The sequence below is a fragment of the Peromyscus leucopus genome, chromosome 1, assembly GCF_004664715.2.
Source record: "Peromyscus leucopus breed LL Stock chromosome 1, UCI_PerLeu_2.1, whole genome shotgun sequence".
NCBI lineage: Eukaryota > Metazoa > Chordata > Mammalia > Rodentia > Cricetidae > Peromyscus > Peromyscus leucopus.
In genome coordinates, this window is record NC_051063.1 from 5,666,628 (window position 1) to 5,777,708 (window position 111,081).

At 39.9% G+C, this 111,081-nt stretch overlaps 3 protein-coding genes and 1 pseudogene across 9 annotated transcripts; 3 read left to right on the plus strand and 1 right to left on the minus strand.

The window, feature by feature from the left end:
- The first annotated feature begins 20,735 nt into the window (after nucleotides 1-20,735).
- LOC114703456 lies at nucleotides 20,736-21,396 on the plus strand (annotated as a pseudogene).
- Nucleotides 21,397-42,366: 20,970 nt separating this feature from the next.
- On the minus strand, nucleotides 42,367-75,967 carry LOC114703401 (oocyte-secreted protein 1-like). 5 transcript variants are annotated; one of them, XM_037204911.1, is made up of 8 exons: nucleotides 75,904-75,967; nucleotides 58,705-58,769; nucleotides 56,926-56,961; nucleotides 53,919-54,010; nucleotides 46,572-46,753; nucleotides 45,090-45,187; nucleotides 43,091-43,210; nucleotides 42,367-42,628 (listed from the first exon to the last, which is right to left on the minus strand). In XM_037204911.1, exons 4-8 carry the CDS (start codon nucleotides 53,926-53,928, stop codon nucleotides 42,505-42,507), a joined length of 534 nt encoding a protein of 177 aa, XP_037060806.1. In that variant the 5' UTR covers nucleotides 53,929-54,010; nucleotides 56,926-56,961; nucleotides 58,705-58,769; nucleotides 75,904-75,967; the 3' UTR covers nucleotides 42,367-42,504. The 5 variants fall into 5 exon arrangements, with proteins under 5 accessions (XP_037060806.1, XP_037060802.1, XP_037060808.1 ...); XM_037204907.1 differs by lacking the exon at nucleotides 75,904-75,967 and adding an exon at nucleotides 73,049-73,072; XM_037204913.1 differs by lacking the exons at nucleotides 53,919-54,010; nucleotides 75,904-75,967 and adding an exon at nucleotides 73,049-73,072.
- Nucleotides 75,769-90,474, plus strand: LOC114703402 (cobalamin binding intrinsic factor-like). Its single transcript, XM_028884226.2, has 9 exons — nucleotides 75,769-75,962; nucleotides 76,639-76,815; nucleotides 77,939-78,052; nucleotides 78,482-78,622; nucleotides 79,937-80,118; nucleotides 84,358-84,535; nucleotides 85,599-85,800; nucleotides 87,288-87,406; nucleotides 90,197-90,474. Exons 1-9 carry the CDS (start codon nucleotides 75,890-75,892, stop codon nucleotides 90,256-90,258), a joined length of 1,248 nt encoding a protein of 415 aa, XP_028740059.1. The 5' UTR covers nucleotides 75,769-75,889; the 3' UTR covers nucleotides 90,259-90,474.
- A 2,360-nt stretch (nucleotides 90,475-92,834) lies between these two features.
- Nucleotides 92,835-107,821, plus strand: LOC114703403 (cobalamin binding intrinsic factor-like). Of its 3 annotated transcripts, none has more exons than XM_037204888.1 (9): nucleotides 92,841-92,945; nucleotides 95,103-95,279; nucleotides 96,387-96,500; nucleotides 96,930-97,070; nucleotides 98,520-98,701; nucleotides 101,516-101,693; nucleotides 102,751-102,952; nucleotides 104,599-104,717; nucleotides 107,584-107,821. In XM_037204888.1, exons 1-9 carry the CDS (start codon nucleotides 92,846-92,848, stop codon nucleotides 107,643-107,645), a joined length of 1,275 nt encoding a protein of 424 aa, XP_037060783.1. In that variant the 5' UTR covers nucleotides 92,841-92,845; the 3' UTR covers nucleotides 107,646-107,821. The 3 variants fall into 3 exon arrangements, with proteins under 3 accessions (XP_028740060.2, XP_037060783.1, XP_037060786.1); XM_037204891.1 differs by lacking the exon at nucleotides 92,841-92,945 and adding an exon at nucleotides 94,246-94,425 and having other exon boundaries at nucleotides 107,584-107,819; XM_028884227.2 differs by lacking the exon at nucleotides 107,584-107,821 and having other exon boundaries at nucleotides 92,835-92,945; nucleotides 102,751-102,881; nucleotides 104,599-104,685.
- The last annotated feature ends 3,260 nt before the right edge of the window (nucleotides 107,822-111,081 follow it).

The following is a 111,081-nucleotide window of genomic DNA, read 5'->3' on the forward strand; positions in this document are numbered from 1 at the left end:
ACTTATCTGGGGGTATTATCTGGGGAAAACACTGAGAAGTAACAAACTCTTGACATTTTTAAACTTTGCTGGCCTATTTCTCTATATCTATTATCCCCAAATCATATATGTATATTCTTAGTTGCTTTTCTATAGGTGTTAAGAAACCAGAGATTTAGTGTTGGCTGTCTAGGAAAGCTATTTCTCCTTATCACAGACTCTCTTGAAAACAATTTAGTGCTCAAAATAAAAATGTAAGGAGCCTGACAGGGTGTAATCTATTCATGTTTATGGACATTTAACCAAGGTACTGTCTGTGACAGAAACAAATGCCCAAGCCTGGAAGATCTATTATAAAACGCAAGCATGCTGAACACATGGAATTCAAACTTACACAGTTCCTTTAGTGAAATTTTAATTAACAAATTACCATTAGCCATGGAAATAATAGACTTCTATTACCTTATGAGAACTGCTAAAATAGGTTCACATGTTTTACTTTGCAAAGAAATTGACCACTGTTGTCCAATTACTTGAGTGCCACTCCCGAAGGTACTCACACTATACCCATTTAATCCAAAAGACTCCATAGAAAATAATTTAGGCCTAAAAGCAAAACAAACAGAAAAAAAGCAGAGAACTGATAGTTGTACAGATAATCTAACAGAAAATATAGATGTTTTGTGATTTGTGTACTACTTTAAAAATGGTTGGAGAGAGCCAGTCGTAGTGGCACACACCTTTAATCCCAGCACTCAGGAGGTAGAGATAGGCGGATTTCTGTGAGTTCAAGGCCAGCCTGGTCTACAAAGTCAAGTTCCAGGGCAGCCAGGGCTGTTAGAGAAACCTTTTCTCGGAAACAACAACAAAAAAAATTATTGGAGAGAAAGGGAAGTTAGCTTAATGAATATGAATATAAAGTTTTTAATAGAATCATAAAGTTAATATTTACCCAGATGATTTATCTAGAATTGGCCCTAGAATCTCAGAATAAAGGTTTCAAACATCATCAAATATGACAAATATTCTATCTGGAACTGACAGACTATGATTCCACACCAGTTACATCTAGCCTACACACACACACACACACACACACACACACACACGCACACGCACACGCACGCACATGCACACGCACGCACACCACAGACAGCAGCAGCAACTACCTAGTATGGGGGGTGGAGTAGGGGGATTGACATTGAAAATAGAATAGATTCTTGGGCACATACCAAAAGGATGCTCAATCATACCACAAGGGCACTTGTTCAAAGTTCATAGAGTAATAACCAGAACCTGGAAACAACCCAGATGTCCCTCAAGTGAAGAATGGATAAAGAAAATATGGCACATTTACACAATGGAGTATTACTCAGCTGTTAAAAACAGGGACAACAGGAGATTTAAAGGCAAATGGATGGAACTAGGAAAAACCATCCTGAGTGAGGTAACCCAGACCCAGAAAGAGAAACATGGTATATACTCACTTATAAGTGGATATTAGCTGTAATGTAAAGGATAATCATGCTACAATCCACAGCCTCAGAGAAACTAAGTAACATGGAGAGCTCAAGGGGGACATGCTTGGATCTCCCTGGGAAGGGAAAAATAGAAGAGATCTCATGGGTGGACTGGGACAAGTGGGGATGGGAACATGAGGGATCAGGTGGAGTGGGGGGTAGGGAGAGAATACTGAGAGATGACTGGAAAGGGGGGCACATTTTGGGGTCAAGTAGAAACCTGGTGCTAAGGAAACTCCCAGGAATCTATAAGGATGACCCCAGATAAAAGTCCTAGCAATAGGGGATATGTAGTCTGAACTGGTCATCATCTGTGACCAGGCAAGACTTCCAGTGGAGGGATTGGAACACCAACCCAGCCACATAGCCTTCGACCTACACTCTGTTCTGCCTATGGGATGTTTAAGGGTGGCACAGAGATTGTGGGAGAGGCCAACCAATGACTGAGACCAGTCTGAGACCCACGCCACAAGAGGGAGGCCACCCTTGACACTGCCTGGTGTGCCAGAGCCTACAGGCTGGATGGCCCAGAGACCTAAGATAGAAGCAAACACAGCTGGAGAAAAAAAAAGTCAATGTAATGATGTTTAACAATATTCTGCTATACTTATAGATTGATGTCTAGTCCAATTGTCATCAGAGAGGCATCATCTAACAACTGATAGAAATAGACACAGAGACCCACAGCCAAATATCAGGCTGAGCTCAGGGAATCCTGCTGAAGGAAGGAAGGAAGGATTGTGGGAGCCAGAAGAGTCAAGGACATCACAAGAAAACCCACAGAATCAACTCACCTTGGCTCACAGGAGCTCACAAACACTGAACAGACAACCAGGGATCCTGTGTGGGACTGTCCTAGGCCCTCTGCATATATGTGACAGTTGTGTACCTTAGTCTTCTTAAAAGATTCCTAAGCATGGGAGCAGGGGCTGTCTCTAACTCTTTTGCTGGCATTTGAGCCCCTTGTCCTTATACTGAGTCGCCTTGCCCAGACTTAATACAAGGGGAGGTGCTTATTCTTACTGCAACTTGGTGTTCTTTGTTTTGTCGATATCCATGGGAGTCCTCCCCTCTTCTGAACAGAAATGGAAGAGGAATGGTTGGGGGGACTGGGAGTAGGGGAGGGAGGGGAAACTGCAGTAAAGATGTAAAACAAATCTAGAAGGAAAGAAAATAGACTTCCATCCACCATGTAGAAAATAAGTCTACCATCAAACTCAGCCTGCTAGAGAGGAGAGCTGTCCTATCAAAGCATTAAGAAGAAATGATACCTGGCCAACCTGATCCACCAAACTCCATTTTAGGAGTTACAATGTACCTTCCATGTTGGTACTTCTTTCTCTGCACATAAATGAAAGGAAGGCAGCCTTTTCATATACCTCATTGCCTGTAACTGCTCTGCAACTGAAGTTTGGAAACAAGAGCTAGCTCTGGATTAATCACATGAGAGATAAGCATGTGGTTCTTATAAAAAACACAGCAGCTATTACTGCAGCCACTGGGGTTGAGGGGAGGCTGGGAAAACAACTATCAGGTTAAAGGAACTAGGCACATTTCTGACACTGTTCCAGGGAGTATGTGGAAGTCATACTACTTTGAAAATTTTTTTGTATGACCAGAGACGTATACCTGTTCCTCAGAAAGCCAAAGGTTTCCCTAGCCTCAGCTCTAGGGCTACAGTTTCATGATTCATTTAGAGAAGACCACAAAGAACAGCTTGGTCAAAGGTTTGCAGAAGCACTGATAGAACCTGACACCTGTGAAACAATCAGATCCTGGCTTTAATATGTCGTAAGGTTTTCCATTTATAGGGCTGTACAATGCGTAGAGCTTCAGTGCCTTCACTGAGAGGAAAGCTTAATGTACATTCTTTACAGAATTAATATCAAATGTGATGACTGAAGAAGGCTGTCACCACATTAGCTGGAGCATCAGAAATGTTCAATCATGCTTCCTATAACGCATGTCTTGCTCATCACTCATCCTTTAAATCATCTGATATTTGTCTTCATCTCTATTATTAGAACACAACTTAAAGTCGGCTATCATCAAAAAAAAAAAAAACAGGACTGGGAGCTAGAGAAATGACTCAGCAGTTAAAGTCATATACTGCTCTTGCAAAGGGGCCAAGTTTGATTCCCAGCATCTACACTAGGTGGCCCACAACAACCTATAATTCCAGCTCTAAGGAATCCAACACTCTGGCCCCACAAGCAACTGTATTCATGATATGAATGTATACACTGAGACACATATGCATAATTAAAATAAAAATATTTTTGAAAATACAGGACTTTGAAGAAATGTCATTTAAAAGTCCAGAGGCATACTAAGTTGAGGCAGGGCCAAGCCCCTCTCCCGTGTCAAGGCTGAGCAAGGTATTCCACCCTAGGGAATGTGTTCCAAAAAACTATTTCATGCACCCAAGATAAGTCCTGGTCCCACTGCTAGAGGCTCCCCAAACAGATCTAGCCACATAACTGTCACCCATCTACATTCAGAGGGCCTAGTTTGGTCCCATGCATGTTCCCCAGCTGACAGGCCAGAATCCATAGCTCACAGCTTGGGTCAGCTGTCTGTGTGGTTTACCTGAGGCCTTACCCTCTCTGAAGAGTGGATGGAGGGTGGAATGAGGGGAGGTGGGGTTTGTGAGAGAAGGGGAGGGAGGGGAAACTGGGATTAGTATGTAAAATTTTAAAAAAAGAAAATTTTTTTTAAATTAAAAAAGTTCAAAGACACACCAAGAGAACCCTAAATATTTGTGATGAATCATGGGCTACCACCCATCTGAATCATGTGTATTTATTCGCATGAGCAGCACTAACTATAGCATTCTATGACAAAGGACATATTCTAAATCAGCACTGTAAACAAGCAGACATGTGTCACTGAGCACCTGGGGGTGAGGGGGTCTTGTTTGACTAAAGAACTAAACTTCAGTTTTGTGTAAAGATAAATGCCACATGTGGCACTCTAGTTACAGTGCTGGACAGGATGGTGTGCAGGTTACTTAAAGTTTGAAGGACACAGAACTTTCCCTGTCTGATCTTTTCCACCCATCAGGAAACATGAGGATATAGTGACAACCTGGGGGAAAACACCCCTAACGACTGAAAATAACATTGCTAAGTCGCAAGGTAACTTAAGAGTAGTCCAGACAGTGTGATACTGACACAAAGATCAAGTACATCAACGGAACGGAAATGAGAAAGTAGAACATAGAACTTATTTGATAAATACATATAATTGTATATCAAAGACTATTGGGGTCCAACTCCTCTATAGTCTTTTCCCAGAGTTCCAGAAGAAATGCTACCAGTGGTGGATTAATTAATCTGAGGGATTCCAAAATGAATCTACACATACACGAAACTCTTTAGTCCATACATTTTATTCCCGAGTCAGTTCTCTCTACAGTTTCTACTCTGCTCTTACTTAACTCCCTTCTTGAGCCTGATTTCTCTCTGCATTTTTCTGCTGTTCTAAGTTCTGTCTCAATTCCCCGTCATCCAGCTCTTCCCCGTCATCCTCCAGCTCCTCTTCCCCGTCCTCCAGCTCCTCTTCCCCGTCATCATCCAGCTCTTCCCCGTCATCATCCAGCTCTTCCCCGTCATCATCCAGCTCTTCCCCGTCATCCAGCTCATTCTTCTAGTCCTTTCAAGTCTCTGTCTTCTACTTTTCCTTATCTTTCAGGTATTTTAGTTATATGCCCACACACAGCAGCAATTCTCTGGCCAAGGCAAGGTCACACAGGCTTGAATTCTTTCAGGGTCAAAAAAGGAGATAAGATGTGGTGGTATTGTGTTCCCCAAAATAATTGTGCACGCTAATAAACTTATCTGAGGTCAGAGAATGGAACAGCCACAATATTAAACGTAGAGGATAGGCAGTGGTAGCACATGCCTTTAATCCTAACATTCCAGAGGCAGAAATCCCTCTGGATCTCTGTGAGTTCAAGGCCACATTGGAAACAGCCAGGCATGGTGACACATGCCTTTAATCCCAAGAAGTGAGCCTTTAATCCCAGGGAGTGATGGCATAAAGCAGAAAGATATATAAGGCATGAAGACCAGAAACTAGAAGCATTTGGCTGGTTAAGCTTTTAGGCTTCTAGCAGCAGTTCAGCTGAGACCCATTCAGATGAGGACACAGAGGCTTCTAATCTGAGGAAACAGAATCAGCTGAGAAACTGGCAAGGCAAGGTAGCTGTGGCTTCTTCTGCTTCTCTGATCTTCCAGCATTCACCCCAATACCTGGCTTCAGGTTTGTTTTTATTGATAAGAACTTTTAAGATTCGTGATACAATAAGATCCACACAATGAGTAGTAATTATCAGCTATCATTTACAACCCAAAAAGGAAGTGACTAATGGGGAATAGAATCAACTAAGGGCTAAATTCAGTTGGAAGGGAAAATTATGTGCTCAAACTATATTCTTAGAAGGTTAGTAAAAATGTTAAAAGTCTATCAGTCATGAGTGAAAATAAAACTGCCTTTTTTACCTCCTTTAGCCCAAAATCTATCTTAGCTGTGCTGTTTTCTGGCAGGGCAGGGGAAGTGTACTCAGTAGCTAGGCAACCTGAGTCACAGCTTGACGTAACTGGTAAGTAAAGGCCCTTTAGTTATGAGTTAATTGTTAGAGATCTCGAGCTAGAGATGACATTTGGAAGAGAGGAGGGTTAAGGTTAATTAGCACATCTGCCTGGCTTTCTCTAACAGATAGTCTGGATGCTATCTATCTGTGGTCTGTTCTTTAGAAAGTCTGGGAAATATCTCAGATAAGATATTTTCATCTGGAGAAGGTCCTGGCCAGATGTTGCTAATGATGATAGTTACAGAAAGGCCTGAAATTAGGTGTCTTGACTGTGTGATTGCTTTTAGCACAGTTGGGAGATGTTATCCAAATACTTTAATTGTTTAGAAGAAATTGTTCCCAATGAATGATCAAACACACTGTTCTAGGAATGGAAAAACAATAGCACATGAGAAATTCATAGCAGAAAACAGCTAATATTCAAAAGCCAATATCACCAAGTCTCTCTAAGACTTAGCTTTATCCTCTGGAAGAGTTCTTAACTCTTTTTGCCATAGTTAGCTGAATTCCTACTTCATATTTCTGCATTCCACAGCAATTGTATAGTTACATATTTGACTGTATGTAAAATTTCTGCAATTGTGTTCTAATTCATTGTTTGCATATAATACTTAGAGGGGAATGTACTCGTTTCAATTTAAAATGGTAGGGAACTATACACATATTAAAGTTTAATATTTTTAAACTATACATGTGATAAAGTGTGGCCAGTGAGATGACTCAGTAAGTAATGGTGCTTGCCATCAAACCTGACTACCTCAGTTTAACCCCAGGGACCAACATGGTAGGTAAGTGACTCTTAAGTTGTCCTCTGTCCTCCACACACATGTTGTGGAATGAGTATGCCCAGACACATCTACATCTACACACACATGTGTGTATAGTACACCCAGACACATTACATCTACAACATGTTGTGGTTATGAGATCTACACAACATGGTCACACATCTACACACACATGTTGTGGTATGAGTACACCCAGACACATCTACATCTACACACATATGTTGTGGTATGAGTACACCCAGACACATCTACATCTACACACACATGCACACACATAACATGTAATTTTTAAATTTTTTTTGAATGATAGACTCTAGTTATACAGAAGTTCCCTACAAATTCCTTTTAATTCTTCTGTACACTTGCAATTTTTCCTAACAGAGGATGTTTTAGCAAACACAGATGTGCCAGAGGCATCCTCTAAGGCATTTCAGTAGCTAACCTGTCTTTAAACATCTACCCATCAACAGATAAATGTAGAAATGTATAAGAAGAGCAGTTGTCTACCCATACCTGTGTCTTCACAGAGCAAACCACCTGGAAATGATAGGTGAGATCCAACTCCAGCTTGTACGTGATCTCAGACAAGATGAAAACCTTCCCTGGAACACCTGAAATGAGGAGGCATGGAATCATGTGGTTTAATAATGTGAATATAATCTGACAGTTGTAGAAAAATAGGAAATTTTCATTTTACATTAATTTTGCAGAAATAAAATAAATGTGAAAAACATTTTATTCTCCATTTTTTGTGTGTGTTTGACCTTAAACTCTTTTGCTTCTATCTCCACAAACCAAACAGAAAAACAAAGACATTGGGAACTCTTCATTTTTTATTATCTACATATTATTATGTACATTATACATTATTCACATGAATAATATATTGATATATATAGGTATTTTGCCTGTGTGGCTGTGCCATGCCTGTGTAGGTCAGAAGAGGGTGCCAGACCTCCTGGGACTAAAGTTACAAACAGTTGTGAGCCACTGTGTGAGTGCTTGGAATCAAACCCTTGTCCCTGGAAGACTATTAACCACTGAACCATCTCTCCAGCCTCCAACTTTGAACACTTTAAGGTATGTTCTCTCTTTCCAAAATAGGTCCCTATTTACATATTTCTATTTACAGTGTCCTAAAATATACAATTTGACAGGACATGGGGTGAATAGAGAAGATGTAAGTTATAACTGTGGACTTTTACAAAACTCCTAACCAGAAATTTTATCATCATGTGTGTGTGTGTGTGTGTGTGTGTGTGTGTGTGTGTGTGTTTGTACTAGACTTTTTTCAAGAAACAATCACATGAGTTATAATTGTGGTGAAAGTTTTTAATTTAAAAAACATCCTCATGCTGGCAAGACGGTTCAGTGGGTAGAGCACTTGCCTCGTATGGCGATACCTTGAATTCAATGCTCAGCAGAATAAAGTGGGGGAAGGAAGGGATTATGAGACTATGTACCCACAAATTATGCAGAATAAAGGAAAATCATGTAGCACTTACAAATTTATTGCTCTCACAGGAGACAACGGGATAGGAAAACTCATAGTTGAAGCTCAGTAGCCTGGTTACAGAGTAGTTGTTCCCTAGGTGTATGTCATCAGCTCTCACTTCTGTGTCATTATCAAATGGCTTCCTTCTTGTTCTCACTATCAGCCAATCATCAGAACACACTGAATCACTGCTAAAATAACGATAATAATAATAATAATAATAATAATAATAATATGCACCTTATTTAGCTTTGATGGGAAACGTATCTTGCTGTAAAAATGAATAGCACCAATTGCCTTATGAAGAATTTGATGGACACAGATGGCCAGAACAGTACTGACACCTTTAGAATTGAGATTTTGGAGTGGGAATGAAACGTATCCAATAATCCTTTGCCTCTTAATATTATTACCATGACATAATCCTCATGGCCAGGTCCAAGCCGAAATAATAATTCTCCATTTTTTCTTTTTATCCAGTCCAAGATCTGTGAACTAGGTAACTCAGTGATGGACACATTTACCTTAGAAACTAAACCATTCATGGACAGGCTAGCTATCATTCTTGGGAAAAAAAACATACCACAAGTTTGCTTTTCCCCCACATGATGTAGAGTTCTACTGTTGCTAGATCAACATATCATATGTTCTTGCTACTGAGTACAAGGAGATTCTGGACAGGATACGTAATCTCTTCCTTTCCCAAATGAAAATGGGGTACTTAAAATGTTAAATAATGGACAAAGCCTGTCAAGTCTGGAGACTACAGTCTCTCCAGTGAAGGGCCGTATCTTAGAGTGAAAAGGTGAGAACTAGAATGCCATTAAGTAAATCATTTTCTCTTCACACAGGTTATCTATTTCCCTTTAACAATGTTAGTAATTTACTCGAGGCCTTGCTAACCAAAGTCGGGTCTGAGGCTGGAGAACATCAGCACCACCTGGGCATTCCTGCCCTGCTTAATCACTTCACACATTAATAAGGCATTAATAAGACCCTGAGCTCTCTCACACATCGTTTTAGTACATTTAATATAATGGACACCAAGAGCTGCAAGATGACCAAGAACAATAACAGAAGCAAGTGAAAAGTTATGAAGAACGATGGGAGCAATCGTGGCACACAGCCATTTGTTTAATTTTTATAACAGTCTCTTCTAGAGGAAGGACCAACTGCAACTTTTGTGTGTTCCAGGCATGAAAGATCAGGAAAACCATGATATTTAACAAAATAAAATAGATCAGTAATACCATTGGAACAGGGAGTTTTAAACCTATTTTTTTCCATGAGTTTTCTAGTGCTAATCTGACTTGAAAATATTTAATGCCAACCATGCCCTCAGTCACACAACACTGTTTCCGTCTTGTGTAGAAATATTAGACTCACATGACAAAAGGAAAAGTGCTTTCGGGCAGGAGAACCCCAGAACGAGGAACAACCGAGCAGATGTGGGCATACCCAGCGAGACGAGGACAGCAGCTCCACCGTCCCCAAGACACCGAGAGAAATCATGGAAAAAGGCAATAGTTGGTGCCTCAGGTTTGTTACGGACAACCTGCCATGGCTGGTTACTCACCGAGAGGTCCATGAAGAGAAAATGACTGCCTTCAGATATCAGAAACCAAGACAGTGTGGAAAATGCCTGTGGTTTTAGCTAGTTTCTAACAAGAGTTTTGAAAGGAAAGGGAGATTTCAAAAACATGTGCTTTTAAAGCACTTCAAAGCAGAAGCAAAACCCTCTAGGGCAGTAGTTCAACCTGTGGGTAACAATCTCTTTGGGGACTGAATGGTTCTTTTGCAGGGGTTGCCTAAGACCATTTGTATATCAGATATTTACATTACAATTTATAACAGTAGCAAAATTACAGTTATAAAGTAGCATGAAAATAAGTTTATGGTTGGGGGGGGGTCACCACAACATGAGGAACTGTATTAAAGGGTCACAGCATTAGGAAGGTTGAGAACCACTGCTCTAGGGCCTACCTGGCTGCTTGCTCAGCTGTGGATGCTTGGGAGTGGCCTTGTTGGCTGTACATGGTAGAACGGTTGGTAATATCCCTGAGCAGCCACAGATGTACCAGTCACAACCCAATTGAAACAGGCAAAACTGCCAAGCTGCCCTGGACAGCAAAACCTCCCCATCTGAGAGCCAGAGTGCCAAGTGAAGGGGGGTGCCCCTACAGATGTGGGGGTGGGTACCCCTCCAAATGCAGGAAAAGCCCACAGGCAAGCACCTGATGGCAGCATGAGAAACAGCTAATGGTCTGCCACGTTCACGCAAGCCGGAGACATTCTCTCATCTCCTGCACATAATACCAAGACAGATTTGGGTGTTTTCGGGTCATTGGCTCTCTTGGCTTCTTTTATTACACTTTTTTAATTTATGGGGGAAGGGCACTCACATGTCACCTTTTACATGTGGAGGTCAGAGGACAGCCTGCAAGAGTCAGTTCTCTCCTTCTTCCACGTAGGTTCCCCGGAGACGGAACTCGGGCTGTCAGGGTTAGCAGGAAGTACTCTCACCCACGGAGCCATCTTACCAGCCCAGCTACCACCGTCTTATTTTAGGGTAGAATATACCCCAAGTCATTCTCACTCGTGGAAAAAATTAGACACATGGACTTCAAGTAACTAGCTGAAGTTCACCCAGTTAAGTACCAGAGTTGGGGTTTACCTATTTCTGGCATCTCAGTGTATAAAAAAAGCAACTATATCCCACCTGCAATTTTCATTCTGTGGAGCACCCTCCTTTCCCAGGTTCATACATACAGGCACATCCCTGTGGCTGATGAAGCCTTTTTTGACTTTCTCAAATTATATGAATCCAAGTTACAAAAGAAACATAGGACTAGTTTTGAAAAGGAAAGGAAGAGGCAGGAGTATTTCAGGCCAGCACCTGGGCTAGTGAATGCCAGGCCACTACACGCTGCATTCACAACAGCCTGTCTCAAAAAATAATAGTAATAATAATATTAATTAATTAATTAAGGGAGGTGGAGGCAGAAGATTCAGCAGAAGCTCAGCAGCAAGACTAACCAGAGTCCTCGCCTCCAAAGCAGAGGAGCACGGACTACTGGAAAACTGCCCTCTGACCTCTATGGACCTGTACACACAAAATAACCTTTTAAAAAATGAGCCTTTCATAAGAGGCCATTAATCATACAAACTGAATCTGAAGAACCATCAAATTGATTGTAATAAAATAAGACCTTAAGCACAGCCTCAACATGCTAACTTCATGTTTAAACTAAGCTTAATCGGAAACATCAACCCTCACTGTTGTATGATCAGCGAGGGAAGGGTAAGCTGTTCCTCGGAAATGTCTCTTTAAATCAACATCTTCCAAAGATATTTCTTATTTATACCTGGCTCAAGTCCAGAAGCATTCCAAAACAACAAAGGAGGAAGACCCCGCCTGACACAGCTGTAGCCTTCATTCTGTCGAACTCCAAAGCGCAGCAGCCTCGGAGAACCAACTGAAAGGAAACAGACGTCCTTGACAGTTTATAAACCATTGGCTACACTCAGCTGTCTGCAGTTACTGTCTACTTAGATGTGCGGGGGCGGAGACTCTTCACATGTGGTCCAGCAGCCTGGAGCTGCTGCATTGTCTCACCTGGGAGCCTGTTAGAATGCAAAATACCAGGTTCCACTTCCCATCTACAGAATCAATCATAAATCCCATTTCAGCAAGATTGCTGGGTCCTTCACATGCACATTAAATTTGACAGGCATTTATCTTAGCACACATATAGCCTAGTCCACTAGACTTTTTTTTTAATTACCTTAGTATTGAAAACTACAGTACAAATAAAAACAATAAATCTACCCAACACCTCTGTATATGAATGTCTGTAGCCATGCTCCACATACCTGTATGATTCTTGTCACTCATAGCCTAAGGAACAAGAATCAATGAGTGTCAGGGGGGCTGACACAGGTGACATGTTTCTGATTGGCTTTTTTTCTCATTGTGATTTAGTTTTAAATTCTCTGAACTGCTAATGAGGTTGAGCACCTTTTTATCACGTAGTTTCCTGTAATGTTGTGTTCATTGACTATTTGGGTGCTCACTCTTGAAATGGTTTCCTGGTTTTCTAGTTAGTTGTGCATCCTTTACAGTCTTTTATAACATCTAAACATGGTTCTTCTGGTTTACACACATTGTCAATAATGCTTTTAAATTTTTCATCACATTTGTTTTTAGATTTTGGGAGAATTATGGGTCATGGTGTGTGTGTGTGTGTGTCTGTCTGTCTGTCTGTCTGTGGCGGTCAGAAGACAACTTGTGGAACCTGAGTCTCTTCCACCATGTGGGTCCCACAGACTGAACTCAGGTCAGCAGACTTGGTAACTGCCCACATGCTAAACCACCTTCCTGGCCCATCTTGGGAATATCTTCTACCACTTTTGTAGATGCGTTAGAAAATGCTATTCTGGGTGTGGCTTGGAGGTTCTCTCTCTGTGACACTAAATGAATAAATGAATAAGACACTTGCTCCTGGTCCTCCCCTCCCTGCCTGACTCCAAGCTGTGACAGCGTGCTTCTCCTTTGAATGGGGACTAGAACCTGCAACTTGCACTGCCTCTTGGTTCTTGCACTTTGGACTTGGGTAAGGACAACATTGCTGTCACATCTCCTGATTGCCAGCTTACTAATGTCAGATGTAAGCATCCTGAGACTCCATAATCACATGAATCAACACACTGCTTTGTATGACTATGTACAACACACACACACACACACACACACACACACACACCTAGAAAATACAGTAGAGAATTTTGGTAAACAGAAGAATTGGTTACAGTATGTTCTAATTAATCTTTTGGGAGCCAGATATTGGGGTGAACGCTGAAAGATCAGAAAAGAAGAACAAGTCACAGCTAAGCTCACCTCGATAATTCCTCATCGGATACTATTTCCTCAAACTGGAAACCTCTGTGTCCTCATCCAAATGAATCTCAGCTGAATTGCTGCTAAAAGCTTAAAAAAGACCTCTAGTTCCTGGTCTTCATGCCTTATATATCTTTCTGCTTCCTGCCATCACTTCCTGAGATTAAAGGTGTGTGTCTTTCCCAAGTATGATATGAGATCTCAAGTCCTGGGATTAAAGGTGTGTACCGCCATGCCTGGCTTCTATGTCTGTCTAGTGGCTGTTCTGTTCTCTGACCCCAAATAAGTTTATTGGGGTGCACAATATATCAACCACAATACTCTGTCTCTCTTTTAATAAGTATTCCAGACCTGAAGTCCATAAAATATTTTCTAGTGCTCACTCTGAAAGCCTTAGAATGTTATTTAACATATTGAGATTTTGAATCTGCTTGAAATTGATTTTTCTGATTAAAAAAATCACTGCACCATATGGCTATCTATCAAGGTATTGAATAATCTAGCTTGCTTATTTGAAAGTGTGGCTGCATGGGTCTGCACCAGGTCCTCTCTATATAGTATAGCTTTCAGCTTAATATTTTTATGGGACTTCTGAGTATGTGAACGAGTGGGTTCCTGATTCTTGTGCCTGCTTCTGGGACTCTTTTCCTTCTGGTAGCTTGCTGTATCCAGCCTCAATGTGATGGTTTTTGTTTTATCATGTCGTGTTTTGTCATGTTTGGCCATTATCTCTTAAAAGCCTGTTCTTTTCTAATGAGAGACAGAAAGGGGGTGGATCCAGAGGAGAGAGGAAGTGGGGAGGAACTGGGAGGATTAGGGGAAGAGGAAACTGTAATCAGGGTATATTATATGAGAAAAGAATCTATTTTGAATTAAAAAAAAAGTTAACTAGGGCTGACACTCTACATCAGGTAGAGGCTGAAAGCACAGGCTTACCTGGTAGCATGGCTTTATTTATTTATTTAAGGTTTGGGGGAGAGGAAAGGCAGAGTTTAATGTAGCCCAGTCTGGGCTTGAACTTACTATGTAACTGAGGATGACTGAACCCCTGAATCTTTTACCTCCTGCTCTCCAGTGCTTGGATGGCAGTCATGTGCCGCCACACACAGTATTTATATTTTCTTCAATAAGTAGTTTGTTAATAAAAAAATTGTAAAACTATGTTCCCTTCTGAAAGATAAACAATTAGTTTTCTTCATATCTAGGCTCAGGACTGCTTTATATGTTTACTTTCTTAATGCTGCCACATGTTCTGCCTAGAACAGTCAACCTCTAACTGAGTCAATGGGGCAGTTATAGGTACCTTAACCTCACAGAGGAAGTGATCGGCATTTCACTATGAAGTCTATGTGTTTGGTGTAGGCTATTTTAAGCTTCCCCACATTGAGGAAACTTTTTTGTATTATTCACCCAGTTTATTATCATTGACTGATTAATTTATCAAATATACTCCTTGCATCTATCTGAGATGATTATCATCCATTAATCTGATACTGTGATAAAAAATCTAGTTTTTCCCATTATTTAGTCTTAAATGTATTATCTAGATTACAAATCAAATTATTTACCATCAGGTATTATTTTGGGGTCATATATTTCTGGATGGGTTGCCCACATTTTAAACTTTTTACAACTACATTCATCCATGGAAATCATATATTTTCTTCTCTTTACCCACTGGCAGCCTAAGTTCAATCCCTGTTACCCACATCAAAGTAGGTGTCCACTGACCTCCATACACACTCCTTAGCATACATGGCTGATGTTTGTGCACACACATACACTAATATGTTTTAAAATATATTTAAAAATTAGGAGACTCTGACCTCCACACTCACCCACGAATACATACACATACATACACCACATACACAGACTTTTAGAAATTAAACTTTATAAAATGAGATTAAAATTTTCCCCCATCAATTCTCTTGAAGTTTTTGGTTTTTATTCAATTTATTTTGTCCTTAAATGTGTGGTAGAATAAAATAAAGCAAGCTGGCCCTGAAAGTTCATAAATGGAAGTTTTGAAAAATAATTTGTGGCTATAGAATTTTTTCAATGATTCTAATTTTTTGTTGGTTAATGTATTTATCAGTACCAACTAACACTTGAGATGTATTGACATGATATGTTCCATCTGATGACACCCCTCTCACTTCCCATGCAAGAGTTTTGTTAAGCTTAGTGGCTAGCTTTCAGTGCTACTAAACTGTATTCTTTTTATTTTTTCAAGACAGGGTTTCCACTTACGAATACAGATTAATGGCACTGACAGCTAGCCACTAAGCTTAACAAAACTCTTGCATGGGAAGCGAGAGGGTCCAGGAATACAGTCAAAGAAAGAGGAATTCTATGAGCAAGTGCATCAGGATCATGATGGGGAAACCTGCAGAGGCAACCAAACCAAACTAGTGGGAACTCATGAAAGTTGGATCAATGGCTGTGGGGTCTGCATGGGACTGGACTAGGCCTCTGCATGGTGAGACAGTTGTGTAGCTTGATCTGCTTGGAGGGCCCCTGGTGGTAGGATCAGAATCCATCCCTGGTGCACAGGCTTTTTGGAGCCCACTACCTATGATGGGACACCTCATGCAGCCTTGAGGCAGGGGGAAGGGCTTGAACTTGCCTCTACTGGATGTGCCTACCCATGAGAGATCTTGCCTTCTTGTTGGGGGGTGAAGGGGGGTTGGGAGGAGACAGCTCGGGGGTGGGAAGAGGGAAGAGGGGATCTTTGATTGGTGTGTAAAATGAATGAAAAATTTTCTTAAAAAAAAAAAAAGACAAGATTTCACTGTGTAGCTTTGGAATCTGTCCTGGAGCTCACTCTACAGACCAGGCTGGCCTCCAATTCACAGAGATCCACCTGCCTCTGCCTCCCAAGTGCTGGGATCAAAGGCGTGCACCACTACCACTACCACTACCACTACCACCACCACCACCACCCAGTCTAAACTATTCATAATCACTCTACACACTTCATGATCTTTATCTGGTGTTGAAATCTCACAAGGCGCAGACTTCTTCAATTATTGAACTTTTACATTATGTCTAAATTATTGAAGAGTCCAGATTCAAAGAAAGTTTATTTTAAATTTTTCTTTTCATTTTACATACCGACCACAGTTCCCCCTCTCTTCTCACCCTCCTCCCTCCACCCCCTCCCCCATCCACTCCTCGGAGTGGGGTAAGGCCTCCTATTGGGGTGTCTACAAAGTATGGCATACCAAGTTGAGTCAGGACCAAGCCCCGCCCACCCCCACCCACCATCAGGACTAAGCAAGGCATCCCACCATAGGGAATGGGCTCTAAAAAGCAAGTTCATACACCAGGGATAAGTCCTGGTCCCACTGCCTTTAGGATACTAATCTCTTGATTTCAATTGTGTGACTAGGAATAATGAATGTATTATCATAATTTTCCACCCAGCCCTTGCACCTTCTGTTTACTAATCTTTAGTCCAGAGATCAGGAGTGAAGAGATTCAAAAAACTCCCTAAATTCACATGGATTTTAAAGTATATTTTGTGTGTGTGTGTGTGTGTGTGTGTGTGTGTGCCATGTCATGCATGTGAAGGTTAGCAGACAACTTAGTTGTGTGAGTTAATTCTGTCCTTTCACTGTGTGGGTCCTGGATATAGAACTCAGGTTGGCTAACTCAATAACAAGCTACTTTGCCCGTGAGCCATGTGGCCACCCCAAGAATATGTACTTGACAAGATTTTTTTAAATGCTGCCAGTTAATCCACTACTTATAAAATAAAGACACATGAACAAGGAAGATACACTTTGGGTCTGTAAATGTCATTAACTACACTGAAAACAACTGCAGTTCATTCCCCGTCCAGATGATGACCTTTTGTGAGTTAAGGCTGATAAACTAAATTATCAAACTGACTTGAAATTAGTACAATTTTAAGAAGACAGAAAAATAAAGGAAAAGAAGGATTGAACAAAACAAGATACAGAAAAATACAAATAAAAAATTAAATAGTCTACTAGTTAGAAAGAAAATTCTGTAGGAGAGACACTTCCCCTATTGAAATAGGCAACTTTTTTTATATAACCCCCCAAAGAATGGGAAACTAAAAAATAAACAAATGGTATTACTTCAAACTAAAAAGCTCCAAAAGCTGAGACAACACCTGAGAGACTGAAGAGACCGTGCAGAATGGGAAGTGTTTTTTACTGTGCATTTTACATAGAATTTGTATATAATATTGTGTAAGGAATTAAAAAAACTTGAAAGTTAATCAAATGAAAGAATGGGCAAATGACCTGAATGTCTCAAAAGAAGAAATACAAATGTCAACAATTATGAAAATATGATCATCCATTAGTCATCAGAGAAAATGAATCAAAACCATGAGCTATATTATCTTACTACAATGTAAACGGCTACTACTAGAATAATAAAAATATTAAGTGATGGCCAGAATATGAGGAGCAGAAACACCACCCATGGAACTGGGGATTGAAACTAACATAGCCATCATGGAGAACAGTATGGAGGTTCCTAAAAATGAAAAAACCATCTATGTTGCTCTCAACATGCTGCAATGTATGTAGACAGGAAATAAAAGCAGCCTTCCAAAGAGAGACCTTCAGACCCATGCTTATTGAAGCACTCTTCCCAATACCTAGGATATAGGATGTAAAACCTAGCTGTATATCAATAGAAGAATGGATAAATCAAACATGACATTTATTTACAAAGAATTAAATTCTATGTTTTTTAGGAAAATGGAACTTGAGGGTATTAAGGGAAATAAGCCACACAGTCACATCTTCTCTTTCATATGCATAAGTAAAAAAAATACCAACATGAATGCAAAATATTGATTTTTGGAGGTTGGAGTGGGCGAGAAAGAGGATAAAAGGAGGCTAGACTTAATCAGTGCATACTATATATGTGGGTTACTGAAGTCACACTGAATCCCATGTGTTAACCAGAATCAAAATATTTTAAAGAAAATTCTGATTTTTTTCTGGAAAATACTTTTATTAAAAATTGTAGGCAATGTAGATCTCATCCATTTCTCCGTGTCTTTCTTGGGGTCCCGTTTTCCAGGTAGCCTCACTGGTCATGTAAGTAGCAGTCCAGTCATCCTTGTTCCACATCTAGCATCTTCCTATGAGTGAGTACATACCATATTTGTCTTTCTGAGTCTGGGTTACCTCACTCAGGGTGATTTTTTTCTAGATCCATCCATTTGTCTGCAAACCTCATGATGTCATTTTTTTCTCTGCTGAGTAGTATTCCATTGTGTATATGTGCCACAATTTATTTATCCATTCTTCAGTTGAAGGGCATCTAGGTTGTTTCCAGGTTTTGACTATTACAAACAATGCTGATATGAACATAGCTGAGCAAGTGTTCTTGTGGTATGATTGAGCATTTCTTGGGTATATGCCCAGGAGTGGTATAGCTGGATCTTGGGGGAGATTGATTCCCAATTTTCTAAGAAAGCGCCATATTGATTTCCAAAGTGGTTGTACAAGCTTGCTCACATCACCACTGAGGCTACCTGGAAAACGGGACCCCAAGAAAGACACAGAGAAATGGATGAGATCTACATGAACAGCCTGGACATGAGTGGGAGCAATGAAGGGCGAGAGTCAAGGGAAAGAGAGCAGGAGATCCTAGCTGGATCAAAAAAAGAGAGGGAGAACAAGGAATAGGAGACCATGGTAAATGAAGACCACATGAGAAAATGAAGAAACAAAGAGCTAAAGAGGCCCACAGAAATCCACAAAGATACCCCCACAAAAGACTGCTGGCAATGGTCGAGAGACAGCCGGGACTGACCTACTCTGGTGATGGGATGGCCAAACACCCTAATAGTTGTGCCATAAACCCCATCCAATGACTGAGGAATCTGGATGCAGACATCCACGGCTAGGCCCCTGGTGGAGCGCTGGGAGTCTAATTAGTGAGAAAGAGGAGGGTTTATATGAAAGAGAATTGTTGAAACCAAGGTTGGATAAAGCACAGGGACAAATAGCCAAACGAATGGAAACACATGAACTATGAACCAAAGGCTGAGGGGCCCCCAACTGGATCAGGCCCTCTGAGTAGGTGAGACAGTCGATTGGCTTGATCTGTTTGGGAGGCATCTAGGCAGTGGTACCAGGTCCTGGGCTCATTGCATGAGTTGGCTGTTTGAAACCTGGGACTTATGCAGGAACGCTTGGCTCAATCTGGGAAGAGGGGACTGGACATTCCTGGACTGAGTCTATCAGGTCGATCCCAGTCCTCGGGGGAGACCTTGAGCTGGAGGAGGTGGGAATGGGGGGTGCGCTGGGGGGAAGGGGAGGGGGGCAGGAAGGGAGAGAACAGGGAATCTGTGGCTATGATGTAGAACTGAATAGTTTTGTAAAATAAAAATAAAATTAAGCCGGGCGGTGGTGGCGCACGCCTTTAATCCCAGCACTTGGGAGGCCGAGCCAGGCGGATCTCTGTGAGTTCAAAGCCAGCCTGGACTACCAAGTGAGTTCCAGGAAAAGGCGCAAAGCTACACAGAGAAACCCTGTCTCGAAAAAAAAACCAAAAAAAAAATAATAATAAAATAAAATTTAAAAAATTGTAGGCAATGGTAACTGAAGAGAAGTCTAAGAGAACTTACTGCTTTTACAGAGGACTAGAGTTCAGTTCTTGGCACCCTCATCCTGCCTGTAATTCCAGCTTCAAAGGACTATGTGCCCTTTTCTGACCTCTGCAGGTTCCTGCATGCACGTGCATATACACACACCTACACAAAAATTAAGCCTTTAATTGTGGGTTAAAAATCAACATGGAAGTTACTAGAACAGTAATACACTATATATATTTAAATTTAACCTCTTATGCTTGAAAATTTTCTGATTATTCTACTTGGGACCCTTGCCTCATTTTCTTTATTTTGCATTGGCAGTGAAATTCATCTCGTGTCCTGCTTCTTGGAACACACCAACACACACTTGTTAATTCCAGTTTCTTCAGTGACACAATGGTGAGTGTGTTAATTGTGACAGACCCTGCATTTGTTCTTCAAATATAAAAACATTTGCTAGCTAGTTCCTTAAAGAAAATATTTGCCAAATATTCTAATAAACATTTCTTGGATTTCCAAGAAAACATTTTCATTACATAAATAATATACATGAAATATGACTTAATGTGTTGTCCTGTCTTATGCATAAATCATTAAAAAATGGGAAAGATGAAAATGAAAGATTAAAAAATAGATTCCACTGTACTAACTATTCAATTGAAAATCAGTGCAGATTAAGCTAAAATAAATAGAAATTCATAGCCCCTTAAGTAAGCAAAATGCAATTTTGTTTTGCACTTTACATCCTGTAACTCAGGTGTTAAGGTTTCTCCCAAAGAAAATGGAAATATTAAGAACCACTAAACTTGACAGGCGCTGCAGTACAATGAGCTCCACAGAGACAGTGCCAGGGGAAGCGAGAGCCGGACGGGCACTGGGCGACTCTGTGCCTTGCAGAGAAAAATCAACTAAACATGGGCCAAGGAGATCCTAAGAAGCCGAGAGGCAAAATGTCCTCACATGCATTCTTTGAGCAAACTTGCCCGGAGGAGCACAAGAAGCAGTTCCGATGCTTCTGTCAACTTCTCAGAGTTCTCGAAGAAGTACTCAGAAAAGTGGAAGACCATGTCTGCTAAAGAAAAGGGGAAATTTGAAGACATGGCAAAGGCTGACAAGGCTCGTTATGAAAGAGAAATGAAAACCTACATCCCCCATAGGGGAGACCAAAAAGAAGTTCAAGGATCCCAATGCACCCAAGAGGCCTCCTTCAGCCAGCCTTCTTGTTCTGTTCTGAGTATCGCCCAAAAATCAAAGGAGAACACCCTGGCTTATCCATTGGTGATATTGCAAAGAAACTGGGAGAGATTTGGAACATTGCTGCACATGACAAGCTGAAGAAAAAATACGAAAAGGATGTTGCTGCCTACAGAGCTAAAGGAAAATCCGATGTGGTGAAAAGGGGGGTGGTCAAGGCTTAAAAGAGCAAGGAGAAGAAGGAAGAGGAAATGATGAAGAGGATGAGGAAGAAGAGGAAGATGAAGTTCTATTGCACTTTTTCTATAAAGCATTTAACCCCCCTGTACACACATAACTCACTCCTTTTAAAAAAAAAAAGATTGAAATGTAGTGGTGTGTAAGATTTGTTTTTAAACAGTACAGTGTCTCGTTTTGTATAGTTAACACACTACCGAATGTGTCTTCAGAGAGCCCTGTCTGGTGGTGTTTTCAATAGCCACTAACCTTGCCTGGTACAGTCTGGGAGTTGTAAATCAGCATGAAAATTTAAAGCAGGTCCTTGTTGGTGCACAGCACAAATTAGTTATATATGGGGACAGTAGTTTTTGTTTTGGTTTGGTTTGGTTTTTTTTTTCATCTTCAGTTGTCTCTGATGCATCTTATATGAAGATAATTGTTTTGTTAAATGAATACCACTCTGTAATTGCAAAAGAATTGCAGCTGTTTTGTTGACATTCTGAATGCTTCCAAATAAATACAATTTTTTATTAAAAAAAAAGAACCACTAAACTTTATTTAAAAGTATCTCTAACAAATTTAAAATCCAGGGGAGCCCTTTACCCCACTGAAACTATTCTTGTATGTGAACAGCATGACAAATTTCTTGTTTAAAAAAATATCCCACTGAAAAGGGTAAAGGATGGTGGTCATGGACATTATTAGTTGTATTCCAAAGAAGCTGTGGAATCCTCATGAGGCCATCAAATTTGAAGCATCTACACTTATAGTATCTTTCAAAGTCTTCAGTTGAATCCCCATACTGAACTAAAAGAGGACTTTTCTTATCCAACAAGGGTAAAGTGTTCCTGAAAAGAAGGAAAATATACAGTCTCACAGCAGTACTGGTACTGATGAGAAGCTATGGTGTAACACAGAGACCAGAAGCACTGAGGTCGGACCAGGCAAAATCATGGGAGAAGCATTTATTCAATTCCCAGAAGCTATTACAAATTTTGTTTTGTTTTTTTTTTGAGACAGGGTTTCTCTGTATAACAGCCCTGATAGTCCTGGAACTTTGGACTTTGTACATCAGGCTGGCTGCTAACTCACAGAGATCCACCTGCCTCTGCCTTCCAAGTGCTGGGATTCGAGGAGTGCACCACCACACCTGGCTACAATATTTTAATAATTCAAGTAGCACATTTATAAGAGAATGTATAACATGCTGTTTGTTATAAAAAATATATAAAAGATGCTTGGGAAAAAATTGTTGATCATTATTTTCTGGAGCACATTTATAAGAGAATGTATAACATGCTGTTTGTTATAAAAAATATATAAAAGATGCTTGGAAAAAATTGTTGATCATTATTTTCTGGAGCATGTTTAGGTAACAAATTTGATATGACCACAATATCTCAAGTTGGAATTATGAGGGTTCCCTTCATATGTGAAAATAATACTCATTTTGGCAAACTAAGTTCCAACAGGAGGATTGGGAGTTCAAGGTCATCCTTGACTACAATGCTCAGGGCTAACCTGGGTTACATGAGACATTGTCTCAAAAAGGAAAAAAAAAATGACCTCTCTAATAGGCATTAAAGTCTTCTAAGATGAAAAAGGAAAGCTTATTAAAAATTAGCCAATATTGGGCTGAAAAGATGTCTCAGTAGGTAAGAGCATTGGCTGCTCTTCCAGAGGACTAAGGTTCAATTCCCAGCACCCACACAGTAGCTCACAATTATCTGTAACTTCAATTCCAAGTAATCTGATGCCCTTTTCTGGATTCTGTGGGCAACAAGGATGCACATGGTGCTCATGCATACATTTAGACAAACGCTCATACACATAAAATAAAATAAAATAATTTTTTTAATTAGCCAATATTGGAGCTGGTCAGATGGATCCCTAAGTAAAATGTACTTGCAAACCCAAAAACCTGAGTTCTATCCCTAAAACACACATAAAGAGGGAATTCACTTCACAAAGTTATCCTCTGGCTTCCACATATGTGCCATGGAACACACATAATGATAAATAAAGAAATTTATTAATTTAATTACATAAAAGATAAACACAATCCCATTACCTGTTTATGTTACAGATTCCAAAGACATTTTTCCCACCTAGAGCATATTATATTATAAAAGTCATGGGGGTGAAACTGCAAAATTAATCTGTTTATATAAGGAAATACTGAGGATATTTATAAATATTTATATAATAAGAAATACTGAGGAAATACCTACTAGCCAAAGGAAGACATAATTACAATAATCGTGAAGCAAATCATATGGACACTTGATTTGGTGTATGTCATCGAGTTATTGTGCCTTCCCCTGTTTTTTTTAATCAATGTAAACATTTATGGCACAAATTCAAAACCACTCCTTTACCTAGGTATTCCAAACGTTCACTTTTTGGTGACAGTAAAGACTTCTGTCCCTCTAGCTTTCTAAATTCATGCTCATTTCCTCTTTCTCTTTATCACATAGTAGCCTAAACATCTTCTGAACACAAGAAAATGAATGTAGATGTTGTGTCTCTATCAAACTCTCAGGGATAGGGCAGGAGTTGGGTTAGAGACAAAAGAAGCCAGATATCTTTGAGCTGTAAGTCATAAAGTACCAAGTCAACTGCTTAGGCAAACATGGAAACCAGTTGATTCACAGAATTCAGGGGGAAAATGTTAACTTTCTATTACTGCCAGGACAATTTTAAAAGCTGTGCCATATTGCTTGCCTGAGTTAAGTTTCTGTTGTCCAGTATTGAGCCACTAACCAGAAACTTTTGACATGCCTGGACAAGTCCTGAGTTACTAGAAATAATAACATTTCCTTATCTTTCTGCTACAGTGACCACTAGTAACAATGTTTTGTGGTTAGCTTGCTTGGTTGGGTTGCTTGACAACTCAATAGTCCCCTGATCTTTTCCCAAAGAAAGTTTCCTGGTCTGCTTACTATAAAACCCACCTGAGAGAAATAAAATTTTGCAGCTTGATCAGAATACTGTCTTGCTGTCAATTCTCTGTGTCTCTTGTCCCTTTCATTCACCATTCCCCCTTCTAGGATCTCTGCTGAAGATCCCACTGGCCGGGACATATTACCCCTAAAATTACTCATAAGACTCAAAGCTAATGTCTTAAAATTGTCAGGTTTCAGAAATTCTTTATAGGCTCTATTGTCTCCATCTGATCACGTGTCCACAGAGCATGATTATAGATTTACAATTGATAAATGGCCACATAACTAATTTTTAGCAACAAAAGACACATTTACCTAAGTAATAGCTGCTTTGTCCCCAGCACAAAATAGCTGGAAAGTGAATTCCCCAGAAAAACAACCTCCAGTTTTAGGAGAGAAATTTTTTTGTTTCATTTGCTTTATATTTATCAGAGTGTTTTTAAATAAATAAGTGTTCCAACACATGTATAATTTAATTTTTAAAGTTGTACAGTTTTGTGTCACTAGTTATGATAGGTAAAGGGGGTCATTATAAGTCTCCTCATTAGAAGCTGCATTAAGACAATCCCACAAACACTGAGGGTAGTTACCTGTTAGGCAAAAGATTTGAACATAAGAGAATTGAGGGTAGAAATATGGTACAGAATAGATGTGGATAGTCCCCAAAATATGCAACAGAATAGCTAAATAATTTCCATGAAAGTATCATAGTCCAAGCCATTTTTAGGAAATAGGGAATACACTTATCCATTGTACTAAAATGTCCCCAAATCTAAACCCTTTATGACTAGACTTAGAAGTCCTGAAGAAATGAGACTTGATAGACACTGAAGTTATGGATCCTTCCTTAACTGTGTTCACTGTGCAACAGCTCAAGTTAAACAGAGGTCACAGAGCACAGTTTAAATTAGTATTAAATACATGTTGCATTAAACATGGAGGTAGGAATGAAAACTCTGTATGCAGAGAGAAAACAGGTTCAAGGAAGCCTCAGCGACAGTCCACCCAGGACTAAAGTACAATAGATTTGTCACCTGTGCCAATGTCTTCTACTTTACAGATTCATTCAGAAGAGGGTCTCAAAAAGGAGAGAATTTTAGTCTAAGTTTTGATGATGTCCCATAGGAAAAAAAAAAAATCAAAGACCATTTCTGGCCCAGCTTTCAAATTGGAGACACATTCTGATTTTGAATCTTTTTGGCTTATCTCATCTGTAGGCATATAGCTATCATTCTCACAAAAATCTAAGAGCCCCTGTAATAGTCACAGATGAGGTGACACAGAAAAACTGACAAGGAACATCCTAGAAAAAAATTTCATGACACCCCATTCCCACCTAGAATCTCTTCAGTAATGGTAGATTTTAGGCCACATACCAGCTGACATACCTGCTCACACTGAAAACACATTGAGCTAATCAACTGAGCTGTGTTTAGACTTACATTAAGTAGAACATTTTAGGTCCAATTCAGCCTTGTACTCAATCTCAGCATATTGTCCAATAGTTTCTCTAATAATCAAAGACAGTACCAGATAACCCAAACGTCAGTAGTCTGTTAACTTACTTACCTTGGAATGAAGCAAGATACTGGTATTTGGAGAGTGACACTCGGCTGCACTGAAGCATATGTGATTGAACTTTCAATGAGTATACCTTTTGACAATTCCTAAATATATAAAGAATATAAATTTGGTTATCTTAAATAATCTCTTGCAAATTGTTTCAATTTTTAAAATGTAGTACATGAAAATGAACCAGTCAGCTTTATAATATAAAGTAGAAGATATAATATAAAGTAGATACAAATGCAAGATATAAAATGGAACAAAGAATTGACTGATAAAATGTCTGTCCCTATCAGACATGGTATCAGGGTCTTTGGCATGTTTGGAATTGAATTTGCATAGCTGATCATACTTAAGATTTTTTGCTAATCATACTTAAGAATCAGGGTGTGACTGAAGAGGATCTAAATTACTCTGGTGCAAATTTTTCTAAACACTTGAATACTTCATAAGTTGTATGTCCCCTGTTTATAAACTGAAGATAATATGAACCATGCATTGGCAAAAGTTTTGCAAGATGGGTCATATTGTCTCTATTACTTTATCCACTCTCACACTGTGGGGTGTGAAAGTTGCCATACACAATAGCTAAATGAGTGTCACTTTGTTCCAAGAAAACAACATGGAAACCTCAGAAGCTCTCTGAACGTGATCTATTGGTCATAGCTGCCAGACACTTATATAAGCTACTATTTTTAATTGTAATGTTTATTAATTTATTAATTATTTCTTTTACATTTTGAGCTTATAATATGATTACATCATTCCCCCTTCTCTTCCCTCCCTCCAACTCCTTCTTGCTCTTTTTCAAATTCATAGACTCTGTTTTCATTAATTGCATTATAGAGAACATCATGCATTCAATATAAGAGCAGTCAACTCAAATATTTCCAAAGAAAAACAACTGAAGTCATTCCTATACTAATTACTATCAGATGACTAAGTTTCATTGAAAATGAAAGCCAATTAGCATGCATCTAATCATATGTTATTATTTAGAGTACTTCTATTCTAGAATTGTTTTTACCTCTTCCATGCATTCACCTAATATCAATATTTGCATGTAGTTCATCTTCAAACATACTGTTTAACATCTATACAATGTGATGTTCTAAACTTCAGCTAATGCCCACAGATAACCCTCAAAAAAATGTTCACAGTAAAAAAAAATTAGTATTGGCCATATGTCTTCAGGACAACATGCAGTATGCATGAAATTCATTCCAATTGGGAGTTCCCATAAACAGTCCCTGGGATAATGTGATTCAAGGAATATATGGATAACAGAATCTAAATCACATTATCAAGTCAAGTACGGTGGTGCACACCTTTAATGTCAGCACTCAGGTGGCAAAGGCAAGCAGATCACAGTAAGTTTTAGACCAGCCTGGTCTACATAAAAGAGTTCCAGACAAGTCAGGATGACATACAGAGACCCTGTCTCAAAAAATAAAAACAAGCCGGGCTGTGGTGGCGCACGCCTTTAATCCCAGCACTCGGGAGGCAGAGGCAGGCGGATCTCTGTGAGTTCGAGGCCAGCCTGGGCTACCAAGTGAGTCCCAGGAAAGGCGCAAAGCTACACAGAGAAACCCTGTCTCGAAAAATCAAAAAAAAAAAAAAATCAAAAAAAAAATAAAATAAAAAATAAAAAAAAAATAAAAACAAAACAAGTCACATTATTAAATTTCAGTTTCCCTATGTGCCTTTGAATTCCCTCTTCTCTAGTTTCTCTCTTTCCTGGGTGGCAACTGGAAACTTCAATATCTAGCTGCTTAAACATTACTGCATTATGACCTCAATGAAAGAAAGAGAGTGAGAAAGTGTAGAGAGAGAGAGAGAGAGAGAGAGAGAGAGAGAGAGAGAGAGAGAGAGAGAGAGAGAGAGGATTTCTTAACATAACCCAGAAAGAAAAAACTAGGTTGGCACCTGACTTACCACAATTTTCTGAAATGAATATTGACATGGCCTCTTATTTCCAAAGTACTTGTATTTTTACATCTTACTAAGCAACATTTGCATATTGCATTTGAGCAACCTGTGTGCTGAGTATTTGCCAAAATTTGGTTATTGCTTTAGGTGTCAAAGTTACAGCAGTCAACAAACAAGGAATGCACCTGAAACCAGGTGGAAAGCAGCTCACCCAAATTGTTTGTACTAAGACTGGGACAAATGTGGTTCTGAAGGAACAGCAAGCTATCACTACCAATCACAGTGAACAAGTTCATATAAAGAAAACTACTTTTCTGATTTCAGAAAAGATTGGGCCCTCTCATATTCCTGCAGCAGTAGTATACCCTTACATGCCCTGAATCCATTGAAATCTGAAGTCAATAATGAGAAAAAGAATTCAGAGTTTAAAGGCTGTTAGAGAAAGAAATTCATTTCTGGTAAGATTTTTTGTTTGTTTGTTTGTTTTTCGAGACAGGGTTTCTCTGTGTAGCTTTGCGCCTTTTCCTGGAACTCACTTGGTAGCCCAGGCTGGCCTCGAACTCAGAGATCCGCCTGCCTCTGCCTCCCGAGTGCTGGGATTAAAGGCGTGCGTCACCACCGCCCGGCTAAGATTTTTTAATCACAGAGATTTATAAAAATCACTATAACTAAGACAAAAAGTACATAATAGCAGAATGTATAAAGAATAGCATAGCTTTTATAATTAATTCTATATTTTCTCTTCTACCACAGAAGTAACCTTGCTTAATAGATTAGTTAACACTACATGATATTTAAAATCAACTGGCAGGGCTGGAGAGATGGCTCAGCAGGTAAAGGTGCTTGCTATGAAGCTTAATGACCTGAGTCAGCTCCCTGGGACCCACAATATAGATGGAGAATCAACTCCAGCAAAATGTTCTCTTGTCTTACACACACACACACACACACACACACACACACACACACACAGGGCAGGGAAGACATACACACATGAAAATAAAATGTGTGACTAAAAGCTAAATCAATTGACAATTAATTTCAATAGCTTGATTTTTAACCATTGGTTTGTCAAAGAATTTGTTAAAGTGAATTCTCTTACGTGAACCCTGATGCCACAGGACTTTAGAAGATAAACAAACACAAATATTTCATGATCAGTGTAGTGATCAATGTAGGAGACAGGACAGCCACATCCTAGGGAGAGTTCATGGGCTTCAAGTTGCAAGTCTCCCACATCATAAAAATATATCACTTCCACCTTGATCCTGTATATGTCACAGGATACATCTACTGTTAAAAGAAAATAAGGGAAAACATTGTATTACATTTCTGTCCCAAAATGATAGTTCAAGGAACTTCCTGTGTCTTGATTGAGCTGAATTCCCACATACAGAATGAGAAGGGGTATTTCTAGTTGCAGCTTCCTCTGGTTTGGCCAGTTCATCTATATGATTCAATTCTTTCATGAGAACATGCAAGATTCAAGAGCTATTTCCTGAGAGTCTCTAAGGCAAAGATTCCCTGCTTTCCTAGATGTCATTCAAATTTTGACCAACAGATCTCATAAGTACATTTTCAAAATATTTCCAACATAAAAAAGATCTAGACCTGAAAAAAAAGAATAGATAAACACAGAACTAAGAGAATGAACCATGTATTTACATTTAAAACTTAACTCATAGTTAAAATATTTGAGCCTATTTATGTCCCAATTAGCTAGATGAAAATAAAGAGTTCTAAACTTTGATAACTTTCTAAGCCTCAAAACAAATTGTTTAATCTCAATTTTTTTTTACCTCCTGTGTAATTCAATTCATTATTTTCCCATATTTACAAAAGATAAACTTATCCCATAGCTTTTGTGTGGCAGAGCATAATTAAAATGATGCAAATCTATTGAGAGGCTCAGCCTACAAAGGGATCGCTTAGAAATAAACGTAGCTGAGTACTGTCAGTCTAAAGTTTATAACACATGGTCAAAACATGCAAACCTAGGCAATTTCCTCTCAGGACAAGTATTTTTCACATATTGCAAATCAATAAGCAAATGTACAGAGAAAGGTTTAATCTGAAAATATTTTTCAAGAAAAAGGCAGCATCCTGGGACTGGTGTGGTGGCTACTTTTAGGAGAAAATTCAGTGGAGAAGACAGATACATAAAAACATACCTGATTACAGTCATTAATTATTAGTAATGGATCAGATTACTTTTAAATAACCCCAATGTCAGTAGCATGCTTAGAGAAATGGCACCTCCCTTTCTTTAATTATGACCTCTAGAATTGCATCTTTTCCTTACTGTCAAGAAAGCCAAGAGTTGATGTAAAAACCACAAGGAGTCCTCCTAACACGCCAGAGATTTTCACCATGACTGTAAACTCGACCCAAGGGCTCACCGGAAACAGGATGTCAAGGTGAATGAGCCTCTGCAGGTGTCTATAAGCCTCTTGTCTCCTCAGCTGCAGGCAATGACTCATCACCCTAGAAGGTGCTGGAATCCCAGCATAGCTGATTTTCCCCCACATCACAGCTGAAGCCATAAATTTAAAAATCGGAAATGAAAAGTGGTTCTAGACTCTACCCCTTCCAATGGCATAATCTCCAAAGATGTAGACATATTTGAAATTGTAGTCTTGTGTGATATTTGATACGTTTCTGCTAACATTAAGAGACTCTGTGAGATGATTTGAGAAATGCACTTGGACAGTGTCAGAGAAGCACTTATGAGTTGGTTGAAGACACAGGGTACTGTGTTTCACTCTGGGGTACTCTCTGTCTCCTAGTCAGTCACTCAGACCCAGTAAATACTGGATATGCATCTTGGGCCAAGATGCATATCCAATATTTAAAATGTGCTCCAGCAGATTCTGATTCAGGAATACAAACACATGATTGTAATCTGAAAGTCTGGGGAAATTCTGCTTGCCAAATTCATTTCACTATGAATGTGTGCATGTCGAAAGTAAGTCCTTGAGGGACATTTTTGAATGATTGAAGCTGATAATAAAAAAAAATCCTAAAAGAAAATAATTGGCACAAATATCAGTGTCACCTGGTTCCAATTTTTGGAAGTCATTAGTCTCTGAAAATCTCCTTGTCAAAGGGTAAAACTTGATAATTTATCACTAGAAATGACATAGCATGTCATAGCTTTCCTCTGTTTCTAAGTGCAGGACAACTTTTGGTGGATGTTGCCAAGTTTAACTATATAACCAAATCTTTAGGATTATGAACTGATAAAAAAAAAAGGAATAAGTAAATGTTTTTCATCTTTAAACATCAGAATCGTCAAGGTTTCTTGCAACAACATATATTATTAGGTTGCTTATTCTGTAAAATGAATAGTATTCATTTTCTCAAGACTCTGTCAGTTAACATATTTTAGAGTGAGAGATTTATAAATTAATCTATAAGGACCATAATCAGTAGCCTTATCTGACACCACCTTTCCCTTTTTCTTCATTATCGAAGAGGTGAACACAGTTTTAAATAGCCAACAACACAGAAGAACATAAAACAATGCTTAAATGTTTTTTGCCAAATTACTTATTTATTAGAGGATCATCCAACCAAGGTAGATAACAATGTTTATATGTCCATTATGTACAGAATAAAGTAAAATGAAATAGGTTCATGTTTATTTAATTTTCCTGATTCTTAAATTTTTGTACAAAAATTCTGCAAGAATATTAAGAAAGAAAACAAAAATAGGCCCCTAAGCTTCCAATAGCAGCAAGTGGGCTTTTTCACTGAGGATTTAGTCTAGTATCTGCTATCTCATGGTTCAGACAATTCCAATGGTTTATGTGCTTTTCTAAAGAAAACTTAATGCACCTTAAATTTGTATAAAATTAATGAGTTTAAAGTACCTAGTTCAGTGGCATTTAGTATATTTGAATGTGTACAGCTGCCAGTTTTATGGCTTCAAAGTATTTTCATCATCTCCCTATTGGGAAGCCTACAACAGCTATGTATTTCCTTGCTTTGCCCTGGTCTCAATGACATGCAAGCTCTGATCTTTCTGTTTCTATGGACCTACCTATTGTGGGTCACATAGTGTGTGACTTTCATATATGCATGCTTACATTTAGTCATGATTACCTAGTAGCTGTTGTCAACCAATTCATAATGAAAATAGTTTCAAGAGGACATCTAAGAACTTTTACAAACTGTTTCAAATTTTGCTAGCCAGACTACCACTTCCAAAGTAAAGATTTTTGGGGGAAATAGAAATTTACTTTTGACTCAAAACTAGCAAAAGTTAAATAGAACTTTATTTTCTCCATAAATTTCAATTCTCTTTATGGGCCACAAGGACAAATCCAAGACATAACACTGGCTTTGAAGTATCACTACATAACAGGGAAGAACGGTGGAAAGAGGAAGGATATGGAAAAGACAGAAATGAGTCTCCTGTCATCCAGCAATGAACAAATTTGGCTTCATCCTTTCTTACTCAGCACCATAAGTAAGTGGAGTGAGTCATAACAAGAGGGCCAGGATTAGAGTGTAAGAACTGTCAAATTGTCACTCAGAGTTCATGATGAAGAACAGCCAAATATCAATCAGCCTACAATTATGCAAGTCAGGGTTTAAGCATTGACAATGACTAAAAATCGCTACTAAAAATGTGAAACTTTGGGGCTGGAGAAATGGCTCGGCAGTTAAGATCTGCTCTTGCAGATCATCCAAGGTTCAGTTCTCAGCACCCACAGGCAGTTCACAATCATCTGTTACTCCAGTTCCCGGAGATCTGATTCATTCTTCTGACTTCTGCGGGTACCAGACACACATGTGGTACACATACATAGCTGCAGGCAAAGTGGCCATACACATAAAATAAAATTTAGAAGCCTAAAAAAACTTACTGTAAAACTTTATTTTTTAAAAATGACACCATTACAAATTTAAATTTCCTTCCAGCTTCTCACCTAAAGAGTTCCTAAGTGTGGATTGCAAGCCTGTCCTTTATTTAGAATGGTAATTTTGGAATAGTTTAAAGATGATTTCCACAGGCAGTACATTCCCCAGGCAGCCACAGTCCCATGGTTAGTAGACTTGCATCCCCACCCAGAATTCATATCTTAATTTCTATGCTTAATCATAAAGGGTAAAATGCACATGGCCCATGAAGGAGAGAACTGTTGCTATACCAAAATAAAATAAAACATCCAGTAGATTATTAAGTAGTGCTGCTAAGAAACTATCATGTCGGCAGAATCACCAAAGCTCTATAAGGGAGAAGTATGAGAATTTTAAACCTCAAAACCATTAGAAAAGTTTAATAACTAAAGCAGCACACATAAATTACATAGATCTAAAAGTACAATTGCATTTCTGTTTTCATTTAAAACATCAATTGATGCATAGAAAGAATAAAAGGTCTGTCCCATCAGGGATATAAAAGTCCAGAGGCTAGAGACCATTTTTGTAGCTTAATAGAAAATGGCTTTCTCTTGCCAGAACACGCAGCTGATGTTAGAGTTGACATTTTTATTACCACATCTATGGGACTCCCCAGTCTCATCCGCATGCCTGTTGCAGTCACTAAAATTTTTTCTCTGGATAGCAAGATTGATAAAATCTCTATTAAGACTCAGGTAGGTACAAAATTATATGGTACCTGGGAGAATAATGAGAAATACTTAGGTCAACTATATCCTATTTCACAATAAGAATTCATAGTTGGGCTAACAAAATGTCTCAGCAGGTAAATAGATTTTCCAGCAACCCTGAAAAACTAAGTTCAATCCCTGTGATCTACATGGTGGAAGGAAAAAACCAACTCCCATAAGTTATCCTCTGAACGCCATATATGTGCCCATGGCCCATACAATTCCACAAATAAATTAAATAAATAGATAAATAAATAAATATTTGTGATTATTTTAAAAGTGTATAGATATCTCATTGCATTCTTATAACAATAAACAAAAAATATAAATGAAACAAATTATAATTTATAACTACAATAAGCCTGAGCTCCTGACTTGAGATCCATGGGTTCATGACATATAATGTATGGTTCATGTCATGACTTTAGTGAACCAAGCAATGCCTTTCTTCATAAAAGTATCAGCAAGCATTTATAGGAACAGATCTCAACCTATGGGTCACAACCTCTTTAGGGATCAAATGACCCTTTCACAGGAGTCACCTAAGACCATTGGAGAACATAGATATTTACATTATAATTCATAACAGTAGAAAATGTACAGTTATGAAGTAGTAACAAAAATAATTTTATGGTTGGGTGTCACCACAACATGAGGAACTGCATTAAAGGGTCACAACATTAGGAAGGTTGAGAACCACTGGTATATGGTAACAAATCAATCAAAATACTCAGAGTTTTCCATTTAATGTAAATTTGAATTTTCCTATCCTATTAATTTTCTTGGCTCCACAGCTGTTATTCTCTTTTGCTTTTCCCTCATAAGTGAATGTAAATTTTCTTAATGAGATGAAAGACATTGCACATAGATTTCTGCATATATTATTTAGAGGAGTTGTATAAAAAATGAGGAGATAAACCAAACCAGACAGATCTCTTTGGGACTCTTGTTAATAAAGAGTAGAAACATGTATATGGTATAACAAAATAACCTTAATTCTGTATCAATTTATAAAAAAAAAACAATGTAAAACATTTGAGATGAATAGTTGTATTTTTATCCTATATTTCCTATATACCCACTAAATGATGATAAACATCCATAACCCACTGAATAATCCAAAACCACCCACCCCGCCTCATGGGAATATGGGCGTTGTGTTCTCTAGCTTCCTGTTGTCTGGGGGTGATGTCATCCCCAAGGGACTCTGAGAAAATTGAGACAATGGTCAAGTCCTAAGAAAACTAGTTATAAAATTTGTTGTCCAGTCTCTGTGTGCTGGGAAAATGCAAGGATAGTGTCTGAAGTCCTGGATAGAATAGTCTATGAGGCTGGGTGTTGTTCTGAATGCAGAACTCTGAGGAAACTGCAACAGAGGCATTCTTAAAGGCTGGATCACCTAAGCCATCCATTTTCATTGATGTCTGGTCCCCTTGCTCTGAAAACACACAAATTTTCAAAGGTAACATACATACCTGCATTAATACAAGTATGGACTGTGCATTGTACATAAGCCAGCCAAAGACGATTTTTGTTTTGTTTTGTTTTATGTTTGAGCAGGTAAAAGACATCTGTCAACTTTATAAGTTCATTTGGACTGTATAACCAAACCTCTGTCCATGCCATATAAAAGGATGGCATGTAATAATAAGTCATGATGACCCTGTAACCAACAAGATTTACCATGTCTCATTCAGTCTCAGAGCTAGTCTCATGTCAAGGGATCAGCATATACATCACCATCTTGTAGTTTTTCTAGGTTTATTTCTTTATGTCTGTAGCCAAGATTTTCAGATCTCCTCCAATCAAATCTTGTCTCTATTAATTTTGAAGAAATCCACAGCCTTTCATTTCCTGTAAAGATAAAAGCATAACCTCTCCCCCAACACAATACAATTTCTGAATTCCATTTTAAAGTTAAGACATCCCTAAAGTGTTTAGACTGGTTTAATTCAGCAACTCCTTTTACATGTCTCTCAGCAGCCATCATTTGCTCATTGACATTCAAAAAAAAATTCAAAGTCAATAAAGCACCATACAGGTTCCAGACTCCCTGTGTATTTCCTATCTTTATGTAACTTATTTTTTATATTACTTTATTCTTTCCTTAAAGACCTTACTTATTTATTTTTAAGCTATTTATTTTTTCCTATGGCTGTCTATACCCATTTTCTTTTCTTTCTTAAGTACCTGTGCCCACTGTAAACTGTTTAAAGGATTTTTTGGTCTGGACCTGTTTTATGTGTACCTGTAGTGTTCTCTGACCTCATAAGCCAAACCTTAAACTGCTAAGCAACAGCTAGGCCCCCAGCCTTGCTGTTTTGGCAGTTGACTCCACCCCTTCCTCAGTTTCATGAGAGTTGTACCTTAAGGCTGTGGGCCTGTCTGGGAGCTGCATTTAACTGGAAGCTATGTTTAACCAGGAGCTGCATTTAACCACCCCAGCTCTAGGAAGTTGGTGCCCACACTGTAGCAGGTACTTTTACTTAGCTTGCTGCTTCTATTTAGCATGCTTGCTGCTTAAGTGCTCTGCTGCACAGCAGTGGCTCTTAAAGGAGCCATATCCTTTTATTTTTTTTCAGCTTTCTCAGTTCCTATGTGGAAATTCAAGCCCCATGCTGGGTGACATTTGTAGTTGGAATTTTCTTTGGGCTGCCAACCAGCTCCCAAATAAAGACACAGAGACTTATTATGAATTATGAATGTTTGGCCTTAGCTTAGGCTTGTCCCACTAGCTCTTTTAACTTAATTTAACCTGTTTCTATTCATCTACATTTTGCCTCAGGGCTTTTTACCTTTCTTTCATTCTGTATGTCCTACTTTCTTGCTTCCTCCATGTTTTGCTGGCTGGCCCCAAGCGTTTCCCTGTCATTTCCTTTTCTTTCTTCTATCTCAAACCTAAATTCCTCCTCCTACTGTTGTACCCAGAGTCCCCCAAAGACCACCAAGAGACTGAATCCAATGCAAAAGCAAAGAGTCTTTGTATTGTTATGAGTTAACTCAGGACTCTTCGTCCATCTGACACAGCAGCAGAGCAGGAGAGACACCAAGTAGCAATGGGGCAGGGTTTTTAAAGCAAGGGAGGCTTGAGGGTCGACAGACTACATAGGAACAAACTCAGGATTGGTTTATGTGAGTTGGCAATCATGTTAGTAACTTTTAATTGGCTAGGGTTAGTTGGGGGTTACAGTTTTCCATTTTGGGGTGGGCCTGGACAAGTTCTAGGCTTTGTCTTTGAGCTGTCATGGAGGCTGGCTGGCCTAGCACATAGCTGGCCTAGCATGTAGCTGACTCAGTGGCCCAGGCTTTGTCCTTGACTCATGCATGTAGCTCTAAGTCAGTAAGGGGTCCCAGACAGTAAACAATTGGCTGAACTTTGAGCAGTCAAAGTACATGTAGAAAGGGAGCTACTGTAAGGACTATGTCTTTTGTTCATGGCCCTCCCAGAAACTGCTTGCTCAAGTCTCAGGAAACTGAAATTGAGGACTGATCTCTGAGAGAAGACTGACAGCATATTATGGTGTCTACTTGGTCCTCTCACTACTTACTCTCCCTGCACAGAAGTTCTGCCCATGCCTCCTCCCTCACTATTAGCAAATGACCATTGATATTTGAATTTGCCTGTTCATGCATGTTGAGTTTCCAATGAGCACATTCCATGGATACATGTAAAGAGGAGAAGAGTATAAAAGTTCTTAATTACATCTGGAGGTTATATGCGAAATAAAATGTTTAGTAATAAGAGCAAGATGATTTCATGGGTAAAGGTGCTTGCCACCAAGTTTGACCATCTAAGTTCAGTCTCAGTTCTCTTCTTTACCAACCTTCACAATTTATCCTCTGACCTCTACACACCTCATTTACTTACACACACACACACACAGAGAGAGAGAGAGAGAGAGAGAGAGAGAGAGAGAGAGAGAGAGAGAGATCTTCAGAATATTAGATTCCATGGAAAGTGAAAAATCAGTAGGTGTGCTACAATTAAATTGTGTATATTATAGAATTGGAAAACAAAAAGCAGTGTCAAAATTAGAGTGAGCACTCAACATATCTATAACTGAGCCAGTATTCCCATGTAAATTGTCTTTAACTATATCATTTAACATCTTTATTAACATATTATTTTTATTGATTATCTGGAAATTTCACATAATGCATCCCAATCACATTCATTTCCCAGTCTTCCCAGGTCTACCCTCAATTTTTGTGACATCCCCGAAAACAAAAGAAAATGAAGAAAAGAAAATACCAAGTCCAACTTGTGCAGCCCATATTCTCCCTGTAGCATGGTCAAACACCCGGTGGCCAGGCCCTGAAAGAAAACTGAGTCCTTCCCCAACCCCATCCCTGCCAGAAGCCACCAATTGTGAAGAGCTACACTTCAGCCTCCCTATCATAATTTTTAAGAGTTCTCTTCAATGGCTTTGTGTCTAGACTGTGTCTTTTTTTTTTTTTACTTTGAAAAATCTGATTTTATTTTCTTAATCAAAAAGAAGTATATTTGTGTTAAATTTAGAATATTTAACTTTCCATTGATCTCTCAAATACTTGCCAGATAGATACTAACAGTGCTCAGAACTGTGAAAGTTAACATCCAATACCACTTTGTTAAGTCAAACGACACATAGAAAACTACTTAAGGGCTGGTGTTTTCTAAATGCTGTTGTTTATTCTGGAAGTGTTGAGGAAATGAGGCTAAGTACCATTCCTGAGAGTTGTACTTTTATGTACCTGGTCAGTGCTTCTGACAGCTCTGCACAGAATTGATTACTGGCGGTTGTTGTATTAACAGTAACAGCGGGACTGGTTGCCAGTAGTTTCTGTTTTGTTTTGTTTTTTTAATGAGACCTGGAACTAAAATTTTAGCAACAACAATAGAAAATTTACCAGGAGTCAGCTCTCTTTGTACTGAAGACTAACCATGACCGCCAGCCACTTCCCAGCCATCTTTTGTTCTTGAGGAAGAGTGGTTGGGATTTTGGATATGTTTGCAGACCTGTCAGAAAATCCTGTTTATGAGTCCTGTTGGTATTTTTGTTATCTCAAGAAATAACAGATAGTACCTAGATGTGAGGTCTTTCTAACATTAAAAAATGAAATGGCGAGCTGTTGCATTACACTCAATACAAAATGATGATTCTGGGAGAAATATTTTCCTTCATTTCAAAATATTCTTTACTAATAATGATGGATTTGAAAAAAATGGCTTTTTCCCCCTTTTCTTTCCTTTTTGGATGCTTAAAATTAGACTGTGTCTTTTGGGGGGTTGGGGGATGGGGAGAGAGATTTCACAGCAGCCTTCTGTCTCTCATTCTCAACTGTGGGTCTGCAGTCATCGACACCACTGCAAAAAGAAGCTTCCTTATCCTTTATAGTCATCTGCAGCATGGATCATGGATTTCCATGTGGTTTCTGGCTACAGCTCAGGCCACAGACACCAACATTTAACTTCTTAAAGATATGGTGTTTGTGGTGGTTTGAAAGAAAATGGCCCCCAAAGGGAGTGGCACTATTGGGAGGTGTGGCCTTGATGGAGGAGGTATGACACTGTGGGGGAAGGCTTCAAGGTCTCCTTTGATCAGGCTTGGTGTGACACTCAGTTTACTTCCTGTTGCCTCCAGATCAAGATGTAGAACCCTCAGCTCCTTCTCCAGCACCATGTCTGCCTGCATGCCACCATGTTCCACCATGATAATGGACTAAACCTCTAAACCGTAAGCTAACTCAATTAAATGTTTTCCTTTATAAGAGTTGTCATGGTCATGGTATCTCTACACAGCAATAGAAACTCTAAGACAAGACATGTGAGATGAAGTCATGTAAATGAATGCATAGTGTTTAAGGCCCTCCATTTGACCTGATACCTCTTCTTCCATGAGACTGATAGAGGACAGTATGAATACATAGGAGCATTTTTATATTCTGTATAAAAAAGACACATTTCCATTCCATACTGTAAAAATAAGTCTGTATGTACATGTTGCTAATAATTTAACATGTACACACTTGTTGCAGAATATTAGTTTAACTATGCAAAGATGTGTTGCATTTGTTTGTATTCACCAAGCTGGACTCTGGTTCTCTGAAAGAGCAGCAAGTGCTCTTAACCACTGAAGCACCTCTCCAGCCCCAAATTACTTCTAATGATGAATCAAGGACTTTCTTACAAGAGCATGGGTGATGGTTGCTTACAGATGCATGAGTGAGCCCCCAAACAATTACAACACAGAAAAGTCTCACCCCTAGGTGATGATCTCCCAGAAGCTGTGTAGATGGATCTTCCTTTTAACTCTCCATCTCTCGAGTACATTAGCACCTCCCAAAACACATGGAGTTGGGCAGGCCCAGGTGCAGCAGGTGGGGCAGTTGGGCAGACCCAGGTGCAGCAGGTGGGGCAGTTGGGCAGGCCCAGGTGCAGCAGGTGGGGCAGGAGGGAGTAAATGGCTGTGAACTCATCTGAGAGCCAGGCACCCTGCCACCGCTCCTTCCATGAGGGAATACCAACAGGCCAGTTTTGGGGGTCTTTAGGGAGTGATCACCACTGCTCTGATTTTTAAGATCGTAATGGCCATGAAATTCCTAGACAACAGCAGTCCACCACACTTGGGTCTTCTTGTGGTTTCTAAACACACTGCATAGTGTAGGGAAGGTCAGATGACCTTTTTATTTAGTAAATGAGATTTTACTGGAAATAGAGGGTGCTTTACTTATCGCTTTAAAAGGAAAACAGCTATAAATGCCCCTTAGTTATCTTCAGCAGGGAGAGTGGAACTGCAAATTATTTGTGCTGACATTTTATCTCAGCTTTTGCACAGAGAACAGTATGTTTAACTGAAAATGAAGAAAATAGTCTAGTACAAAAGAGATTGAGATAAAATAATTATGAAGGAAGAATTAGGGCTTATCACTTAGGTCAATGTAAACCTAACATTCAATTTACATTTTTGTTGGTGGTCACGTCAGAGGAGCAGCAGGTAGCAATTGACTTCAGAGGATTGGTCTACCAGAATGCAAGGCACTGATGGATGAATCTCATATAGGCAAGGCCCCAAGAGCTTCGGCTCCAGAATGGCCCTTGCTACTGCTGTGCCTTTACATGTTTGCTGCTGCCATTTTTCTCTGGTATCTGGCATGGTGTGAATGGGTTTGAAGTAATCTCCAGTGCCTTTAATATAGTGTAATTGTATCATGGAAATTCTACTGGACATTTTTACCTATGGGTTATTGTGAAGATGATGTCCTCTTAAACTGTACTATTAAAGTAATCATTTTATACGATAGTAGTGTTAGTTTAAATAGAATTTTGATGATTAAGAGTTTTTAACAAATACAGTAAGGGATTATAATAGAGGTTAGTTTAGTGGGAAAATTAATACAGGTAAAGGTAGCATATAGTGTTACCCCCCACCCCTGATAAAGCAGGGGCTGCAGAGGATAGAAAATAAGAACAAAGAAGAGTTAGGACTTAGGAGTTGCTCTTGAGGAGCCATACAGACCATGGCTTAAGTTAATGATTAAGGGAAACAATCAAGTCCTAGGAATTAGCTCAAGTTCTTTTTGATATTGGAAAATGTGTTCACAGGTTCCAGTGTGCATCACAGCTAAAACAAAGCTTTAAACAATTGACTTCATGTAACTAAAAAAGAATTGGATGATTAGTTAATTGGACTGGACTTTAAATATGAAAAGTGAAACTAATAACCTGTTTTTCTGGCAATTATGAAAACTACTGCCTATGTAAATGGTTATGACTTAAAGGCTCCTGATCTTTGAGAAGTCTAAAAGATAAATGTTTAACTGTATGTAGGTTCTTGGGGATAATTTGTTTTCCACCTGTAATATGTAAAATGTTTAATCATGTAATGAATATGGAAAACATGGGGTTTTTTTTACTTGTATTCAATTGTAATCATTCACTTAAAAAAATAGAATGTAACCACATTGTAATTTTTATATTGCTTGAAAGACTCTGCTGGGGTATATAAGCTGTAAGGGAAAAAATATAGAAGTCAGAAGGAAAACACCAGGAAAGATGTAGAAGGAAGACATCAGGAAGTAGTTAAAAGAAGTCATCAGGAAAGAGCAAGAAGGGAAACATCAGGGTAGAAGAACAACAGGAAAAGAATAGTGTATAACAAGCAACAGAAAGAATTAAAAAACAGAAGAGAAATTTTTATTCCTCAGAAAAAGAAGTCTATGTGTTTTTTCTTGCCAACTCTGCATTTCATTCTTAGTCCCTCTGACCTACAGAAGGATAGACCCTCTGCACATTGAACTCTAATATACATTTGAACCATGTGAGTATCTTTTCAAAATATACAATTACTAAGAGGTTGATATTACAGAGTCCAACCACCATTCTGCTCCATCCTCACTGTCTGGTCACTGTTCCTACACCACTTAAGTCAAATTCAAATGGAACTAATTGAAGCAAAGGTAAAGGGAAGATGTAAGTAATGTGGATCCAACAGGGCCAGTCAGTCAGTCACTGACTGGTGTCTTCCCTGTGTATAGTGGTCAGGAAGGACCAGGCAGAAACAGTGTCTTCTGGACGTGACAGGAGTGTTGTACTTACTCATGGACTCTCAGCAGCTCCATAAAACCTGTACAACATCAAATCAGTTAGCATTCCAGCACGGAGATGGGAGGGGTTCTGGAACCTCCACCCCTAACTGAGGAGCTATTGACCAATGATCATTTCTCAGGGAGAAAACATCAGGTTTTAAGGGTGTGGCATCTGGAATGCCAATCAAGTTCCAGTAGAAGGTTCCACACCTTAGTATATGAGCAGCACTAATTAGACTTACTAGTTTTTTTAAGGACAAAGCTGGGAAGCCATAAGGAGATTGGAGGGTGGATCTTGGAGGAGTTAAGAATAGGGTGCTGAATATGATCAAAATACATTGTATACATAGATGAAATTCTCAAAAAGTAAAATATTATAGTAAAAAAACTTTCAAGAAAAAAAAACACTGAGAATTGTGCTTAAAATGATGCACACTAGTCCTTCAAAAATTAGAACCAGCATTAATGGAAAATTTTTATTCATTAATCAGATTCGATAAGCTAAAAGCAGGAACATCTTTTAAAAATGATAATATATGAAGATAGCACATCATTTTATTGCAAATTAGTCACTTTTAAAAAAATGGATGAGAGAAGACATCAAACTGTGTGCACTCTGGAGAAATGGAGAAGTGACAACTTCTGATCCATGAAGCTAGATTCTTCAGCAGGCTGAAGCTTGATGGTTCTAGAGCCCTGGGGCTCTTCACTTGATGTAGAAAAGCTGAAGAAATAGAATATGATGTCATCAGAGGACAATGGTGACAACTATAAATATGTGTTCAGGAAGAAGGACATCCAGGTGATGCTACTTCTTCCTTGGACTACCAATTGGTGGGTGTCAACATAGGTACCACCCACTTTGAGGATGAGTCCCACCCCACTCAGTTAATCTTCCCTACTAGAAACACTCAGAAGCATGTCTCCTAGACCCCAGTCTTGAAGTAAGACCAACTATCACAAGACTCAAGAAGGACACCTCTAATTCCTATAGAATCTCTGACTAGTAACAGACTAGCAAGTTTTAAAAACTAACAGTTTTAACAAACTCAGGAAGGCCTGATTTAGAAGCTGTTTAAGGACAATGTGTCTTTAGTCAAATGGGACCGGTCCTTAGCTGTTTTCTTGACATATTTTAAGTCCTACCTGAAAAAGCTGTAAAAATATTAGTTTGGTGTCTCCTTACTTTGGTGGAACTGCAGGAGCAGCTTGCTCATTTCTGGGCATTGTCATATCTACTTCCCATGCAGGAGGATTGCCAGTGAAATCTCCTTTACTCTCAGCTTCACAGAAAAGAGGATACCGACTAAAGGTAGGGGGAGAAGAAAGACAAATATCATATAGGGGGCTGAAGATTTAGTCAGACCTTAGAGTTTAGAAGGCTGCACTCAAGGCCAAATTCCAGTGACTAGTAGATGCACTGATTCAAGTGAATCACTTACAACAATGTTAGCTTATGATATATGATTTTAAAATCTTAGTTGTAGTGGGCAATGGCTCACAGAAACTTACTACTGGTCAAGTGCAGAAAACAAGCATCAGTAGACTGTTCAGCCACAAACAGGTCATTTATACACACATTTACACACATGTATACACACACACACTCAATACTATAAAGAAAGAAGGTGTGGGAAGATAATAAGAGCCAAAGGTCAGAGAGGACCAGACAGACAGAATGTCTCTAAAAATAACAGGACCTCTTCACTCATGAGCTCACAGTACCTGTGGTTAACTTAAGACCTGCATAAGAGGAGCCATGGACAGTCAATGGCATGGGGGGGGAGGCAGAATCAGGTGTTTTTTAATGGTTTGACTCCTGGTGGGTAAATCATACTCCAGTGGATGACCCCCACACCCATGAGTATATGAACAGCACAAATTGGAGTCAATGAGTTTTGTGGGTTTTTTTTTTTTAATTTTAAAAAGAACACAATGTTAGGGAATAGGTAGAGAGGTGGGAAGAGATAGGGTGGAAGTAGGGATGGATAGAATACAAATACATTATATGCAATTATCTAGGAATTAATTAAAATATTGCATTAAAAAGGTTAGCTGCTCCAAGATAGACGAGGTGGTTACACAGAGAAACCCTGTCTTGAGAAACAAACAAATAAACAAAAATTAGCTGCTATAGCAGATATTACTCTTTGTGTGGAGGACGTGACAGATGGCTTCAGTAATTACTTGAAGGGAAAATGGTATCAAAGTAAAAATAATGAATGTGTTCTCTCATATGTGGATCCTGAATCATACACATAGGACATGAGTGTAGAAGTGTTATTTGGGTAAAGAAATGGCATTAGCAGAAAGGAGGAAATGGGGAGAATATGGTCAAAGTACATGAGACACTTGAATTTGCATATATTTATGAGCCCCTTGACTATGTGCAATGAATATAGGCTAATTAAAAATGTCTTTAAGTGATCATAATAAAGTGAGGCGATGGGAGTGAGGTTTCAAACATGATGAGGAAGACTGGCCATTAAAAACACAATATCCCAACTTTATGACACATTTATGTGCAAAACCATTTTAAAAGCAAATTCCTTTTAAGATGTTCATTAAATGATTTTAACCAGAAAAATCTAATAGATTGCCCCCTAAAACCTGTTAAGTTTATCATAACTTTGCAAAAATTGGATCAGAGTTGCTAGTGACCTATACATTAGATTTTCTCAAATGGATTAACTAATAAGATATAAAAGGAAGCTGAATCTCACCCCATGGGTCAGCTTTAAATCTGCCCCCTCTCCTTATGGCATCAGCTCCACCCACCCATGCTGCATGCTGCCCTTGATTTTTCTGATATATTTTTGTATCTTTCAGGCTTTTTTTTTTCTGTCCTCAGTAAACTTGAATATGGACTTATTTTTAAAGTAGTCTAGCTTGATTAGCTGGGTGAGACCTGTGAGGTTTACAGCCATTCTGACACTAGTATTAGCAAAGTGGATTAATATCCTTCTCTTCTCCAGCATTCTAAAGCTCTAGGAGACAATTGTAATTTTGAAGACTCAGGGCCAAGGATAAAGAGATTTACATTCCCTTTAGACGTTGGATTCCACCACCACCACACCAACCCACACTCTAGGTTGTATGATTTAACATTTAGGGCTTGGGTCTTTTATCAAGAGGGTTGAGGTGAAGCTGAGGCCTTGGACAGGTGCCCCACCTGTGATACTCACCTGTGCATCACACAGGACAGAAGCATCTCAGCTCGTGCAGTAGAGTTTTTTGAGATATATGTAAGTTTAGTCTGAAGCAGAGTGACATCACCAAGAACCTACAGAGGCAAAGAAAGGTTTAAAATCTATGTTTATCTCACAGATCTCAGGAGACTTCAAGGGATTTGAATAAGAGCTTATAGGTACTTCAAGTTCTCCAAAAGAAACAGCCATTTCCCTAAACAATTACTCATGAGAAGAAGAACCATCTTCTAAATGAAGAGATAGGTTCAATCTGGTACATTATTTGGATGTAAAAGTCAGATAATACTTGTTTATTGAAAGAGATCAGCTCTTCAGTTCATATTTTTTAAATCATATGTTTACACCTCCTTTTCAGAAACACAATAGAAGGTAACATGTGCTTATTTTGGAGAACATCAGCTTTCAGATCAGCTGAAACCCATCTGGAATTCAGATTTCTGAGACTTTCATTTAAATGATTAACTCTGGACTCTTGCTTTGAGACTGGGTCTCATATAGTCTACGCTGTCCTTGAACTCTCTAGGTAGCCAGGATGGCCTTGAATTCCTGATCCTCCTCCTGCCTCTGCCTCTCCAGTGCTAGGGTTAGAGATGTGCTCCACCAAGCCAAGTTTCTGTGGTGTTAGGGATCAAATACAGAGCCTTGTACCTGTTAGATGAGCATGCTACAACTGAGACACATAGATAGAGCCCCAGTACCTGTGTCAGTTCTTAAAAGAAAAGAAGGGAGGGGGAGGGAGAGGGGGAGGGAGAGGGGGAGGGGGAGGGGGAGGGAGGGGGAGGGAGGGGGAGAGAGGGGGAGGGAGGGGGAGGGAGGGGGAGGGAGGGGGAGAGGGAGAAGAAACCACTGTGATGAAGTTCTAGTTCTAATCAGGTATCTGGCTGAATTGCAAACAGCCTGCAGGATCACCCACAGCTGTCTGAGTTCACCACAGCCCAGCTCCTTTCACACAATAATAATTCTCCCAAAGGCACTTAATAAACATCCTGTATCCTGCATGCACAGCTCCATCTAAAATATTCTTCCTATGTCACCAGATCTGTCGTTCATCTCAACCTGTCAAAGTTGTGCAATGTCTCATAATAAGTATTGTTATGGCAAAGTTTCTGATTTTTATTTTTTTAATCAACTCAAAATCCCAGTTAATGTTAGACAGCAGTGAATAACTAACCTGTCGATGCTCCCAGTAGGGAGCTCCGAGGACCTTTGTGATGTTTAGCCAATGTTACTCTCTTCCACCTGAGGCTAGCCAAATGTCAAGGACTGTAATGTGCCAACTAGTTTGGGATACTACTTGGTGATGTTCAGAAAACAGGTCTCTTCCCATCAGCAAGTTAACATCACATTTCCTGGATGTGACTTTTAAAGACATTAACCCAGCTATATGACAAATAGAAACAATGATTTCCATTTTGTGGGTCCAAGGAATGGACCGTAAACACTATCATTTCTTCTTACTTTATTGACAATGCCGCAGGAGTAAGTACGGTAGGTAAAGTCATAGACATCGTTTGGCCAGACGGTGTTCACGGGACAGCCGATTCCTAAAAACACTTCATCAGGTTCCATAAAAATATTGGGGAATAACGTGGCCTTAATCCTGAGATAGAACCAATGATTGGTGCACTGCAGACGATAGGCTAAGAAGTAGAAAAGAGAATATTTCTGTTAACAGGCTGTATGGGAATCATCACAGAACATTTGAGCAGAGCTACTTAATGCAAGAGTTCATCCCTTAACAAAATAAAACATGTTGTAGAGAGAAGCACGTCCTTAAAATATAATCATCTGCTATTAATTCATCCCTAATATACTCACATACACTCCTATCTCCTAAAGGTATTTTTAATAAGTCTGTCAGGGAGAAGAGCAATACAAATTTAAAACATTTTTAATCCTTTAATTCCATTCTCAGAAGTCAATATTTTTCTTAGGGCAAGTCTCACTACATAGCTCTGAATGACCTGGAACTCTCAATGTAGACCAGGCTGGCCTTGAACTCACAGAGCTCCACCTGTCTCTGCCCCCCAAGTGCTGAAATAAAAGGTGTGCAAAACCATGCCTGGTCTCAAAGCCAGCATTTTGTACAGCTGGGACACAAGAACATATTTCTAGTGTAACACTCCGTGAAGTGCAGAGCATGGCTGCACTCGGGATCAACTCATGCTCCTCCACACTAGTCCTTGTTTTCATTTCTAAATCCATAGCCTCATGGTACATATAAACAAACATGGAAGGTTGATATAGCAATAAACACTAGTCAGGAACGCCACAACCAACTTGTTATGCCATGTTTGGTGGATATCCCTGGGAGGACTGCTCTTTTTTTTTTTTTTTTTTAACAAAGGGAAATGGAGGAGGAATGGGTCTGGGGGAGAAGGGAGGTAAGAGGAGTGGAGGGAGGGGAAATACCTCTAAACAATACTGAGCAAAATAAATCTATAGAATGAATTATAAATAATACTTTAGATACCTGTAAACCATACTTCTGCTTCTGTAAAGCTGAAGTAAAATTATGAAACGTGCAGAGGAATGGATGATTACTAAGCTTCCGGATGGATAGAGGGAAGACAATGAGATCAGAGATGACCATAGGGACTCCCATTCTAACTGAAATTTCACTTTGATCCTAATTTAAGCAAGGAAAGCAAGTCAGCATGGATTTAACAAGTCTGTGTGATGAGATAGTGGATACTAATATGATTGCTTAGAGCAGTCTCCTTTAAGTAGCTCCTAATAACAAGAAATAAAATACATTAACCAACACACTAAGAGTCTTGCAACTTCCCTAGCATCAAGACTAGGTTATCTTGTTGAAAGTAATTTGACAAAAATACCTAACTTTTTGTTGTAATTCTAAACTTTCAAACTAAGAGCTTGCACTCATATTTAAGTGACCAATCACTCAAGTCTGCTTAAAGTAGACTTGTTGGCGCTCAAACTGAGGAAACTGGATCGGTTAGTCATCTTACCACAAGGAGCTGGCCTTCCCTCTCAGATACTGTGGCTCCATAGAGGATAAGGCCAAGAAAGAATGCTGAACCCTTGAAAAGGCTCCTTTCCTACATGCCACAGGATGTCCTGAGATTATTTATTTATTTATTTATTTATTTATTTATTTATTTATTTATTTATTTATGTATTTATTGGTTTTTTGACACAAGGTTTCTCTGTGTAGCCCTGGCCGTCCTAGAACTTGGTCTGTAGACCAAGCTGGCCTTGAACTCACAAATAAAGACATGCACCACCATGTCCAATGAGTCCCAAGTTCTTAACAGCGCATGAATACCTCTGTGCTTTTCAGGCCACTCCACTTTCCTCAGAGCTAACTCACCTCAAGCACTGAATCCCCAGAATATGATGTGATCTGGGAAAGGTCAAAAGAAAAGGGGAAATGGAGAAAGAAGGAACTCAAGTAAGGACAGTGTCTACTCTCAGTAGAAATGTGAGATTCTAAGATCATGCATCTGAAAGAGACCAATCCCTATGAAACAGTCTAAAAGCCCCGTCCCTCAGCACATGTTAACACACCCCAATTCTTCAAGTCATGTGTGATACCTGCCCAATCATCAGCCCAAGTTCTCATAAAGAAAAGAAGCAGAAGGAGCCGCCGCAGACCCAGCAAAGACTTCATTGCTCAGATTGGAGATCAAACCCCACAGAAGAACTGAGAGACAGAGAGAGTAAAAGGCCTTCTTATATGCTGGAATAGATGACCCTCAGTTGGGAGTAATTAACTAGTGCCTTTTACAGCACACATGTGCCACTAATACACCCTCAGTTCATCATTAAAATGTAACACTTTATTTACATTTAATTTACTCTCAATCATGACTGCTGAGAGATGAGACTTCTACAGGTGGTCCAGAAAAAAAATAGAAGGCTGACTTGCATTGGAATCTGTACCATTATGTATAGAGTAATTTTATACACTAAGGTATACTTTGTTAAAACTCCCTACCATCCCAAAATATCTGTGTCTCATTATCTAACACTACAGGAGTAACTGTATAAGAATATGATTGCCCTGTGTCACTTAGAATGCAAAGACTCAACACCTTGAGACCTCCTATACTTCCACATCATCCCACCAATCCACCTCTGAGCAGTGGCCCTCAATCAGATTCACCTGCAGAGTACTCTTTCTAATACATGATAACTGAATTACAGCCATTCTTTTTTTCCTAATTCAGTAGGACTAGAGTGGGACAGGGAATTTACATTTCTAAATTTCCAAACGACACCGATACTAATGCCCTCAGAATTGATGGGGCACAGGAATTCGCCTTCAGAGCACGCTATCTTGATACTCACGAGAAGAGCTTGTTTGCAAACTTAAATACATACATCACCTGAGTACCTTGTCACAAAGCAGATGCTACCACAGAAGTGGGGGTCAGACCCAGAAATGCTGCAGTTGGGATAAACTCTCAAGTGATGCCAATGATCCTCTATGATTACACTTCGAGTAGCAACATACTTTAGCACTCAGATGTTAGATTTGCTATACCTGGTTTAACTTTTAAATTATTGTGAAAAATCAATGATATTTTCAGACTATCTCTGAAGTGGAAAAAACTAAACTGCATAGTATAGGAGGTTTGAGATGGAAGTTGCATGTTTGAAATACAGTTTTATTCTAGGTATACACAAAACTTCTTTTTTATACCACAGTATCCTTTTCATTTGTATTAAATTGTTTTTCAGATAAGTCATCAAGCACCTCTCTTAATAGACTTCCCAGGATATTTTCCACATGTACTTTTTATTGTTGGTTACATGAAAAATATGACACTAGCATCCTGAGCTTGTACAGTAAATACTAGTGTAAAAAAAGCAAAAAAAAAAAAAAGCAATATTACTGGTGAAGTTAACAAACATCTTTCTTGATATACCTGGTCTGGTGGTCTGAATGAGAATGGTCCCCATAAGCTCAGATGTTTGAATACTTGGTCACCGGTTGGTGGAACTGTTTAGGAAGAATTAAGAGGTATGGCCTTATTGGAGGAGGTGTGGTCACTAGAGGCAGGCTCTGAGATTTCAAAAGACCATTCTGAGTTCTCTCTCTCTTTTGTTCTCTCTCTCTCCCCCCTCTCCCCCCTCTCCTCTCTCTCTCTCCCTCTCCCCCTCTCCTCTCTCTCTCACTCCCCCTTTCCCCTCTCCCCCTCTCCCCCTCTCCCCCCTCCCCCTCTCCCCCTCTTCTCTCTCTCTCTCTCTCTCTCTCTCTCTCTCTCTCTGCCTCATAGTTGTGTCCCAAGATGTGAGCTCTAAGCTACTGCTTCAGCATCATATCTGCCTACCTGCTACCAAGCTCCCCATCATGATAGTCATGGGCTCTTCACCTCTGAAACAATAAGCCCCAAATAAATGCTTTATTTTATAAGTTGCTTTGGTCATGGTGTTTTATCACAGCAATAGAAAAGTACGACATGTAGATCGTAGGAATTTTTGAAGCCTCCATGTTAAACAGACTGCAGGAAGTACACACCACTCTCCCAGGCCATCCCATGGTGCCTGGAACATCAGTCTCTGGTGTTCTAGAAAGTTTCAGTTACAAAGGAATAAGAAATTAAAGGCTTAGACATGTCCCTCTAGCAAAGGCATTAGGAAATCACTGAAGAGTGCTGGGTTCTCTCAAGGTTGGTTTAGGAATGGTCAAGATTGGGGTCTCCGACAGGCTCTCCTTCCTTGTTAATGATAAGTTCTGCTAAGGTCAGCTCCTAATCCCACCAAGGAATTAACTAATTAATGAATTAACATTTAATTAAGCTAAATATGTATCACAAACTTGGGGCAGATGGCTTCAACCACAGATGACAAAGTACATCATTGTGTCAGAGTCCGTGGCATCCCTAAATCAACTCAGAGAATACCAAAGACTAGCCAGCAATTAACCACATAGTCAAGCATTTTGAGGTCCTACACAGACAGTTCAAAAGCACCTCATAATGTGTGGCTGTATTCACTTAGCCAACACTCTATTTCTCTAGCCCATATGATAAAGAAAGGCTCAGCAGTTGGAGTTGATGGTACTAAAGGGTTTTTTTTTCTCCTCTCTGAATTGGTTCATTGAATACATCTGAGTATGGCCTCAGGCATAAAAACACTTCTGGCTTCCGAGTTCCTCTCACTACCTAATACCTGAGGAGGTCCCAGACCTGGTCTAGCATAATGAAGACTTTTATTACATCAGGACTACTGCTGCTGCTGCTGCTGCTGCTGCTCACATCATGGAGGTGTTCTGGGCAAGAGCCAGGTATCAGAGTGGACCATGACTGGTGATGTTTTCAAGGGGTAATTCCTCAATGACCACGAGTAATGGGGCTCTTGGTTTCGAGGGCTTTATTGTTCCATCTGAAAAGTTAACAACTTAATAATTCCCAGCCCTATATGTTATCTCTACCTGTGTTACCAGAACATTATAGTCCCAGCATACAGGTTGCAAACTTTGTCTTCCCTGTCCTGGTGAGTGAAGGTATTTGGACTCAAGTTGTTACTTTGGCTGAGGTATCCAAGTTGGATTCCTGCCCCCTCCTCCCACTTCTTCCCACATAGGCACTCTTCAATTTCCTACCAGGTCACCCTTGAGCCATCTGTTCTCCTCAGCTTATACCTTACCTGTCTTTTCAGTTTCCTACCTGCATTATTCAACTACACATTCTTAACTAGCTTCCCTTACGTAATCATCTCTCTTACCCTCCCTACATCATTTTTTAGATATTCTAAATAAAACTTTCTTAAACATTCCAGTGTTTCCCGATAGCCAACTCATGACACGAAGACTAGCCTTCAACATCCCATACAGTCTGGTCCCAAGCTCCTCTCAGACCCCAGGAGGTCTAAGGGTTTCCCCAAACAACTGAGGAACCTTGTTTCACCACTGGCATGGTATCATGTTCCCTAAGACAAAGTGGGACTGTACTCATTTAAAATCTCTTAAGTCCTGCAGACCACCAGAGACTCAGCTGAAAGGAGGCAGAGGTTAACTTAGGAGTTTTTCATACAAACTGTTATAATGTCTCAGAAGGAAAGTTGATTGTGAGTAAGTACAGGTACTAAGAATGTGTGTAGTATTTGGAGGACAAAAGGGAATCCCTGGAGGCAGCATAGTTTACCAGGGGACCTTAGGAATAATATTATCATTACTTACAGGAAGGTGGGCTGTTAGAGAGCAGGAAACACTCCCTATTCCTTGCCTTTAGATAAAACAAAAGGAGAGTTCTGCAAAATACCTATTGCAAACACGATAGTCCAAGCTGATGAACTATGTCCAAGATAAATGAAACATTTTTTAATTGGAAAAAATATAGCTTGAATGTTAAAAGGTTAGACAGGGGAGTGGAGTTTTCTGAGATGGTGGGAAAGAGCTGTAAGCAAGAGGATCCTTCCATCGACAAAGGGCAGCTGAGAAGAATGAAAGACATGAGACTGGGGGCAATGAGCTCCTCCACGAGGCTGCTGAGGTTGCCCAGGGAAGGAACAGTGATGGAGCCCAGGGTACAGCCATGTAGAAGTAGATGGGAGATCAGTTTTGAAAGCAAAGTGAAAAGATTCCGTGGGAGACTGTGGGAAGGAAGGGAAGTGGGAATTGCGACTAGATCCTAAGGCCTTTGGGCTTCAGTGGTGCGTGGGTGTGGTGCTGTTGACTGAGATGAGGAAACACCAATGGAGGTAAAGGAAAAACCATGAGTTCCATATAGAACTTGTGCGTGAGTGAGGAGGACTGCTTCAAATAGCTTCTGTATATCTGATAGCTAATTGGAGAGATGATCCTAAAGCTTGGGAGAAGAGTCCAGCAGAGGCCTAATGGAACATTCTGGTCTCCAGGGTAATGCAGTGTCGTAGGTCCAAAGAGCATAATGTTCAGTTCCAGCTCTTTATTCATTCAGGGACCTTGAACAACTCACATCTTTTCCATCTGAACTGTATGTCTGCTACTGTTTGATAACGCTGCCATTGCCTGAAAATTAAAACCCGGTAGTCATGGAAATGGCTCAGTCAGTAAAGGGCTTTCCATGCAAGCATGAAGAGCTGAGCTCATTTCTCCAGCACCCAGGGAAAGAGCTATAATCCCAGTGCTGGGGAGGAAAGAGACAGACAGAGTGCCAAGGTTTGTTGGCCAGCTACTCTAGCAGAGTTGGCAGGCTCCAGGTTCAGTGGGAAAACCTGTCTCAAAAAATAAGGGGGGTGGAGGAGCAACTGAGAAAGATACAATATCTACTGATGGCCTCCATGTATACATATACCAGCATGCAAGTATACACAGAGAGAGAGAGAGAGAGAGAGAGAGCACTTAAGTTTCACAGAGACACCAAGGATTGGGGAACTTGGTACCCAATACAGCACCTTGATAAAAGTGCATACCTCTGCTTCTATTCTAAATCACTACCACAGTTAATCTCAGGCAGAACTTCGGGGGGGGAGGGGTTGCAAGTTGATTCATTTGAGGGATGTCAATGGGAAGAAAATAGAAGTGGAATCATATTATGAAAGGAATCATCTTTGCCCACATCCCTAACCTCTATTTGTTTTGGTTAACTTGGGTGTTCTTTCATGCCAGTGTATTGAGGAGGAGCAGCTGACTGCCTTTTCTTCTTTCAACAGTATCAGTGGAATGCAATTATCTTCATCTCCGTGTTATAGCTAAAAGGACACTGTTTTATCCAGATGTACATGTAGGCCCTGATGAATTGTTCCTAGGGACAGGCTGTGTGGTGATTCATGTGCGACCAGATGAACTTGAGTTTAATTATCCTATCAATCTCTGTGGGATCGTTGCAGAGGTAAGAGAAGGAACCATTTTACCTGGTGCCATCTGTAAAGTCTTTTCAAGTGTTGTTTCCTGTTCTTGTCTTAATACCTATGTAACGTTGGTATTGCCAACCTAGTGTCTTAGCCTAAAAGAAACACAAGGAATGATTTTGTCATTTCTACTCATTCACCAGAGTTACAATGTATAGAATACTTGGCATTAATAAGAAAACTATAGACTTTTCTATCAAAATTTTCTATTAACATGGCACACATATTATTTTCACATGGCATTTTATACACCTAATCCGACACAATCAATTCTGCTTCTACTTATATAGAGTGAGGAATTGAGGCATAAAATCCAGCCATGTAACCAGACACTTGAAGTTCATATATAGCAGAACAAGGGTCAGAGACAAGGCTTGCGGATGCCAAGTCTAAGCCTGTCGCTTTAGTTCTATGATGACTCTGGGATGAGCACTGAAATGAACAACAACAATAATAATAATAAAACCACACAAGATATCCCTAGTGAAGTATCCTATTGTAATTGCCTTACAGATCGTCTCCATCACTAAACTTATTCCTGGAGGTAACCTGTGCTCCTCTTAGCGTAGTGCTCAGGGCCCAGGCCATGAGTAAACACAGAGGTGTAGTCTTTTGATTAAAACTTTCCCCCAGGAAGTTAAGAGGCAAGAATGATCTGGAGTGGTCCTGAACTAGAAGTAGACTTAATTTGTTCATTTCTAATCAATACATATGTATGTGTTGTATGTGTGTATGTATGTTCATATATATCATTGAAACCAATAGTACTTCAGCATCTACAAGAAAATCTGAAAGCATACTTTGGTGTAAGAAGTTTCAAACACATCTAACGTAAATACAAAACATTCCATTTATCTTATCTTCATTTGCATTACTGTAGTCATTGACATAAGTATGTTCTTCTAGAAACCTAAACTTCATATCATGGACATGGAATAACTTAAACAGATTGACATGAAGATCCTTCAATCTTCTCTGCCTTGTAGTATCATGCAATGATTGCCTATCTCAGTCTATTTCTTAAGCCTGTGCCTACCCAAAGCAAGATGCCAGACACTCAGATTTGTTCCCATACACCCACCCAAAGAAATCCAAAGGCACTTTGGGGTTTTGAGGAGCTAAAAGCAAGTGTCAAATATAGAGCCCTTCACAGAAGTCTAAGACCATAGTTATCAAGTGGGGAAGATCCTTCCAACAGGGAACATTGGGCAATTTGAGGAGACAATGTTAATGACTCCATCCAGAGAGAAGGGTTCAACCGACATCTGGTGAAGAGGAGCAGGTGTTTAGCACATGCAGGCACAGGCCCCTCCACACATAACAGAGAGATACTTAATCTAAAGTGCAAGTGTCACAGCTGAGAAACGCTGGTCAGAATATCCCTACATCCATCTTCTCTCCTTACCCTTTGCTCTGGGCAGATCCTCTACCACTGATGCATCGTAAAGTCTGCCAATCATCATAAGGCCATTTCATGGTTTTAATAGTGTCTGTCTGTCTGACTTCTGGATTTGAAAACTGGATAAGATAAATCTTTCAGACCTTGGGCGCCACATGAATCATCAATCCTACTATTTATTTAATGAGTTACTGACTTTGGGACCTCTCTATTAACTTGGATAATACGTCATATCTAGTATGATCCCAAATGCATAAATAATAGAGGATCAAATTGCTATAGAACTTGAAGCCAGTATGGTAAAACCATAGGATTTGTAACTTATTTATGAAATCTAAATGCATTTCATGCTCAGGAAATCTAATTGGTCAGTACAAATACATCTTGTTCTAGTTAACACTCTTCCTTCTGATGAGCTTTTAGAAACTTGGAAATCCAAAGTAAAAGCCAAATACTGAGTTTGAAGTCAGAAGTATCAGAAAGACTATCTCAGACTCCTTCAAATAGTTTCTTCATCTTTTAAATCCTCATAGAGCAAGTTTCCATCTAAGTAAGAATGAAATACTTGCTGGGCAGTGATGGCGCACGCCTTTAATCCCAGCACTCGGGAGGCAGAGCCAGGCAGATCACTGTGAGTTTGAGGCCAGTCTGGTCTACAGAGTGAAATCCAGAACAGGCACCAAAACTACACAGAGAAACCCTGTCTTGAAAAACCAAAAGAAAAAAAGAAAGAAAGGAAGAAAGAAATTGTTTGTCAAGTGTGTTGCATTATTTTCTGTTTGTTGAGTGCTTCTGTATTGCAGAGAGAACTTTAAGCAAATTAATTCAGCTGCATATCTTTATTTCTTGGGATGATAGAGTGGCAAATGATTTATCTTTCAATTTCTCATTTGAATATATTAAAATGTGTTGTGACAAACCATATGTATACTTCGAAGATCTCTCATCTCAACAGATAGTAGCTGATGGAACTATCTTTTATACCTGGCTCACCTATAAACCCAGGAAGTCATATTTTTCTGCTGAGCTTCAGCTGCAGTGTGTGGTTCACAGGTCAGTACAAAACACACATTGGCTCCTTGATTAAATTTCAACAACCCTTGGCTAGCATGTACCATTGCTTGTCCACAAACTTTGAAATTCATGACTTTTTATGTAGCTGGGTGTCTACAGCATGTCAATCCATCTTAACCTCTAGTGCCATCCCTACCAGAGGCCAAAATTTAGGCCAAGAAAGTGACACCAGTTACAAAGCTGTGAATGGGTCTTGGCTGTTCATCCTACCCTCCAAGAGGAAAGACATCTTGCCAAGCCAAATATATCACATCAATAATGGCATACAATACCTATGGAAATTTCTAAAGTACACAGACTGGCTTTGACCTTCTGAACAATCCAAAAGACCCTAACTGGGTCTAATGGCAGTCATGTAAAACCAGCTTATATAATTTATAATCAAATAAAATCCTCAGGAGGCTGAGGAAGACAGACTGTAAGTTCAAGACCTGCCTAACACTACTCAGTGAGTTCAAGGCCAGCCATAAAAACTAGGTGAGACCATTTCAACATAAAAAGAGGGCTGAGGATAGAGCTCAGTGGTAGAGTACTTACCTAGCAATCAAAAGGCTCTGAGATGAATCCCCAGTACTGCAAGACAGGGGTGGAAGAATGGAGGGAGGGAGGGAGGGACAGAAGGAGAGAGAGAGAGAAGGGAGATTGAAACTTTAGGTTATTAGAAGATCAGAGTTCAGAAAGTCGAATGAAAAATTAATTCTACCTTCTAAGTTTGGAAACAATCAGTAGTAAATGACATAGAAGATGAAACTTTAAAAACAAAACCAGACAACTGGTTTAAACAGTAAGTTTATAATTCCAGAAGTAATTTGGAATTTAATAAGATAAAAAAGATCAGAAAGTTTGATAAACACAGATTGTGTATGGCATCATCATTTTGGTAAGAATATGGCTCTATCCTTGCTAATGACAATAACTCCTGAGCTCTGATGTGTGCCACTCACAGCATTTGTGAGCCTGGGGCACTTGAATCCTCACCATCAAGTCTGTGTGTACAGCATGAATATCATGCCAATTTAGTGACAGAAAATTAGATACAAACACATTAAATGATCTTCCAGATTCATATAGTCAGAAAGTCCCAGATTTAAATTTGGCAAAATGATCTGAAAATATTGTTTTCTTAACTATGCTTTAGTGCACTGTGCTGGTTGGTGAGTTTGTGGAACTCGTGTTCCAAGATGACTCACTGACATATTCTGAAATGATAGCAGTCAGGGGCTGGAGAGGTGGCTCAGTGGCTAAGAACACTGACTGCTCTTCCAGAGGACCTGAATTTGGTTCTTAGCACCCACATCTATCAGTTCACAACAAATCCTTAGTTCCAGCTCCAGGAGGATCTGTCACCCTCTTACGGACTCTATGGGTACTGTACTCATTTCCACACATAAACACACACACATTATATATATATTTTTATATATATAATTTTATATATAATTATATATAATGTATGTATGTATATAATTTATAATAAAATCCTTAAATAAAAGTAATCAGACTTCATTAGCTCCTGGTAACCTGTTAGTTGGAGAGATTTTAGGAACATCTTCCCTTCAGGCAATTACTCAAACACAGAATTTTTTGAAAGAGATTTTTCTTAACTGAGAATAATTTCTATATCCATAGACTTATTATCCCTAAATGGAGGATTTTAAGCAGGTCTGAGGCTGTTGAACAAGAATAATGCAGCCATCTTAAAGCTATAAAAAGCTATAGCTTTTTAGTAGACTGTGAAATCTATTGGGTTTTGACATCAAGGCTGCTGAATCACCAAACTGTTGTGTTGAGGCTGGAACTAAACCCCAGGGATAGTGACCTCTGGGTCTCTGCACTGCTTTCTAATCCCTGTTTTTATGGTTTTGTTTTTCCTTTAGAAGCTCTTGTGCCATGGATAACCAAGAAATGCTCCTTCCTGCTGCTCAATACTGGTTCCTGTCACAACTGAGATACTGCAATTGTTGTGGCTATGCCCACTTACTAGATAACTGGGTAAGGACTCTTACAAGGGTCAAAACTTAATATGCAAACATTCACAGTTTATGGCCAAAGCAAAAATTATCCATTACATTGAGTATTTGTCTGGGGAAAGACCCTATACTTCTCTCAACCGTGTACTCAGTAGAAATGAGTCATACATAGTCACTGTACAAATTGATGAAAGGCTACAGCAAGGTTCCAGTCTTACATCCTCTCCTCATCCTTGGGTGTCTGTCCTTGGCAGTAATATTTTACCTTACAGTATTTGGAACTGAACATCTGAATCCAAAGCCAATGTCTGTAATGGGAGGAGGGATGGAAAAGTTCTGAACTTACCAATCTGGAACATTCTCTTCATGTCTTCTCATAAAAAGACCAAATGTCTTAAGTTGAAGGTGGATCTGAAAAGAAAAACATACGAGCAAAACATTTATTATTTACCACTGTGTTGTTGTCAAGTATATTCAAGGTCTCTTTGGGAGCTGTTTCCCTTTTCTGTAACTCTTTAGAAAACTAGGTCTATGTGGCTTCCACTCATAGGAGATGGCTTGAGTATGTACCATACGGCTCCTATTTTAGAGCCCTAAAGCTAGCTGGCTCCAGCACAGAGCATGCTCAACATCAAAAATATTCTGGAGCTTTGAGGGCCATGAGGCCCCACCCCTCCCAGAGGAACTATTTGCAGTTAATGATGGAGAGTCATTGTCTTCTGTGGTGAAGCTACTGGTGGGCTGCTCATGCTTCAGTAAATATCCCCCTCCTGTGTTCATTCAAACAACCCTAACTAAACCTCTCTCTGTGTGTCTCTCTCTGTCTCTGTCTCTTTCTCTCTCTGTCTCTAGTGAGACAGACAGACAAAGAGACAGAGAGAAACATACAACATTCCAATAATTTTTTTTCAGGGACATGCAAATAGCAGGGAGACTCATGCAGAAAAGGGCATGGTTCCATAGGACTAAAGGGATGAGAGAGATTAATGAATAAAAAGATCAAAATACATTGTGTAAATGTATACATTTGTCAAAGAATAATATTTTTATTAAAAGTAGGTTTTTTTCACATAGTATATCCTGATATGTTGTCCCCTCCCTATACTCCTCCAAGTTCCTTCCCACCACCCCTTACACCTGGATCCACCATCTTTCTCTCTCCCATTAGAAAAAAAAAGACTTCTAAAGAATAATAAAATAAAATAAAATAAAAACACATCAGAATAGGACAAAACAAACTGAAGGAAAAGGGCCCAAGAAAAGGCACAAAAAAACAGATATAGATAGAGACCAACTAATTGACACACTCAGGAATCCCATAAGAACATAAAACTGGAAGCCATGATATATACTCTAAAGGCCTGTAGGGCAAAGAGAGATGAGGGGAATAAAAATTAAAAAATAAAAAATGATAAAAATTTTAAAAAGAGAGAGCATCCTGACACAACATTATATGTCAGGAACCTCCAATGATGCAGCTGAGTTCATTTTCCGTTGCCTATCTACTTCTGGGCATGCAGCCTACCCTTAGGAGTAATTTGTTTCCCCAGCCAGACTCTATTGGAGAAAACTAAATTTTCATTTCCAAGTGGTTGGAGTTAGCTTCTATGTTAAGGATAGGGACATGTGTCTAATTCTTTTCAGATCTAAGACCCCATCAAGTGCAGACTAATAGGGGCCCTGTGAATGTTGCCTCAGTCTCTATGAATTCATATGTATGCCAATCCTGTGTTTAAAGAGCTTTGTTTCCTTGGTGTCCTGCATCCCCTCTGGTTCTTATATTCTTTCCGCCTCCTGTTCCTCTGGGCTCTCTGAGCCCTGAAGGGAGGGATTAAATGGCAACATTTCCTTTAGGATCAGTGTCCCCTCTGCATACTATGTCTGTGAGTCTCTGTATTTGTGCCCATCTGATGCAGGGGGAAGCTTCTCTCCTAATGGCTGAGCAAGGCACCGATCTATGGGTATGGCAGAATGTTACTAGGAGTCATTTATTGCTAGATTCCTTTAGCAGAACAGTAGTATTTGACTTAACCCTTGGTCCATAGGTTATCTACTCTCAGGTTTTTTTGGTCACTCAAGCAGCAGTGGGTATGGGTTCAATCTGTAGGAGAGGGCCTTAAGTAAAATCAGATATTGGCGGATTACTCCCACAAGCTTTGTGCCAACATTGCACTAGCATGTCTTGCAGATAGAATACAATTGTAGATAGGTTGGTGTTTACGTTTCTTCTTTTGTAGTGTACAGACTACCTTCCACTACCAAGGACACTATCCCATAAGAGAGGAGGCTCTAGATAGGCACAAGCTTAACTTCTCTGTGTTCAGTGAGTTGTAGAAGTATTGTCTTCAGCAATAGGACCGTGATATCAGTGTGTGGAGAATAACCAATAGCCTTGGCAACAACCTAGGTTGTTGGGAGTTCCCATGAGGCCCTTTTGTCCAACAACTCAATTAGCTGTAACCCATTCCCAGTACTGGAAGCTTCATTTGGTGCAAGAGATGTCCATTTAGGGCTCTGTCTCCCCTGTCATTTGGTGATTTCATTTAGATCACCTTCAAATATGCACATATTTTGTAGGCTGCCACTTTGTCAGAATGACAGTACCCTTTACCATGGCCCTTAATTTTAGCTGTCTCTTCCTGTGTTCCCTCTCTCATCCTGCTCCTCACTTGATCCTCCCATTCCAATCATTCATCCTTATCCATCATATCTATTCTATTTCCCTTTCCTAAGGAGATCTCTTTGCTCCTCTAGTCCCTTACTTTATACCTATCCTCCATAGTGGATTCTATAGATTGTAGTTTGCTTACAATTGAATTAACAGCTAGTATCCACATATAAGCATATACATAGTACCTCACTCAGGATGATATGATTTTTTTTCTAGTCCCATTCACTGAAATTTCATTATTTTTCAGTGGCTGAGTAATGTTCTACTGTGCAAATTGTCATGTTTTCTTTATCCATTCTTCTGTTGAGGGACATCTTGGCTATTTCCAATGTTTGTCTATTGTGAATACAGCAGCAATGAACACAGTTGAACAAGTGACTCTATGGTAAGATGAAGCATCCTTTGGTACAGCAGAATCTTGAGGTAGATCTACTCTCCTCTTATGAGGAACCACCACACTGATTTCCATAGTGGCCATATCAGTTTGCACTCCCAACAACAGTGGATGAGTGTTCCCCTTACTCCACATTATCACTAGCATGAACTGTTGCTTGTTTTACTGATCTTAGCCATTCTGAAAGGTGTAAGATGGAATCTCAAACTAGATTTTATTTGCATTTCCCTGATGGTTAAGGATGTTGAACATTTAAGAAATTCTCAGCCATTTGAGTTTCCTCACTTGAATTCTCTGTTTAGATCAGTACCCCATTTTTAATTGGATTTATTAGTATTTAATAGGATTTATTAGTATAATATTTTAATGGATTTATAGTTTTCTTATATCTACTTTCTTGAGTTCTTTATATATTTTGGATATTAGTCCTCCATCAGATGTATAGTTTATAGCCATTTTGTAGGCTGCCACTTTGTCAGAATGACAGTACCCTTTACCATGCAGAAGTGTTTCAGTTTCATGAGGTCCCATTGATTAATTGTTGATCTTAGTGCCTGTGATAATAGTGTTCTGTTCAGAAAGTGTTCTTGTGTCAATGAGATCAAAGCTCTGGCCCATGTTCTCTTCTGTCAGGTTCAGTATATCTGGTTTTATGTTGAGGTCTTTGATCTATTTGGAGTTGTTTTGTGCAGAATGATAAGCATGAATCTATTTGCATTCTTCTACATGCAGACATCCAGTTTGACCAGCACCATTTGTTTAAAATGTTGTATTTTTTTCCAGTGTGTATTTCTGGCTTCTTTATCTGGGAAGAGTTGTGTTGGAATTTTGATAGATTGCAGATTACATTAAATCTGTAGATTGCTTCTGGTAAAATGGCCATTTTTACCATTGAAAACTTCAACTCAAAGCAGTTAGCCACACCCAAGAAACCACAAGGAATAAATAATCCCAGAGCAGAAAAAAAACCAAAACACATAGCACAACAACAAAATAATAGGAATTAACAACAAGCACCGCTCATTGATAACTTTTAACATCAATGGTCTCAATGCCCTATCTGCAGTGGTTGTGTGTTGCTTGGTAGGGAATTCTAGGATCCTACTAGGTACAGCCATTGGGTGTTCCAAAAAGAATGCATTTCTAAATACTGGGAGCTGACACTTAGAATGGGAATGGGAAGAGGCAGAGGGCTGAGGGTATCCACAGGAGGAATGAAAGCAGAGTACTCCACTAGTATCTGCTTACTTCCCCTGGAAATGGTGGTAGAGAGAGAGGAGAGGCCACAGCAGGTAGTCTGCTACAAGGCTGAGGATGAGACTGGGGGATTGGACTTGGAGGAGAGGAGGGAGAGTAGAGATCTCTAGCTCACCTACCTGCTTAGCTGACCTATTTGCTTATCTGGTAAGCTTGGATGATGGATTCCCAGGAAATGCCTAATGGTGTTGAGGGCTGGGATAATGGGATGAGTGGGGAGAAAGGCTGGAGGAGATCTGTGTGAATCACTGGAGATGAGGGCAAGGAGGGAGGAGAGGCCGCAACAATAGGTCTGCTGCAGAGGTAGGGGTGAGACTGGGAGACTGAATTTGGAGGAGAGAAGGGAGACGTGAAGATCTGCTGTTAGCCTACCTCCATTTGAATTTTTTATTTTTATATATTTTGTTTTTTTATTATTTTAGACAGTTTTTAAATGTAAATATATTTTTATCATGTTTTTCCCCCTCCCCCAAGTCTTTGGTCACAATCACCAACGTATAAGTTTGTTGTGTAAAGAATTTTTAGAGCCAGGTGGCGCACGCCTTTAATCCCAGCACTCGGGAGGCAGAGCCAGGCAGATCTTTGTGAGTTCAAGGCCAGCCTGGTCTACAGAGCGAGATCCAGGAAAGGCACAAAGCTACATAAAGAACCCCTGTCTCGGGAAAAAAAAAAAAAAAAAAAGAATTTTTAGAACAGTGATTGAGATATATTGAGGAATCAATATCGCTATTACTGTTACTCTATTAAAAAATAAAATAAGATAAAAATGGCCCAATAATGAAAGAAAAATATTCTTGAGCCTTGGTATCTCAAAATAGTAAATATCAGTTGCTGAACTTTTTTTTTTCCACAGTCAACACCCTTTTATGGGATGAGGAATTATTCCCTTCAAAGACCTTTCAACCATCCTTTCACAGTTGACTCACCATGGCAACATAAAATTTAAGAATATCACATGGCTTTTGATATTTATATATTTGCATGTTTTAATTTTATTTTAATATATAACCCTTTGTGATACCTTTGAAAATAATCTATCAGTGTTTTTAAGCTTTAATGTAACCACAATCTACAAATAAAACATTTTATTGTGTGTGGTATTATGCCTCTAAATCAAGCTACTTGAGTTTTTACATTTTAGGATAAATTAGCAGGAAAATGGCAGCAGGGCTAAGTAATTGCCAATCTTGTTTTCAATACCTTCTTTTTAATATTGACTATTGAAAACTAGTCCCTGTTCTATGCAATAATATGGCCTATGAGTTTGCATGGAAGAGAGTCAATGGAGACTGAAACCCACTAGAATCAGAGAACTCAGATGTGTGAACAGAACGTCTATTAAGATCCTCCCCCACAGCTAGCCATTGGTTGTATACACTTTTAATCCCAAAGGCAGGTAGATCTTTGAGTTCAAGGCCAGCCTGGTCTACCGAGCAAGTTCCAGGACAGCCAGAGCTACACAGAGAAACCCTGTCTCAAAAAAACAAACACAAAGAACAACAAAGAAATCCTTCCCCAGGGGCTCGACAAATGGATTGGTAGATAAGGAACTTGCAGTGCCAAACTTGTCTTTCTAGACATGACAGGGATGCTACACCCATGAAATACCAAAAAAAAAAAAAAAAAAAAAAGTGGTGTAATAAAACCTACATAATGATCACACCACATGCCAACACAGGCAGGGGAAATCTCACAAGGCTCTAATCCCTAGATGAAGAGCTATAGACAACCAGTTTCCTACAGGGACAAGACCCTGATTGGTTGTCCAACCCTAAGTAAGAAGGGCATGAGGGAAAAGGTATGTCCTTCAGAGACCCCAACTGACACATCTCCCCTGGTAGCTGTACCTCCTTAGTCTTCATCCAAATTAGGATTCCATCAACTGGCTCAATCTATTGATGAAATCACAGCCCATGCTAACCAGTTACTTCCAAGGAGCCTCAACAAATAGCAACCAAGCCTTTAATACACTTGTTTTCATGAGACATTTGAGATTCACACAACTAACTCATTCATGTTAAGTTTCCTTGGCATGAGCATAGGTTCAAATCAATAGCAAAATCAGCATTTTGGATGACCCATTTTGTAGTGAGCATAAGTCTTTGAGTTTACACATAGCATTGGGGAAACCAGAAATGTTAAATTTGTAGGGTTTTGTCTTCAACAGAGGGGATTTATACCTGTTTATACCCAGGAAGCTGGAGTTGGATGTAGCTAACAACCTGGTGATCTTTTGATGTCTGTGGAGCCAGATCCATACCGAATCCCCCATACTATTATGTTCATCCCAAACTCTTAAGCTTTGTTTCTCAGACAATAGAATCATTCTTATGGAAGAAGTCACAGATACTTTGCAAAACACATGCACTTTGCAAAGAAGTTTCGATGTAGTCATTCGTGTCTTTTAAGCCTTATTGTGGTGATCATCATGAGGAAACCTTTTCCCAAAGGTGTACTGTGCTTAAATGTGTCAAAAATAAACCACTTGGGGTAAGACTCTCAAAGTTCGAACCAACAGGGGCTAATGAAGTCATGTTGAATGGATTTCCCTCTTGCCTCATGCAAATTGTTCCTCTGCTGGCCATAGAATTTGCAGAGGCCCCCACACCATTTCATTTTATTCCGCTATGGCTGAGAGGTACATGAAATATTTTAATAAAATGTTAAAAAATTAAACAGTAGATGGCTCTTCTTTGTGATGTCTTCATTTTGACTTTAGAATTCTCTATTTCTATGGCACTGAACTCACACTGTAGAGACCCAATTCCTGCAAGAAGAAATATTTTCCATGAAATAAACAACGTCCCCAGTATAAAGCAGTATAAAATAGGTCTCTTGAAACTTGCCCTTCATGAACTTCAAGAAGACTAACAATGACTTCCTGTGATCCTGAAGCTAAAACAAAGTTTAGGAAGTTTCCTTAAAGGTCATGGAGGATTTGTATCTAAATAACTGCAATAAGAAAGCATATAAATTATTTTTAGCTAGTTTTCAGTGCAGTTACTCTCATTCAAGCTTGCAGAGATTATATATAGTTAATACAACTGAAAGTTTAAATCAGATCCTATGATACCAGTATCTTATTTTAGCGCGCGCGCGCGCGTGTGTGTGTGTGTGTGTGTGTGTGTGTGTGTGTGTGTGTGTGTTCTGTGTGTGTGTGTTTGCCTATATATGTGTATGTGGACATGCTTGGGAGTGTCTGAGGAGACCAGAAGAAGCTTTTAGTTTCCCTGAAGCTGGAATGATAGGGTTGTGAGCCACCCAATTTGGGTGGTGGGAACCAAACTCTAGTCCTCTGAAAGAACAGAGGACTAGAGCTCTTAACTGAGGAGCCTTGTCTCCACACCCATTTAATCCTTTCTCTGGGTTGCTAAGTTTGGCTTGAGAATATGCTGCTGAAATTTGTATGTGTTTGTATTCATAATGTGAATTGGGATATAGTTTCTTTTTGTGATGTCTTTGTTATTGTTTTATAATTCTCTATTCAAATGGCACTGAACTCAAATCCAAGACTTGCCTGAGCCCTACCCACTGGCAGTTATCTATGTGTATGGGGCCCTGGTCTCAATGATGGCCAGTGGTGCTCAGATATGCTATCTGGAGTCTCCAACATTTGCACAGGAAGCCCCTTGTAATGACATTCTAAGTGGGGAGGCTAAAAGGCATGATGTGTCTATTGAACATAAGCAGGAAAGGGAAGAGGTGAGTTCTCACTGCACTGCCCTGCACTGTCCTGGTGAAGAGCTCAAATTCTAAGCTAAAGTCTACTGTTTAGCTCAGTATCAAAGCCAGTTTGTCAAAACAGGAGGGTAGAGTGTGACTTTTTTTAAAAGTTTCTTCAGTTAGTTTTTAACTTTTATGTAGATAGGTCCTATAAATGTCTCCATTTGTAGCTTTGCTCCAGATCCTTTAGGGAACTGGGTTTTACCGGATATCTTGATGCTTGGATTACTCCTGAATACCCACCTTCAGGAAGTCAAGCAAAAATCAGAATCCCATACACTTGCATAGAAGCATGAAGAGAGATGAAACAAAAGAGTGTGGATTGGCCGGGTGGTGGTGGTGCACACCTTTAATCATAGCACTAGGGAGACAGACACAGGCAGATCTCTGTGAGTTCAAGGCCAGCATGGTCTATAGAGCTAGTTCCAGGACAGGCTCCTAAGCTACAAAGAAACCCTGTCTCAAAAAAACAAGAGAGGGAGAGAGAGAGAGAGAGAGAGAGAGAGAGAGAGAGAGAGAGAGAGAGAGAGAGAGAGAGAGAGGATTGTCTTAATTGTAAGGAAATGGAAATGCTACGTGGATGACCACACCATACCTAGTGCTTGGGCCACTTGAACTAGACTTTGTGCTAAAATCACCTTTGTTCTAGGCCAAGTCACTTCAAATATTTATTTTTTCATGCTTATTACTGTAAAACTTTTAACATTTCTCCAGTGAGATTATCTATCAGTTTTTGTTACTAATTGTCATTTGGCTTAATGGTCTCAGGTTTCTTTAAGCAAATATTTGGCAAACTTTTAGATCACAGACATTTTGCATTGTGTAACAAAAACATATAGTGAACGTGAAAGACACACCTGCCTTGAGTCTGGCAGGGTGACAAATGCTAAACTCAGTTAAGAAACAATTCAGCAAATATTTAATTGCCGTTCTCATATGTGCTGTGAAGGAGGAAAGCTCTGAGTGTCAACAGAGTGGTCAAAACCCAGGTCTTAGAGTTCAGAAAGAACGTCGTGGCCCCAAAGAAGCAGTGTTTGCACAGCTGGGTGAGCTGGCCATTTGACAAAGCAGAAAGCAATGGCAGCTGAGAGCATGTGGGCAAAGGCCTACAGGAGGCACTTAGAACGGGGAGGGCTCTGCAAACTGCGGTTTGGGCACAATGTACCAGCCAGCAGAGTGTCAGAAAGAGTCTGGGAGGTAAATAGATCTAGAGACCATATTTAAAGTCCTGACTTTTATCCAGAGTGAGTTGAGCACGAATGGGGGTATTTAAAATGTTTTAAACAGTGCAGTTGAATAAAACATTCAAAATTCTTATTTTCACAGATTACACAAGTTAAAGGATGTAGGTGCAAACTGTGTTCCCTGATCATTTATGTTCTTTCAATGTGGTCCTGTTTGAAAATGCTCCTTTGGGCCTAGGGTATAGAGTGACTCGGAGAGGGGCACAGGTAAATGCTCAGACACAGATTTCAAAGTAGCCAGTGTTGAAGCAAACTGTGCTGATGTCAACCTGAAGTGGACTAGTAAGGGAGGAAAGCAAGAGACTGTTCCAGAAGGGAGACCCTGGTGACTATTAGGTAGCTGGCTACAGGAGGAAAAGACAGTGTTCACCAATATAATCACCAGACTCCAGGCAAAGACAACAGTTAGCAGCTCTTAGTGAGATAAAAATGGCTGTTAATTTCTTACTATTTACTGTGTACCAGGCACTATTCTGAGCATCCTCTATGTAGGAACTCATTTAATCCTCATAAAACCCCCAAGAGTTAAGTACTGTTAACTTTTACATTTTACTGATAAGAAGACCAAGACTCAAAGAAGTTAAGAGACTTATCTGTGGTCACATACATATTAAATTGGCAAAGATGGAAGCATGGATTTAAAAAGCTAGTTTTCAATAAAGTCAATGAATGTAAAATGGAAGCTAAGAAATACCAAGACAAGATAAATACAGACTTTAGACTCTGGTCTTCTTAAAAGTGATGATCCTTTTTCAATAAGTCCTCACTTAGGTATGGGACTTCATGAGCCCTTCCCTTATATATGCTGGGATTTGGACTGGCTTGGTCCTGTGCATGCAGTCATGATTGCTATGAATCCATTTGGGAAATGGCCCCATCATTTTGACCAACACTGTTTCAATGCTAGATATCCACTACCTTTAGTTCTTACAATCTTTCCACACATCTTCCACACTTATCTCTGACTCTTGGGAGAGGGGTGGGATGTAGGTGTCCCATTCAGAGCAGAGCACTCCATAGTCTCTTCTTCTCTGCACATTAATTTCACACCCCTTCTGCTTACTTTCTGGCTCTTGCATTCCTTCTGACTCTTCTTCCATGTTTTCTGAGCCATAGAGAGGATGATATTGATGTCTCATTTGGGGGTAGACATTAATCCATCACTTCTTAGCATCTTGTGAATCTAGTAGTCTCTGAATTCACCACTTATTTGCCATGGCTATTTGATTCTACTGGGATATTTTGGGTTGAATATATATTTTCTGAATCTATTTTATGGTTGGGTAAGACAAAATGCTATGTTTTTTTTTAAAAAAAAATATATTGTCTGGGTTTTCCAGAGAAACTGAACCATAAACCATAAAAGTAAGGAGTAGGTATTGTAAGACACCAATATATGCAATTATAGAAACTAAGGAATCTGATAGCCTGTTGTCTGCAAGTTGGAGACCTAGGATTGTTGTTTGGTTTTGCTCTTTTACTTTTTGGGGGGCCCACCACCCAGCTCCCAAATAAATCACACATGAAGTTTTATTCTCAATTATAAATGCCTGGCCTTATTTCTTATTTCTTGCCAGCTTACCATAATTTAAATTAACTCATCTGTCTTTTGCTTCTAGGCTTTTACCTTTCTCTATTTCTGTATACCTTTCTTTCTTACTGTTGCTGGCCCCTAGGTCATCTTGTGTCTCTCTTGCTCTCTCTTCTTCCCTCTTCCCAGATTTCTCCTTCTACATATCCTCTCTGCCTGTCAGCCCCACCTATTCTTTCTCCTGCCTCGCTATTGGCCATTCAGTTCTTTATTAGATCATCAGGTGTTTTAGACAGGCACAGTGACACAGTTTCACAGAGTTAAACAAATGCAACATAAAAGAATGCAAGACATCTTTAAATTGTTAACAAAAGCAGTAATAAAAAATGCAACACACTTTAAAATAATATTCCCTGACATAGGATAGCCCATAACATCATTCAATCCAGCTCAAAAGGCCTGAGAGCCAGAGAATACACTAGTGTGAATTCCTGTCCAAAGAGCTGCAATGGTGAGATAAAATGCCCCAATTTAAGCAAACTTACGAAAAAACAAAACAAAAACATAAAGTGTTCTTATTCTACTCATATCACACACACACACACACACACACACACACACACACACACACACACACACACTGAATTCCATAACATTATATCTGAAAAAGAAATCTACTTAATCCATTGATTGAAATTCTAATCTCATCTGGAAACACCCTCACAGGCACATCAAGAAGTAGCATTTCCCCTAGGCACCTGTGGTCAGTCAAGTCAACAGAGAATTAACCACCAAGAGATACAATGCTAATAGAGAGGCATAAACTAAAACAAAATCCTCAGTCTATACCAAGAAGCAAAGAAAAATTATTTTCTCATTCCCCACACTTAGATCTTTCATTTTTTCCTGATTCATTGCATTATTTGGACAGGTATTCTTGACCATACCACTTGATATTGCTCAATATATACTTCAGTCACAGAGGCTGGGGCAACCTGAAGAAGCTCTTGTTACCCATCGCCCAAGCCAATCCATCACCATTGCTGAGCTAGGCTAGCCCTCAGTATCCCTGATGAAGAGATGAGACCATCGCATCAACTGCCCATTGTGGGGCTCCTCTTGATTTCTCTTATTCCAAGCCAAGTATGTAATATGTGTCATAAATACACTTTAGGATAAGATTACTCAAGTGAGATGGTGTCTCGATAGCTAAGAGCAGGGTGCTCCAGGAACATGAACTAAGACCCTGTGTTGGTTCTTATGTGTTTGGACTCCACAAGAGAGTTAAAAAAAAAAAAAGTTCTACAGTGCATATTGCATTAGGAAGGACCATGGAATCTATGTTAAGTAGCCTTATTGTTCTTCCTGTGTTCTGGTCCTCTATGCCACAGCATGGTACCAAGAGACAATTTTGTTGTTGCTGCTGGTGCTGTTGTTTCCAATAATAGAAACTTCCTGGGTCACAGAAACTTTTCAACATCATAGAAAGTTATCCTTTGATTTTCGTATGTAATCTATTTTCCCCCCAATTCAACCCATAGTTTTTAAGTTATTCTCTTGAAATTATATAGTTAAAAAAAACACCATACTTTTTTTCAGACAATGCCGGTGGTTCTCTCCTCCTTGTAGAGCACACATATTTAAAGCTGCTTCTCCTTTTCCCTTCAACGTCACACCATAAGATGCAGAAAAGAGCCTCATCTGGCTAAGCAGGGGCAAGAAATGAGGCAGAGGCCTGGTCTCATGCTGCTGTTGCTGCTGAGTTTCAGGGCTCTGTCACTCCCTGCCTACCCTGGGCTCCCTTTAGGCTTTGGGTCCCATATTGCACCTGCTCCAGAAGAGGTGCTCAGTCCTGGTCTTCACTGGGATGAGGTATGAATGGAGCCATGGCATAGAAAATAGACAGTTTCCAATAAAGACCATCCTATAAAGAAATTATCGCCAAGGCCCCTGAAGTTGGAGCGCCCAGATGCCTGCATTTGGCAGATGTCACCAAGGCCATTGATCTACTTTACAGGTCAAGGCCATTGTTCTGACCAAAGCAGGGCTAACAATCTAGTGTGTTTTGTCCCCTAGTCATGTTCAAAGTCCTGGGAGGTATGCAGTCAGCTGGGATGGAGGTGGGTGGAATCCATTATGAGATGAACAATGTTCATTGAAACAGCAATGTTCTGATTGGAGATGGCCAGCCGCATTTTCCCTTCTTAGGAATGTTCAAACCAAGCATCACGCAGTTTCAAGCAGTAATCCAAATCAGGCAGTAATTGAGGACTACTTTTCTATAATGGGACATTTTGTGGAGGTTCAGTGCTGAGAAAATAATACTCTATGGAATGGTGATTGGTCAGTATTGTGTGGTATTTTCCAAACTCTTTAAAGCAAATGTTATGTAACTTTTCATCTAAGAACCACATCAACTTATTTTTGGGAACTAAAGGGGAGTATGAGTCAATTTTTTTTCCTTTGTATTATAAGACACATTATATATTTCTATAAAAAATATAGAAATGTAGAAAGGTCAAGATTTCTCTTGAGAGAGAGAGAGAGAGAGAGAGAGAGAGAGAGAGAGAGAGAGAGAGAGAGACTGCTCATCTCTCCATCTGAGTATCTGAGTGTTGGCTCCTGAGAGTACACAGTTTTGTAAGAAATTTAAGAAATACTAATTGGGGTAGGGCTTAGCTCTTTTGGTAAAGTGCTTCTAAGTAAGATCACCAAATTCTACACACACACACACACACACAAAAGGCATACTGGCATGTGTTTGTAATCCCAATGCTAGGGAGGTGGAGACAAGAGAATCACTAGGCTCCCTGATCAGACAGCTCATCCTTTTTGGCAAGCTCTAGGCCAGTGACAGATCCTATCACAAGCAAGGGTCATTTAGACTATTCGATATCTCAAGTCCTGATTGTGGGAGCCTGGGGGAGCCCCTGGCTATAGAGGGATCATTTAGATTACTAGCCAACCTCCAGTCCTGGTTGTAGGAGCTTGATATGGCCTGGCTCAACAGTAACACAGATCACCAGGCTGTTAATCACAGCCTTCTGGAAAAACAGGTTATATGTCTCTTCCATTGGAAATACTATCATGTGTGCTTAACATTCCTGGTTTTCCTGGAGATCTGTGGCCACATGGACCATCATGCTCCCAACAAGTAGTTGGATTCTTTGCAATATTTAAGAAAATTGCCTATCTGAAAAGATTTTCTCCAACTAATCAATAAAAGCATGTATCCAAAGAACCCCTGTTATAATTATTCCAGTTATATGTAGCTGAGGATGAGTCTAAATATACATAAAAATGACTCTAAATATACATCCCATGCCCATTTCAAGACAGTGTCTTCTAGACATGCCAGGGAAATATTCATCCATAAAATCTCAACCCTAGATGAAGAATTACAGGCAATCTGTGGGTGCTTCAAGGGAAAATCAGTTTCCCCTAGGGATGATGCCTCTGCTGGATTCCCCACCCAAGTGCAATCAGACCTAAACACAGTACTTAGGAGCAACATTAAATAGACTCAGTAGGTTACATACACATATATGTAGCAATATATATGTTACATATGATATAAAAATGGAGGCTATGATTTTTTAGTTTGAGGGAGTGGAAAGGGGACACAGGAGGACTTGGAGTGCGGAGAGGGAGGGGTGGAAATGGTATAAATATGACTCACATACAAAATTCTCAAAAAATAAAAAAATGTAAATTTAAACAAAAAGAAAACATGGACAAAAATATTAAAAGAAAAAGAAGTTTATGACTATATAGTGAAGGGTATGCTCAGAAAATGAATAAATGATTATACTGGCAAGAAAAAAATCTCTCCAAGGGCTGGTGAGATGGCTCAGAAAGATAAAATCTTACCATTAAACCTGAAGACCTGAGTTTGATCCTGGGAACCCACATGGTAGAAAGAGAGAACAGACTCCTACAAGCTGTCCTCAGACTTCTACATGCACACCATGCATGTGCACCTACACACACAAATAAATAAGTAAATAAATAATGATAGATAGATAGATAGATAGATAGATAGATAGATAGATAGATCTATATTTGCTATGACATATAAAACAGGTTTGCCATCCTAAAAAACAATTTCCATTAAAAAGACCACAAAGGTTGGGATGAATATGATCATAGAACAGTGATATATATATATATATATATATATATATATATATATATATATGAAGATACCATAATGAAACTCACTATTGTATACACTGAATAAAAATAATAATATAAAAAGAAAAGGAGACCATGACAGAAAACAAAAGATGCGGACTCTCTCTTACACATTAACACTGTATAAGCTAGCTGGAGTCAACCACACAGAGATATAGAATATAGCTAAGAAAGCTTATAGTAGAGAAGTAAGCAGGGAGCAAAGATTTGACCAGGTCAGCCTTGGGCCAGTCATATTAACACTGAGCCTCTGGTGCCTCGTTAATATGAGAGAGAAATGAATCCACACTCATCTCCTTATAATGATATTCTAAGCATGAAACCCTGAAAATTTTGATATTCTATAGGGCAGATCATAAATTTCACCTATTGCTATTGCTTATCATAAAGAGAAAAATCCTACATTTTATCATTTATTTATTTTCTCTTTTTTCATTTTTCTAAATACTGCATGATTCTCAAAAGATCCTATGGCATCATGAAAAGACTGTTAGCTGCCTTTCATGATACAGTTCATTCACAAAAAGCCCCCCTGAAGGCTAATGAGAACAATGAAAGACTGGTAAAGGTAGAGAAAGAAGTGACAGGCAAAATGAGTCTCAAAGAAGACAGGAGGCAAAAATAAATAAAATGAGAAGCAGCGACCCTGTAAAACATGAATGCTTTCCTTTTCAGGGATGTATTTAAGCTTGGGACAGGTTGCTGGCTCTGGGAACATGTAAGACTAATTTTGTACCATATATACATGTGTGTGTGTGTGTGTGTGTTTTGTGTGTGTGTGTGTGTGTGTGTGTGTGTGTGTGTGTGTACTAAACATCACATAATTGACCAGTTAAAAGTCAAATTTCAAGAAGAAATTGAAAATATGAGTAATAATCCAGTGTTCAGAGATCTCAGGAGACTGTCTTCTCCACTGACTTGGACTGTACAACCATTCCCCCCCCCCGACTCTGCCATCCTCTTCATCCTGTGAATTCCACTCCATCTCTGAGGATTATTCTATTTTCTTCTCTCTCAGCAGGCATCTTGAACTTTCTTTTTAACTACATTCAAGTATGCACTGACCTGTGTCTGAAACAGAATAGGCAACAGAAGTGGTTAGACATATGATTACAAAGGAGGCCAGCACCTAGTAGAGCCTTGAGAGTGTTAATAGACTCACTTCATTCAACACTGGAGCATGATGATCTCTTCCCATGGGGCTTTTGAGGTCTCATATACTCTCGGGCCATGCCAGTGTCTCAGACCACTTCCTGATGCCTGGTCAAGATGTAGAATTCTCTGCTACGTCTCCAAGCACCATGTCTGCTGGCACGCCACCAATGTCCCACCATAATGATAATAGACTGAACCTCTGAACTGTAAGCCACGCAATTAAATGTTTTCCTTTATAAGGGTGGCCATAGTCATGGTTTCTCTTCACAGGAACAGAAACCCTAACTAAGACATTTAAAAACAATACTGGAGTTGTAGAGCTGGCGTGGGGTTAAGAGCACTGGGCCAAAATCATCAGTACCAGAGTTCACATCCCAGTATGCACATAACGAGATGTGTCCTGACAAATGCCCACAGGGAAGAGGGAAAGAAGGATCACAGGGACTGGCTAGCTTTCAGCCTTACCAAGAAAACCCAAACCCAAGGTTGAAGAAAACAACCCTTTCTCAAAGGAAAAAATTGGAAAGTGATGGAGAATGACATCTGATACCCTTTCCTGAACTCTGCATACACACACACAAACATGTATGTACATACAGATATACATACCTACATATGTGTAATACTCACACATATATGCATAAATTAATTAAATATTTTAAAAATAATAAGTATTCTATGAGAAAGCTACAGGTAGCAGAGTCCACTTTTATCCCTGGGCAGAAGAAACAAAATTAAACAAAACAACTTCCATGAAATTGAAATCCACTCCTTATCTAAAAATCAAACAACTTAAAGGAATCTTGACTGGAACCCAGGTCCAGATTGACTCTATTGTGTATAGTCAGCATATCTACCTGAAGGTATATTTCCACCAAAGAGCCAAAAAAAAAAAAAAAAAAAAAAAAAAAGGTGTCCTGCAAAATGAAATGAGCTAGTACCTATCAACCTAAACATTCATGAAATCATTGCAGATAAGCATCAGTAGGCTATTAGCCTAGGAGGAGTCCTGTCCTATATTCACATGTTAGCCAAATATCCTACCATTAATTACTTGGAAATTGACAAGAGATACTTATTATTTTGCTGCATTACCTGGGCCTCATGTCCTTACATCATTCTACTGCTTAGAAGTCACCTTCACACACCATGGAGGGCCTATACAGTAAGTAAACTGAGATGGGCAAATAGAAATGAGATTCATCAAGGTAGGAGGGGTTAGCATAGGTATTTAAAAGTGGCTGGGTCTGGAGCAGATTGTTCTACAAAAATAAGTGAAACAAGAGAAGGTAGAGGCACACCTCATTAGCAAATACTGGTGTTCGTGGAAAGGGAGACGTGGACAGCACAAGAAAGCGGGGCATGGCTTGGCTTACCTTCTACCTTCTAAATGTTCTCTGGGCTGTGGCAGGAACCAGCACCCAAAGCTCTTGCTGTGAGTATGGTGATTATTCCAATGGCAAAGAAGCAGTCTCCCTCCAGAGAGGCAGAGATCTCAGGCACAGTTCTACTGTTGAGAGAGGGGTGGAACAGCAATCACTATAGGAGTTCTGAAGAGGTAGGCATAAGTCAAGGATGGAGACATAGTCATCTTTCATGACTTCACAGAATAATTCTTGGAGAGTCAAGTCAATGCACTTTTTATGGAGAGAGCGTGAATTATGATAGCAGGAATGTTGGCTGCTGGAACAAGATAGATACTTAGTGGTAACTAAGACTACATGGGAGGCATGAATATCTGATGAGCAGATTATGCCTAAAATCATCAATATTTTTCATGAAAGAGTAGAGGAAAGTAATGCCAAAGAAAACAGTGACTAATAGGATATGAATAGAAATCATGTTAAATACTTCTGAGATGTACTGCTCAAAGTTAACACATGAAAAAAATCACTTTAAAGATAGAGATTGTTGGAGAAGATGTAAGGACTAATGAGCCTCTAAGAAAAATGCTGATATTTTCTGCATTTCTTTTCTGTCTCCTCAAATCTCTCAAGCCTTCTGCTAAAAGGCCTAGAAGACACAGGAATGACACTTCTGGGAAAGGGATGAAGGCTGGGGGGAATGAGGGATGAGTGGTGGGGTGTTGCGAGTGGCTTTCCTTTTCTCAGCTGTCCCCCCAGAACAGCAGCCCTGGGTCAATGGTCTACAAGTGCTCATGGAGAAGTCGGTGACGAAGTCAGACTTCACAAATCCCAGCATCCTGATTGCCATGAACCTGGCCGGTGCCTACAATCTGGAGGCCCAGAAGCTCCTGACTGACAGGCTCATGGCCACTGACAGTGCAGGTTAGACACTGGAACCCCTCCCCGAAGCCTGAATCTTCCACATACAGGCTACCCCGGACCCCAGGTCTCTGTCATTGCCAACCCCAATTCACTCACCTTTCCCTGCACAGCAGAACTTCAGTAGCTACACATATGTGACATCGGAATAGTCAGGGAAGAGGGGAGGGATGCACAGGGAGCTCCAGACTCAGGGAAGAAAGCAGACACTTCTGCTTCCAAATTTGCTGCTTATGAAAAGTCACTGGATGCCTCTTACTCATCTTGCTCTCTAAGGACACAAACAATAACAATAGTGGCAGTAACAACAAAGTCTAGGGTCAATTCACTTCACATGAATTGCCTTGAGCTTCAAGATGCATGACAAGTTTACTTTCTGCCTCTAGGTCTCCCACTGACTTTCATGGGTTTTCTCCTTTCTTTTCTAAACAGACAGCACAGATTCTTTTCTTAGCATATATTAAGTATAAGAAATTATTAGCTTCACTGTGCAATCACTGAGTCACACAGACAACACTACATTCTATGTTTCTTCAAAGACTTATTTCCATATTTCTTTCTTTGGAAAAAAAAAGAGATTTTAAAATGATATGAGTGCACTACTGAAAAATCCAAATCCTGGATTTGAGGCTTTGAATATAAGGCTGGTAGATGCTGTGTATGGTGACATACACCAGTAAGCCCAGCACTCAGCAAGAGTGAGTTCAGGGCCAGCCAGGGATACAGAGTGTCTCAAACATTAAAGGGAGGTAGTGAGCAGCAGATGAGAGATGGGTTACTGAGATGGCTCCATGGGTAAAGGTGGTTGTTACACAGGCTTCCCCATCTGAGCTTGATCTCCAGAATCCACATAAAGTTAAAAGGAATAACTAACTCCACAAAAATGCCTTTTGACCTCCACATACCTCTGTGTTGTGGTTAGCACAGACACAGACACACACACACACACACACACGCACACACATACACGCACACGCACACGCACACACACACACACACACACACACAAACACAGTAATAAAAATAAATACATAGTTTAAAAAAACAAGTGCAACACTCAGTCTAGCCCTGGGTGGAACTTTGCCTGAGAATGCCTGCCATCATAATTCTTTTCTCTTTTCCATAGACCTAACAAGTGGGCAACTAGCGCTCACCATTATGGCGCTCACCTCCTCATGCCGAGACCCTGGAAATAAAGTATCCATTCTGCAAAATGAAATGGAGAAGTGGGTGTCTCCAAGTAAGACCTCATGGGGAGGGGGGGAAGAGTGGGGGGCAGGGTCCTTCCTGAGATTTTTTTAACCGTGAAAGGAAAATATGGAAGTGAGAAGAGTGAAAAGTCAGAGCGGAGAAACAAGGCTGCCTATACTCTGATAGTCCCACCAGTGAGACACTCTGTTCTCAGCCAAAATGAGCTAGAGAAGCCAACTCCCCAGGCATGGACTGGGCAGCCACCATCCTCCCCAGGGTCAGCACCATCCCTCTTCTCTTCAGATGACAGATGACATTCTTACTCTGAGAAACACTGATGTCATCCTTTGCCAATATTGTCTCTTTTTGGTGACAGGTTTTCTAGTGATTTCTATTTAAAAGCTCTGGTCTATGCTACTCAAAACGTCTCCAGAGTGGTGAGTGTTAATCTAAGGATGGTTCTCTGTTGTCTTCTCAGGCCCCGGTGCTGCAGCCTCAGCCTTCTATGGACCCAGTCTGGCGATCCTCGCACTGTGCCAGAAGAACTCAGAGGCAACCTTACCCATCGCAGTGCGCTTTGCTAAGACCCTGATGAGGGAGTCTTCTCCCTTCAATGTGGGTAAGTTGATGCCATCAGACACTGACCAAGGTGAGAGTATCAGAGTCACAGTAGACAAGAGGTAGTGATGGAGGGGGAAGCAAAGGAGAAAAACCTTCCATGGAGGTAGAGCTGGGAGCCATGCAGGTGGGGTGGATGAAAAACACTGAACAAATGTTTGTTGGACTTGTGAGTTAAGGACAGACCTCCACTGGGACAATAAACATATCACAAAAGTTAGAAGTTATTTTCAAATAAAATGGAGATAGATGTCTTACCTCACACCTATACCCTGCACTCCTTAATGTATACCAATTCTCCCATATTCTGTATATTTCAAGATGTTTCTCCTTTTTCCATCCAAATGTCCTTTCTACAAACAGCTATTTTCTGAAGCCAACACAGGGACCTTCTTATCCCTTTGTGTTACCCACACTGGGCTGCTTATGAATGGAATCCTTTTCCACTGTGATGCTGTTTCCTTCTTTCAACCTTTCTGTGTCTAATGATCTTTCCTCTGTTGGGGCCCCTGGCATGGACTCACTGTCATGGCCCTCTGCCTCCCTCTAAGCAATATCATCTCAGGCTTTCACTCACTTCCACCCTCACAGCAGCTTTTCACTAGACAACAGCAATACAGTCAGACCCCCAGGATCAAAACACCCCTCCATCTGGAACCTCACACATGGTTACATCTTGCAGTAGAATTGAGGACCTCTTGTCTTCAGATGTCAATCACTGTCACTCTAATGAGCATGAGACTCAAATATGACAAGGCAGTGATACAGTTGCATCTGATGCTTTTTACTTTTCTGTCTTTCAGTCTTCTTTGCACACATGTTTACCACACACAAATATAAAAGTCTTCTGTCATTACTAGCAAGTACTGACCAGAGCAAAAACAGTCATAAACTACAAATGCTGAAGAGACTCAGGCTGCTGTGCTGGGAAGACCAAGATGCCTTCACTGAGGTGTGACAGCTGGACCTTCCAGAACTGCTGACATCTCAAAAGATCAACCTCGACATGAGAGAAGTGGGATTGAACACACTGCCATTTACACAAGTTAGAGTTTCAAAGTCTGGAGCTGTCCAGTGGTATACATTTGTTTTAAAGCCTGGCCCTGCTGCTTCCTGGCTGTGTGGCCTTGGGCAGTTCCTTTACTGCTATGAACTCCCACTTCCTCATCTCTTAAATGAAGATACTCATAGGTCCTGTTTCACTAGTGATCCCAAGAACTAAAGGAGGTCCTGTCACTAGATCACAATAAGCACCTGATGAACATTGGCTGTGGTGGTGATTGTGATGGGGGTCTGTCTCCCCTCTGTCTTCCAGATACAGGAGCAGTAGCAACCTTGGCCCTGACTTGCATGTACAACAGGATTCCTGTAGGTTCTCAGGAAAATTACAGAGACCTGTTTGGTGAGGCACTGAAGGTTCTTGTGGATAATATCAGCTCGAAGATCAAAGATGATGGCATCATCGGAGACATCTACAGCACTGGCCTTGGCATGCAGGTAAACCCATCCTATATGCTCCTAATCTAGGACAGAATAATAACCCTGAACTGTAGCACCAAGGGACTTTGTGTCTACTAACACACCTGGGAAACTCCAACTAATGTGATTTGGGGTCAATTCCTGAACTGCTTTGCCTCAGTTTCTCTACTAGCAAAATGCAGGTATATGCTAGCTCATAGATAAAATGTAAAGACAAACTTAAAAGAATTCATCCTCCTTTCTTGGAAAAAATGAAACAAATAAATCAAGAATTTTGAGGATTTATTAACAATAATAACTAGTTTACTAGTAACAGTCATACACTATTGAAAGTTTGATGCATACATACTGATTTGAAAGCAGATCTTCAAAAAACTTATTGATGGAATTTTCGCTTCAAGCTTACCAGGAAAAGTGTCCTTTTCCTCCACTTATGTTTACCTATAAAAAAGTTGGTTTGTATTTAAAATGGTTAATCTAAGTAATCTAAAGATGACTCAAACATACACACAGACAGACACACACACAGACAGACACACACAAGAAAAAATAAAAAATAAATAAATAATAAAAATAACCCAGTAAATAGTAGAGCCAAGTCCAAGAAGCTAAGTCTGTAGCCCATTTTATGCCTCCCTCACATATCTCCAGGCTTAAATTAGGAAAGATGTTCCTTGACAGCCCCAAATCCATCACCATCTTCTAGCCCCTGTTCACTAGAGCAGGAATCATCTATGGTAAGCAGATATATCTCCTATGGGTCACAGGAATAGATTATAAGAACTCAGCTGGTTATGGCAAAGCCACTACCTGAGGGGTCAAGGAATTCCTGCAGAGGAAGACAAATTCCAAGGAGCATTTGGTGTTATTTGGTTTGTTATATATCAGCTGTCTTATGTTATGAAAATCATGTGTGCCTTCATAGTTTTCCCAATTGGATTTTCTCTAAGAATTGCTAACAGTGTGGACTGGTCACTCTTTGGACATACACATTCAAGGTGTTTGGAGAACAGCCTCAGGAAAGGCTTCCTTCCCCACAGCCCATCCGTTTCTTCCCTTTCAGCACTGGAATCAGATATCTCCCTTAGCCACTTTCAAGGACTAACAGAAATAACAGTCCAGACCACCAAATACTAGTCACCTGATTTGAGGTAAATTCCACAAGGAGACATCACCTAGGTCAGGTAGATCTTAAGTAATTACTTTACGCAATTTAACTTGGACCCTCCTTTCTTACAGCCTTACTAACTTTATAGACCCCTAACTTCTTACCTAACTACTTCTCAGAATGTACAACATATAGATCCCCTTTTTGATATACTGACTGGTCACTAGCACTCAGTTGACCTCCTCTTTTGGCACTCCCATTTTGGATTGTAAAATAAAGCCTGGTGGTCACTGCCTGAGGAAAATTCTTACCTGCCTTTATGACCCAGTAAGAATTCAAGCCTGATGACCTTGCTCTGCCAGAGGATTGCTATTGCTTGGGTTTATAACTGGATTCCTGGGAGACTTGGGAGGAACATAGAGAACTCAGAGGCGGAGAACTGAGAGAGATAAAGAGGATTTTGACCATAGAGAACATGTGGACAAGATGGAAGATGAGGAAGAGCCAGATAGGTAAGTACTGGCTGGGTAAGAACAAGATGAAAAGGACCTAGATAAGGCAGAATTAAGACAAGAGAATTAAGATAGAACTTAGAGGGAGCAATAGATAAGAATAGAGAGGAATCAGGCAAGAAAGGAGCCAGGCACGAGAACAGAACTGTGTATAAAGGATGTTATCCGAGTGGCACTAAAGCAAGCAGACCAAAGAGCTCGGTGTGCTGAGATTCTATTTCCCAAAAATACTCCTCGCCCTTTGTAGTTTTCTTTCCTGAGCCCCTGGAAAGTATAATATTATGGAGCTCTCAGTTACTATTAGAAGGAAATCATCTCCTAGAAAAAGAGAGAGAGAGAGAGAGAGAGAGAGAGAGAGAGAGAGAGAGAGAGAGAGAGAGAGAGAGGTTGGTAACTTCCACAAACTAAAAATTAGGGAAGAGTCCAAACAGGACATGTAATAGTCAGTGTCAAACGTAAGAATGAAGACAAATCACCAGTCCAAAACACCATATGTGGAAGTGACCAAGAGCAAAGCCAGCATTTGTCATGAAACAAAACATTTGTTCCACAGCTGACCCATACAAAAGCATCCCCAGAACTCATGTCTACAAATTCCTGTGGAAAGCAGGCAGCCTGAAAGAATGAGGTTAAGACTGGGTTTGGCAGGTCAGGCCACATTCTTAACCTTGTCTAAGGAGTTTGATTGTTTTAGTGCCAGATGCAGAACTGTTTACTTTGCTGATTTGGCTTAGAACTTCTATTTGGGATTTCATCACTTTCTAGGTACACTCTGGTAGATTATACCTGAGAATAAAAGCTTTTCCTATCAAAGGGTAAGACCTCATCCATATCCAAATACCACTCACCATGTAGATTTCTTGTCACTTAAGAAACATAACTCCTCCCTACCTGCCTGCTGAGGAGCATCTACCTGGTGCCTCTTAGACCAAACTGCCTTATAAAGTGGCCTCAACAGGGAGTAATGGTCTGCATTTGCCAAAGTTAACAGGGTGACCATACCTGTCACAAATGTCCAAGTGCCCACACTGCTCTCCCCAGCTGAAACAACTATCTCTGACTCCCCTCTGCCTTCTCCCATTTTCTCTTCCAGCTTCATGCAAATGTGTCATTAGCCAACAAAGCTTACTACCATACTTGGTGGCTCTAGTTAGCGTAACTGTAAAGGAAGGGAGGATGCAATGAGTTTCCACATCATGCCTTGCAAAATGCTTTTCCACACTTGCACACTGGACTCTCAAATGATACCCACTCCAAAGACAAGCAGGATTTATACTTTCTAGTTTGCCCCAAAGATAAAAAACTAGGCAAGAATAAGTGAATTGCTTGATATAGTAATCCAGACTCATTTTTCCAGTTACAGAAGCCCAATTTTAAAAATGCCAATTTAGTATTTCACTTTCCTAGGTGTGTCCAAGGCCAGATGAAGTGATTTCAAGAAAAACCATAATAAAAATCAAAGATCAAGTGATGACATCAAAGACCACTATTAGTTGTCTGTCATCCATGGTTTCACTCATTCTCTCCTGCTATGTGGAATTAAAGATGGTCAATGACAGCTTGGTGCTTACTCATACAGTCCCAACTGAAATACACAAGCAAGAGAAATGATTTTTCTCTTTCAATGTTGGTGTATTAGGGAAGGAGTGATTGGTGCAGGCATCCACCAGTCACTGTTCCCAAGGACTCCAGTGCAATGCAGAACATGATTCTATCCCAAGGCCAGGATTGTGGAATGTAGTCAGAAGTTTTCCTGTGTCTTGCGCAGCTGCACCATCCCTCAGTTGCTTACAAAATAATCATTCAGAAGCTTATAGTAATTATAACTGCTTGGCCATTAGCTCAGCCTTATTACTGACTAACTCTTACACTTAAATTAACCCATAATTCTTATCTATGTTTAGCCACATGACTTGGCACCTATTCTCAGTTCTGCCTTGTCATCTTGCTTCCTCTGTGTCTGGCTGGCAACTCCTGACAGTCTTCCTCTTCCCAGAATTCTCCTTGTCTACTTCTCCCACATATATTTCCTGCCTGGCTACTGGCCAATCAGCATTTTATCAACCAATCAGAACAACACACATTCACAGCATACAGAACAACATTCCACAGCAGTGGAAACTATGACTGATAGTCCTGATAGAGACATGGCTTTGGGAAATGTCCACCAAAAGGAATGCATGACAACACAAATCAAAAACAGTCTACTGCATGTGCCAGTCCAGCTGCCCTAGACTACAGCTCCTTCTATGGTTTGCTTTGTTACTCTTGTTCCACATTTAAAAACTATTCACAGATACAGCAGTCTGGGCTGTATTTCCTGACTCTAGTCATTGACTAAATAAGGGTTCAGTGGCTATTTTCTAAAATCATTTGTCAGTGTTTGTTTTTGTAATTGTTTTATTTTATCTTATTGTATGGGGTGTTTTGCCTACCTGTATGTCTATGCATCATATGCATGCCTAATACCTGAGGAGGCCATCTATAGAGGGCAAGGCCTTGTGCTGCTTCAGTTTGAATTCTGGAAGATCATAATGATTAGCAAGAAAGTTCATCCCTCCTGAGAGCCAACTTCCTGCCATACCTAATCTTTCCTCTCTTTCTTTCTCCTGCCCATGCCTGCCCCCTCTCTCCTAGGCTCTGTCTGTGACACCTGTGCAACCTATCAAGAAATGGGACTGCCAGAAGACTATGGATATGATACTCAATAAGATTAAGCAGGGGAAATTCCAAAACCCCATGTCCATTGCTCAAATTCTCCCCTCCTTGAAAGGCAAGACTTACCTAGATGTGCCCCAAGTAAATTGTGGTTCTGGTAAGAACTTTTCAATGGCTTCCCCTTTTATAACATAAATTGCTACTTAAAGTACAATGGCATGTGACTTGATATTGAGTGGAATATTAGATTGTTTTGTCAATTCATCCCAGATAGGTAGAGCTATGATCTCCAATTCCCAAGCATGTGTACTAGCCCATAGCCAAAGAGCCTAGCTTAAGAATTCAGTTCCTTATATGAACACCAACTTTAATGAGGTAGATGGCCTGTGGTCACAACAGGGAGCTTCATTCATTTGAAAAATGTACTGCCAAACATCACACATGTCTCATCTGCTCTTTACAAAGTCAAAAGAGAGACATGTAGATGAAACTATAGACTTTACAGTAATGAAATCAGTATTAAATAGAAATCAACATCATCTACATCACATAGGCAAAAAGAAGAGGAGAAGGAAGAAGGAGAGGAGGAGATGAATAACCAATTGTTGATTTTATTTGAAGGGGCTGAAAAGGAACAAATGAAATTCACTCAAGCCTTAAGGATGTAATAATGACAGCCTGACACTCACAGAACACCAACAGGATGAGGTAGAAGCATAACATGTTACTTTATAGCATTTTTGTATCCAATCAAATACAATACTGAAATATTTAAAATTCCTATTGCCCATAAAGACCCTTCCTAAAACTTTTGTCACTCCAGAAAATGTCTCTGAAATCAACTCCTTCAATTATTTTTTTTTCTCATCAAATACTTCCGCTTGTATCCACTAGTTAGTTTTGTATAACAAGAAGAAACTATAAGCACCTCATAGACTTCAGTGCCGAATCTACAGGAGCCAAACTCAAGCAAACCCACTGCCATCGTGTGAAACACCTTAGCCTGACTCCCTGTGCTGCTGCCCAGTGACAGCACAAATCTAATATGGAGTCCTTGTTAGACAACTTCTGGAATAGTTGTCCCAGTATTTTGTTGTATAGCCTAAAGGTTACTATTTTCTTGAAATCTTTTCTGGGATAAGTTCCCGATAACAATGACTTTTGCATCCATCACTCAAACACCAAAATCTTTAATAAACTTGGCCTTTTTGCCCTCACAGATCATGAAGTGCCACCAACTCCAGCTGACTATCCTACTCCCGTCCCCCCCTCACCATCTAACATTACCGTCATATACACCATAAACAACCAGCTGAAGGGGGTTGATCTGCTCTTCAACAAGACCATTGAAGTTAGTGTGAAAAGAGGATCTGTACTACTTGTTGTCCTTGAAGAAGCACAGTGCAAAAACTCCATGTTCAAGTGAGTGGTGCAAGTGATGTCACCATCCCCCAAGATGGACTCAAATTCCCATGTATTCTCTCTCCCTCCCCCATCTCTTCTCTCTCCCTCTTTCCTTGTTTACCTCCCTCCCCCTTCTCCTTAAGATCATGCAACATGTACCTAACAGAGTTCAGAGACAAGCATGGATTTGACTGTCTTTGAAATTCATATTTATACCTACTGTCCTGTTAAGAAAGAGTAGAATGTGGAAATGGATCAGAGGGGAGAATTAAATGAAATGTTAACCATTTGCAAAAAGGGGAAGCAATATAGGAAAATAGGGAGATCACAGTAGTTAAGGGACCATGCTAATTCATGGGAGAAAAAGAGGACACATGATATGCAAACCTTCTGGATATACTTTACAAGTTTAGCATTTAAGCTGGGCGGTGGTGGCGCACGCCTTTAATCCCAGCACTCGGGAGGCAGAGGCAGGCGGATCTCTGTGAGTTCGAGGCCAGCCTGGGCTACCAAGTGAGCTCCAGGAAAGGCGCAAAGCTACGCAGAGAAACCCTGTCTCGAAAAAAAAAAAAAAAAAAAAAAAAAAAAAAAAAAAAAAAAAAAAAAAAACAAGTTTAGCATTTAATAATGATTTTTCTTCTGTCTGTAAATATGAAAACAACACACAATACATAATAGAAACTTGGAGAGAGAGAAAAAACACGAAGAATAAATTGCCTTCACAACCACAATATAATCAGTTATTTAATAATCTGGTAGAATTTGTTCTATGCATAGTACAAACAGTTGTGATTCTTCATATTCATTGGCTGGCATATGTTTATCTAAAATCTGAGTCCTTAATTTTTTTAAATATATTTTATGTTTAATTATATGAGGAATGCATATGTGCATGTTAGTGTAGGTACCTAATGAGGCCAAAGACACCAGACACCATGCTTCTTTGAAGACAGTACTCTGAGAATTTGGACATCGCTAAAGTTGATCAATAATAGAACACATCCCCAAACAATCCTCATGCACACTGTCCTCTATGATGGCTATTCCTTTTATTGCCATGTAATATTCTATAGAGGAGAACCTTGGGCACTAACTGAGCCATGGAGATGTATGTAAGAGTAGAAATGTTTTATTGTACATACATGAAGGGACTCATTAGTCTGGAGTCCTCACCAAACCAAATAGAAATTAACCCATGGAATCTGGCAAATGTATACTGTGCAAACTAAACTGTTCGTTCTAAATAACATATACATAAAACATGACTATCTAAATATGGAAATACCTATCAACCTACTCAAGTGAAAATATAAAGAAAGACCCCTTTATCTATTAATTGAAATTCCATTTTAAGTGGCATGATTATATACTCATTACTCATTTGCATTTTCTCTTTTGAACATTATTTGCATCTGCTCTTTAAAGCATTTGAACATCTGTCCTCCATCTTGCCTCCTGTTGCCTGACTTCAACTGAGGTGATAACTATTTACATTTTATTCTTAGATTTGAAACCAGAATGACATCTTGGGGCCTTCTTGTCTTTTCTATCAACAATATCGCTGAAAATGTTAATCAAAAGACATACTGGGAGTTCCTTAGTGGCAAAATGCCTTTGGATGAAGGTAAGGAAAGCAAAGGAATATGTTTTTCTTCCGGTTGCAAGGCTACATTTATGAATTCTTTAATTAATGTACTTGATAAATGTGATGCTATAATGCTATACATGCTTATGATAAGGATATACATAGGAACTGAGTGTCATATGTAGTCATTACATAAATACTCTGCAATTTTTAGTGACTCTCTTTATAGGAAGGTAACTAAATCCAAGAGATGTAATGTGAATTATATACATTGGTGATGAACTCCAAGTAACCAATAATGCATAAGTATAGCATTAAGTAAAGAAATAAAAGCACATCCCCCTTGGGACCACTTTATCAAGAGCAAGTCCAGATTTGAATTCTCTACTTCATTAAACCTGTGCCTTCCATCCTCTGTCTTTCTGTTGCATGACTCTGAGTCTGTGCCTGCCTGAAGAAGACTGTCTTGTCAGTCTGTCTGGCCTGTGAGTGCTGTGTGTACCTGTCATGTGTCTCTGTCTGTGTGTCTGTGCCTCCCAAAGGACTTTGCTCTGTGTTTATTGAACAGCACAGAGAGTATCACTTGAGGAAAGAATGAGATACTTTACAGAAATCTTTAACAGTAATACAAATATCACCAATGTTTACAAACCAATTTCCATAAATGGATGCTTTCAAACTTTATGGTAGATTTTAGGAAGTTGCTTTCAACTTCTTTATTGGCTGCTTTCAGTAAATGATACACATGCATTGTTCTGGGTAAGAGGCATGGAAGAGTACATAACTTAAGAACTTAATATTACAGCAATCTGTTATCTTGGGTTGTAAAAGATGATTATATGGGAAATTCAAGGCAAGTATGTTGATTCTTATACTGTTCTCAGAAATGGAGGTTAAGCAAAGAGGCTGAGTACTCAATAAGGTAACAGTCTTAAATATTAAGTGACCTCAAGTTATATTATTAACCCTACCAGTGAGGTCCAGCAAAAAATTCCAGTCTCTTAGAATGCAAGAGATTTTCATAATATCACATCACCATGAGATGTCAAAGTGACCTGTATGAAAGACAAGCCTAGAATTTAACAGAATAGACAACCAAGTCCAGGTTCCCAAACTCTAGGACAAGTGAGCTTTCTAACAAAGCTTCATCAAAAATTCAGCCCTCACCATCTGTTTAGTCTCTCACAGAAGGAATGTTGTGATAGCATTTATGTGGTAAATATAGCTAATATAGTGAAACTCAGATTCCAGCAAAACCTTAATTTTTCTGAAAGTTTTGCATAAATGCTGAAACATCTTCCCACTTAAAGAGCACTGAGGCATGCTTTTGTCTAAGCTTCAGGTTGACCTGACATTGATTGTTACCATGAGGAGGACTGTAAACCAGAGTCACAGGAGGCCAATGCTGTATCCTGCAGGCTCCATCCTCCAGTTTCACCATGGGAGAGATGTTTTGCTTGTCATCTACCATATAGTTAGGAAAAACTGGCCAGTCAGAATTCATGAGCTGCAGCAACAGGCTTTGTAGAAAGTTCTTCTCATAGTCATAATCTACATTAGACAAATAAGGAATCCGTCTCTATAGCTATAAAATGGAAATACCACTCCTTGGGTTGTTGTAAGGATTAGAAAAACTGTTTACAAATATTAACTACAATATCTTTTGCAGATTATTTGTTCAAAACACTGTTATTATTGTCATTTCTCCCACCACCTTGATCTCAAGAAATCATTCTGAAATTTTAAAGGGATTCTTCCCCTTGTCTGCCAACTACTTCCCTTCTCTGGGAACAAGGACAGTAAAAGTAAAGATATCAGATTCAAAAACATTTGGGCATGAAATTGTCATACTTCCTGTTGCCTGAACACCTAAAAGATAAAAGATATCAACATCATCTATCCTTCTTATCCTGGAAGATTCTCAGCCTACTGCCCCTCCCATTTCTTACAAAATCTTCCAAAAATAAGTGAAATTCTCCCTTAAATACTTTAATTTGAGCTATTTATTATATGATTCCTGTGTGGCAGATATTGTTTCTGATACTAAACATAACATTTCAGAGAAAATATTTAACAAAATTTTCTACATGAAAGAAAAGAGACTGGCACATCTTAAGTGGTTACCCCCAAAGACAAGATCCATAAAATGGCAACCTAAACGCTGAAAAGAGAAATCCATTGATATTTATAAAGCAACATAAAAGGCAAAGACAAGAGGAAAGTAAAGTATCTTTACCAAAAAGAAGAGGAGGAGGAGGGAGGGAGGGAGAGAGGGGGGAGCCACCCCACCCGTCCTAGGGTCTGGAGAGATGGCTTCACAGTTAAAAGCACCTACTGCTCTTGCAGAGGACCCAGCACCCACATCAGATGACTCACAACAGCCTGTAATCACAGTTCCTCTTCTGGCTTCCACCAGCACCTTCACACATGTGGTACACACACACACACACACACACACACACACACACACACACATACACACACACACACACAACTAATAAATCTTTTTAAAAGAAAGAAATCCCTAAACAGGACTAGCAAGAGCTGCTAAAGACATTTGACACCAGACTTGGTGACCTGAGTTGGATTCCTGAGATCCACATGATGGAAAGAGAGAATCAACTCTGACCTTCACATGCATGCACCTACACACATACACACAAACAAGTAACAATAATAAAAATATTTTTAAAGAAATCCTTAAACATCCTAAATTCATATTTCTGCCCACTTCTCCTCATGGCAAGCTAACAAGCTTAATGGGCTGATGTTTTAGTGTGGGAAGTTTACGTGCACCATGGACATTTGTTATCCTTTGCCTCTTTCCAGGGGTTGCTTACTATGTTCCCTCCAACTATGAGCACATCACAGCCAACTTCACCCAATACTGAGGAGGATCTTCTGCTGCATGTGACCAAAGGATGGTTTTTTTTTTTCATTTCATTTCAAATCTATGCCAAGAAAAGTGAATGTTAACAATGCCACTCTATTCCTGATTTAAAAAAAAAAAACACAGAGCCACTCTGGGGAATAAACAGTGCACGATGCAAACTTCCTGGGGTACTCACCATTGTTACTCATGAAATAAAACTTCTGGCTTCTCATAACAGACTGTCAGTTGCCGTTTACAACTCTGGTAAGGGAGAGGGAAAGCCCCAGTGATTTGGGGAGTTCAAAGCAATCTTCTGGATTAAGCAACACACTCACTACTTCAGACTTCTCTGAAGTCTCCAGAAGGAAGATGGGGCCCCACAAAAATGATTCTGCTCAGTCCAGAAACATGCCCTTGTACCTAAGAACATTACTCAATGATCAACCTTAGACTGATAATTTTTTAGGACAATTCCAAGATGAGATGGTCCATCATACTACACTTTTAGCCAGAATCTCAGACAATCTTATCCATTACTCTGAGACTGGCTGCAGACTCTATAGCTAGTCCTTTTGAGACCTAACTATCTAAGCTTTCTTACAGGACCCCACAGAGACACCATCACCCCGTCAAGAGCAGGAAGCAGTTCTAAGGACACCACACCCCTATAGAAGGTTTCATTTTTCTCAAGGTTATGGATGGATGGTTATAGAGTTGGTGGTGGAATAATAAAATTTACAATAAGTATTCTCCTTTAGAAAAGAAAAGGGGAGTGATAGGTGTGGGAGACCAGCTGAGAGACTGGCTCCCACATTTTACCCCAGGGTACTCTTGAGGAGAGAGGGATAAGAGATTTAGATAGAATAGAGGGGAGAGAAACAGACAAACACAAGATAGTCTTGGGAGGGTCTGGATCCTAATCCACTGGTCCATTCTATCTCCTATAAAGTGTTATTTATAGAAATGCCAAGAGATGGAGCAAAAGACCTCCCACAGGACAGCCAAGTGCAGACCCTTTCCAATCACCTGGTAACCAGGCACATTGTCAAGCAGTCCTCTAATGCAGCTCTGCTGGGTAAAGCAAGTTCAGATATCACTAGGAAACCTTTGTGGGCCTCCACAATCCCCACTTCTTGATATAAAAGAGAGCCCCCCAGGCACCTCAGATAGACTGTGCCTGTCTTATATCATCTTTCTTGATTAATTTTACAGTCATACATTCAGGAATTTATCAAGAAGAACGTTGCCTGTTTTTGGCTACCAACCTCTGGCAAGAGGGAGTGTAGAGCTTAACTCACCCCTGGCCCAAGCCCCTACTAAGAGCTTGCAAACATCCACAATGATCTCCACAGCTGCCACACCTCTCAGTAAAGGAGTAGAGGATAATAAAGATGTAATATCCTTATTGGAATAGGTCTAAGGTGATTACAGAAGTCTTAGCTGCACCAAGCCCTTTTCCTGGATCAAAACTTTCTCCTAACAGATGTTCAATAAAAATTTTCAACAGTCATTTCAAAACACTTCAAAGTATCCACTCAAGTAAACAAAAACCCATGCTAATTATAAAGACACTTTTACAAACTAACTCGATTGTGGGAGACTTATACCTTTGTGGGAGGCCTACCCCTTTCTAAACAGAAACAGAAGGAGTGGAAACTTCCAGGAAGAAGACAGAAAGACTCCCCTAATTATGACACCTTCACTTAAGTTTTCCAGGGGCTACTAAAATTATAAAATTATATTTTAAGCTATCAAAAAAGTATTCAAATATATCTGAAGATAAAAAAGTAATAAAAACTTCAAGATGCTTCTAATGTGATTGATTTCGTTTATCCTTTAAAAATTAATGTTAGCCTATTTGTCTGGACTAGATAGATATTGATGGAGTAACAAATATAATTCTAGTATGAACTTCACAATACACTTTTTACAAACTTACTTACATTCTACATTTACATGTTTTACATTCAATATTTATACTTTTTACATGCTTAATTCGAAAGGAAACTCTATGGAACTATTTTAGCACATATCTAGAAGAGATCTCTTAACAAAACTAACTTACATTAAAAAGAAAACTTTATAGTAAACATCTAGAAAAAAATCTCTTAACAAAACTAACTTGTTTTCTTTCAACAAGATAGAAGAGTACACAAATCATAAGTTACCATAGTAAAAATTATAAGTGAACTCAGCACTGCTTTATTTCTGAAAGTTCAGAGTTCATGGTCAGCTTTAATATCCTTCTGAAAGTTTTCCTGACAGTTTGAAGTCAGAGGCTAATTTATCAATGGCTCCAGCTTCCCTAGACCCTGGAATTCAGTGAATGTCCTTGTTAAGGGCCTTAACACTTGCTGTGAATGGCTGAAACACTTGGGACAATGCCATTCCCCCAAAGTCACCTTTCCCCTCAGGCTCTCTCAGCCATTCTGGAACTAGCAGAAATGTGCTCAGTAGCATCCAGAAGGGGGGCAGAACTGGGTTAAATAGAAGGAGAGGAAACTATCATCAAAATATATTGTATGAGAACAGAGTCTACTTTCAATCAAAGGAACAAATGAAAAAATATATTTTTATTTTTTATGTATAAATGTTTTCTCAAATAGATGTATGTGCACCACATGCATGACTGGTACCCTGAGTGGTCAGAAGAGGCCACTGGATCCGCTGGAACAAGAACCACAGATGTTCGTGAGCCATATGTAGGTGCGATACTGACCCTGGGTCCTCTGTAAAAGGAATAAGCACTCTCAATCGCTCAGTCGTCTCTCCAAGGCTGATATTAATAACCACTGGGTAATATTTAGAGAGAGCTGAAAATAAAGGCTAATACATTTAAATACATACCAATTGGACAAATATCTTGTTCTTTTAAGGCAGTACTTGTAAAACTTACCAAGGAATGAGCAATACTTTGAGAGAATTTCATTTTAATTCAATGTATTGAACTTTTACCTTAAAAAGATAAGATCACATATTGATATCTCACATATCACATTCCATTCATAACTTACTCAGACCTTTATAACTTGGTAAGGCTTGCACTTTCTTTCTGATGCTGGGAAAACATCCAGCTATATTAACCTTTACATTCATTTTTTTTTGCTAAAAATATTTTCATTTTCACACCTTTTCAACAATATCTTTTTTTCCTATGTCCTGTTTTCTTTCTGTTTTATTTCCTTTCATCATATGATGAAACAGAGCAAAATAGTAAATTAAGTTAAAAAGAAAGTCAGCTCCAAACTTCATGGCTAGCACTATAGAAATAAATTAATATCTCCAGTATGTATAGTATTAAATTATGCAGCTTTGTATATTTCCCTGCAGACACCACATAAAACAGTTCACTCAACAATAGTTTCTGCATTGTAAAGTCTAGGAAATGTTCTCATATAGGCATGCTTGTTTTCTTCATTGAGCGTAAACAGCAGATGGATCAAAGCAAAATGTCAATCAACTGAAGTTTACATCATCCAGCAGCAAAATAGGAAAAGCCCTGATAAAATGTCATCTCAAGGCAATGGCTGAGTAGTTTTAGACAGATGTTCCCCTTGATCCGGTAGGTGGAAGAGCAGCCCAACAACTGTTTCTATTGTAGATGTCATTATAACTAGAGACAAACAAAAGCCCCATCTCCTTGAAATAGTTTTCCTCTCAGCTGTTATGAAGGCACAATGCCTTTACCCTTGGTCTCTTTTGCTGTTCACATTGGTGCTTGTCACAGAGCCAGAGACCATCCTGACTCAGGGTAGGGATTGTAAGGGCTGTTGAAACCAAAGCGGTTTTGCCTCAACCACTTACTCAGGAATTTGTCAAGAGATACTCATTATTTTTGCTTCATTACCCAATCCTTGGGTTCTTACATCATTTTGTTGCTTAGAAGCCACCTTTACACAACATGGAGGGCCTATACAGTAAGTAAACTGAGATGGGTAAATGGAAATGAGATACATCAAGGTAGGAGGGGTCAGCATAGGTATTTAAAAGTGGCTGGGTCTGGAGCAGATTGTTTTATAAAATAAGTGAAACAAGAGAAGGTAGAGGCACACCTCATTAGCAAATACTGGTGTTCGTGGAAAGGGAGACGTGGACAGCACAAGAAAGCAGGGCATGGCTTGGCTTACCCTCTACCTTCTAAATGTTCTCTGGGCTATGGCAGGAACCAGCACCCAAAGCTCTTGCTGTGAGTATGGTGATTATTCCAATGGCAAAGAAGCAGTCTCCCTCCAGAGAGGCAGAGATCTCAGGCACAGTTCTACTGTTGAGAGAGGGGTGGAACAGCAATCACTATAGGAGTTCTGAAGAGGTAGGCATAAGTCAAGGATGGAGACATAGTCATCTTTCATGACTTCACAGAATAATTCTTGGAGAGTCAAGTCAATGCACTTTTTATGGAGAGAGCATGAATTATGATTGCAGGAACGTTGGCTGCTGGAACAAGATAGATACTTAGTAGTAACTAAGACTACATGGGAGGCATGAATATCTGATGAGCAGATTATGCCTAAAATCATCAATATTTTTCATGAAAGAGTAGAGGGAAGTAAATGTCAGAGAAAACAGTGACTAATAGGATATGAATAGAAATCATGTTAAATACTTCTGAGATGTACTGCTCAAAGTTAACACATGAAAAAAATCACTTTAAAGATAGAGATTGTTGGAGAAGATGTAAGGACTAATGAGCCTCTAAGAAAAATGCTGATATTTTCTGCATTTCTTTTCTGTCTCCTCAAATCTCTCAAGCCTTCTGCTAAAAGGCCTAGAAGACACAGGAATGACACTTCTGGGAAAGGGATGAGGGCTGGGGGGAATGAGGGATGAGTTGTGGGGTGTTGCAAGTGGCTTTCCTTTTCTCAGCTGTCCCCCCAGAACAGCAGCCCTGGGTCAATGGCCTACAAGTGCTCATGGAGAAGTCGGTGACGAAGTCAGACTTCACAAATCCCAGCATCCTGATTGCCATGAACCTGGCCGGTGCCTACAATCTGGAGGCCCAGAAGCTCCTGACTGACAGGCTCATGGCCACTGACAGTGCAGGTTAGACACTGGAGCCCCTCCCCGAAGCCTGAATCTTCCACATACAGGCTACCCCGGACCCCAGGTCTCTGTCATTGCCAACCCCAATTCACTCACCTTTCCCTGTACAGCAGAAGAACATCAGTAGCTAAACATATGTGACATCGGAATAGTCAGGGAAGAGGGGAGGGATGCACAGGGAGCTCCAGACTCAGGGAAGAAAGCAGACACTTCTGCTTCCAAATTTACTGCTTATGAAAAAGTCACTGGATGCCACTTACTCATCTTGCTCTCTAAGGACACAAACAATAACAATAGTGGCAGTAACAACAAAGTCTAGGGTCAATTCACTTCACATGAACTGCCTTGAGCTTCAAGATGCATGACAAGTTTACTTTCTGCCTCTAGGTCTCCCCTGACTTTCGTGGGTTTTCTCCTTTCTTTTCTAAACAGACAGCACAGATTCTTTTCTTAGCATATATTAAACATAAGAAATAATTAGTTTCATTGTACAGTCATTGATTCACATAGACAACACTACATTCAATGTTTCTTCAAAGACTTATTTCCACATTTCTTTCTTTAGCAAAAAAGAGATTTTAAAATAATAGTGCACTACTGAAAAATCCAAATCCTAGATTTGAGGCTCTGAATATATAAGGCTGGTAGATGCTGTGTATGGTGACATACACCTGTAAGCCCAGCACTTACAAGAGTGAGTTCAGGGCCAGCCAGGGATACAGAATGTCTCAAACATTAAAGGGAGTTAATAAGCAGCCACTTAGAGATGGGTTAGTCAGGTGGCTCCATGGGTCAAGGTGGTTGTTACACAGGCTTCCCCATCTGAGCTTGATCCCCAGAATCAATATAACATTAGAAGGAATAACTGCCTTCACAAAGATGTCTTTTGACCTCCACATCTGTGTTGTGGCTAGCGCACGCACGCGCACGCACGCGTGCGAGCACACACACACACACACACACACACATAATAATAATAATAATAATAATAATAATAATAATAATAAATACGTAGTTTAAACTTAAAAAAACAAGTACTCAGTCTAGCCCTTGGTAACACTTTGCCCTGTAATGCCTGCCATCATAATTCCTTTCTCTTTTCCATAGACCTGACAAGCGGGCAACTAGCGCTCACCACTATGGCTCTCAACTCCTCATGCCGAGACCCTGGAAATAAAGTATCCGTTCTGCAAAATAAAATGGAGAACTGGGTACCTCCAAGTAAGACCTCGTGGGGAGGGAGGGAAGAGTGGAGGGCATCGTCCTACGGACAATTTTTAACCTGGAAAGGAAAATTATAGAAGTAAGAAGAGCAAATATCAGGAAAGAGACACAAGGCCGCCTCGGCTCTGACAATGCCACTAGTGAGACACTCAGTTCTCAGTCAAAATGAGCTAGAGAAGCCAACTCCCCAGGCATGGACTGGGCAGCCACCATCCTCCCCAGGGTCAGCACCATCCCTCTTCTCTTCAGATGACAGATGACATTCTTACTCTGAGAAGCACTGATGTCATCCTTTGCCAATATTGTCTCTTTTTGTGGTGACAGGTTTTCCAGTGATTTCTATTTAAAAGCTCTGGTCTATGCTACTCAAAACGTCTCCAGAGTGGTGAGTGTTAATCTAAGGATGGTTCTCTGTTGTCTTCTGAGGCCCCGGTGCTGCAGCCTCAGCCTTCTATGGACCCAGTCTGGCGATCCTCGCACTGTGCCAGAAGAACTCAGAGGCAACCTTACCCATCGCAGTGCGCTTTGCTAAGACCCTGATGAGGGAGTCTTCTCCCTTCAATGTGGGTAAGTTGATGCCATCAGACACTGACCAAGGTGAGAGTATCAGGGTCACAGTAGACAAGAGGTAGTGATGGAGGGGGAAGCAAAGGAGAAAAACCTTCCATGGAGGTAGAGCTGGGAGCCATGCAGGTGGGGTGGATGAAAAACATTGAACAAATGTTTGTTGGACTTGTGAGTTAAGAACAGACCTCCACTGGGACAATAAACATGTCACACAAGTTAGAAGTTATTTTCAAATAAAATGGAGATAGATGTCTTGCCTCAACCTACCCTGCACTCCTTAATGTATACCAATTCTCCCATATTCTGTATATTTCAAGATGTTTCTCCTTTTTCCATCCAAATGTCCTTTCTACAAACAGCTATTTTCTGAAGCCAACACAGGGACCTTCTTATCCCTTTGTGTTACCCACACTGGGCTGCTTATGAATGGAATCCTTTTCCACTGTGATGCTGTTTCCTTCTTTCAACCTTTCTGTGTCTAATGATCTTTCCTCTGTTGGGGCCCCTGGCATGGACTCACTGTCATGGCCCTCTGCCTCCCTCTAAGCAATATCATCTCAGGCTTTCACTCACTTCCACAGGCCTCAACAGCAAGCTTTTTTCTTTTTACTAAAGACAAGCAGGCAGATACAGTCTAGGACCCTTCCCAGGGATCAAGAACAGGCTGGTATCCCTCTCCATCTGGAACCTCACACATGGTTGGGACATCTCTGGCAGTTCAGTAATTGAGGTGGACCTCTTTGTCTTCAGATGTCAATAACACTGTCACTCTTAATGGAGCTATGAGACTTTCAAATGAGGTGACAAGGGCAGTGAGATACAGTTGCCATCTGGATAGCTTTTTACTTGTTCTGGTCTTGTCAGAACTCTCTCATTTGGCCCACACATGTTTACCACACACAAATAATGAAAAGTCTCTCTGTGCTGGGTGCTATGGTGGATGCAAAGTTCCCACTGCCCAAGCAGGCACACAGCCCAGGATCCACACACATGACACAGAATGCTGACAGAGCAAAACAGTCATAAACTACAAATGCTGAAGAGACTCAGGCTGCTGTGCTGGGAAGACCAAGATGCCTTCACTGAGGTGTGACAGCTGGACCTTCCAGAACTGCTGACATCTCAAAAGATCAACCTCGACATGAGAGAAGTGGGATTGAACACACTGCCATTTACACAAGTTAAAGTTTCAAAGTCTGGAGCTGTCCAGTGGTGTACATTTGTTTTAAAGCCTGGCCCTGCTGCTTCCTGGCTGTGTGGCCTTGGGCAGTTCCTTTACTGCTATGAACTCCCACTTCCTCATCTCTTAAATGAAGATACTCATAAATCCTGTTTCATAGTGATCCCAAGAACTAAAGGAGGTCCTGTCACTAGATCACAATAAGCACCTGATGAACATTGGCTGTGGTGGTGATTGTGATGGGGGTCTGTCTTCCCTCTGTCTTCCAGACACAGGAGCAGTAGCAACCTTGGCCCTGGCTTGCATGTACAACAGGATTCCTGTAGGTTCTCAGGAAAATTACAGAGACCTGTTTGGTGAGGCATTGAAGGTTCTTGTGGATAATATCAGCTTGAGGATCAAAGATGATGGCATCATTGGGAACATCTACAGTACCGGCCTTGCCATGCAGGTAAACCTATCTTATGTGCTCCTAATCTAGGACAGAATAATAACCCTGAACTGTAGCACCAAGGGACTTTGTGTCTACTAACACACCTGGGAAACTCCAATTAATGTGATTTGGGGTCAATTCCTGAACTGCTTTGCCTCATTTTCTCTACTAGCAAAATGCAGGTATATGCTAGCTCATAGATAATATGTAAAGACAAACTTAAAAGAATTCATCCTCCTTTCCTGGAAAAAATGAAACAAATAAATCAAGAATTTTGAGAGTTTATTAACAATAATAACTAGTTTACTAGTAACAGTCATACACTATTGAAAGTTTGATGCATACATACTAATATGAAGGCGGCTCTTCTGCTTCAAACTTACCAGGAAAGAGTTTCTTCTTTCCCTCTTATCTTTAGTCACAAAGAAAATTGGTTTGTATTTAGAATGATTAATATAAGTAATCTAAAGATGACTCAAACACATACACACACACACACACACACACAAACAGACACACATACACATACACACACACACAAACACACACACATACACATACACACACACACACACACACACACACACACACACACACACACACAAATATAACCCAGTAAATAGTAGAGCCACGTCTGCGAATCTGAGTCTGTAATCCATTCTGTGCCTCCCTCACATATCTCCAGGAAAGATGCTCCTTGACAGCCCCAAATCCATCACCATCTTCTAGCCCCTGTTCACTAGAGCAGGAATCATCCATGGAGAGCAGAAGTATCTATAGTGGTGGGGAGATATTAACAACCAGAACCAGAAATTATAGTCACAATTGGTCAAATGCTCTAGCCCATACTGAAATATTATGTTGTAAATATCTTAGTAAATTAAGAGAAAAAAACCACACCATGAACTCTCAGCCTCAAAAACACCAGGAAAGGGAGAGGGCTGGAGTTATGATGTCAGCCCTAACCTTTGTTTAGCTCTTGGTTACTATTAGAAGGAAATGGTCTCCTAGGAGAAAAAAAGAGAGAGTGGTGTTGGTTCCCTCTACACACTAAAAAAAAAAATTAGAGAAGAGTCCAAACAGCATACGTAATAGTCAGTGTCAAGCATAGGAGTGAAGACAAATCACCAGTCCAAAACACCATATGTGGAAGGGACTAAGAGCAAAGCCAGCATTTACGGTCATGGTCACTGGAATTTTGTCATGAAACAAAACATTTGTCCCACAGCTGACCCATACAAAAGCATCCCCAGAACTCATGTCTACAAATTCCTGTGGAAAGCAGGCAGCCTGAAAGAATGAGGTTAAGACTGGGTTTGGCAGGTCAGGCCACGTGCTTAACCTTGTCTAAGGAGTTTGATTGTTTTAGTGCCAGATGCAGAACTGTTTACTTTGCTGATTTGGCTTAGAACTTCTATTTGGGATTTCATCACTTTCTAGGTACACTCTGGTAGATTATACCTGAGAATAAAAGCTTTTCCTATCAAAGGGTAAGACCTCATCCATATCCAAATACCACTCACCATGTAGATTTCTTGTCACTTAAGAAACATAACTCCTCCCTACCTGCCTGCTGAGGAGCATCTACCTGGTGCCTCTTAGACCAAACTGCCTTATAAAGTGGCCTCAACAGGGAGTAATGGTCTGCATTTGCCAAAGTTAACAGGGTGACCATACCTGTCACAAATGTCCAAGTGCCCACACTGCTCTCCCTAGCTGAAACAACTATCTCTGACTCCCCTCCACCTTCTCCCATTTTCTCTTCCAGCTTCATGCAAATGTGTCATTAGCCAACAAAGCTTACTACCATACTTGGTGGCTCTAGTTAGCGTAACTGTAAAGGAAGGGAGGATGCAATGAGTTTCCACATCATGCCTTGCAAAATGCTTTTCCACACTTGCACACTGGACTCTCAAATGATACCCACTCCAAAGACGAGCAGGATTTATATTTTCTAATTTGCCCCAAAGAAAGAAAACTAGACAAGCATAAGTGCATCACTTGGTATAGTAATCCAAATTCATTATTCCACTTCCAAAAGCCCAATTTTTAAAATACCAACTTAATATTTCACATTCCTGGGTGTGTCCAAGGCTAAATGAAGTGGTTTCAAGAAAAACCATAATAAAAAGATCAAATGATGGCATTTAATAACCAGTTTTTCTCTTTCAGTATTAGTGAACAGGGAAGGGCTGGTTGGTGTAAGAATCCACCAGTCACTGTTCCCAAGAACTCCAGTGCAACGCAGAACATGATTCCATCCCAAGGCCAGGGTTGTGGAAACTATGATTGACAGTCCTGACATAGACATGGGCTTTTGGAGAAGGTCACCAAAAGGTGTTCATGACAACACAAATCAAAAACAGTCTACTGCATGTGCCAGTCCAGCTGCCCTAGACTATAGCTCCTTCCGTGGTTTGCTTTGTTACTCTTGTTCCATATTTTTTTTTTTTTTTTTTCTTGTTCCATATTTTAAAAACTATTCACAGATACAGCAGTCTTGGCTGTATTTCCTGACTCTAGTCAATGACTAAATAATTGTTCAGTGGCTATTTTTTAAAATCATTTGTCGGTGTTTGTTTCTTTAATTGCTTTATTTTATCTCATGTATATGGGGTGTTTTTCCTACCTGTATGTCTATGCATCATATGCATGCCTAATACCGGAGGAGGCCATCTATAGAGGGCAAGGCCTTGTGCTGCTTCAGTTTGAATTCTGGAAGATCATAATGATTAGCAAGAAAGTTCATTCCTCCTGAGAGCCAACTTCCTGCCATACCTAATCTTTCCTCTCTTTCTCTCTGCTTGCCCATACCTGCCCCCTCTCTCCTAGGCTCTGTCTGTGACACCTGAGCAACCCATCAAGAAATGGGACTGCCAGAAGACTATGGATATGATACTCAATAAGATTAAGCAGGGGAAATTCCAAAACCCCATGTCCATTGCTCAAATTCTCCCCTCCTTGAAAGGCAAGACTTACCTAGATGTGCCCCAAGTAAATTGTGGTTCTGGTAAGAACTTTTCAATGGCTTCCCCTTTTATAACATAAATTGCTACTTAAAGTACAATGGCATGTGGCTTGATGTTGAGTGGAATATTAGATTGTTTTGTCAATTCATCCCAGATAAGTAGGGCTATGATCTCCAATTCCCAAGCATGTGTACTAGTCCATAGCCAAAGTGCCTAGCTTAAAAATTCAGTTCCTTATACTGAACACCTACTTTAATGAGGTAGATGGCCCATGGTCAACACAGGGAGCTTCATCATTTGAAAAATGTACTGCCAAACATCACACATGTCTCATCTGCTCTTTACAAAGTCAAAAGAGAGACATGCAGATGAAACTACAGACTTTACAGTAATGAAATCAGTATTAAATAGAAATCAACATCATCTACATCACAAAGGCAAAAAGAAGCGGAGAAGGAAGAAGGAGAGGAGGAGATGAATAACCGATTGTTGATTTTATTTGGAAGGCTGAAAAGGAACAAATGAAATTCACTCAAGCCTTAAGGATGTAATAATGACAGCCTGACACTCACAGAACACCAACAGGATGAGGTAGAAGCATAACATGTTACTTTGTAGCATTTTGTATCCAATCAAATACAATACTGAAATATTTAAAATTCCTATTGCCCATAAAGACCCTTCCTAAAACTTTTGTCACTCCAGAAAATGTCTCTGAAATCAACTCCTTCAATTCTTTTTTTTCCTCATCAAATACTTCCGCTTGCATCCACTAGTTAGTTTTGTATAACAAGAAGAAACTATAGCGCCTCATAGACTTCAGTGCCGAATCTACAGGAGCCAAACTCAAGCAAACCCACTGCCATCGTGTGAAACACCTTAGCCTGACTCCCTGTGCTGCTGCCCAGTGACAGCACAAGTCTAACATGGAGTCCTTCCCAGGATTCTGGAATAGTTGTCCCAGTATTTTGTTGAATAGCCTAAAGGTTACTATTTTCTTGAAATCTTTTCTGGGATAAGTTCCTGATAACATTGACTTTTGCATCCATCACTCAAACACCAAAATCTTTAATAAACTTGGCCTTTTTGCCCTCACAGATCATGAAATGCCACCAACTCCAGCTGACTATCCTACTCCTGTCCCCCGCTCAGTGTCTAACATTACTGTCATATACACCATAAACAACCAGCTGACAGAGGCTGATCAGCTCTTCAATGAGACTATCGAGGTTAGTGTGAGGAATGGATCTGTGCTATTTGCTGTCCTAGAAGAAGCACAGCGTAAAAACTCCATGTTCAAGTGAGTAGTGCAAGTGATGTTGTCATCCCCCAAAGCCATACTCAAACTCCTCCATATTCTCTCTCTCTCTCTCTCTCTCTCTCTCTCTCTCTCTCTCTCTCTCTCTCTCTCTCTCTCTCTCTCTCTCTCCCCTCTGTACTCTCTCTTTTCCTGTCTTCATCTCTCCCTCTCTCTATCCCTCCCTCCCTCCCTATCTCAATAAGATCACATAACATGTAACTAATAGAGTTCAGAGCTAAGCATGTATTTGATTGTCTTTGAAATTCATGTTTCTACCCACTGTCCTGTTAGGTAAGAGTAGAATATGGAAATGTATCAGAGGGGAGAATTAAATGTTGGGAAATGTTAGTCATTTGCAAAAAGAGGAAGTATTAGAGGAAGATAGGAAGGTCACAGTTTAGTATCAAGGAACTATGCCAATTCATGTAGAACAGAAGAGGACACTTGAGGACCAAACTCTCTGGAGACACTCTACAAGTTTAGCATTTAATATTGCCTCATTTTTCTTCTGTCTGTAAATATAAAAATGATACATGATACATACATAATAGAAACTTGGAGAGAGAGAAAAAACACAAAGAATAAATTGCCTCCACAACCACAAAATAATCAGTTATTTAATAATCTGATAGAAGAATCCATCCCTGGTGCATGAGCAGGCTTTTTGGAGACCACTACCTCTGATGGGACACCTTGTGCAGCCTTGAGGCAGGGGAAGGGCTTGGACTTGCCTCTAGTGGTTGTGCCTCCCCATGAGAGGACTTGCCTTTTTGTGGGGTGAGTGGGGGGTGGGTTGAGGAGGGAATGTTGGGGGTGGGAGAAGGGAAGAGAGGGATCTTTGATTAGTGTGTAAAATGAATGAAAAATTTTTAATTAAAAAAAGAAAGAAAGAAAATAATCTGATAGATTTTTCTATGCATAGTACAAACAGTTGTGATTCTTCATATATATGGGCTAGCATACATTTCTCTAAAATTTAAGTCCTTTATTTTTTTAAATGTATTTTATTTTTAATTACATAAAGAATGCATATGCACATATGAGTGCAGGTACCTATGGAGGCCAAAGGCACCAGATGACAAGCTTCTTTGAAGACAGTACTCTGAGAATTTGGACATCACCAAAGTTGATCAATAATAGAACACATCCCCAAACGATCCTCATGCACACTGTTCTCTATGATGGCTACTGCTTTTATTGTCATGTAATATTCTATAAGGGAGAACCTTGGGCACTAACTGAACCATGGAGATGTAAGAGTAGAAATGTTTTATTGTACATATATGAAGGGACTCATTAGTCTGGAGTACTCACCATACCAAACAGAAATTAACCCAGGGAATCTGGCAAATGCATACTGTGCAAACTAAACTGTTCGTTCTAAATAACATATCCATAAAACATGACTATCTAAATATGGAAATACCTACCAACATACTCAAGTGAAAATATAAAGAAAGACCCCTTTATCTATTAATTGAAATTCCATTTTAAGTGGCAAGATTATATACTCATTATTCATCTGCATTTTCTCTTTTGAACATTATTTGAATCTGCTCTTTAAAGCATTTGAACATCTGTCCTCCATCTTGCCTCCTGTTGTCTGACTTCAACTGAGGGGGTAACTATTTACATTTTATTCTTAGATTTGAAACCAGAATGACATCTTGGGGCCATTTTGTTACTTCTATCAACAATATTGCTGGAAATGTTAATCACAAGACATACTGGGAGTTCCTTAGTGGCAAAATGCCTTTGGATGAAGGTAAGGAAAGCAAAGGAATATGTTTTTCTTCCACTTGGAAGGCTACATTTATGAATTCTTTAATTAATGTACTTGATAAATATGATGCTGTACGTGCTTATGATAAGGATATACATAGGAACTGAGTGTCATATGTAGTCATTACATAAATACTCTGCAATTTTTTAGTGACTCTTTTTACAGGAAGGTAACTAAATCCATGAAATGTGATGTGAATTATATACATTGGTGATGAATTCTAAGTAACCAATAATGCATAAGTGTAGCATTAAGTAAAGAAATAAAAGCACATCCCCCTTGGGGCCACTTTATCAAGAGCAAGTTCAGATTTGAATTCTCTACTTCATTAAACCTGTGCCTTCCATCCTCTGTCTTTCTGTTGCATGACTCTGAATCTGTGCCTGCCTGAAGAAGACTGTCTTGTCAGTCTGTGGCCTGTGTGTGCTGTGTGCACCTGTCATGTGTCTCTGTCTGTGTGTCTGTGCCTCCCAAAGGACTTTGCTCTGTGTTTATTGAACAGCACAGAGAGTATCACATGAGGAAAGAATGAGATACTTTACAGAAATCTTTAACAGTAATACAAATATCACCAATGTTTACAAACCAATTTCCATAAATGGATGCTTTCAAACTTTATGGTAGATTTTAGGAAGTTGCTTTCAACTTCTTTATTGGCTGCTTTCAGTAAATGATACACATGCATTGTTCTGGGTAAGAGGCATGGAAGAGTACATAACTTAAGAACTTAATATTACAGCAATCCGTTATCTTGGGTTGTAAAAGATGATTATATGGGAAATTCAAGGCAAGTATGTTGATTCTTATACTGTTCTCAGAAATGGAGGTTAAGCAAAGAGGCTGAGTACTCAATAAGGTAACAGTCTTAAATATTAAGTGACCTCAAGTTATATTATTAACCCTACCAGTGAGGTCCAGCAAAAAATTCCAGTCTCTTAGAATGCAAGAGATTTTCATAATATCACATCACCATGAGATGTCAAAGTGATCTGTATGAAACACAAGCCTAGAATTTAACAGAACAGACAACCAAGTCCAGGTTCCCAAACTCTAGGACAAGTGAGCTTTCTAACATAGCTTCATCAAAAATTCAGCCCTCACCATCTGTTTAGTCTCTCACAGAAGGAATGTTGTGATGGCATTTATGTGGTAAATATAGCTAATATAGTGAAAATCAGATTCCAGCAAAACCTTAATTTTTCTGAATGTTTTGCATAAATGCTGAAACATCTTCCCACTTAAAGAGCACTGAGGCATGCTTTTGTCTAAGCTTCAGGTTGACCTGACATTGATTGTTACCATGAGGAGGACTGTAAACCAGAGTCACAGGAGGCCAATGCTGTATCCTGCAGGCTCTATCCTCCAGTTTCACCATGGGAGAGATGTTTTGCTTGTCATCTACCATATAGTTAGGGAAAACTGGCCAGTCAGAATTCATGAGCTGCAGTAACAGGTTTTGTAGAAAGTTCTTCTCATAGTCATAATCTACATTAGACAAATAAGGAATCCGTCTCTATAGCTATAAAATGGAAATACCACTCCTTGGGCTGTTGTAAGGATTAGAAAATTGATTACAAATATTAACTACAATATCTTTTGCAGATTATGTGTTCAAAACACTGTTATTATTGTCATTTCTCCCACCACCTTGATCTCAAGAAATCACTCTGAAATTTTAAAGGGATTCTTCCCCTTGTCTGCCAATTACTCCCCTTCTCTGGGAGCAAGGACAGTAAAAGTAAAGAGATCAGGTTCAAAAACATTTGAGCATGAAATTGTCATACTTCCTGTTGCCTGAACACCTAAAAGATAAAAGATATCAACATCATCTATCCTTCTTATCCTGAAAGATCCTCAGCCTACTGCCCCTCCTATTTCTTACAAAATCTTCCAAAAATAATTGAGATTCTCCCTTGAATACTTTAATTTGAGCTATTTATTGTATGATTCCTATGTAGCAGATATTGTTTCTGATACTAAACACAACATTTCAGAGAAAATATTTAACAAAATTTTCTACATGAGAGACTGGCACATCTTAAGGGGTTACCCCCAAAGACAAGATCCATAAAATGGCAACCTAAATGCTAAATAAGAGAAATATATAGATATTTGTAAAGTAATATAAAAAAGCAAATACAAGAGGAAAATAAAGTATCTTTACCAAAAAGAAGGGGAGGAGGAGGGAGGGAGGGTGAGAAGAAGGAGGGAGGGAGAGAGGGGAGCCACCCCACCCGTCCTAGGGTCTGGAGAGATGGCTTCACAGTTAAAAGCACCTACTGCTCTTGCAGAGGACCCAGCACCCACATCAAATGACTCACAACAACCCGTAATCACAGTTCCTCTTCTGGCTTCCACCAGCACCTTCACACATGTGGTACACACACACACACACACACACACACACACACACACACACACACACACACACACACACACACATACACACACACATACACACACACACACACACACACACACACACACATACACACACACATACACACACACAACTAATAAATCTTTTTAAAAGAAAGAAATCCCTAAACATGGCTAGCAAGAGCTGATAACGACATTTGACACCAGACTTGGTGACCTGAGTTGGATTCCTGAGACCCACATGATGGAAAGAGAGAATCAACTCTGACCTTCACATGCATGCACCTACACACATACACACAAACAAGTAACAATAACAAAAATATTTTTAAAGAAATCCTTAAACATCCCAAATTCATATTTCTGCCCACTTCTCCTCATGGCAATCTAACAAGCTTAATGGGCTGATGTTTTAGTGTGGGAAGTTTACGTGCACCATGGACATTTGTTATCCTTTGCCTCTTTCCAGGGGTTGATTATTATATTCCCTCCAACTATGAGCACATCACAGCCAACTTCACTCGATACTGAGGAGGATCTTCTGCTGAATGTGACCAAAGGATGAGGTTTTTTTTTTTTCCATTTCATTATAAATCTGTGCCAAGAAAAGTTGATGTTAACAATGCTACTCCATTCCTGATTTAAAAAACAAAACAAAAAAACAAAGAGCCAATATGTGGTTCTTTCTCTCCATTGTGACTTATGAAATAAAATTTCTGGCTTCTCAAAACTGACTCAGTTGTCATTTACACGTATGACAAGGGAGAAGTAAAGCCCCAGTGATTTGGGAAGATCAATGCAATCTTCTGGATTAAACAACACACTCTCTGTCTCTGGCTATCAGATATTTTCTTATCCCTCTCTCCTCCTCCTAAGAACGATAGAAAGGGGAAAGGTAGGAACTGGACTCCCACAGTCTCCCACAGATGGTGCCAGAATGTGAGGCTTAGGTACAAAAGGATATGAGAGTGGGCACCACGGGAGTGGGGGCGGGGGGCGATGCCTAGTAATGAATTAAGTTGAGGGGGTGGTATTGTATTCTTCAGGAGTAAAATTTTAAATATGAAGCAGAGTAGTTCAAGTTAAGATGCAGCAAGTCTCTCTCTCTCTCTCTCTCTCTCTCTCTCTCTCTCTCTCTCTCTCTCTTAATCTCTATCTACTAAATTAGGTCTAAAAATGTTAGTATAAGTAAGTCATAGAAGTTTTGTGAAGTTTAGTTGGAGAAATGTAGGCCTAGGTATATTAGGGTAGAATAGGCTTTAAGTACAGGGATACTGTGAAACTTAGAGTAGTTTTCCCCCAGAGTACAGACGGGACCTGGGACACAGAGAGCAGCATCCAGGACTGAGCAGATGCTGCGAACCTGGCAGTCGCTTCAGAGAGTGCCAGCTTCAGAAAGCAGCAGCGTGATCGGGTAACCTAGTATCAACAGCTGAGACCCTTGAGGCATCATCGCAGCAGATGCGCACACCAGAAGGGCCAGAGAACAGGTGCTTTTGAGTCTGCATGTGTGCGTTTGGGGATCCCAAGGTAGGCCTGACTACTGCGAGCAGTGGTGCAGTGGTGGAGCAGCGGTGCAGTGGTGAGCGGGGGAAGCCCTGCAAAGGCCAGGCAGAATTCCCCAAGAGCACCACTGCCTGCCAAGGCGGTGTAGGACACAAGGGAAGCTGCTGGCTGATAGGACAGACGCCCAGGCCAGAATGAGCCCTAGCATGGAGAGAGCCCCAGAGGTATTGAAATCCTCTCTGCAATGAAATATAGAGTGTCTGAGTCCCTAGCAGCAGGATATAGCAACAATGCTCCAGGCTGAATGGTGGAGATGCTGAAACTCAGGCCAGTCTGAGCTCCCAGCAGCAGAGTAAGGTGGAGCTGCCCTGAGGGTGGCAATCGACTCTAGAAGCAGGGCAGCACATGGAGGTTTCTGGGACCTGGAGTGCTGCATGCAAAGCCATCAGCGGAGCAGGTAATGGGACGGGAGGAAGCCACAGCTCATAGTGGCTGGGTTTCCTCCCGGATTGAGGTGTTGATTTGAGAGCTGTAGCTCATAGCAGCAGGCAGCATTCAGTGGTTCAGCACAAGGTGCAAGAGAGCTCTAGGGCCCAAGGCAGGCCAGTTATGGGAGACTGGGACTGTAAAGGCAACGGCAAGAGCCAGGAGACAAAAGCCATGCAGTTTGTTTGCTGTCTGTAAGGTCTCTTTTGAGAGGAGTCTGCACCAGCCAGCTATTGCAGCAGCTAATAGCCTTAGCACTAGAGCAAATTGCCTTAAGGGAAGGATATAGACTGCAAAGCACTGATGTTGCTGAGAGCTGAAGTGCAGAGGCTCTGGTTTGAACTGAATTATGTTCAGGGAAGTTGCGTTCAGGGAACTGCAGTAAGTTTTGGTTATGGGACTCCTCATATTTGGAGCTGTTTGCTTCAGAGTCATTACGACTCTGACAGCTATACAAAGATTTCAGGGCAGCTGATGAGCCAGGCCCTGATTTTGAGTGCTCAAAGGAACTTTAGGACTGGTACCAGAACTGTCCTTTTGAACCTTTCAGACTTAAGAAATGGAATGAACAGGAGTGGTTTAATTGCAATGTGACAATTTTGAATTCACTTACAAATGTAGACTCTATCAATTGTGATGATTTATGAACTGTTTTGTGTTTGCATATATACTTTATTAACGGTGATGACTCATGAACTGTTTTGTGGAACTGTTGTGTAGAAATGAAACTTTGTGTTAAGAATGGAAGTTTTGTGTAGAGGAGAAATTTGCTTTTCTACTCAGGCTCAAGTTGCAGCTTAAAAAATTATAAAGAAAGGGGAGTTAATAGTTCTCAGTCTCATCATTTTAAAAAATATATATTTTCTTGTCCCTTGAGTGAATTAACATTAACTTGTGTTAATGTACCCTATGTTTTGTTAGCAAAAAATGTAAATACTTCTATGAAGAGATTGCTTTTGGATGTTTGCTAAAGTTTAGGAAGAGTAAATAGTTCTATTGGGAGTTTGCTTTTAAGAATTGTAATTGTGTATGTTAGAATTATATTAACCTGTTGATATTGATGAACCGCAGTATGGCGATGTTAAGGAGTTCTTTAGATTTGATGTGGTTGTATCAGCTTACTGATTTATTTGATGCAGTTGCATTGGGAGTTTGTTAATTTAAAGAAGACCTTGGTACAGCTAAGACTGCTACAGACATCTTAGACCCATTCAAAAAGGCCACTTTATCTTAATCATCTTCTACTCCTTTACTTCCTAAGGAGCAGGAGTAGTGTTGTGGCAATTCCAGCTACTTGCAAGCTCTTAGTGGAAAGCTGATTCAGAGCTGCATAGAGTTAAGCTCAGTGCCCTCACTTGAGATTTATATTATCAAGAAGGGGGAATTTGTGGAGGCCCAAACTACTCAGGGTCAGAGAATATGAGCTTACTTTACCTAGCAGAGCTGTATAATGGGGTGATTTGGTCACAGGTGTGTTTACCAGGTATTTGGAAGGGTCTGCACTTGGCTGTACGGTGTGCTTTGATCTTGCAAGGGAGAAATCTTTTGCCTCTTCCCTTGGCATATTATAAAAAGCCTTTTGAATAAACCTTCAAGGTCGTTGGGTATTGATCCAGGCCCTCCCGAAGCTATCCTGTGTTTCTGTCTTTCTTCTCTTCAGCTAGGTCTCTCTTTCTATCTGATTGATATTTTCTTGTCCCTCCCTTCTTCTCCTAAGAACCCTAGAATAGGTGGGAAAAGGTAGGAGCTGGACTCCTACAATACAGTCTCCCACAATATATACAAACACATTTGTGTAAGATGAACAAAATTATTCCATTATAATTTCAGAATGGTTTGTAGCTCAGTAAATGATGTAATAACTTATATCTCCAATATTTTTCTGGATAAATTCATGTCTTAAAATGTTTCATGGTTGGGGAGGGGCAGGAGAGATAGTTTGTCTGCCCTTCAATTCCCAGCACCCACATGGCAG

Excerpts from the sequence above, each read along its gene's own strand:
- LOC114703401 (XM_028884224.2), bottom strand. The coding sequence starts at position 58,726 with ATGAAGAGAATGTTCCAGATTG. Across the intron at positions 46,754-58,704 it reads GAAGAGAATGTTCCAGATTG|CCTATCGTCTGCAGTGCACC; the intron begins GTAAGTTCAGAA and ends TCTACTTCTTAG. Across the intron at positions 43,211-45,089 it reads CTGTCCTGTGTGATGCACAG|TCGGTATCCTCTTTTCTGTG; the intron begins GTGAGTATCACA and ends CCCTACCTTTAG.
- LOC114703403 (XM_037204888.1), top strand. The coding sequence starts at position 92,846 with ATGTATGTGCACCACATGCATGACTGGTACCCTGAGTGGTCAGAAGAG. Across the intron at positions 101,694-102,750 it reads CCAAGTAAATTGTGGTTCTG|ATCATGAAATGCCACCAACT; the intron begins GTAAGAACTTTT and ends TTGCCCTCACAG. Across the intron at positions 104,718-107,583 it reads CAAAATGCCTTTGGATGAAG|GGGTTGATTATTATATTCCC; the intron begins GTAAGGAAAGCA and ends GCCTCTTTCCAG.
- LOC114703402 (XM_028884226.2), top strand. The coding sequence starts at position 75,890 with ATGGCTTGGCTTACCTTCTACCTTCTAAATGTTCTCTGGGCTGTGGCA. Across the intron at positions 78,053-78,481 it reads GGAGAAGTGGGTGTCTCCAA|GCCCCGGTGCTGCAGCCTCA; the intron begins GTAAGACCTCAT and ends TTGTCTTCTCAG. Across the intron at positions 87,407-90,196 it reads CAAAATGCCTTTGGATGAAG|GGGTTGCTTACTATGTTCCC; the intron begins GTAAGGAAAGCA and ends GCCTCTTTCCAG.